We start from the raw sequence: 137,969 nt of genomic DNA on the forward strand, positions 1-137,969 counted from the left end.
AAACTGATGTTTACAACAATCGTAAACATCGCCACACACAGGCGTTGTCTGATCTCATTGTGTTTTATTTACAGATTGACTGTACATTATTTGGATTTCTCGTCCAGATAATATTTGTGCCTTTGGATTTCCCCATGAAGGTAGTTATACAAGAGGAGTGTTCAAATGTACTGGATTACATAAACAGACTAAAGACAGAGTTCTGGCCTCACTGGGACGATCAACAGTTGTAGAAACAAGTACTGCAAAAGCAATGGCCTTGGTCTGGTTAACCTCTAAATCAGTGTGTTTGAAATACAATGATCATTAGTCTAGTCGTGCTTCCACTAAAGGCATTCGACCACTGAAGTGACAATGGAACATTCCTATTCTACATATCCTGTTTAGAAGAATAACGGCATGTTCTCGACTTTCAAATAGTAAACCCTTGTGACAGATTCTTGTTTCAGTAATTTTCACTATAGATATCAAATAACTTCTTTCATTAGTTTGTACTTCTACATCACCAATTCGATATATCTATATATTTAATACCAGAAATATATTCTGTAAGGACTTGTAGGCTTGGCCTGTTTTCTAAAATAGTGTCCTTATGCATTACTATAATATACTATGATATACAACCTGTATAATCTGTGTCAAAAATGAAATGTTTACAATTGATTGAACGTTGTCAGAATACAATGTCGTTTAACTTCGGATTGGACGACTGACAATCTCCATTATCCTAACTTTAACTTTATTTATTCCTTCTCTTTACAAAAATACAATGTATGGAGAGAACATATTTACAACATTCAACAAATACGATGTATGGAGAGAGGATATTTACAACATTCAACAAATACAATGTATGGAGAGAACATATTTACAATATTCAACAAATACGATGTATGCAGAGAACATATTTACAATATTCAACAAATGCAATGCATGGAGAGAACATATTTACAACATTCAACAAATACAATGTATGGAGAGAACATATTTACAACATTCAACAAATACGATGTATGGAGAGAACATATTTACAACATTCAACAAAAACAATGTATGGAGAGAACATATTTACAACATTCAACAAATACAATGTATGGAGAGAACATATTTACAACATTCAACAAATACAATGTATAGAGAGAACATATTTAAACCATTCAACAAATACAATGTATGGAGAGAACATATTTACAACATTCAACAAATACGATGTATAGAGAGAGGATATTTACAACATTCAACAAATACAATGTATGAAGAGAGGATATTTACAACATTCAACAAATACAATGTATGAAGAGAACATATTTACAACATTCAACAAATACAATGTATGGAGAGAACATATTTACAACACTCAACAAATGCAATGTATGGAGAGAACATGTTTACAACACTCAACAAATACAATGTATGGCGAGATGATATTTACAACATTCAACAAATACAATGTATGGAGAGAGGATATTTACAACATTCAACAAATACAATGTATGGAGAGAGGATATTTACAACATTCAACAAATACAATGTATGGAGAGAACATATTTACAACATTCAACAAATACAATGTATGGAGAGAACATATTTACAACATTCAACAAAAACAATGTATGGCGAGAGGATATTTACAACATTCAACAAATACGATGTATGGAGAGAACATATTTACAACATTCAACAAATACAATGTATGGCGAGAGGATATTTACAACATTCAACAAATACGATGTATGGAGAGAACATATTTACAACATTCAACAAATACAATGTATGGAGAGAACATATTTACAACATTCAACAAATACGATGTATGGAGAGAACATATTTACAACATTCAACAAATACAATGTATGGAGAGAACATATTTACAACATTCAACAAATACAATGTATGGCGAGAGGATATTTACAACATTCAACAAATACGATGTATGGAGAGAACATATTTACAACATTCAACAAATACAATGTATGGCGAGAGGATATTTACAACATTCAACAAATACGATGCATGGAGAGAACATATTTACAACACGCAACAAATACAATATATATAGAAAGAGAGGGCAAATCATATAACTTTTTGTCTTAGTACTTTGATAAATTTACATAAATTCCTTAATGTTTTGATGTTTGAAGAGTTCTTAAGCTGTGAAAGTTTAACAATATTAGGTAGAGAATCAAAGCATTTTATGGACAATTTAATGAATAATGCAATTCATAACCAATGTCGTTGTTATCCCAGTGTTGACAAATTCTATTTTGATAACTTACATTATTCCATCAACCAGTTTCTACAATGAATGTATGGTAACTTGTTCTAAATTTACAGAACAACATTCTTTCTTTGTCATTTAGTTCATTCAAATATTTTTCAAAAATGTATTCTTTTTTGTATATTCTATAACTGACATCGAAGAGTTAAAATATCACCTTCCCAATTGTGTTAAAATTGATCGTACAATGTTTTCTTTACTTTTACCTATTGCGGGTTCAAACTGCCGAGAAACTGAGAATTCCATATAGACATTCAACCACATTCGTTCAAGTATTCTATATTAACTTAAGTATGAGACGCCTCTATTTTCATTAATAAATACATGATATAACGTATGATACAATACAACATTAAGTTTAATCCCTTTTAATTGAATCATATTACACCAATTATTAATCATCTTCGTTTTTATCTCATTTAGAAGTTCACCACGAACCATGTAGTAGGCCTAGTCGGGTGTACTTTTTTTCAAACCTAATAGTAATTTACAGAATTTTAAGTCAAAACGCTCCATCCTTTGATTGTTTGTAAAACTCCCTATTTCGCATCAAAACATTGGTAGACAAACCTGTCAGTAGAATGTATCAATGCATGACAATTATACGTCATTGTTCTTGTTATTAAACTGGGTAATAGAATGTAGTTTTCATTCCACATAGGAACTGACATGTCTTTCAATCAATCTAAGTAAAAAAGAAGCAAGAAAGACAAGATATGTTAATATCGCACAACATTAAACACGGTTATACATCCCTGTATGTCTTAACACCGCCCATCTTAACTCGCGGTCCAACTACTTTATTCCTCACCAAACTTGATTCAGACCATATAAATATCGGACTTTCGATCAAAAATCAATATACTACCGACAAGATCGCCCTCCATCGAATGACCTTTCTAGGATCTCTGTTAGATTTACCTTTTCTATACGTTTTTCTCATCATAATCTTATCATTTGAAAATAAGGGGAACCTACACATGAAATATTTGAAAGATCCGCCGATGAGAAATAAGGATAGCAGCTCCACAATACTTATGAAATTCAAGAAAGATCCAGGAATAACGTTCTGAGAAATAGCAAGAAGAAAGTTCTGTACAATATAGCCGCCTATCGGCCTTCCTTTTTTCTTATCATTTTCCAAATGGAATATGCACAACTAGGGACCAAGAGGAACCTACATATGGAATTTAGGACCATTAAGAACTGTCATAGGAACAGCGATAATAAACTTCAAATGCAAAAATTCAAAATGGCAGTCATTCGGCCATGTTGATTTCCTATCAATCTTCAAATCGCACATGTAAGATCCATCAAGAACTTTCAGAGAAAAGGCGATAACAAAAATTGTTTACAGACAGACGACGGCAAAAAATGTACTGATAAAGGACCATGAACGAAAAACGATTTGAAAAGCCCACCATCTGATGATATTGGGCTGAAAATAGCAGCACTCGTACATGTTTTTATTATTATTATTATTATTTATTGACAGGACGTTCGATTCCTGTGTTTAGACCAACAACTGGATTACAATCTGTGCATGTTGAAATGTAATAGGGTTTAAAGAAAACCGGTGTCAACTTCCCAACTGACCCCAATATAACCCTTCTAGCCTTTGGGAGTCAACTCATCTTCACTTAAATGGACTTTTCTTTCAATATATGGCCCAACAGGTCCCAGAAACTTAATTTACACAACAAATGTTTTGCTGTAGTGGTCTATCTGCAAACCTAAATAGCATTTTTAAAGAATACACGATGCCTTAGCAAATTGTTATTATGACATCAAGATAAATGACAAAAGTGCACAAGATTGTTAAGACCTAGAAATGCTTTTAAGAGTTCTCATATACATATTCATAAGTACTAATTATGTGATAACCAGAATGTTACTTTCATGACTATGCTAAAAAGGAATTGCTTATTAACATAATAATTCTACATTGTGCATAAGACATTGGCCTTCTTTATACAAAATATTTTCCAAGCAATATTGTCAACCAAATATGTCATAATTAAGTTATATTATAATTATTTTCCTATATTTCTCTGCCTCTCCCAAAAATGGTCTTAACCTTCAAGAAGGATTTAAAAAAAAATTCCCCAAATGGGCAAACGGTAACCACACCTTCCGTTTTTGCAACACTGATACCTCAGTCGGTTAGAGCGCCGGTAACGTAATCTAAGGTTGATTCGAGGTACGTGGTTCGACGTCCCCTTCTTCTGTTAGTGTTTCTCATGAAGTTGAGAAACAGACTGGCTTGTGCTGTCGTGGCTGTGTCCTTGGGTAAGACACTTTATCCTTATTGTTCTGGATGGCATGCGGTGAGCCTTCTGTTTATTGTTCAGTGAGGTATTCTCTAACTACTACAAGGAGAAAACATCTCAAAATAACCCTGGCTGTTCACGGAGTAATTGCCCAATAATGCTCCCGACCAAATTTCCTCTATTCAAATCATTTATCTCATTTTCCCCTATTTGGCCTGCTTCTCCAACTCCATATCTCTGTCACTGTTTATCCAAACGTAAGATCCCCATTGCCCAATAATGTTCCAGACCAAATTTCACCAAAACCCTAAATGTCATTAAAGACTAGTAGCGATTTAAAGGAAATGTTGACGGAAGGCGGACACTGCACCATTGCATAAGCGCAGGAACTCAAAGTAAAAAGGTCAAATCCAATTTCATTTGCTTCCTACATTGCATCACCATGTAAGCAAATTATTCATCGAAGTCAACACCAATAAGTAATGCTTTGTTACCTTTTATGCAGATTCCGGGAAATGATGGTTCGTTTACCATGACCCAAACATAGTGTTGGGCTATCTTACCTACATATGTGTTGTATTTGAGTGTGCATGAGGGTGTGTCATGTCGGTATGTGGGAATGCAAATTTATATAAGCTCGAGTAGATGTTTATGCAATCCATTACAATACTGTACATTACACGAAGTTATCATTCTACTCTCTGAATTTTTGTATAATACTGCCATTAACGCTTGCATCCTCAAATATATTTCTCTTTATATGTACATAACGTTATCATACTTTACTGTGTATATTATTTTATATCATTTACTTGATGTGTTACGGGGATATCCTGGTTTTTTTTGGTATCTCTAGATAGACAGAGGTCAGAGGTGATAAGCATACTTTACGAGAAACATATAAGCACAAAACATATACCATGAAAGTCATGATTTAAAACCTGTAATACATTGTAAATTAGGTAATTATGTTGATTGAGAATATATATATCGTGTATATATTTAGGTGATAAATCATACAAATGCCATATACATGTATATAGAAACTAAGGTGTGTATTTTAATAGACGATGGGTTAATAGCTTTTATAAATAATCAACAAACATGGTCACCACTGGGTCTATATCTACAAAATCGCAACACACATGAAACAATGTCAGAGATGCATTCGTTCTCCGTCCATGGTTGATCTCAGGTACGAGGGCTGATCGATATGTTGTGAGCCTCATATTGTATTATTTTTCAACAAAATCCCCTTCAGTATCTATACACTTTTGCCAGCGGTGTTTAAGGATCTCAATGCCAATTTTATAGAACACCTTGTCTTGGCTGTTCAGAAAGTCATCCACTACATGGAAGACATCGTCATCGGACTAGAAGAGGGTGCCTGAAATAGCTCTTTTCAGTTCTGGAAATGGATGAAAGTCTGATCGAGCGAGATCAGGTGAATAAGGCGGATGCTCAATCAATTGAGCATCCGTCAGAAGTGAAGCGTAGTATGTGCCATTGATTGTTTGTCCCTTTTGGAGATATTATATAAGCAGAATACCATTTGCATCCCAGAAAACAGAGGCCATAACCTTCCCAGCTGATGGAACAGTCTTTGCCTTTTTTGGCGAGGGAGAGCCAGGGTGCTTCCATTGTTTCGATTGTTGTTTGGCCTCTGGGGTAAAATGATGGACGCATGTGTCATCCATAGTGACACATCTCTGACGAAAGTTGGCAGGATCTTCCTCAAAAAGGTTAACATTAACACGCGATGATATGCGCCTGGTGTGCTTCTGATCAACTGTCAGAAGTCTTGGTGCCCTTCGGGCCGAAAGCTTTTTTATTGCAAGATCCTTGGTCAGAATGGAATGTACTCATCTCTGTGAAATACCAATTATACTGGCTATATATCTTTCTGTGACTCGTCTGTCAGTCATAACAATATCATGAACAATATTGACCATTTCTGGGGCTGCAACATTGACAGGCTATCCAGGACGGGGTCATCCTCATGGCTCTGTCGGCCACGCTTAAATTCCGCCACCCACCTTTAGACTGAAGCATATGAAGGGGTATCTTTCCCTAGTGTTGCTTGCATATTATCATGGATATCCTTAGGTAAAAAATAATGGATCACTGCTCTTTCACCTCTTGTCTTGTTTATTTTAGAGTGCTCCTCGTCGATATAAACTAACCAAATAAGACCAGTCCTTTAATACATGGCCCTATAGAGTCTCTTACGATCATGCAATGGGGGCAGCAGGTACAATTCTTACGCCCTACCTGTTGGGATCTTATCTATTCTCTTATTTCTGAACAACTTTCTTCTTCCTAATGTCTCCCTTGACAATGCCTCACTTTTGGCCTTTAGTTGAGCGTTCGCCCCTGTGAGGAAGGCGTTGGTTTCTGTCCCCTGGCCGAGACATACAATGTACCAGAGTCTTTAAAAATGGTAGTTGCTACTCCTGCTTAGCGCTCAGCATATAAGGAGTGGGACGACTGGTTCACCCGTTGTCAGTATAATGTGACCGGGTGGGGTGTGCTGCTGGGTGTCTTCGGTAGTATGCTTCAGTTAGGTAGCACTATAAATCGGCAAAAATTCCGGCCTATCACAAGGAGACTTAACACGAACATACCGCAGCCTCCCAAAACACACATAGGCACTCACCACACGCATGCATGTCGCACGCACGGTCAGAGAATAATGGGACTTAAAAAGAACATCCTTGAGTGCCTCCTTCAATATGAGGCTCACGACATATCAATCAGTCCTCGTATGTCTTTAGCCGACGCATGATGCTGAAGACGTAACAGACATATACATGTAGAATCTTTATACACCTGGAGACGTTCGGATAGTGTCAAACAATCTAGACGCCGATGAATAGACCTACATTAATTGCAGGTTAATGTAAAGTTTTGATGGGAAACCATCCACAGAAATTTCAACATTTTTTATATATTATTATTAAAACAATATTTGTTTGAAAATTATCTAATGAAAATTAAAAAAAAAATTATTTTGACAAAATGATGTGGAAGCCCGGGCATACTGGCGTACGCCTGGACGCTGGACGCCACAGTATGACATAGGCGCACCAAGACATAAATAACCATAAGAGATAAACACAATCACGATGGCAAAATAGGCCCTGGGGCCTTTCCCCACCCCAAGGGACTTAGTTTCTTTGATATATCTTTGAAACCTTTTAGGTCCCCCACCCTATAACCATGTAGAGCATTGTTGGGCATCAAGAGATAAACACAATTTTGATATAAAAATTGGTTCAGGGGTATTTCCCAATCGCAGGGGACTTAGTTTCTTGGTTATATATTTGAAATTGTTGAGAACCCCATCCCATAACCATACATAGCATTGTTGGGCATCAAGAGATAATACAACCACGTTGTAAACAAGATGCCCAGAAATTATCAAACCCTGATCAGTTGTATAAATAGAAGCCCAAACCCAGAAAAGGAGAACAATAAAAAGAAAGGAGAACAATAAAAAGAAAGGAGAACAATAAAAAGAAAGGAGAACAATAAAAAGATGTACAAACTGATAAAGTTTGTCATCGGATAATCATTTAATTTCTCTCACCTAATATTCAGAAGCTAGCCGAAAATTGACTGGAACACCTGGCTTACAAAAGGAGATACACAGGGTGAATTTTAAGAGATAGCTACCTATACCAACATGTTAAAAACAACACTCGTCTACGACCAAGATATGAGTCTAATACCCTGGACCTGATCCTGAACAATAAAGAGGATAAGTAAAGTGACATTAATGATGAAAGTCCAATCGGAAGCAGTGATCATATGTTATTATCTTTTGAGTATATACTTCAAAAAAAAAGAAAACAAAAGTAAGATCCGGATATAATTACCAAAACAAGAGGCCCATGGGGCCTGTATCGCTCACCTGATTGGATTTGACCAAATGTCAAAATAATGTTCATGTTCAATTTGTTAATACATAACACTCTCTATGGGACTGAAAGACTACAGATTATTTTTACAACATAATTGTGCTTAAAGAAACTAAGTCTCTTAGGGTGGGGAAAGACCCTTGGGCCTATTTTTACATAAGAATTGTGTTTATCCCTTAACGTCCAGCGATGCCATACATAGTTATGGGATGGAGGGTCAAAGTAACAATTTTTGCAAAATCTGTTCCCCTTTCATCAAGGATGTTTCTGACCAAATTGGGTTCAAATCCATTCATAACTTTATGACTAGTAGTGATTTAAGGAATTTCCTCTATTTCCCCTATTGGGCCCTGCCCCTTTGGCCCCTTGGTGTCAGAATAAAAATGTATACAAACTCTTTCCCCCTTCCCCAAACGATGTTCCTGGCCAAATTTGGTTGATTTCCATTTAGAACTTTATGACTAGTAGTGATATAAAGACAAATCTCTATTTACCCTATTTGGCCCCATCCTTTAGCCACAAAGGGGGTCAGAGTCAATATTTATACAAACTCTTTCCCCCTTCCCCCAAGGATATTCCAGACCAAATTTGGTTCAAATCCATTCATAACTTTATAATAAATAGCAATTTAAAGGATTAATCCCTATTTTCCCTATCGGGCCCCGCCCCTCAGGCCCCTGGGGGTTCAAAGTAAAAATGTATACAAACTCTGTTCCCCTTCTCCCAAGGATGTTCCTGGCCAAATTTAGTTAAAATCCATTTAAAACTTCATGACAAGTTGCGATTTAAAGACTAAACTCTATTTCCCCTATTGGGCCCCGCCCCTCAGGCCCCTGGGAGGCCAGACCCACCGTTTATACAAAATTGGTTCCCCTTCACCCAAGGATGCTTCAGACCAAACATGGATCAAATCCCTTTATTCCTACAGAAGAAGAAGATTTCAAATAATTTGCTATATTTCCCCTATTGGGCCCCGCCCCTGGGAGGCCAGACCCACCGTTTATACAAAATTGGTTCCCCTTCACCCAAGGATGCTTCAGACCAAACATGGATCAAATCCCTTTATTCCTGCAGAAGAAGAAGGATTTTAAAGAATTTGCTATATTCCCCTATTGGGCCCCACCCCCCAGGCCCCTGGGGGGCCAGACCCACCGTTTATACAAAATTGGTTCCCCTTCACCCAAGGATGCTTCAGACCAAACATGGATCAAATCCCTTTATTCCTGCAGAAGAAGAAGGATTTTAAAGAATATGCTATATTCCCCTATTGGGCCCCACCCCCCAGGCCCCTGGGGGGCCAGACCCACCGTTTATACAAAATTGGTTCCCCTTCACCCAAGGATGCTTCAGACCAAATATGAATCAAATCCCTTCATTTCTACAGAAGGATTTTAAAGAATTTGCTATATTTCCCCTATTGGGCCCCACCCCCCAGGCCCCTGGGGGGCCAGACCCACCGTTTATACAAAATTGGTTCCCCTTCACCCAAGGATGCTTCAGACCAAATATGAATCAAATCCCTTCATTTCTACAGAAGGATTTTAAAGAATTTGCTATATTTCCCCTATTGGGCCCCGCCCCTAAGGCCCCTGGGGGCCAGACCCACCGTTTATACAAAATTGGTTCCCCTTCACCCAAGGATGCTTCAGACCAGATATGAATCAAATCCCTTCATTTCTACAGAAGGATTTTAAAGAATTTGCTATATTTCCCCTATTGGGCCCCGCCCCTAAGGCCCCTGGGGGCCAGACCCACCGTTTATACAAAATTGGTTCCCCTTCACCCAAGGATGCTTCAGACCAGATATGAATCAAATCCCTTCATTTCTACAGAAGGATTTTAAAGAATTTGCTATATTTCCCCTATTGGGCCCCGCCCCTAAGGCCCCTGGGGGGCCAGACCCACCGTTTATACAAAATTGGTTCCCCTTCACCCAAGGATGCTTCAGACCAAATTTGGTCAAAATCCACTGAGTAGTTGAGGACTAGTAGCGATTTAATTGAAAAGTTGACGGACGGACGCCGCGCCATGCCATAAGCTCACCGGCCCTTAGGGCCAGGTGAGCTAAAAAAAACAATTAAGGCATGAAACAGGCCCTTCAGAAAGTGAACTGGGATAATTGTCAGAGCTTGATACTGAGGAGGCTTTTTTCGGAAATAATTAAATCAGCAGCCGCCAAATTCATACCGAGTAAAAGGAGCACTCCTAACAAGACTAGAAACTTAGCATTGAATAAAGATGTCACGAGGAAATCAAGAAGCAGAGCATGGACCCGATATATGGAAGGTAAAACGCTGGGAAAATATCAACAATATCCAAGATTCAGAAATCAAATTAAATGGGAACTGATGAAAGCAAGAGAAAAAGACATGGAAAATGATATAGCAAGCAGAGTTAAGCACTAACCAAAGCGGTTTGGAAATATATTGATAAAACAAGAGGCCCATGGGCCTTAACGGTCACCTGATTTTTGAAATATTTCAGTAAATTTGATTGACACTTTTTGGCCTGACCCATCAGTCTAAGGGATCAGTCAGGGCCAATATGTGCATACCATTAAGCAGTCATCCCATGCTGATAATATTAACAAATTTAGAATGAATTTCAAAACAAATAAAACAAATGATAGTCAAAAATGTGATTTCCCTACAACTATAGTAAAGTTTATCCCCTCCCATGGGGCAAACATGAGACCCCAGGGCTAGGAAATTCACAATTATGGTAAAGCACCTTAAGACCCTTCCATCTATGAAGAGTATTTGATTCTACCTTATTTGGGTTGTAAGAAGAAGATCTTTAAAATTTCAGTTAATTTGACCCCCCCCCCCCCCCATCAGCCCCTGGGGGTCAGTCAGGGCAAACATGTACATACCATCAAACTGTCATCCCAAGCTGATAATGTTAACAAAGTTAGAATGAATTCCAATAAAAACAAATAATAGCTATAGTCAAAAATTTCCCTATATAAACTATAGTAAGGTTTACCCCCTCCCCAGGGGCAAACATGAGACCCCAGGGTATATGAAATTCACAATTTTGGTAAAGCACCTTAAGACCCTTCCATCTATGAAGAGTATTTGATTCTACCATATCTGAGAGTAGAGAAGAAGATTTTTGAAATTTCAGTCAATTTGACCCTTTTTGGCCCCGCCCACCAGCCCCTGGGGGTCTACCAGGGCCAACATGTACATACCGTCAAACTGTCATCCCAAGCTGATAATTTGAACCAAGTTAGAATGAATTCCAATTGAAATCCAACAAATAATAGTAAAAAATGTGATTTCCCTATATAAACTATAGTAAAGTTTACTTCCTCCCCAGGGGCAAACGTGAGACCCCAGGGTCATGAAATTCACAATTTTCGTAAAGCACATTAAGAACCTTCCATCTATGAAGAGTATTTGATTCTACCATATCTGAGAGTAAAGAAGAAGATTTTTGAAATTTCAGTCAATTTGACCCTTTTTGGCCCCGCCCACCAGCCCCTGGGGGTCTACCAGGGCCAACATGTACATACCGTCAAACTGTCATCCGAAGCTGATAATTTGAACCAAGTTAGAATGAATTCCAATTGAAATCCAACAAATAATAGTAAAAAATGTGATTTCCCTATATAAACTATAGTAAAGTTTACTTCCTCCCCAGGGGCAAACGTGAGACCCCAGGGTCATGAAATTCACAATTTTCGTAAAGCACATTAAGAACCTTCCATCTATGAAGAGTATTTGATTCTACCATATCTGAGAGTAAAGAAGAAGATTTTTGAAATTTCAGTCAATTTGACCCTTTTTGGCCCCGCCCACCAGCCCCTGGGGGTCAACCAGGGCCAACATGTACATACCATCAAACTGTCATCCCAAGCTGATAATTTGAACCAAGTAAGAATGATTTCCAATTGAAATCCAACAAATAATAGTAAAAATGTGATTTCCCTATATAAACTATAGTAAAGTTTACCCCCTCCCCTGGGGCAAACGCGAGACCCCAGGGTCATGAAATTCACAATTTTCGTAAGGCACATTAAGAACCTTCCATCTATGAAGAGTATTTGATTCTACCATATCTGATAGTAGAGAAGAAGATTTTTGAAATTTCAGTCAATTTGACCCTTTTTGGACCCGCCCACCAGCCCCTGGGGGTCAACCAGGGCCAACATGTACATACCATCAAACTGTCATCCTATGCTGATAATTTGAACCAAATTAGAATGAATTCCAACACAAATCCAACAAATAATAGTCAAAAATGTGATTTCCCTATATAAACTATAGTAAATTTTACTTCCTCCCCAGGGGCAAAGATGAGACCCCAGGGTCATGAAATTCACAATTTTGGTAAAGCACCTTAAGACCCTTTCATCTATGAAGAGTGTTTGATTCCACCTTACCTGAGAGTAGAGAAGAAGATTTTTGAAGTTTTAGTCAATTTGACCCTTTTTGGCCCCGCCCCTCAGGCCCCTGGGGGATGGGGACCATATAATTCACAATTTTGGTTGACCTTTAGCCATAGAAGCTCCCTGCCAAATTTCATTGAATTTAGTTCAGTGGTTTTGGAGAAGAAGTTGAAAATGTAAATTGTTTACGGACGGACGACGGACAAAAGGCGATAAGAATAGGTCACTTGAGACTTTGTCTCAGGTGACCTAAAAAGGAAAGATCAAGATCAGATTTAAAGCCACATACACACGAAGAAACTTACATATATCAATGCTACATTTCGAGCTTTTTACAGTTTTCGGACTTGATACATACCGAACAGACTAACATGAATCAGAAACTGAAAGAAAATGTGTATTTATGAAAGTATACGGGGAATTCCCAAAAATAATAACTGTGGCTGCCGGACCAAGTTCAAAATGGCGGAACGCCGCAAGCGTGGACCAGAAATCAAAGTACTGGAAGTACTGAAGGCACAAACGAAAACAAATTATTTTAACTGCTTTTGTTTAGTGGGGACATGGTCAACTTTGTATGGAACATCACCAATACCTGATTAGGACTTGGACAAAATATTGGCAAGAAAAGAAATTCATATCTACTTTTGATTGCAAGTGCGTCTTGGCAGCTAATTGTCAGAATAGGTACTCAGGTAATCTTATTTGACATCTTCAATGGGTTAATGTATACGTAGTTGTAGATGTAATATGAAGGTCCTAGATTACCTGTAAAATTAATGAGGCCTTTCTTTTCAAACTTTTGAGGATCCCATGCCTATAAGCGCTTCACAAATTATCATTATCATTAGCCATTGAAAAGATATTTATACATTTGATGTAACGCCCCATCTAGCTACCAGCTTTTAGATCAGAGCTCAGGTTAAAAACACTTGTGTGATTGTTTTAGGATTTTATCGTGTGTGTGAGCCCTGGTTTGAATGATGTTATGTCAAGGTTTTGAATGATATTTTGTGGCAGATTGTTCTATCCCTTCAGTACCTTCTGTAAAATAGCGATAACAAACTTCAGTTGTCAAAATACAATATGGCTGCCTGTCGACCATGTTGTTTTCCGATTAGTCTCAAAATGCAATATCCATAACTAGGCACCGAGGGGAACCTACATATAAAATTTGAGAAAGATCCCTTCAGCACTTTCTGAGAAATAGCGATAACAAACTTCAATGGTCTAAATCCAAGATGGCTGCCTGTCGGCCATATTGTTTTCCGATTGGTCTCAAAATGCAATATACATAACTAATGTAAGCACCAAGAGGAACCTACATATGAAATTTGAGAAAGATCAATTCAGTGCTTTCTGAGAAATAGCAATAACAAACTTCAATTGTCAAAACCTAAGATGGCTGCCTGTCGGCCATATTGTTTTCCGATTGGTCTCAAAATGGACTAAGACCACAATTAGCTTCGCTATATGTTTCATTGTAACATTAAAATTCATAATAAATTCCCAACATCTCATATGCAACTTTCCATCTCACCTGGCCAAGACCAACATCTGAGAAGCAAAATAAAAAAAGTTTCAACCCAGCATGTTGGGCATTTTCTGGAGATAGCTGTCAAAATGTGTCACCAACGTGGATTATATACATCCGGGTCAGGGGTAGAGGTCAAATCAGGACTCATCACACAGGGTCCTGGAGCACATAATAAATGATCAATATTATTATTTTACATCACAAAACATAGATTGACATCTCTGCTATAAATCCACATTAAATTCATCAACAGAAATCAAGTTCAAAGAGGCATTTGATTGGTTTTCCTGAGATACATACATTTTTGAGGGGACTTCATTCGTGGGGCCTGAACCCGGAAGTACTTAATTGTGGTCTTAGTCCTATTATAGGACACTATTTTTGTCAAAAACTTAAAATAATTATTTTCATAAACTTTGAGCTATTTGAAATCATGCTGTGAAAACAGAATTACTCTATGACACATAAAACAGGAATTACAGAGATCTAAAAACACCCTATTGACACTGAAAATCAAGACACAATTCTACACACAGCTACTATGTATATTTCTGATATCATGTGATAGATAAAATGAAACAGTTTTTTCAATAATTGAGATATTTCAATTCTGTAAACTGGTTAAGAAACTTTGATATTCACTGCATATAACTATATATAGTTTGCTCCCAATTTCAAATTTTAACTTTAATTTTTAAAGAATTTAAAATTTTGCTTCAAAATATTTTAATTTTGTTATCAGACTGATATCATAACTGTTTCAAAGCATTAATCAGGTCTCATAAGGACATGAAATAATCTAAATGCAACAATAAAGACTTGCAGTGACCAACCACAGTGAGTTACCACCAATAGACACACTAGCCAGCACTTGTTTACAATTACTGTTATGCTGTCCACCCATAGGCAGAGAAGAGGGGTGGAGGGAAGTGAAGCATAAGCTGGTTCAACTGAGCTCAGAGAACTATACAGCAAAGTATAAACCTAAAATGAAAAAGAGAACTCTATCGCTACCAGTAGAACAGCACAAAGATCATGCGAGAGGTCCAAGTCTGCTCGGAAGTCTAACTACAGGAGAGGACAGCTAGATCCAGCAAATGCAGGGGAGACAATCAGCTTCAGGATCATCTATGTTGAGAAGCCAAAACAAACTGTTTAAGATACAGTGGGAAACCTGAAAATAAGACATTGAATTCAAAATTCAAAAACAAATGTGTAACAACAACAAAAAAGTTACATATACAAATATATATGACTACCTAAAGAGGGAGCCTCCCCGTGGCGGTGGTCGGGAATGTTGTGTCTCTGGATACAATAGCTAATACCCTCAAATCAATTAAAAAAATTAAAATAAATATGTTTTAAATTTTCAAATCTAACAATCAGTCCCTATAGAATACATGACCATGTCAAATATTTAAATAAAAAACAATACAAAAATAATTAAAAAATTCTAAAAAAATAACATAAAAAATCATTTTAAAATTTAATTTGAAGTTAAATTCATGTTAAATTTGAAAAATAGCTTTCCTAACTAATCACAAATATAACTGTCAACAAGCATGTCAAATTTTAAGAGAATCGGCCAAAAAATGTGGATTTGTCAAATAAAAACATGTATTTCAGGGCCTATCATATTAGGACTAAGACCACAATTAGCTTCGCTATATGTTTCATTGTAACATTAAAATTCACAATAAATTCCCAACATCCCTTATGCAACTTTCCATCTCACCTGGCCAAGACCAACATCTGAGAAGCAAAATATAAAAGTTTCAACCCAGCATGTTGGGCATTTTCTGGAGATAGCTGTCAAAATGTGTCACCAACGTGGATTATATACATCCGGGTCAGGGGTAGAGGTCAAATCAGGACTCATCACACAGGGTCCTGGAGCACATAATAAATGATCAATATTATTATTTTACATCACAAAACATAGATTGACATCTCTGCTATAAATCCACATTAAATTCATCAACAGAAATCAAGTTCAAAGAGGCATTTGATTGGTTTTCCTGAGATACATACATTTTTGAGGGGACTTCATTCGTGGGGCCTGAACCCGGAAGTACTTAATTGTGGTCTTAGTCCTATTATGCAATATGCATAACCACCCACCAAGGGGAACCTACATATCAAATTTGAGAAAGATCCCTTCAGCACTTTCTGAGAAATAGCGATAACAAACTTCAATTGTCCAAATCCAAGATGGCTGCCTGTCGGCCATGTTGTTTTCCGATTAGTCTCAAAATGCAATATGCATACCTAGGCACCGAGGGGAACCTACTTATGAAATTTGAAAAAGATCCCGTCAACACTTTCTGAGAAATAGTGATAACAAACTTCAATTGTCTAAATCCAAGATGGCTGCCTGTCGGCCATATTGTTTTCCGATTGGTCTCAAAATGCAATATACATAACTAATGTAAGCACCAAGAGGAACCTACATATGAAATTTGAGAAAGATCAATTCAGTGCTTTCTGAGAAATAGCAATAACAAACTTCAATTGTCAAAACCTAAGATGGCTGCCTGTCGGCCTTATTGTTTTCCGATTGGTCTCAAAATGCAATATGCATAACTAATGTTAGCACCAAGAGGAACCTACATATGAAATTTGAGAAAGATCAATTCAGTGCTTTCTGAGAAATAGCAATAACAAACTTCAATTGTCAAAACCTAAGATGGCTGCCTGTCGGCCATATTGTTTTCCGATAAGTCTCAAAATGCAATATGCATAACTAGAAACCAAGAGAAACCTGTATATGAAATTTTAGAAGATCCCTTCAGTACTTTGAGAAATAGCGATAACAAGAATTGTTTACGGATGGAGGGACGGACGGACCACGGACGCAGGGCGATTTGAATAGCCCACCATCTGATGATGGTGGGTTAAAAACACCTGGGTCTGATAAACAGACTCTGGAGGCGTAGAATGCGGATGTAGACAGGGCAGGGTATACCATTACAACGGCCACATTAAACTAAGCACTATATTCAAAACTTAGAATTACATGCTCATATCAGCTCGGACTTGAGACAGTTTCTTAATCGCTCATTAGAGTGAACATGATTTTCATATAGCACTCTACGTTATATGTTTACACTCCATACTGTGTAGCTACAAATAATCTATACAACAAAAACACATTCATTCACATGTACAGTTCAAATCAATTTGAAGTGGAATTTTGTTTTTCACCTATGTACATTGCATCAAATATTCTCCGCAATAGTATATGTACCATATACATAACTGTAACTGCACGATACATATACATGTGTATATGTATGGTATATATATCATGTTAATTAATGTTAGTGAGATGTGAATGTAGCTATATGTATTGATATCATCGATTTCAAAATCAGAGTTTTTTAGCCCACCATCATCAGATGGTGGGCTGTTCAAATCGCCCTGCGTCCGTGGTCCGTCGTCCGTCCGTCCGTCCCTCCGTCTCTCCGTCCGTCCGTAAACAATTCTTGTTATCGCTAATCCTCAGAAAGTACTGAAGAGATCTTTCTCAAACTTCATATGTAGGTTCCCCTTGGTGCCTAGTTATGAATATTGCATTTTGGGACCGATCAGAAAACAACATGGCCGACAGGCAGCCATCTTGGATTTTGACAATTGAAGTTTGTTATCGCTATTTCTGAGAAAGTACTGAAGGGATCTTTCTCAAATTTCATATGTAGGTTCCCCTTGGTGCCTAGGTATGCATATTGCATTTTGGGACCGATCGGAAAACAAGATGGCCGACAGGCAGCCATCTTGGATTTTGACCATTGAAGTTTGTTATCGCTATTTCTGAGAAAGTACTGAAGGGATCTTTCTCAAATTTCATATGTAGGTTCCTCTTGGTGCCTAGTTATGCATATTGCATTTTGGGACCGATCGAAAAACAACATGGCCGACAGGCAGCCATCTTGGATTTTGACCATTGAAGTTTGTTATCGCTATTTCTGAGAAAGTACAGAAGGGATCTTTCTCAAATTTCATATGTAGGTTCCCCTTGGTGCCTAGTTATGCATATTGCATGTTGGGACCGATCGGAAAACAAGATGGCCGACAGGCAGCCATCTTGGATTTTGACCATTGAAGTTTGTTATCGCTATTTCTGAGAAAGTACTGAAGGGATCTTTCTCAAATTTCATATGTAGGTTCCTCTTGGTGCCTAGTTATGCATATTGCATTTTGGGACTGATCGGAAAACAAGATGGCCGACAGGCAGCCATCTTGGATTTTGACCATTGAAGTTTGTTATCGCTATTTCTGAGAAAGTACAGAAGGGATCTTTCTCAAATTTCATATGTAGGTTCCCCTTGGTGCCTAGTTATGCATATTGCATTTTGGGACCGATCGGAAAACAACATGGCCGACAGGCAGCCATCTTGGATTTTGACCATTGAAGTTTGTTATCGCTATTTCTGAGAAAGTACTGAAGAGATCTTTCTCAAATTTCATATGTAGGTCCCTAATCCCCTTGGTGTCTTATTATGCATATTGCATTTTGGGACCAATCAGAAAACAAGATGGCCGATTTGACAATTGAAGTTTGTTATCGCTATTTCTGAAAAAGTACAGAAGGGAGCTTCTCAAATTTCATATGTAGGTTCCCCTTGGTGCCTAGTTATGCATATTGCATTTTGAGACCAATCAGAAAACAACATGGCCGACAGGCAGCCATCTTGGATTTTGACCATTGAAGTTTGTTATCGCTATTTCTCAGAAAGTACTGAAGGAATCTTTCTCAAATTCCATATATAGGTTCCCCTTGGTGCCTAAATCTTAAATTTCATATATAGGTTTCCCTTGTTTGAAAAGTACTAGAGGTTTCTTCTGAATTTACACAGACTAGTAAGACTTAGAAGAAGAAAAAAGTAGAGAAAAGATCAATCTGACATGGAACCTATGAAGAACATTCAATGGTGGGCGCCAAGATCCCTCTGGGATCTCTTGTTTTTTAATCTGCAGCATCTCTCAGATGAAAATGTAGTTCGAATGCCCAAACTGGATGAACTGTACATGTAGTAGCATTCTTCAAAGACCATTATGAATGCTTTTCATACAAATGTATTGCTTTCAATTGTTCATGTGTTTAAATTATTAGAACACTGAAGTAATTTTTATTTTCATAAAAATGGAAGTACTGCTTATCTTTAAAACTAAATTGGATATTGATAAGATAAATTTGCCAAAATGTTAAAAATCAAACCTTATTAAGTAGAATCTAAACAGTTGTAAATGGCTAAGCCCACTATTCTTAACAACAAAATCACTCATTTTGATTCTCTGTTAAATATAATCAGGTTACTTGAAGACTTTGTCAGAAAAGTTAACACATATATACATTATTAATAGTTGCTTTAATTAAATTAATCTGAATTTGAACATTAAACCGACTTAACAATTTAAATGAAAAAAATGTGTTTTCACCATTGACCATAATTGATAAGAAGAAAATAATTATTTAACTCAACCTATGATATAGTATGTAACAGCCATCAAGACAATACTATTATCTTTAGTCATGCCAAGTTATTTCACAATAGGATATATGCACAACACAAACAAGTTTTACACATTTTTGTTGTTTAGAAGAATAATGAACTTAGTAATTTTTGCTGTTCTTCTCAAATAATATGTACTAGTGTTGTAAAGAAAAAAAGATTAAATAATAATAATAAATCTAAGTTAGAATAAATTATTTGCATTGATTTATCAATACTTTACTGTGCATTAGTTTAAAGGTTAATTTAATTCAGAAGCTGAAATGATTTAAGACAGAAACAAGAGATCCCAGAGGGATCTTGGCGCCCACCATTGAATGATCTTCATAGGTTCCATGTCAGATTGATCTTTTCTCTACTTTTCCCTTCATTTTACTAATCTGTGCAAATTGAGACATCCCTCCAGTACTTTTCAAACAAGGGAATCCTAGCTATATAAGAAATTTGAGATTTAACGATAATGGCTGTTTGTTTGCCAGGTTGTTTTCAGGACAGACTGGTCCAAAAATGCAATACAAAGGACCAAGGGGAACCTACTTATGAAATTTGAGAAAGATCCATTCAGTACTTTCTCAGAAATAGCGATAACAAACTTCAATTGTCAAAATCCAAGTTGGCTGCCTGTCAGCCATGTTGTTTTCTGATTGGTCTCAAAACGCAATATGCATAACTAGGCACCAAGGGAAACCTACATATGAAATTTCAGAAAGATCCATTCAGTACTTTCTCAGAAATAGCGATAACAAACTTCAATTGTCAAAATCCAAGATGGCTGCCTGTCGGCCATGTTGCTTTTGGATTGGTCTCAAAACGCAATATGCATAACTAGGCACCAAGGGAAACCTATATATGAAATTTGAGAAAGATCTATTCAGTACTTTCTCACAAATAGTGATAACAAACTTCAATTGTCAAAATCCAAGATGGCTGCTTGTCGGCCATGTTGTTTTCCAATTGGTCTCAAATCGCAATATGCATAACTAGGCACCAAGGGGAACCTACATATGAAATTTGAGAAATATCCCTTCAGTACTTTCTCAGAAATAGTGATAACAAACTTCAATTGTCAAAATCCAAGATGGCTGCCTGTCGGCCATGTTGTTATCTGATTGGTCTCAAAACGCAATATGTATAACTAGGCACCAAGGGGAACCTTCATATGTAATTTGAGAAAGATCCCTTCAGTACTTTCTCAGAAATAGCGATAACAAACTTCAATTGTCAAAATCCAAGATGGCTGCCTGTTGGCCATGTTGTTATCTGATTGGTCTCAAAACGCAATATGCATAACTAGGCACCAAGGGGAACCTTCATATGCAATTTGAGAAAGATCCCTTCACTACTTTCTCAGAAATAGTGATAACAAACTTCAATTGTCAAAATCCAAGATGGCTGCCTGTCGGCCATGTTGTTATCCGATTGGTCTCAAAACGCAATATGCATAACTAGGCACCAAGTGGAACCTTCATATGAAATTTGAGAAAGATCCCTTCAGTACTTTCTCAGAAATAGCGATAACAAACTTCAATTGTCAAAATCCAAGATGGCTGCCTGTCACCCATTTTGTATTCCGATTGGTCTCAAAACGCAATATGCATAACCAGGCACCAAGGGGAACCTTCATATGAAATTTGAGAAAGATCCCTTCAGTACTTTCTCAGAAATAGTGATAACAAACTTCAATTGTCAAAATCCAAGATGGCTGCGTGTCAGCCATGTTGTTATCTGATTGGTCTCAAAACGCAATATGCATAACTAGGCACCAAGGGGAACCTTCATATTAAATTTGAGAAAGATCCCTTCAGCACTTTCTCAGAAATAGCGATAACAAACTTCAATTGTCAAAATCCAAGATGGCTGCCTGCCGGCCATGTTGTTATCCGATTGGTCTCAAAACGCAATATGCATAACTAGGCACCAAGTGGAACCTTCATATGAAATTTGAGAAAGATCCCTTCAGTACTTTCTCAGAAATAGCGATAACAAACTTCTATTGTCAAAATACAAGATGGCTGCCTGTCGGCCATTTTGTTTTCCGATTGGTCTCAAAACGCAATATGCATAACCAGGCACCAAGGGGAACCATCATATGAAATTTGAGAAAGATCCCTTCAGTACTTTCTCAGAAATAGCGATAACAAACTTCAATTGTCAAAATCCAAGATGGCTGCCTGTCGGCCATGTTGTTATCTGATTGGTCTCAAAACGCAATATGCATAACTAGGCACCAAGGGGAACCTTCATATGCAATTTGAGAAAGATCCCTTCACTACTTTCTCAGAAATAGTGATAACAAACTTCAATTGTCAAAATCCAAGATGGCTGCCTGTCGGCCATGTTGTTATCCGATTGGTCTCAAAACGCAATATGCATAACTAGGCACCAAGTGGAACCTTCATATGAAATTTGAGAAAGATCCCTTCAGTACTTTCTCAGAAATAGCGATAACAAACTTCAATTGTCAAAATCCAAGATGGCTGCCTGTCACCCATTTTGTATTCCGATTGGTCTCAAAACGCAATATGCATAACCAGGCACCAAGGGGAACCTTCATATGAAATTTGAGAAAGATCCCTTCAGTACTTTCTCAGAAATAGCGATAACAAACTTCAATTGTCAAAATCCAAGATGGCTGCGTGTCAGCCATGTTGTTATCTGATTGGTCTCAAAACGCAATATGCATAATAAGGCACCAAGGGGAACCTTCATATTAAATTTGAGAAAGATCCCTTCAGTACTTTCTCAGAAATAGCGATAACAAACTTCAATTGTCAAAATCCAAGATGGCTGCCTGCCGGCCATGTTGTTATCCGATTGGTCTCAAAACGCAATATGCATAACTAGGCACCAAGTGGAACCTTCATATGAAATTTGAGAAAGATCCCTTCAGTACTTTCTCAGAAATAGCGATAACAAACTTCTATTGTCAAAATACAAGATGGCTGCCTGTCGGCCATTTTGTTTTCCGATTGGTCTCAAAACGCAATATGCATAACCAGGCACCAAGGGGAACCATCATATGAAATTTGAGAAAGATCCCTTCAGTACTTTCTTAGAAATAGCGATAACAAACTTCAATTGTCAAAATCCAAGATGGCTGCCTGTCGGCCATGTTGTTATCCGATTGGTCTCAAGCGCTGAAATTTGAGAAAGATCCCTTCAGTACTTTCTCAGAAATAGTCGATAACAAACTTCAATTGTCAAAATCCAAGATGGCTGCCTGTCGGCCATGTTGTTATCCGATTGGTCTCAAAACGCAATATGCATAACTAGGCACCAAGTGGAACCTTCATATGAAATTTGAGAAAGATCCCTTCAGTACTTTCTCAGAAATAGCGATAACAAACTTCAATTGTCAAAATCCAAGATGGCCCAAGATGGTTACTCTTGGTCAAAGCGCAATATGCAATAACCTAGGCCATCAAGGGGAACCTTCATATGAAATTTGAGAAAGAGTCCCTTCAGTACTTTCCTCAGAAATAGCGATAACAAACTTCAATTGTCAAAATCCAAGATGGCTGCCTGTCGGCATGTTGTTATCCGATTGGTCTCAAAACGCAATATGCATAACTAGGCACCAAGGGGGAACTCATATGAAATTTGAGAAGATCCCTTCAGTACTTTCTCAGAAATAGCGACTAATTGTCAAAATCCAAGATGGCTGCCTGTCGGCCATGTTGTTATCCGATTGGTCTCAAAGCGCAATATGCATAACCAGGCATCAAGGGGAACCTTCATATGAAATTTGAGAAAGATCCCTTCAGTACTTTCTCAGAAATAGCGATAACAAACTTCAATTGTCAAAATCCAAGATGGCTGCCTGTCGGCCATGTTGTTATCCGATTGGTCTCAAAACGCAATATGCATAACTAGGCACCAAGGGGAACCTTCATATGAAATTTGAGAAAGATCCCTTCAGTACTTTCTCAGAAATAGCGATAACAAACTTCAATTGTCAAAATCCAAGATGGCTGCCTGTCGGCCATGTTGTTATCCAATTGGTCTCAAAACGCAATATGCATAACTAGGCACCAAGGGGAACCTTCATATGTAATTTGAGAAAGATCCCTTCACTACTTTCTCAGAAATAGTGATAACAAACTTCAATTGTCAAAATCCAAGATGGCTGCCTGTCGGCCATGTTGTTATCTGATTGGTCTCAAAACGCAATATGCATAACTAGGTACCAAGGGGAACCTTCATATTAAATTTGAGAAAGATCCCTTCAGTACTTTCTCAGAAATAGCGATAACAAACTTCAATTGTCAAAATCCAAGATGGCTGCCTGTCGGCCATGTTGTTATCCGATTGGTCTCAAAACGCAATATGCATAACTAGGCACCAAGGGGAACCTTCATATGAAATTTGAGAAAGATCCCTTCAGTACTTTCTCAGAAATAGCGATAACAAACTTCAATTGTCAAAATCCAAGATGGCTGCCTGTCGGCCATTTTGTTTTGCGATTGGTCTCAAAACGCAATATGCATAACTAGGCACCAAGGGGAACCTACATATGAAATTTGAGAAAGATCCCTTCAGTACTTTCCTGGAAATAGCGATAACAAGAATTGTTTACGGACGGAGGGACGGACGGACGGACGGACGGAGGGACGGACGGACGACGGACCACGGACGCAGGGCGATTTGAACAGCCCACCATCTGATGATGGTGGGCTAAAAACCGCAGATGTAGGAATATAACATTTCCACTGCCTTTAAATATCTCTGGTTAAATTTAGCAATCAGTACATTTCCATGAAAAATGGTGTTTTCTAAAGAGTTACTGCCCTTTAATCGTCCCTGAAGCGTTCAAAACTCCACCAAACATAATAAAGGTCTATGTAGATGTACATCGTAGACCCCTTTCTTTTTTTATAATATGCTTCGACTGTTATGTTATATTTCAAATGATAATGATAGATCATTTTCTATTTTTTTTAAACCATCACGAATATTAGAAAAAAAGAATCAGTCGCTATAATTAGAGATGAATTTTTCAGTGACGTCTACATCTGCATGCAGACAGCCACGTTAATGCGGTCCGCGTTCTGTAAACGAAAAACTTCATGTGCATTACGTAGGATATAATCAATAGATCCGAAGTCAATATTAATATTCACAAGTCCATTCGCCTTTTCGAAACCCTATTCAGTGAGAATTTATTTAACTTTTTATTTGCAAACATGCGTATGGTACTCGACTGCCGTTGTTGTGATATTGTCATGATGAATAACTTTTTTCTTTCGTTAAAAAAACATCTATATAATCTAACCATCTGCAGACTACATCAATCACATGCAAGTTAATATTTCAGTGAGAAAATGACAGTCAAAGTTGGGTTTGATCACCTACTCTTGCTTTTATTATTGTTTACATTACTGAAAGATGGCGGACAAAATCGGATGCTGGATGAGTGATTTTCAATGTACAAAATAACAACGATATTCCGACGAAACTTTATCAATATTATAACCCATTCAGTAACATGCCACCAAAGAAAAAAAACACATAGATGTCGATGATGAAAATTCAGCGTGATGTTAGTAGATTTTTCTTCCGGGTCACAGGTAAGCAGCAATATGGCGCCAGCAAAAAGTCGATTGTATCATTCCTCGTGAAATCTAATGCGTTCAACGCGGAAAAATATTCTTACGTATCATCGACAGAACATACTTAAATTAAATAATTTGAAAACTATCTATCTGTGAGGTTCTGTTGTTTTGTCATATATCTAACGAAACTGCAGTGTTGCATTTGACTCCGTAAGTCACGGGACTATTATTTTTTTGCGATAGAATATGATTGTGAAGTGGCAGTGGAAGTTGTGTCAGAGCGAACGAAAATGCCAAAAAAAAACAACACATTGTCCTGTCAGCTTCTGAAATACAACAAAACAAAAGGTGATTTTTTTTAATAGCTGAACTTCACTGTATGTCATTTTTTATCGTGAAGTTAAACAAATATTTACTGCATAACATTACGGAGTTACTGTAAAGCAACGTTTAGATTGGCCAACAGCAGTATCCGCCAGAAGGCATCGTAGATTTTGTCAGCTACCCTCAAAAGCGCTGACATAGACTCAAACTTACGTTTGTGTCTACGTTTGTGTCAACAAAACAAAAGGTGATTTTTTTATAGCTGAACTTTACAATATGTCATTTTTTATCATGAATATTTACGATATTTACGATATTTACAAATATTTACTGCATAGTATTACGGAGTTACTGTAAAGCAACGGTTAGATTGGCCAAGGCAGTATCCGCCAGAGGGCATCGTAGATTTTGTCAGCTACACCTCAAAAGCGCTGACATAGACTCAAACTAACGTTTGTGTCAAAAATGGGTCGGAGAATGCGTTAATTTCTGTAAAGTAGTGAAAACACTTTTTGATCATTACCAAGTGTTAGATTGGCACATAACAGAAATTATGTGTTCAACCATTTTCAAAACAGAGTTTGAGGTGAAATAAGGCCAACAAAACTACCGGAGTAGATACATACATTCAGATAAAGTAATGTTGAGGGACAGAATGATCATAAAACATCCTCAAACAAATACGCAAGTTGAGATAAACAACAACCAACCAAACTGTGGTTTTTTTTCTTTTCTTTATTTGGCATGCAATTTGTTGGAAGGTTTTTAAGTTGTTTATCAACTGAAATGTAAGCGTTTAGCCTTTCAGGGAAAAGTTTTTTTGTATCACAAATGGAGCAGCTATGAATTAATATGTATATTTTCATAATCAAGTTTGCAACTCACCAACCTTATAGTAAAAGCGATTTTTGAAATGCACAATCCTACATCTGTGTCTGCATAATTTTGATGGTAAGTTCATAGCTATATAATATGATGGTATGTGCACATATTGGCCATCACGGCCATGGCTTTGTTAAATAATCAATTTGTTTAAAGGAAGATTTCTCTACACACAATATGGTCGGTTTTCTCTTTAAATATATAAACAATGTCTTTGGAAAACGCAACTTTAAATTATGAATGTGTTGTCAACATATGCACAATGGTCTGTTATATCTTTTGTCAGCAATGTTCATGAAGATAAAGACATTTAAACTATGGTGATCTCAGTATGATGTTTGGTCAAATGATGTTAATTGTTGTCCACAAATCCTTAACAGCAGCAATCATGTTTGGGAGGATATTTGCTGTAAATAAAAAAAAAGTTATTTCACAAAGAATATCAATTTAACACTCGTTAATCATATGGCATTCAGTTATTCTGATCATCATTACCCAACAAGATATAATTTAGAAGTGATGGGGCATAGGTTTTAACTATCAGCTGTATTTCATATCCTAGAATATATACATTTGCAGTTATATTACATATCCGTTTTATATCATGTTTGTTTTGTCCATCTTATCTGTTCCACAATGTAAGCAACAAACAAGGCTAGATGGGTCTGTATTTATGTATCACTTAGGTTTTCTGCAGTTTAAGAAAACGATTTGTTGGAAGATTGAATTTTGAATTCCAATTTCAGTTTAGATCAGTAAGTAGCATGAAACAAAAATCAATAAATATTCTTTTCAGTTACTGCAATCGAAAATTTAAACCACAAAAAATAACCTGTCATATGGTAATTATATAGACCCATTAATTTATTCCACAATGGATTTTTGTATCCTTACTCTTTTAACCACAAGAAGCGACTGAAAGCCATTCTGTTAGTTCAAAGTGTACCAGTAAAGAGTATAACAGTTCATCACATGTATGTGAATATGATATCTGAATACAATGCATTTACACACCATTAAAATTTTTCTTTCTCCAAGGCATGACAGAAATAATACATGTTAATGCCACCTTCATCATGGATGAGCATTGCTGGCATGCATTCGTCATTGAAATCAGACCCTGTGAAGAAACGAGACAAAAAAGATTAAATAACAGCAACTATACCAGTCAGATCACACATCATAATGGGCAGTATCAAGTAAAAACATTACAAGTCGTACTCAATGTATAAATATACTTGGTCACAAGCAAAGCAGAGCCATTTCCTTCATTTTACAGAATAATTTGATGTCACTCACCAGATTTTCTAGGTCGAATCAAAACTTAATTGATCAATCAAGTGACAATGCAGTCCTTAAATATGTTCATATTATACTGAAGCAAATATGTTTGGTTAAATCAATGCAATATAATCAAAAACTGCTTTCATTGAAGTATCATACAATAAATAAAAGTGCTATATAATTAGCTTGACTATTTATATGTAGATAATAAGAATCCTCTGACAGTGATTTTGTTTGTTTTTAAACATACACAATCTGCCTTCCGATGACCCCTCAGAGAGGAGATCTATCCGAGTATAGATATTGTTTCTTATCCAATTGATTATTGCCACCAAGTTTCATTACAATCACACTACATTTATAAGTTGAATAACGCTGAAGATGCACTGTGGCCCTGCCCCTCACCCCTCAATGTGTCAGGTATTAACAACTAGTGAAGTATATAAAAGCCTCTCTGCTTTCTTATCATAGAAATTATGACAAAATTTCAAAATACGTTTAATGGTAGAATATTTTCCCTAACAGGGGTTAATCCGAGATTTGGGTAATACTACCCATTATGAAATTTAGGGGAAATGAAGGGCTGCAGTGTCTTGAATTATTCTTTAAACTTTAACATTTTACATCTATTCTTTGCTGCAATTCTTACAAATTTCATCTAAACTTTGGGGATCTCCCCTGTTTTGGAGAATTTTCCCCAGTTTTATCAGATTTTTTCTTGATTCGGAATTTGTTTTTAATTACAGGGGAAAACAACACACCATCAGTAGGGAATATTACCTAATTTCAGTAGTAAAATCGGTCTTAATAAATGTCTGCCTAATGATATTATATATGAGGATCACACTCTCGAACAATTTACCCTGAAATTGTAATGAGCCAACAAAAACTCTGATGTTTTGAATACCATATACCATATGCAACTGACAGGAGACCTTTAGCACCTTCCTACACAATTTATGTTTATCACAGAGAAGCTGCAGAAAGGCCCAAATTTGCACCTCTTCTCTGAACACTGATTCAACTTTGCATTAGAGACAAGATGCTGTTCACAAGGCAAGACAAACTGAGAATCACTCATGTATTGTCATATTCCAACTTACTTTGCTACATGCATCATGTCAAAAAGTGTTCATCAGTGAAAAGATACAAAATTTGATATTGACCTTTGACTTAGATTTATGTATTTTTGTGAACTGAACATCTTGAATAAATTACATTTAAATCAATCAATAAATGCTGAAGTTGTGAACACAATTTGTGGACAGATAGACAGTTTACTCATCTCTGATATAGTGCCCTAATTGTAATATCACAATGTTAAATGTAACAACCATTACATATATATAAACAAAACCCTGGGTGTGAGCTGGATATTTTATAATGGGGTCCTTTTCAGATTAATTAGGCTTATCAATATTAAACAGCTCTACTCACCAATGAAAAACTGGAGGGCACCAAAATTTGCTAAAGCCCAGTCTACCATCTTTTTACAATCTTCTTTGAATTCGCCAACTACTTCAGGTGACTCTTCCGTTATACGCTTAAGCATCCTGAAACGAAGTTATAATGTATCTATGCTCATTCACTCAATGGAAATAAACTTTATACCACTAAAGAACAGGTCGAAAATGAAATGTGTGCTGTAGCAAGCTAATACACTTGCAAGTTTGTCCAAACTCCTGTTAGAGTGAGGAAATTTATTTGAAATTCATGAAAACAGGTCTGTTGGCCAAAAAGATTTTTCCTTCAGAATGTATTTGTCTGTGGTACATATTGTTCAATAGAAATTGCACTGCTTCTTAAGAATCTTTGAAAAATATTATGATTACTAACAGAATTTCATACTGTAATACATAAATTTGTTTCTTTTCTATTAAGCAACATGAATGCCCCTGCAACACGTTTATAGCAGGCTTTCAAGAACTGGATTAATGTACAAACCTGCTATATGTGCATCAATAATTTATTTATATATTCCCACCACTATATTTATTGGAGTATGAAGTGAAACACCCATAAAATGCTATTTCCCAAGCAAAAGATTTCCAATCATTTGCAGACCTATAGTCAAGTACAGCTTGTAAGAGTTATCCCCCCTGTGAGCACTGAGATACAGAAGCAGTATAGCTAGTCAGGAGACCTTACACCAGGGAAATGACTGAGCAGCGTGATGAAATATTTATATACATGTACCTTTTATGTGATAAAAAGAAAAAAGACTTTTTGGAAAAAACATGCAATTTAGAAGAAGGAAAAAATGAAAATAGGAAAATACAAGGCATTATGTATTTAAAGTGAATTGTGGCATGTTTTCAACCTGATTTTGAAATATCCCATTTTTTTCCTTCTTCTTAATTGCATGTTTTCTCCAAAAAGTCTCTAAATAAGGAGAAAAATAGCATGAAAAGGCATAGTATTTTTTTTGGCAAAGCAAAAGGTGGCTCAAAGATCGCTCATTTTATTTTCAATGACAATTGGTTTAATATTTCCCAACTTTGTTGTATCCCTTTAAATTGTGTTTGATGTCAAGATCAAAACAAAGAGCTCTAGATCTGTTGACTACTTTGTTTAAGTGTTTCGAACATTATTTATATGTACTTTCCCTACCAAGAATTTTCAGAGGGATCTTGGTACCCATCTGTGTTTTACTGGTCAATTTGAAAATTTGCAAAATGGTTGAAATTTAGAAATCTGACTTTGAGGGCCCTGGTACTACGCATAATGGTATTGTTGGCCAAGGTGGCCACCTTGCATTTCCGACCAACCAAGATCCTTCATGTACTTCTCAAAGAAAAAAAGATAATAATAACTGTTTACAGATGAAGCAACTAATCGACTGCCTATGGATGAAGGGCAATTTGAACCATCCAATGATGGACTAAAAGTCAACTTTGAGAAAAATACATACGTTTTCATTTTTTCTTTCATGTAAATCTTGAAATCTTTTTTTGACATTTGTGTCTCTTGCAATTTGAAATCAAGTACAACATCAATTCCCTGTTTTCCCTCAGCTTCCTCAAGTGTTTCTTGTTCCTCTTCTTGTGACGCATTTGCTCCAATATCAAAATCTCCGACGCCATCTTCTTTTTTCATCTATAAAAGTAATTATTAGAATACCAGCCAGGTTTTGTAATGAAAATAATCAAGATTCCCAATGGGCCTGTACATGCGTTGCTCACCTTCTATTAATGCAACTTAGGAGTCGATACATGTCATGCATGTCTTGAGCTCTGCTAAGCTGAATACCTCTTTGTTTCAACACGAGAATCAGTGTATCCATTTTTACAAACCATGTAGTCCTTTTTAGCTTCAACCCTGCATATTCCAAGTCAATAGCATGAACCCATGCCATTTTTTTTCAATTCTTCACACATCTGACACTTGTGACCTTGCAGGGGTTGACACTAACTTAATCGCCTTGACAGACCACTGGGCTGCCAGGTTTTGAAATGAGGCAGCCCGGTCTGCCAAAGGTGAAGCCCCATTCTCAGGGATTTGGGGGCATGTCCCTCCAGCCCCTAATCCCAACAATGGGGAAAAATTGAATATTCTGTTTTGTGCATTCTAGTCCATTCTGAGCATATTTAAATATAAGATCTACATTCTAGTCCATTCTGAGCATAAAAATATAAGATCTAAGGGTTTTTATGAAAAAAAATTTGAAAATAAAATTATTGAAGTAAAAGAAGAAAACTTGGCTGAACATTACATATTTGACTGAAAATGTTGGCAGCCCAAAGGTCTGCTAGTCTGGACATTCTGGCAGCCCGACTTGATTCCAGGCAGCCCAGGGCTGCCGGCCGGCTACTATTAGTGTCGATCCCTGCCTTGAATGTTGGTCAAGGTCATGCATTTGAACAAACTTGGTAGCCCTTCATTATAACATGTTACAGGCCCAATATTAAGTCTCTGTTCCTCTTGGTTATTGAGAAAAGTCATTTAAAGAGTTTAGCATATTTGACCTCAAACTATGGACAATAGATGATTGCAATAGGTCGCTAAAGGCTTCCACTCAGTTGACCTAATAAATCTTATTTTTATTCTAAATCTTTAAAATAATAAGTATTTATTTACCAGATAAGATATACTTACACGACAAGTTACTGTCATCATGCCTCTGACTGGCTCGTCTATTTTTATAGGGTAGCTGTCAGACAGCACTTCATTACCTAGGAAAAAAGTTTTGAAAACAAAATTTAAGTAAATGAAGAAAACTTTAGCTGGACATTTTAAATTTGGCTTAAAATGTTGGCAGCCCACATGACTGCTGGTCTGGACATTCTGGAAGCTTAAGCCTGACCAGATTCAATGCAACCCATGGCCAGGTCTGCCTGGCTACTGTTAGTGTCGATCCCCGATTGCTGCCAAAAATATTAAAAGTAATGTAACAGAAACAATCGGAAGAATTAATTCCACTTTCACTTTTGGACCAAAACTAAAGTAACAAGTTAATGGAGCTGTAATTACGTACAGTAATTATAAAACGATTCATCAATAATTGTATCAAATGTTACTATCAGCTTTTTATTTCCAGAATTGTGATACATGTTGTGGGTCGAGTACCACAAAAAGTTCAAAAACTGGTCAATAAAATAATTTCATTATCTGATACTGATCATGACACAAACATGATTAAAGTGATGACAGCATTTTGAATATCATAAAAATAAAGACATTTTTTTCTTTTATTGCATACGGGCCCGGGCCTAGGGATATCCACAATTCTACCGGTGTGAGGTGTTCTTATCTGAGCTGGGGTTGGGACAACCTACACATGCTCTTTGCATGTTCTTGACAACTGTATGATGTCACAGCAATAAAACAATGAATGACACAGTGACAATTCAATCACTTCACGTCAACATTGCCTTGCAATGATGTAAGGTTCAATAATACAAGACAAATTAGAGTGTTTACAGGGCAAGAGAAAAATAATAATTTACCCCTTTCGGGGAGGAGGGGAAAAAGTGTATGTTGTTTGGTAGCCTTCTAAGCATCTTAGTCTGAGGGTTGAGCTGTCACATCCCAAAGGGGGTGAAAAATTCTTTTGATCTCTGGATCTGTCAGTAAAATAAATATGTGTTACCATGTCACATGTTTTTATCAAGAAGTGTTTTACCCAACTTATAATCGCGAGAGGCAGCTATTATCAATGCTTGCAGCATATATCATATCAAAGCATTGCAATTTTGTAGTGCTGGTATTAAATTCAGCATACAATTCTGACTAGGTCTTTCTAGCGAAACAGGAGTTTTGTTAATGAAAAAAGTATTCTTCAGATTGGTAAGGATATATAGCTATACAAGATCGAGGCCCAAAGGGCCTTAACGGTCACCTGAGATTTGAAATATTTCAGTTAATTTAATTGACCCTTTTTGGCCCCACCCATCAGTCCTTGGCGTCAGTCAGGGCCAATATGTGCATATCACTAAGCTGTCACCCCATGCTGATAATTTTAAGAAAGTTAGAATGAATTCCAATAGAAATAAAACAAATGATTGTCAAAAATATGAATTCCCTATATAAACTATAGTAAAGTTATTTAATTAACCCCCTCCCCAGGGGCAAACGTGAGACCCCAAGGGTCATAAAATTCACAATTTAAGTAAAACACCATGAAACCCTTCCTTCTATGAAAAGTATTTGATTCTATCTTATATAGGTATTGAGAAGAAGATTTTTGAAATTTCAGTCAATTTGACCCTTTTTAGCACCGCCCCTCAGCCCCTGGGGTTCAGTCAGGGCCAACATGTACATGTGCATTCCATCAAACTGTTATCCCATGCTGATAATGTTGACCAGGTTAGAACGAGTTTCAATACAAATCCAAGAAATAACGGTCAAAACTGTGATTTCCCTATATAAACTATACTAAAGTTTACCCCCTCCCCAGGGACAAAAGCGAGACCCAAGGGTCATTAAATTCACAGTTTTGGTAAAGCACCATAAGACCCTTCCATCTATGGAGAGTTTTTGATTCTACCAAATATGAGAGTAGAGAAAAAGATTTTTGAAATTTCAGTCAATTTGACCCTTTTTAGCCCCGCCCCTCAGCTCCTGGGGTTCAGTCAGGGCCAACATTTGGTAAGCACCATAAGACCCTTCCATCTATGGAGAGATTTTGATTCTACCAAATATGAGAGTAGAGAAGAAGATTTTTGAAATTTCAGTCAATTTGACCCTTTTTTAGCCCGCCCATCATCCCCTGGGCCATAAGGCGCCTGCATGGCCATTAAAAACTCGTGTACTTTCAAAGGTTAACGTTGCTGTCAATTCTAAAATGACGTTCATAATTGAAAAGTTACAGAGAGAAGTTACACTGAACTAAAGAATTAAAAGATTTTTTTTAAATGTAAGACAACTTGGCCGGTTGACTAACTTTTCCAATTGGCATCTAGATTTTATGACTTGGTAGCCAAATAGACCACCTGTTAAAAATATCCAAATTTGAGCCCTGATTATTTATTTTTCTCATATTAGTGTTTGGATTCGTTTACCCAGACCAGAGGTATTAGATAAATTATTGGTACTTTTTACCATGGGACCACATGCAAATAAATTTCATTTTCACATTTGTATACATGTTGCTTCATGGACTAATTAGTGATGGGATTCTGATATTTTCAGGATCGATTAACCGGGACATCTATGATAATTGGATGACATTATATATTGTCCAATCAATTATCAATTATATTCAGATGTTTCAAATCAGATATATCCTGAAAATATATGCCTTAAGTGTGTCTTAGTTATATAATCATTATCCAAATGATATTAAGTAAACATCATTGTTTTATTGTTTGTTAAATTCAGCAGCAAAACAATTGATCAAAACTTCAGTCTGCTGTTTTATCTGAGGTAGAAATAACAAAGAGGACTAGATATTAACCAAACAGCTAGATCATTGCTTTTATCATGGAATTAGATAATTTAAGTTTGCGTTTGATTGATATTTAACTCGTGGAGATCACATTTCTATGTAAAATAAATACCCTATGAATTATCTATTTCAACCAAGTGTAGTGCCAACGCATTGACATTCATCTATTCCTGATATCTTTAATCGCATACGTTTCCATACAAAATATACTAGTATAATGCGCATGGGTCAGTCAGATGCCTTAGTTCTACTACAAGCAGTCAAACAAGCATCTGCGGGACCCCGTTGACTAATGAAGTCAGGGATTTTCCTACAATAGAAACAACTCCCAAGGTCCGTTAAAAGGACACATTCCTCTAAAAAAATCTTACGAAAATTCCCAATTTGCCACTGAAAAACCTATTTTGAAGTCACTTTTGAAATTAAGTTAGTTTTATCTATAAAGACCTATACTAAGGTACTTTTGAAAAATAAAAAACGCTATAGATAACAAAATGAAATCAAAAATAATATAAGGGCAATATTCATCAAAGAAAACTGAACTTACTGAAGTTTGTAAGAATTTCACATTTTTTTTTTATTTCTCCCAGGCCAGTGTCACAATTTGTCGTGTATATATAGAAATTCCCAATTCAATGGAGCCTGGACCCAGTTGAAAAATTATAGGAAAATCCCTGGAAGTAAACATCACAGATTAATTCCAGAAAATGGGAAACCAATCCAGAAAATTCACTAATTGATTTTTGGATTTTAAGATCGACGATGTCACTAGAAATGTTTTAAATCAATCGATTTACGAAAAAGTTTAGAGTGATTGTTAGAAACAAAAATAACCCGAATTGGCATACAATTCAATAGACAAGTTCGCATATCATACGTAAGTTGGCGGTGGTGTTTGACCATCCACTCAAAGTTGATATACATGTCAAGTGGGGTTATTTAATATTACGTTTGAGGTTTTTTTTTCAACTGATCTTTATATTTGGAAGCAAAAAAAGTTATCTTGAATCTGCTGTTCAGATTTGATAAATAAAACTGGTACTACTGATGACATACTTCGCGATCTGTCAAATCCTTGGCCAAGATTAGATATAGACAGTTATAGATTGTTGATGTTCACGTAGGGTTTACGATCTCCGCAATATAAATTGTCCTCATCAGTATGATAGTGGCGTATACATTTATCATATAAACAAATATAAGTAATATTAGTATGTGTAATATATATAGGCCTACTTATCCGCCTACATATATGCGTCAATATTGCGGACAAAATTATAACTGAATCGAACCAGTACTGGTACTCAATATCTCAGCTTGGGGTATGAGTAATCAATATATATATAATTGTAAATCAAAATACCAAAATCTTTCATTATATATTACCTGTTGCTAAATCTTTGTAGACGAGCATTTTGATGGATTTTGATGGATTGTCGCTGAATTATTTCACAACAAACCGATATCACCAGAGCCAGACCGGAAAAGGAAGCACATATGTAAGGGCGAGTACAAAATCCGGAATGCACTCAGGCGTGAAGAGATTTTTCATAATATTTTGTATTTATTAGGTCATATCTCCGTTATTACTGAATGGATTTTTGTTCGGACACCAGCAGAAAAAGGGTTGATTTATCAGCTTTAAAATTATATAAGTTATATTTAACAGTATTAAAAATTAGAAGTAAAAGTGGTGGCCGGAATGAACCCATATGAAATAAAAATGTCAATATTTACAACCGTTTTCGTTATAATAAATACTCATATGGCAAATGATACTGAACAGATTTTTGTTCGGGAACCACCCAAAAACGGAGAATTTAGTACTCTTTCACATGGTATAAACTGTTTGAATACATGTTCGATATTACTGGCAAAAGTGGTGGCCGGAATGAATTGATGTGGTGTGAAAAATTGATAAAATATTCAAAGTTACATGTAAATCCATCTTTATTGGTCCATAACTCTTTTATTACTTAACCGATTTCTGTTCGGGACGCACTCTAGATAAGTTAATTTTATAGGCTTTAAGCTGATATAACTTTTATTAATATTCATTACAAATTCGGTGCAAACGTGGTGGCCGGAATGAACCTAGGTGAAATTCACGGACGCCATTTTACGTCCAAGCCGATACCACACTACGTCTTATACTAAAACAACAAATAGGCCTACACGGTACACCGGCCTTTACTTGCTCATCACTTGGATGGTTTTGTCCACGAGATTAAAGTGTATCCTGACTGAGTAACTATTCTTGGTTTACCAGAAATTTTTGAGGTTTTTAACCAATTGTTAGATTTAGACGATAGCTCGGTAACAATGTGCTTAGGGTATGACACAACTTTTAATCGAGGTGATTTTCATTTGACACCTTTTCCAACATATCCTTTTTGAAAACAAACCTAACATTCCATTAGCATTTTTGGTACATGAAAGGAAATTTCAAAAATGTCACGAGCGATTGTTTGATTATCTTTGTGAAAAAGTGCCAAAACTTCTGAAAAAGAATATTTCAATTATAACAGATAGCAACTTCGCTAGCCAAGAGTGTTCAATACGATACTCTCCTATAGGAGAGTATCGTATTGAACACTCTTGGCTAGCGAAGTTGAACAGATAGAGAAAAGGGTGTTTCTAATGCAATTAAAAATGTGTTACCAAATTGTACTAATCTGTACTGCTGGAATCATATTAAAAGAGACTTTAAATACTGGTTACAAATTAAAGAATCACGCAGATAGTTCTGAGATAGCTATTTATTTACAAGATTTAACTAGAATTCTTCAGTCAAACGAGGAAGACTTTGACGACACAATCAAACTTCGCACAAGTAAGTCATCAAATTACATGCTGCAAAGGGAACATTCAACAGTTCAATGGTTGTATAATCCGCTGTCAGGTATTACAAATAATGCGTCAGAAAGTTTCAACGCTGTCTTGAAAACTCACGTGAAAGGTAAGGAATTACCGGTCGATATTTTAACATTAAGTTTACAGTTGCTACAGTATAGATATTTTTTATAACATTCAAACTGGAATGGCAGGAATAGGACAATATAATGATACAATAATGGTAGATAGTACGCCACCTAAAACGCCAAAATCTACAAATAAAAACTCCTACAAATCAATCTCTTTAAAAGGAAACCTTAAGTCCTGTAAAAAAAGAGGAAACCACGTGTTCCAAAAAGAAATTAAGATTTCAGTTAGAAGATTCCGATACGTGTAATATTAGCGAAGATAAACGTACAACTTGTTAAACAACGTCAAGTCGCTGATAACACAGAGTCGCTACAAAACCCATGGGTAAATAACTTAAATGAAAGCCATAAACTTAAAATTTCCAATAGAGAATGGATTTGTTCTGATATTATATACGCATTACAATCAATAATGTCTAAACAATTTCCTGGTTTGAATGCAAATTCCAATAAGCAATAAAATGGAGGCAACTACATTAGGCCAGGGACATATATATACGTATTATTATACGTCCCTGATTAGGCATATATTTTTTTCTTCATTTTTTTTTATCAAATAAATAAATCAAGAGACCTACAATACACCTTTCTAGAATAATAATATATATATACATGTAATTAAGTTTGGCCTATGTGTCCGAGTAGCCTATGACAGTCGATCTCTTCCAGACTGTGCCAGACACTAAATGGTTATGCCGGGCTGGTGTTATTACTTCCGGTTATGGCGAATGACAGCAGTACAGGCATGCGACAGCAAAAACGTGTGTTTGTTACAGTGGGAACAACAGAGTTCGACAGATTAATTAGTGTGTTTACAACAGAAGACACATTTAAGGTGATTTAAATATTGTTTTGGGTCATGTTATTGCATAATCATTATCTATACAGTAATGACTTCCATTTAGTTTTCCCCGTGGATTTGGTACTAACAACAGTATATATGTGACAGTGCAACTCTCGGATGCAGTGAATTTACCCTTAAATGGTCGATAATACCCCAGTGTGCTCTATTTTTAATTTGGCACAACAACTTATAAAAATCCTGAGTTCCTCTCTTATGCTTCATGGATATTTCTAAATTTAAGAGTAGATGTATATATGTACATATATGGATAACCAGAGACCTATATACTATAGTATATAGGTCTCTGGGATAACTAATCAACGTATTTAAAGTATCATCATTGGACATATAGTTTCTGATAGTGTTAACAATACCTTGATATGTGAGAAAGTTATTTTTTTTAATTATAACTACATTTTCAAACCATTTTTTTTTTTATAGAAAACACTCTTGTTTCCTACTTGGAAATATGTATTATACCAAATAAGCATCTTCAGTATATTTTTGTTCTTTCCTATAGAAAATTCTTTGTCTGTTATTGCCCTCCATGCCTAGAAAACATCTTTCCAAAAAAAGGTTTTTACACTTGTCATGAATAATAGGGGATCAGTACTCGAACAATGTTAGAGCTAGGGTTTCAATTTCAACAAATTTTATTTCAAGAAAGTAAAAGGATCAAACAACAGGCATAGCCAATCCAAGTTCTCTCCTAGAGGTAACAACTATAGAATAAATGTACATGTACATATGTATGTATAGGGTTACACAGCAATAAACTTATGACTGGCGCCTGTCTGTTGTCGTAAGAACAAATAAATAAAGAAAGAAATAAAGAAAGACATAGCCAGAGACTTTTAGCAAGCTGAAGTATATGGGGTCAGGTATGTTAACTTCTTGGATTTTCTTTTCAAGTTACGGAAGACATTTAATTTTACCAGCAGGTATAACAATAGGTTTGAGTGCTTAATTTAGATTCAACATTCAAATGACCATGACCATGTCCACGGACTTAATTCATTGTCACTCGTAAGCTTGTGATATATATCTATATGAAATATGTGACTAAATATACAAAGTAGGATATACTTCAGGGGACCAACCACATGTTTTCATTGCCACAAATTGTAATCAGTTTGGCACCAGCTATATCTGGTCTAACAGAGTTATTTGTGGTATTTGAATACCATTAACTGACAGTGCATTAATGCAAAACCCTACATTATTATTCACCATAGCCTCAGTTAGAAATATTGTAAGCCATTTCCTAAAACATCACTACCAAGCAACTGTGTAGAAGTATGACATTAAATTTGTAAGTACTATTAGAGAATTTACACGGCTAACAGAACAGACATTTTTTTTTAATTTATAAAAATAAGGTATTAGATTGTATTTGCAAATGTTTTTGGAAGAAAGGATTTATGCAAGTAGGTAACAATACAGACTTTTTTAGACCACCATTATCAGATATTTGACTATTCAAATCATTTTTTGTCTGTGGTCTGTTAGTCCGTCTGTCCATAACATCCTTGTTATTGCTATTTTTTGTGAAGTACTGAAAGGGTATTTCTAAAACTTGATATGAAGGTTTCCCTCCAAAATGGGACATAATGGTAATTGCAACAGAATTTATTTCATGGTTTTTGGAATGTTAATTACATTATAACAGGGGAAAAGTCTACCTATACTTGTATTGACCTTTAGTCTTAGGTCTGCTTGGAAATCAAGAAAATAACAGAAAATCACGTTTTTTAACCATCTTTGTAATGATAAAAATTAACAGCTAGGTACAACAAAATACAGCACAGATTTGCCAAAGTGTATCAACTGGGTTATTGGATTGAAAATGATATTGCTTAAAATGATTTAATGACTTTTATTTTCTTTTTAAATGAATAATGTAATGATAACTATATTTTGTATGATTTCCTGATGACCTTGCCAGAAAAGTCATCATCAAATTAATGTTTTCATGAAATAAATTTGAAGTTTAAATTTTGTACAACTTTATTATTTTATTCAAAATTATGTTTCCCCCACCCCACCCACCAACCATACTTTATACTAATGCTAATGGCCATAATGGCCTAAATTGACTTGATTGTGATAATGAAAATAAAATGACAGGTATGTCCGTTTTGATTTTGACTGTTGAAGTTTGTTAACACACTTTCATGAGAAGCACTACAAAGATATTTCTCAAATTCACATGTAGGTTCCCTTTGGCTCTTGTTGTGCCAATTTAATGTTGAGTCTGACTAGAAAATATAATGGTTGACAGGTTGTTTTCTTTGATTTTCATATTTTAAGTTTGTTATAAATCTTCATTTCTTGAAAAGTACCAGAATCACAAAAGAGGGAAATGTAATGAAAAGACCTGTCTTGCATCATGTACAATTCAATGGTGGGCACCTGAAGATCTCTCTGGGATCAGCTGTAATATAAGTTATTATTTTGTATTTGTAGGTATTAGAGAAGAAAGGATTTACGAGTGTAACATTACAGACAGGAAGAGGAAGCAGTGAACCGTTATGTGGACAAGTGGGAAAAGTTACAGTGGAACACTACAGATACAAACCGAGCATACAGGATGACATCTCTTCTGCTGACTTGGTCATCAGTCATGCTGGTAACACTATACTGATATAAAGAATTTTGCAACTCATTTTAATATCAGAAAATCATTGCAAGTGGAGTTATGGTTATAGTTGAACTCCTGTTAATTTTGGATACTTTTAAATAAACAAAATAACTTTCACATGTTTAATTTGATAAGCAAACTCATGAAAATTAATTGCCACAGTTTAAAACAGGGATATATATTAAACAATGACTTTTAGCTAGCCCACCATCATCAGATAGCTGGCCAGCTATTCAAATCGCCTTTGGTCGTTCATGGTCCTTTTGTCCCTTACTTTCCATCCATAACCAAACTTATGATAAACAATATTGCTATTTCTTGAAAATTACTTGAAAGATCTTTCTCCATAATTTCCATGTTAGGTAGGTTCCCGTTGGTCCCTAGTTGTGTATGATAAGTATTTGTCTTGTGTGCGACAGAGTAGCAGTGAGACATAGGTGTTACTTTTGTACCTGCAGTGGTGGTGTAGTCTACTTTTTGTTTAACTCTAAGTTTCCCTCTTCGTACATAATTATATAAGCTATCATAATGGCACCTGGAATATACATGTATCATATATAACCATCCCAACACACATCTGAGATTCAGAATTTTAACAAAAAATTACTGTTAATAGGACTTAGTCAGTTATAATATATAGCCATAGTCAGTTATAATATATAGCCATAGTCAGTTATAATATATAGCCATAGTCAGTTATAATATATAGCCATAGTCAGTTATAATATATAGCCATAGTCAGTTATAATATATAGCCATCCGAATGTACATTTCAGATTCAGAATTTGAGCACAATTTACTGTTGGACATTGTTAATTAATTGGGCCATGTTAAAGTTTGCTAATTAGCTTGGGTTGAGTTATATTTCCCACAAAACATAACCAAACCTGGATTATAATTTCATTTATGCATGGGCATCCCTACACAATACACGCGTTTCAGATTTTGAATTTCACCTGCAGTTTACCATTAAATGGACTTTGTTGATTAATTGTACAAGTTAAAGTTTTATGATTTGTTAGTGGTTGCGCTTACCGTAACTTCTCACTTTTTTATTTGAAGAAATACACTGTAGCAATAAAATCTTCTTTTTTTTTTTTTAAATCCAGGTAATTACAAAAATAAATGCAATAAATAGCACATGTTGAGATAATCTGAATGTGCAGAAGTGGAGACAGCTGCGAGACATATGATTACCTGTAATTCTTGTTGATAATATATGATTGGTTACTGTGTCTATAGTTGTCTAATTTGATTGGCTTACTAACATACTTCACACACAGTGATTGGTTACTTGCTTTATGTGATGTCACCATTCATAGAGGTATAAGTTGGGAAATTAATTGCAAACAAAATGTGATTGGTAAAGCCAGAGAGATATGAATTTTCATGCAGGATTATTGGACATTGTTCTGCTGTTCCATGCCACATGGCAATGCTGTTTGGTTACGATCAGAAATTGATGAAATCAGGGAAACCTAAAATGTTAACAACGGCATCCACAGTACCACCTGACCAACAGGTTAACAGTTGTCCGGAAAAGCTAATTTCAAAGCTAATTCTTGTGACACTACACCTTTGTAATAATATTATTGGAAAGCAAAACCACATTGGCCATTTTGAATTTTAGCTGTTGCATCTTGTAAAGCTATTTGTAAGAAAATTCTTACTGCGTCTCTCTCAGATTTCATTTGTCTGTTCCATTTGGTCTGCAGTCATGCATATGAATTGAGACTGATCAGAAAACAAAATGGTTGCCATGATTTTGAATTTTGGCAATTGAAGTTTGTTTTTAGCTTACATGGTTTTAAAAGGCTGGCTAGCTTGTGCCATGTTGCAGCATCCATAGTCTGTTGTATGTCATCTGTTGTCCATCTGTGAATCGCTACTTATCATGAATAACTCGACAAATTTTGATCAATTTTGGGATGCAGAATCCTTGGGTGAAGGGGAAACAATTTTGTATAAACAGTGGGCCTGGCCCCAGTGGCCTGAGAGGTTGGGAAATACAGCAAGTTCTTTTAAAATTGCTATTCTTCTGAATGATAGAAGTTCATCTGAAGCATCCCTGGGAACCAATTTTGTATAAATTATGGGTCAGCCCACGTTCTCACATTTTGTATGACCGGGGGATCCATTCACCTGGTCTTTAGTAACAAAGTTTGTTATTGCTATTCTCTATAATTATTAGACGGATATTTATTTCTCATACTTCATATTGATTGTACCACCTTTCTCACAGGTTGTGCCCATTACATTTTGAATCTGGTCATGCACAGGAAAAAACCCAGCAAACAGGCAGCCGTCTTTTGTTTTGACAGTTGAAGTTTGTTATCACTATTTCTTGTTCACAGACATTTCTTCTTTGATCTCCCTAATATTTCAAACGTAGGTTCCTGTCATTAACAGCTGATTAAGGGAAAATGGAAAAAAGGAAAAAGTTGAGAAAAGATCAATCATACATAGAACCCATAGAACATCTAACATAGAAAATGTCATTTCAATGGTGGGCGCCACGACCCCTCTAGAATCTCTTATCATACATGTAGAACAATACATGTAGAACATAATATTGATAAATTATACCTGACTAATTACCCTTCATGCCAAAAATATAGACACAAATACTCAACCTTATATTTACAAGCATCACTGTTACTCCTGGAAATCTTGAGAAGCATTATCCCTGACTAAATGACTTAAACACTTGTCCTTAGTCTGATTTATAGTAAAATGTGCCTGAAAGTGTTTGAAAAAAATGTTTGAAAAAAATGTGAAAGTGCATGAAAAGTGCTAAATGGACAGGTATAAAACATGGATACCTAAGTGATAAGGAAGGGTATTCCATTAAGTAAAAGTAATCTATTAACCAGGTGTCATTTACACTAGCATAAAGGTGGTCATTGCCAAATATCGGGGAAAATATAAGATTTCACACATAAATTTATATATTTGGCCTCCAGATGTCCATTCCTTCTTTCATGGACAGTTTATGTCCAAAATGACCATTACTTTGCTTTGAATGCTAATGAGAGCTTAATAGATACATTGGGTGTTCCTTGTGACAATTGCAAGGACCTGCTGACCTAGACAGTGACATTTGACCTACTTTTAAGAAAGTAATTCCTAATTTTTTCACTCAGCAAGCTCTATTGTCTTCTGACAACTCTTGCTTTGTCTCTTTTTGTTGCAAACTCTGTTACCGTTTTCTTTCAAGTACATTTTTGTTTGTCCATTTTGTTTAGTGTTTACATCAAAACACCAGCTTTCATACTGCATTATGGGATTGGGGAGCCTTACAAAGGAGACTCATTTGCATGTTAACTCGTCCTCTCGGCTATTTAGATTGGTCAATTTGCTTCGGCTTGCCACATTTAATGGGCATATTTATTGTTACATATACAATTAAGGTCTGAGTACAAAGATTATGTTTTGTCAAAGTCATCCCTATATTTCCCTTGAGGTCACTAGTAAAAAAATACATTGGTCACTTGTTCTAGGAGCTGGTAGTTGTTTGGAGACCTTGGAAGCTGGGAAACCATTGCTGGTGGTAATCAATGAAGACTTGATGGGTAACCACCAACTAGAACTTGCCAAACAACTGCACCAAGATGGCCATATATACTATTGTGATTGTGGGTAAGTCATTGCTCAACTAATTACTATTGTGCAAAGCTGTTAATTCCTGAATCATGACCTGACCATAGGAGATTCTGTTAACCATAATTATCAACAATTTGGTATTTCTCACTTTTCAAATATGTTCAAACAAATTAAAATGGCACGAGGAATTTTTGTTGAAATAGTTTTAAACTACCAGGTACAAGTGTAGTAGGTAAGGTTATTAATATAGTGGTCATTTAGAAGCATGTCCCCATTTATTAGTATGATAAGAAATTGGTTGTTTAGAGATATTTTCCCATTCATTAAGTTGCCAGGTACTGACCGTAGGCCAGTGGTTTTTTCTCCGGGTACTCAGGCTTTCTATCATTCATTAGTATGATAAGAGATTGGCTATTTAGACTCATTTCCCCATATATTAGTATGATAAGAGATTGGTTATTTAGAGACGTTTTATCATTCATTAGTATGATAAGAGATTGGTTATTTAGAGACGTTTTATCATTCATTAGTATGATAAGAGATTGGTTATTTAGAGACGTTTTATCATTCATTAGTATGATAAGAGATTGGTTATTTAGAGACGTTTTATCATTCATTAGTATGATAAGAGATTGGTTATTTAGAGACGTTTTATCATTCATTAGTATGATAAGAGATTGGTTATTTAGAGACGTTTTATCATTCATTAGTATGATTAGAGATTTGATATCTAGAGATATTTCCCCATTTATTAGTATAAGAGATTTATTATTTAGATACATTTTCCCACTTATTAATATGACAAGAATTTTTTACTTAGGGACATGTTTTCTTTTCTTTCAGGTCCCTTTTACAGACTTTGCAAGAAATTGATATAGACAGTCTAAAGTCATTTAACAAAGGTGATCCTTCAAAAGTTTGGTGTTTTTCTGGACAATAAAATGGGATTTTCCTGACAAAGGAAGATCTTAAATGTCCTTCATTATTATAGATCTCTGTATCAGTGAATTGGTATAAGACAGATTGAAATGTATCTGTTATTTTATTGGTGCTGATATGTCAAGTTACTGAATCTTATTGGTAACAAAATGTGCACATGTGACGGATCAGTTTTTAATTTTTAAACCATACCATGGTCAGCAAACAAATAATACACGAGTTAAGAAAGAGTGGAGACCCAGGTGGCACAGTGGTTACACCGCCGCCTTTCACCAAAGTCAACCCACTCACTTCCATCCGTGACAACAAGACCAATAGGTAATATATGTTTTTATACAAATGTAACGTGTTTTGTAATTGTTGTAAAATCAATAAAGTTTAATATATTTAAATTAATAACACAGCTCATATTCAAAAATGAAAATGATTTTTTCATTTCAAAACTGAAGGTTTGATCACTGAATGAGTTTACTACTAATGCCCAGGGTATAGGGTTATAAATATCTCCTGTAGATTGTCTGTCCAGACTATTTAAGCATTGATGTCATTTTTTTTAGTTTCATCGGGGTATGAAACAAATTTTGTTTGCAAACTGTATGAATCCGCATAGCGGATTCTTACAGAAGTTTGCAAACAAAATTTGTTTCATACCCCGATGAAACTAAAAAAAACAATTGACATAAACCTTATGATTTATTTTTGAAAATGATTTTCTAATTTAAAACATCTTTTATGTACAATTTTACTGGTTTTAAATGGGATTCTTTTTCTCAAACGTCAATTGTCGTATTGTGACGTCACATTTTTTGCGCCATTCTCGGAATTTCTTTCATAGAAGAATGAAAAGTATTTTTCGACCAATCACATTTGAGTATTTACCATGTAAACAAAGAAAAATTAATTATAGAGTTACAATGTATATATACCTCCTGTAGATTGTCTGTCCAGACTATAGGGTTATATATACCTCCTGTAGATTGTTTGTCCAGGCTATATAATGATATATACCTCCTGTAGATTGTCTGTCCAGACTATAGGGTTATATATACCTCCTGTAGATTGTCTGTCCAGACTATAGGGTTATGTATACCTCCTGTAGATTGTCTGTCCAGACTATAGGGTTATATATACCTCCTGTAGATTGTCTGTCCAGACTATAGGGTTATATATACCTCCTGTAGATTGTCTGTCCAGGGTATAGGGTTGTATATACCTCCTGTACATTGTCTGTCCAGACTAGAGGGTTATATACCTCCTGTAGATTGTCTGTCCAGGCTATAGGGTTATATATACCTCCTGTAGATTGTCTGTCCAGGCTATAGGGTTATATATACCTCCTGTAGATTGTCTGTCCAGTCTATAGGGTTATATATACCTCCTGTAGATTGTCTGTCCAGTCTATAGGGTTATATATACCTCCTGTAGATTGTCTGTCCAGGGTATAGGGTAATATATACCTCCTGTAGATTGTCTGTCCAGGGTATAGGGTTATATATACCTCCTGTAGATTGTCTGTCCAGACTATAGGGTAATATATACCTCCTGTACATTGTCTGTCCAGACTATAGGGTTATATATACCTCCTGTAGATTGTCTGTCCAGGGTATAGGGTTATATATACCTCCTGTAGATTGTCTGTCCAGACTATAGGGTTATATATACCTCCTGTAGATTGTCTGTCCAGACTATAGGGTTATATATACCTCCTGTAGATTGTCTGTCCAGACTATAGGGTTATATATACCTCCTGTAGATTGTCTGTCCAGGCTATAGGGTTATATATACCTCCTGTAGATTGTCTGTCCAGACTATAGGGTTATATATACCTCCTGTAGATTGTCTGTCCAGACTATAGGGTTATATATACCTCCTGTAGATTGTCTGTCCAGGGTATAGGGTTATATATACCTCCTGTAGATTGTCTGTCCAGACTATAGGGTTATATATACCTCCTGTAGATTGTCTGTCCAGGCTATAGGGTTATATACCTCCTGTAGATTGTCTGTCCAGACTATAGGGTTATATATACCTTCTGTAGATTGTCTGTCCGGGCTATAGGGTTATATATACCTCCTGTAGATTGTCTGTCCAGACTATAGGGTTGTATATACCTCCTGTAGATTGTCTGTCCAGGGTATAGGGTTATATACCTCCTGTAGATTGTCTGTCCAGGCTATAGGGTTAAATAAACCTCCTGTAGATTGTCTGTCCAGACTATAGGGTTATATATACCTCCTGTAGATTGTCTGTCCAGTCTATAGGGCTATATATACCTCCTGTAGATTGTCTGTCCAGGCTATAGGGTTATATATACCTCCTGTAGATTGTCTGTCCAGACTATAGGGTTATATATACCTCCTGTAGATTGTTTGTCCAGACTATAGGGTTATATATACCTCCTGTAGATTGTCTGTCCAGGCTATAGGGTTATATATACCTCCTGTAGATTGTCTGTCCAGACTATAGGGTTATATATACCTCCTGTAGATTGTCTGTCCAGTCTATAGGGTAATATATACCTCCTGTAGATTGTCTGTCCAGGGTATAGGGTTATATATACCTCCTGTAGATTGTCTGTCCAGGGTATAGGGTTATATATACCTCCTGTAGATTGTCTGTCCAGACTATAGGGTTATATATACCTCCTGATGATTGTCTGTCCAGTCTATAGGGTAATATATACCTCCTGTAGATTGTCTGTCCAGGGTATAGGGTTATATATACCTCCTGTAGATTGTCTGTCCAGGGTATAGGGTTATATATACCTCCTGTAGATTGTCTGTCCAGGCTATAGGGTTGTATATACCTCATGTAGATTGTCTGTCCAGACTATAGGGTTATATATACCTCCTGTAGATTGTCTGTTCAGTGTATAGGGTTATATATACCTCATGTAGATTGCCTGTTCATGCTATAGGACTATACACCAAAGTTTCCTCTGTCAGGGCAAGAAGAATCTTGGGCTAAACACCTCCTTAAGAATGCCCAGGGTATAGGTTATATACTTGCCGTACATTGTCCAGGGTAAAGTGATATATGTCATATGGATCGCATAAAGGGGAGGCCGTCCTTAAATTACCATAGCTGTTGATAGGATATAAAAACAAAAACGAACACAACCAAATCTAAGGTGGCGATCATGAAATGATTGCATTTGTCAGGAGTTCGGGAGTGGGTAATTGTCCAGATAAAAGACCACACCCCGTCATTGACGGTCTTACAGTTGAATCCCCGTTTTAAATTATACTACCAAGTAATCCAACGAAAATTATGACCAAATATATGATGTAAGCCTTTATTTATAGATCACACAAGACATGCCTATTAAACAGCTATTTTACTGAATTAACAATCAAGTATCGCCACGCTAGAAGGTGTTTTCTGTTAAGTACGAGGCACACTTTGTTCATCATTGCTTCTCTGTCCACATACCAGTCGAATGATGATTGGTTTTAGTAATAACACCAGCCCGGCTATGATCATGCAGCCTCCCATGAATTGGAACGATGAGACGTACGTATGTGTCCTGTCCCGCAAGAAGCCTGAAACATAATCATGTGCTGCCAAATACTTCGTACATGTACATATGATCGTACTGCTAAATGAGAAAAATAGAATCTTTCATTACAAGGGGTTGTTCCATGGACAGGGATAGCTCAACCAACGTGTAAAAGTTTTGCTGGACAGCACTCGGCAAGCCTCGTGCTCTTACACTCGGGTTGAGATATCCCTGTCCACGGAACAGGCTCATGAAAGATTCTATTAATCCCATCCCTAACAACCACGGGGTCACCCTGTGAAGCATGTGAGAGTCATCTCCCAACTATATTCCTGGAAACATATACTTTTAAATTAGAAACATATGAAACTTCTCTACTACGTACTTGAAAAATGCTACTAAATCAGAAATAATCGATACCCCGTAGATGTGTTCATCTAGATGATAAATGTCCTTTATTAAGAGGTTTCCGAAAATTGACCTTTAAATATCTAAGTACAATGTTATTAATAAAACTGTTGTTTCGTCCTTCTAGGACATCTCCGTGAAAATCAGAAAGAGACCAGGAAAAAAATTGAGATGGGGACGTGTATTTACCCATTTGACTATTTTAAGAATTATACAAATCTTCCGTTATAATGACGGAGAAGTATGTCCTCATATCATGTATTAGGGCATGTAGTAACCTTACCTATGAAAGGAGCAGATGCAGCAAGCGCGAATCCTTGTGAAAATATTGCTATTCCCAAAGCGCTTCGAAAGTTCTCAAAACCAAGTAAATCTATTAATATGGTTGGCGTTAGAGCGAAAATTCCTCCCGCAAATAAGCCATGGATGATTGAATAAAATAGCATCGACCAGAAACCTTGAAAAAGATAAGCTAATTGCATCATAATCCCAGTTATGAGGACGGACAGAGTGATGACACCTGAACTGGTCATCCACCTTCTATCAACAACAATGCCGCAGATAAATCTCCCAACGATGTCACATCCACTCAACAAAGAAACCAGTAACGTGATCTGGCTGGTGCTAATGCCAACATCGCGCGCTAGAACCGCAATGTAGATATGTCCATAAGCCGACCCTATGCTTCCCAAGCAATAGACAAACAGAAACATTACCATGACTGGATTCTTCAGTAGTGAGAAATCGATGTGGATTACTGACAAGCACGAGTGTTTATCGCTATTCTCGTCATCTGTCCCATCATTCGCTCGGTGTCCCGTGAAATCAGCAGAAGCCTGCATTTGAGAAACATCTGTTAAAGAGGCTGTGAACAGGTCTGCATGACTAGCAAATGAGCTATATCGCGCATCCTTTCTTGCTGTTTTCAATGTTCCGTTTGATTCAGAAGCCAGAGAAACGACGTCTGTGTCGTCTGACTGTTCTTTGAAATGTTCTATGCGTTCAACATAATCATGAGATTCCACGGCGATGATATTCGATCCTGCAACTTTGTCATGATTACCTTCATTGGAATCTCTTTTATCATCACTATTAGGCCATTTCCCAAAAGGACTTTGTGAGTGCTCTAACGTTTTTTGCTGACAGTCAGCTTCATTTTCTGTTAAATTTGATTGAGTGATCGGAAAGTTTCTTAAATAGACCTTCTTGGACAACTGTGGTGACTCGTTTTTGATATGTTCGACTTGACCACTAGCGATGAGACCAACTGTTTCTGTATTTTTATTTGTAACACTAATGTCTGGTTTCTTTGGTCGACTGTAAGACGTTGCTGGACGCAACAACATGGCACCAATCAGTGTGTGTGAGATGATTGCTGATGTGAGTAGTAATGCACCTCGAAGACCATATGTCTCAATCAGGATCTCGAATGTCGGTGGAAGTACGAGACCGCCAACACTACCACCCGCTGTCACACAGGCATTAGCTAAGCTACGTCTCTTCTCAAAGTATTGCCCGATAACATAGGCGCTCGGTCCATGAATACATCCAAAAGCAATCCCTAAAAAGAGAAAAGTTTCTTTCAGTTACATCAAGCGATTTGTATTCAGCATTCATTCATAATCATTAAGATCACCATGTTAAATTTATATACGTTGGATTGCACAAACGTTAGACCAGTTTCATATATGATATATAAAGAATAAATTCAACACTAAGTGAATATATGGGTGGTCAATTATGTTTTCGTATTATTCGAGAAACCAAAGTAAACGCATTTTAAATATTTATCTGCACAGCAAAGGCAATTGCGTTAAAGCACAAATGTATAAATTATGATTATCAATGAAACGGCCATGATATAGCCATACAATAATGAATCCGGCTTCCAACGATACAAAGACAGTGATTCAGATCTTCAACAAACAAATCACCAGATTATGCGTAATATGAATGTAAAATGAATTCCATTTCATTTGTTAAATTGTGGAAAGACCAGTATACATGTCCTTCCCAAACTCCCAGATATTATATATATATATCAGGGTTAGTGGAGAATAGGATGACCACGCTCATTACTGCTAGATCAATAACTCAGGACACCTGGCATGTCTGTCTCTACGACATCAAATGCTTCCAGTCACCAGTGCTATCTTACCGTCAAAGATAATATGTAGTAATGTTATAATACCTTATAAACACATTGCAATACAAACCAAACAATATTCCGTGAGTGAAAAGGAGGAAGTTGACATTTTGGGCCAGACTTCCAAGTGCGTAGGCCGAAGTTGCGAATAATCCGCCAAAGATTGCGGATTGACGAGGACTCGTGTAGCGAAGGCCTATCGTCATGATAGGTAAAGCTGTAACAAACTGAGAGATATCAGCAGGATCACTTTGACATATCGGTATAAAGTAAGAAATTATCAGGATCATTTCGACAGAGGCATCAGCAGGATTGCTTTGCAATTTTTGGTATAAAGTTAGATCTGCGTGTTCACTCAGATATTTCTTCTTCACATGTGTTCATTGCTGTATTTGCGTTTCTACCACAATAGGTGGGTGTTATTCAACTCCCAAGGCATTAGATAATCATTACAACTGTTGAATAACATTCAGTTTATACCACACGCGGAATAAATTATAAATGCGTTTTAATTGGTCGACATGGTAACCTTTGACCGGGACTATTTTTTTATCGCGTGGTTCAATGCAATTTGATTGGCTAACACTTGAAGGCCGTTTCACGATGTTCTGGAAATGATAACGCACAAGTAGTTCGCAGTTGTTTTGTTATATTCTTGAAAATATAAAAAGTTTTTTTATCAATTTATTGCTTTAAAAGAATAAACCTACTTATCATTTTGTTATGATTTGTAATGAATTGTAATATTTCTATAATTTCCCAATTTGTCAGTTTTGCATATTAATTAGCGGCATTTTAAATAAGGTCATATCCTTACATCATACCTGATATTGTAAAAAGAACACACAAAACATGTCAATTCATCCTCAGAATAGCTTTTCTATTTTGGTAGAAACAGACCACACAAACCCGTGGTTGTTGTATGTGGTATTTTTTCACTCGAGTTAGTTATTTTTCAAAAGTTTCAAAAACTTGAGCTAAAAGCTGGTGTTTTTGTAACTTTTAAAGCTCGTATTTTTGTAACTTTTGAAAAATAACTACGTAACTCGAGTGAAAAGAATACCACATACAACAACCACTCGTTGTGTAATCTCTATATATTCCATTAGCAATGGCGTAGCAATATCGTATGCTTATATACCGCATGTCTTTGCGGTAATTAGTGATATTTCGGGTCGAATAAAGAAATTTTCAGGAGTGAAACTGTCGTATTAATGTAAAGATTATAACTTTTACTACTTTCCAGTAAGTTTAATTTTGACGACCTTAACTTTAATCAAACGAAGGAATGTTCCTTTAAGCATATACTTTGAGTTTCATAGACATTTTTTATTTACTTAACTCTGAAAATATTGTTGCTTTGTTCAATGAATATGCATTAACATTAGCACGACGCTTTGAGTGTATGTTGAAGCATATCCACATACGTTATTGCTACGCCACTGTTTGCTACGATGATAACATCATATAGTCTCTTTGCTCAAACCATTTTCAATGATAAACGATAACTTTCATAGCCACAGAACATATATATTTCCAGATTTTCTGTTACATTTGTACCTTCTTCTGGGTATTTTCCCTGGGGTCTTGACACAGCGGGAATGATTTATACATTAATGATGGAGTGTGTCAGCAGTAGTTGTGATTTGATAGTATTGCCGTTATGTATTTTGTTTTGAACTTCCACACAAAATGTGCTAGACTGGACATACGCTACATGTCTAGTGTCATACTTACAGAAGAAACTGTATGTCACCTGCATCAATCCTGCTATCATTGACGTCATCGACACGCTTGCGTCAAACATCTCCAGAAACTCGATAAAAAATATTCCAAAGGATTTGATCGTCCCGACAATCAAGGCAAAGTTGCAGGTACATCCTTAAAATAAAATAACTACTAATATCGACAGAAGTTATCGATCTACTATTTAAACCCGCAAAGAATCAAGTAAAGAATATTTGGTAAAACATAATTCAAAGTAGATGCATGATAGCAATTAACCCAGAAACTGATTTAAACAATGCTGAAAAAAACTCGTATACATTAAACCTAAATATATCTTTTATAACTGGATTAAACGACATGACTATTGTATTGATAATGTTATGTTGTGAATTTAAGATCAAGGTTCGTCCTATATGCTACTATATGCATGGCGGTGGGTTAAACAATATATCTATATTGATAGCATACTCTGTTCACATTTATTCTACTATAAGAGTGTATCTAGTGACCTATGTATCGGTTATATATATTTTTATATTTCAAACGATAGATATATTGATTTACCGAAAAGAACCACCCAAGCCCATCCGCTGTCCACCGGGTGGGTCCTGCTGGTCGAGTCTGTCATGGGACTCGTCATAAGTTACCTACTCATCATACGTACTGGTAACCTGTTAGTATGTAGGAAACAACGGGTCACTTTGATTCAAGTTCATAATGTAACATTGTTACAAATATTTAATAATACACAAGTATTGTAAGATATATTATCTTTTGGAATTGTGTAAAAGTATATATTGTAAAGGAAAATAAACATAGTATTTTTGTCATTTCACAAACCATAAATGATATTAAAAAAACCACAGGGGCTTGGCACGATTTTCCAAATAATAGTCCATATATATATGTATATAGTACTATACTATATACATACATATATATATATATATATATAGACTATCATTTGGAAAATCGTGCCAAGCCCCTGTGAAAAAAACTACAACATAAAGAGAGGTTGGACAACAAGTGGTTGTTGCATATGGTATTTCTCTCACTCGAGTCAGTTACATTTATTTTTCAAAAGTTACAAAAGCACGAGTGTTTAGAGTGTTATTGTAACATTGGAAAAATAAATAACAACAGTGAAAGAAATACTATATACAACAACCACGCGTTTGTGTGACCTTGTATTGCTGTTTCTGCTACAATAAAAAAAACTATGCTGAGGATAAAAGAACACTTTTTTGAGTCTACGTGTGTTTTCACAATATTGGATGTCCCCGACACAACACACTCGAACAATATACTAAATGTGGAAGGACCAAATACTTAAATACATTTATAATGATCATTTTATCGTCAAACTTCCCATCGTATTGAACAGATAAAACATAAAATATTTACTAATAGATTATCCTGCCAATATTAACAGGTATTACTAGAGTATTATGGTGTATTACGGACCTACCGAGCATTGCAGCTATCAAGGACAACACATGGAATCTCTAGCACTAGTTTACCTGTGTGTACTATAAAGTGTTATCTTCACCTGCAGAATACTACTGTCATACAGTGTATGTAAGGGTCAAGGTGATTGTACATCTAGGGTCTGGCAGACAAAGCACGTGATTTACGTGTTGTATATACATGTATGTGTAACAGAGACAGGTGTTGATTGGTGCATTCTATCTATGTTATCGGCTATATAATAACACATAGCACATGTTTCTGCTCGTCACAATAAAATTAGAAAAAAAAATTGTGGGGGGGGGGGGGGGGTGCTTGCTCTTTATCTGTTACTGTACAAAAAACTGCCTTGCTGTAAATTGTGATACATTGAATGAGGGGCAAAGAGGAAGGATATGCAAAAGGTAGTGATTAGAAGTATGAGTTGAGTTTTACTTAATATCGTAAAGGATATTGCAGAGTGTAATGGCCGACACCATCAGGTGAAAACATGTTATTCAGTAAACGTGCACAGAAACATTTTCACACAAAATTAGTTATTCTCTGACGTTAATGGAGGATAAAATAATGCGGGGATGTTGGCAAAAGTGAAATTTGTCGTTTTCAGTACAAGTTATTACATATTTCGCTGTTCACGAGGCTGCACTGCAGTATTCTCGTTCCATGAAAAATGAATTATTTTCTTACCTTCACGTGTGTTATCCTGTACCTATGTATTTTGTCAACCTATCGAGTTTTTTTTTTTGGAGAAAACTTGCGAGAAACATCGCAAAACCACATTCATTAAAACATGGCTTTACATAATGCATATGGAATCTAGTCCTATACATACATAAGTGTTATTAAAAGTATATGTTGTGATATATATTCATTAAATGGGACTATAACAGGCTAATTTGACATCATACTGTCGGTGATAGCATATTAGTGACAGTCACAAAAGTATACTTACCTGTATGGTGTTGTTGGATTCCGTACAGATATCCGTTAGGCGAAAGCTGCATGTCAGCAAATCACTCCGTACAAAAGTCGGTATGTGATACTAGTAGTGAATCTCATTAGTTTAACAGGCAAATGACAATTTCAGTAATATGATTGGAGAGTCCCCATCTGTTACCTGGTAAAATCCAATACTGATAGTAAACGGCCGATAAGGTAGCACATTTTCGTCCTTACTTTGTGCTAATGATACTATTAACATACATTTGGTGTTATCGGTCTAATGTAATTTTTGTAAATAAAACTGTTATTAACTAGAACTGTCGCCAGGATGGCTGACTAATACCCCCGCAATCTGCACGAGTCAATGGTGCAATAATTTTGAGAAAAAGAAAGTGGCATGCACATCTACACATGGTTCTCTATATTTGTGTGAAGTTTCATTGAAATCGGCCCTTCGGTTTAGGAGGAGTTGTCCGGACAAACTTAAAGTTATGGTTCTTAGCGGAAAACCTGTTTATAGTGACCAGTTGCCATAGCAACCATAATTTTGAGAAAAAGAAAGTGGCATGCACATCTTCACATATTCCTCTATATTTGTGCGAAGTTTCATTGAAATCAGCCCTTCGGCTTAGGCAGCAAACTTAAAGTTATGGTTCTTATCGGAAAACCTGTTAATAGTGACCAGTTGCCATAGCAACCAAAATTTTGAGAAAAAGAAAGTGGCATGCACATCTACACATGGTCCTCTATATTTGTATGAAGTTTCATTGGAATCGGCCATTTGGTTTAGGAGGCAATCTTAAAGTTAAGGTTCTTATCGCAAAACCTGTTCATAGTGACCAGTTGCCATAGCAACCCTAATTTTGAGAAAAAGAAAGTGGCATACACATCTACACATGGTCCTCTATATTTGTGCGAAGTTTCATTGAAATCGGCCCTTCGGTTTAGGAGGAGTTGTCCAGACAAACTTAAAGTTATGGTTCTTATCGGAAAACCTGTTTATAGTGACCAGTTGCCATAGCAACCATAAGGTGTTTTGAGAAAAATAAAGCGGCATGCACATCTACACATGATCATTAATATTTGTGTGAAGTTTCATTGGAATCGGCCCTTCGGTTGAGGAGTTGTCCGGACAAAATGTGTCTACAGACAGACGGACGGCCGGACGGCCGGACGGACAACCTGATTCCAGTATACCCCGGCCCCCTAACTTCGTTGCGGGGGTATAATTATATACAGTGTATAATCTTAGCGGTTAATTCATATCTAGTTTTACAATTTGATATATATTTTGTATCTTTTTACTGTATGAAAAATGTACTTTAGTTTCTTATCCGTGATGTCATTGAAATGGGATTTTTTTTACTTGTACTATTTCTGACAAATTGCTCATCCTCAAAGCTGAACAAAAATAAATGCTTCTCTATCATAAATTCTGTGTACTATCTTGTACTTTTCTATTCTATGTCGCTTGTATGCTAATGTTGGCATATTTAATCTCCTAATCTATCTAGACAGTCTAGGCCGCTGCACTCTTCTAATTTTATTATATATTATTTTTACCATATACTGCTCTAGTGTATTTCATCTGTCTCCTCACAAGACATTTGGAGATGCAGTCTAAAATTGGAGAAGTCTCCAATAAAGGCAAGCACAGAGTTGTCTTTCATGTGATCATCGAAGTGAATGGTTTGTCCCACCACGACTCCAGCGTCCTTTTTCTTAACCCATGTTTGTACCTATACTGTACGATTTGAACATTTCATTCTTCGATTCCCCAGATGGTGCAACACATATATTTACTTTTTTCTTGTGTGCACCTTAGTAATCCACTCATAGCTCCATTTCCCCATTACATCCCAATCTTTCTTAACGAGTGTTTTTTTTCTGGTTCGGAGATTATCTTAAAAGATTCATATGGATTTCAACATCGGACCGAGAAGGCCACCTAGCCGCACCCATGTCCGTCCCAGGGAGCTCTCCGGCCCTGTGGACGTACCGGATGGATATAACAAAACACATCTAATGGGGATACAGTCTCCTCACGTCGCCTGAACACAACAACTGCCTTAAAAGGAGACTAAAACCCGTATGCCAAACCAAACCATCTAAAAGATTTTTATGTTGTCGGCAAATAAATGTCTCGGCGTAAAAAAAAAGTTTTTACACGAATAGCAGACTGCACTTGCATGAAGTTTGGTTTGGGTTGGTTTGGTTTATTTTGTTTAACGTCCTATTAACAGCTAAGGTCATTTAAGGACGGCCTCCCATGCGTGCGACATGCATGCCTGCGGTATGTTCGTGTTAAGTCTCCTTGTGATAGGCCGGAACTTTTGCCGATTTATAGTGCTACCTCACTGAAGCATACTGCCGAAGACACCCAACAGCACACCCCACCCGGTCACATTATACTGACAACGGACGAACCAGTCATGAAGTTACGATCGGACAGGACATTTGAACAGCGGTATGGCTAGTATTATGTAACAACTTTATGTCTGGGTCTGCTTGATAAGATTCGAGTGAATGCTATTCTGCTGATAACCAAGGCGTATGACCTTCTTGTGTATTCGTCTCGCTCTATTGTCGCAGCAAGACAAAAACACATCGAGATACTTGATAAATACAACAGCATCCCAAACGTTTATTGCGAAATATGTGTTTGCTGGGTTTATGACTCCGTGAACGGCCAGTGTCATGTTGAGGCGGGGCCTCATTGTAGTAGTTGGTGACTACCTCGCTGAATATCATATATGAGAGTCCATCGCATGTCAACCAGAGCAATGAAGGTAAAGTATCTCGGCAAAGGACACAATCACGACAGCACAGACCGAGAACCACAAACCTTTGCTGAATAGTACAAAAGTAAAATTACCCATAAGTAGGGTCCATCACTGTGCTATATAAGATGATATAAACTATATACATGTAAATAAGACTAAAGTCAATTGATAAAAAATAATAACAGAACCCCAAAAAGATGTTGTAATATACTTGGTATTTTTCTTCGAAAATTGCACATACATTTCACTTTTCACGGTGTTCACACATCCATGTGTATCACATACATGACATGCATAATTTACAACCATAAACAACACATATATGTTACAGCTGTAACTACCCCCACGATCCTGTAACTACACTACAGCTGTAGATACCCGACACGACCTGTAACTACAGCTGTAGCTACCCGCCACGATCCTGTAACTACAGCTGTAGCTACCCGCCACGATCCTGTAACTACAGGTGTAGCTACCCGCCACGATCCTGTAACTACTCTACAGCTGTAGATTACCGACACGACCTGTAACTACAGCTGTAGATACCCGCCACGATCCTGTAACTACTCTACAGCTGTAGCTACCCAACACGATCCTGTAACTAATCTTCAGCTGTAGCTACCCGACACGATCCTGTAACTACACTACAGCTGTAGATACCCGCCACGATCCTGTAACTACTCTACAGCTGTAGCTACCCGACACGATCCTGTAACTACACTACAGCTGTAGCTACCCGACACGATCCTGTAACTACAGATGTAGCTACCTGACACGATCCTGTAACTACTCTACAGCTGTAGCTACCCGACACGATCATGTAACAACACTACAGCTACCCAACACGATCATGTAACTAATCTACAGTTGTAGCTACCCGACACGATCCTGTAATTACTCTAGTTGTAGCTACCCTACACGATCCTGTAACTAATCTACAGCTGTATCTACCCGACACCTGTAACTACTCTACAGCTGTATATACCCGACACGATCCTGTAACTACCCTACAGCTGTAGATACCCGACACAATCCTGTAACTACTCTACAGCTGTAGATACCCGACACGACCTGTAACTACAGCTGTAGCTACCCGACACGATCCTGTAACTACAGCTGTAGCTACCCGACACGATCCTGTAACTACTCTACAGTTGTAGCTACCCGACACGATCCTGTAACTACAGCTATATCTACCCGACACGACCTGTAACTACAGCTATATCTACCCGACACGATCCTGTAACTACATCTGTAGCTACCCGACACAATCCTGTAACTACACTACAGCTGTAGCTACCCGACACGATTCTGTAACTACAGCTGTAGCTACCCGACACGATCCTGTAACTACCCGACAAGATCCTGTTACTACAGCTGTAGCTACCCGACACGATCCTGTAACTACACTACAGCTGTAGCTACCCGACACGATCCTGTAACTACCCGACACGATCCTGTAACTACCCGACACGATCCTGTAACTTCTCCACCTTTCTGTGAATTATACCACAGGCGTCTGCTTCTGGTTAGTATCAGTAGAAAACTTATTAGCCCCTACTCCTACTCTGGTTGATGAAATAGGAGTAGGGGAAATATTTTTTTCTTTTTTTTATACATACCAGAAGTAGACGCCTGTGACTATCGAATACAACTTGTGTAAATAATCAGTGACACATATTACACATACATTTCTTTGTAACCCGGACACGTGTAAACCAATAATGTTGATAGGGCATTTCTTACTATACCAGCGCAAGTCTACATTTTATAAGTGTAATCCGTGTCAATATACATATCAAAATGCAGAAAGATCAACAGCTTTCAGTATACAAAAACAAAAATACTTATGCCTGTCAATTTTCATTACACAAACTAATCATCATCACCTAAAGCAGTGGAAATATGCTGCCATATGCCAAATTTTACACGAATGTTTATAAATGTAAACCTCATTAAGAGGATAATCGTGTATTGAAATATCAGTAATGAATTAATCCTTTAAGATTAATAATCATTGCATCTGTCATGAAGTCGTGTAATTATGCATTATATACATCCACTAAAGATTCACTTAGTGTATCTTGTGGGTTTTCTGGTGGTATTTTCTGGCAGTGTTGTATTACTATTTTACTGATTTTAAAATACTATTTGCCGGTTATACGTTTCGAGACCAGCTTTGGTGTTAAATCATTCTAACATCTAAATATGAACAGCTTATGATTTAATATGAAGGTTTCTGATGTTTGAATAGTTTTTAAAAATCTGATATGGGATTCCTAACATGCTTGACATGACTAGTAAATTGTATGGTGCCGAGTAATTTTCTTCATTTTTTAAAAATAAATACAACTATACTCCACTTCTATCTTTAAAACAGACAACTCGATGGTTAAAGAATTGTCCAGTGTCGTTCTTGACAAGCATGCATACGTTATATCTACATTCAAGACATCGGTTAAAATTTCATTTAGCTTGTTGTTAGTCCTCATACAGAAAATAACAAGTACATTATACACCTTCATCATGCCGAACAAGTCTTGTCTTGATAAAACATATGGGTTTCTTACTAACTAAAAGAAATATTCATTGGAATAATTCGTTATGTTTGACTACATAATGAAATTCTGACTTTCCCTTCATTACTGATTTATACACATGAATTACAAACACATATAGATATACATAAGGTAAGATCTAGATTATTGAGGGGGCATGATAAACACATCAAAATAATAATATATCTACAGTTATTGTGTATGGGGAAACATCCACCCATACCTTATTGCTGCCCTTGCAACAGTTTTGTTTAATGTTAACGTCGCCTCAATATACTTTGTCTCATTAAGCCTGATATATTTGGCGCAGTGTTTACTTCGCCTCAATAAGCCTAATGTATTTGGCTCAGTGTCAACTTCACCTCAATAAGCCTGATGTATTTGGCTCAGTGTTAACTTCACCTCAATAAGCCTGATGTATTTAACGCAGTGTTAACTTCGCCTCATTTAACCTGATGTATATTGCTCAGTGATAACTTCGCCTCCAAAAACCTGACTTGTTTGGCTTAGTGATATTTGGCTCAGTGTTAACTTCACCTCAATATACCTGGTGTTTTTGACTCAGAGCGAACTTTACCTCAATAGACCTGATGTATTTAGCTCAGTATTAACTTCGCCTCAATAGACCTGATGTATTTGGCTCAGTGTTAACTCCACCTAAATTAACTTATGTATTATGGCTCAGTGTTAATTCCACCTAAATTAACTTATGTATTATGGCTCAGAGCAAACTTCGCCTCAATAGACATGATATATTTAACTCGGTGTTAACTTCGCTTCAAAAAACCTGACTTATTTGGCTCAACCTTAACTTCGCCTCAATAGACCTGATGTATTTAGCTCGGCGTTAACTTCATCTCAATATACCTGTAGTATTTGACTCAGAGCGAACTTCACCTCAATAAACCTAATGTATTTAGCTCAGTGTTAACTTTGCCTCAATATTCTTTGTGTATTGTGTGCAGTGTTAACTTTACCTTAATATTACCTGATGCATTTTGCTATCAAATATCTTTTTTTTCAGTTTTGATGTTAAAGTTTGTAGCAAGTATTATTCTCTCTTTTTTTTCTTTTTAAAGAATAATGAAAAAATGTGTTCACTGAATGCAGAAATATCTCTGCCCTTTCTTGTTAGTCCTTTATATTAACATTTAATATCATTTTCATACAAACAAAAAGTTGTATTGAACGGAAATGATTAATATTCCGAACTAAGATCCTTAACTAAAATATATAAAATGTAACATTTGTTTGACTAGACAAATGAAATCCCTGCCTTACCAATCATCAGTAAAGCATGCAACAAGATATCAAACAAGAAGTGATATTGGTATTAATTATAGATATTGAGAAGTCATAACCAAATTCAAATCAACAATATACATGTGTGTATAAGTCTACAATTGAAATACTGAAAACCTCCTTGTATGTGTATTAAAGTGCTAAACTGCAGACTTTAATAATCATTATTGAAAATACACCAAGAATCTTCCAAGCAACTATTAACTGAAAATTGTGCTAGGATATTTCAAAGTTAAATAAATTGAGGCTTAATATCTTTAATTGATTTAATTGAAGTATAATTTACAAATGTTACATACAGTAACTGGTTTTTTTTACAACACAGAGACCAGATGATGGTAGATAAGGCAACTATTAATTATTTACAAGAGAAATTCTTTGACAAATACAAAACTACATTAATCTGACAACAAAAACATATACAGCAACACAAATCCATACCCTTTGATCAATGTAAATTATACATAGTTTATCCGCACTGTAATCCAGACCGTTCTAAAATCCTTAATAATAAAAACTAATTGTGTCAAAATGAAAATCCAGATCAACACAAACAATTATGGCTACTACATTTAAAATCAATCTCGTACGAGAATCTTTCAATATCACAACAATAGCAATACAGCCATTTATCAAAACTACTAGCTAGGTCTATTACTAGGACACGACAGATCTAGAATCATATAGATGCTGAAGCTGGGTAAACCTTTTAATTACGGGCCATTTCAGTAAAATATCTTCCCCAACTGGAGGACTCCAGGTTTGTGAAACAGCGACCACAAATAGAGGTGATTTAATTCAAACAGCAATATATAATAGGCTAGATTTTCTCCAGCATCCACCATACATATGTATATAGAATTTTACTGTCTCTCGATTCCTCCATTGGATATGTTTTACTGGAACAGCCCTTGATGTCTATAGACAGTTTGGCAGTCTATTGCATGACCTAATGTACTGATATTATTCAACTTCGATGAAATACATAAAAAAAAAAGAATTATAATAATTGATGTATTAAAATATCACCATTTTTTTTTTAAATCACAAAATAATGCAATGATAGTCTGACCACTTGAACACATTTATTTTTTCTATATCTAACATATCCTTACCTGAGGAGGAAACACAATGTTTAGATCAACCAAGAAAAAAAGTGTAATGAAAAACTCAGTCGCTCGTTCTATTATGTCACTAAGATGTTTCCTTGTAACAGCCGGATGTTCTCTTATAATACTCATGTGTTACATTTCTCCATTCACTCTAGTAGATATGTGACAGTATTCAATAACAAAATTGGTCCCACATTACCGAAGAGATTGGTGACAGGTTTTTAAAAAAAAAGTAGTATTAGATGATCATCTGTTTCCTTTTTCCAGGCCTTACATATATTTAACGCATTATTTGACAGGAAAAAATCCCTGACTATGAAAACAAGAGTATCACACAGAATAGTTATGGTCTACATGATTACTCCCACTACTGTTACAGTTTTCATCTTGTGAATTTTTTTAATTTAACTTTGTTAATTGATATTATTTCCCATTAATACGACTACAGTAGAATCCATTAAGAAGTCTGATAATTTCATAATGCTTGTTCAAACATGACTCCTTGGGAACACAGTTGTGTAATTTTTTTCAATATTTCAAGAAATCTTGTAAAAGTGATAGTCTCCTAACAGAAGTTGTCTATAGTGAACATTATAACTAGAGGCCCATGGGGCCTGTATCGCTCACCTGTGAACATTATAAAAATGGTTTACCAATACCAGGATAAAAATACATTGTGTCAACATATATCATGTTCATTAAAAAAAAGTATCCATATTAAAGATGTGGAGATTGAAAACCTTCAGATGTACTAATTATGAAATAATTCAATTATGACAATGTACATACAAATTTAAATATAAGAGATAAATCATTAGCAGCACAAACCATATTACAATTAGATAGGGCGTAGAAAATAGTAATTGTCTTCTTTTGATACATTTTAAGTATTTTGTTAACTAGATATCTAAAATTCTACAAAAAGACTTGCCCTAAAACCTCCTCACGAATATCAAATTGTGAAACATCAAGGTATCGATGAAGTTTCCTAGAAACTAATTGTAAGACCACACTTAAACACAGGTGTTGTGAATACCAGCCTCAAACTGCTCTCAAAGCTGAGGTTTTAATTGATGACGTCTAAAGAATAATTTTATCAAAACAGACGATAGTTGGCAGGATACTTGACAAGTAGCCAGTTGCTGAAGTGGCGGACACAGTGATCCCAGCCTAGGGAAGTGTACATCTGAAAAACATACATAACCTAGGTTAGTCATTCTAACATACAAATCTATTATCACATGTTACTTATTTTTTAAGATTAAAGTGAAAAGTTAATTTTATGGTGATTTATTTTTCCTGTGTCATTAAAATATTTACAATACAAGGTGCAGTCTAAAAATACATAAACCCTGTATGAGGCAAGATGTAACACTGAGTGAAGATACTACTACTTACATGATTACTTCACAGCCCTTTCTGCCTCTTGTTTTAAGTCAGGATCAATAAATTATCAAAACCTTATATGGGAGGAAACTGGTTGCCAGGTAAATAGTGTGTGTACTATCCACTATTTCCTTCGAACAACCTGGGGTACAATACAAACTTTAACCTGAATAAAATCTCAAATATCTCCAAATCAGCTTCTACAATATCATTGAGACAACCTGTGTGCTTCCTTCACTCATAGTTAATTTTATCAAAACATTAAAAGAATTACTTTAAATAATATAAGTTCAAGTTTTATAAGCAAATGTAATACAACATATAGTTTTTAAGTGAATGTTATTATCTGATTCTATGATATAAATTTCAGTTACACATACCTCAATACATTTTTTATCAGTTTCCTTCATATTTTTATCCTCTGTTTGTTTGAGCAGCATTTTCAAGGCACGACCATATTGCTTGTGATAAATTGCATGACGAACTGAGAACGTGGAGACCTGAAAAAATATATGATAATTTGTCAATAAGCATATGCAGACTTCTCAGATTTCAAAACATTTTATATTTTGCATAACAATGTACAAGTTTGAAAGAAAATAATAAATTCACATTTCTGCTAGATATTACAATTCAATATTGTGAATCCATTCTACAGTATATAATTTTTTTTTTACAATAAATAGATCACTTTTTTGAACTCACAATTTATTTGAAAAAATAATTCTAAAAATTACAACCACTGATAATTTCCTATATTTAATAATAACAATACAATAATTATTCATGGTACCAAATAAATTATTTATTAATCTTATTAAGTAAGATGCTATTCAATCTCAATCAGATACTTAACAGATACTTTCCTATGACCATTTAAACCTATTCAGAGAGAACATTGATCATTCTAACCTTTGCATCTGTGAGATCTGCCCACTTCTGTATCTCAGATAGAGTATCCTCCAGATCCTTCTCTGTAACAGTAGGCAGCTCGACAAACTGTTCACCCTCCTCCTCTGACTGAGTGTGCTCCACAGTTGTCTGCCCCTGCTCCAGCAGGATGTCAGCCTGGGCACAGCCCATCTTCACCATTGCTTCTATCAGTATCTCTTTCTCTTTATCCATCTCACTGTGGGGAATAACAGAACAGCTATCAAATTACTGATATGGAAGTGCTTTAAATAAAAATAATAATGGTAGACTTAATTTATTCTTGTTAACATAATGAGCATATAGCTCGTCTTGTATATGGTCAATATTTTGTTCTGGGAGATTTTGGCGTTATATCGAGTTTTGCGAAATAACGAATTTGATCCAATAATGAGATAGGCCAGACATGTTTTAAGAAGGCATTGTTGGATCAACGTGTACCTTTTATATTGTAGAAATGATGTTAAAAATTCGCAAAGTATATACAAAATATGTTTTTATTATCATACAATTTGACATTTTAAATATATGTAGAAATAGATTGATTGCATCAAACACATCAGTAAAATCAGTCAAAATTATTCACGGCTAGGAGTCCGACGTCGACAATAACAACGATCATGTCACTGTAAATATTATACATGTTCAAAAAGTCGTACATTGTTTTCTGTTTTGCAGAACACTGTGAAATATTATTTATTTTGTTTTGGATAGATACACATTTGTCTATGTCACTTGATACAGTACTCGTTTGGTATTCTAAAAATTTGATTACATTTTTTATAGCACGCTTTGCTTCCGTGAATGTTGGGGGCGGGGTCATTTGTGTTTCCTGTCGTTCGTCGTCCGAGTCACTGTCATTAGTTTCAGTTACCGATTTCACGATTTCATTTTCAGGAATGACCTCTGTTGGTTGTAAATGTTTGTCCATGTCCACAAATTGTCTTACTGTAAGACATAATTCTGGATCTAAGTCCAGGTCATCTTGCACAGTGTTTAATAAATTCCCAAGTTCTACATCCGGGACCTCAAGTGATTGACATTCACTTGCTTCATCGTTGCGCGTGACTAAACCGCTGTGATACCAACAATAATGATTGTCTGAGGGGTCACGTAATCCCAGGCATTTTTTACAAATCTGATGGCAGTGTTTAATAGTAAAACTGGTGCTTCCTTTCTGTCTATGCAGTCGACAAGGTGTATCAATTGTTGTTTCCGATAATGTTTTTTTAAAACTCTGGATTATACCGGAGTCCAGAGGCTGTAAATGGCTGGTAGTCGTTGGGGGTAAAAAGTGGATTTTCACATTAGAAAGTTTGGGAATAATGTGGCTTGGGGCATTATCCATTATCAACAGCACATTTCTACGTTGACGCTTCATAGATGTGTTGAAATTCACCAACCAATCGTGAAAGAGGGCCGATGTCATCCAGGCTTTTTTGTTGGATGTGTAGTTTACATACAAGTTCACATTAAAATTTTTAAAACACCTTGGGTTGTTCGATTTCCCGATCACCATCGGTTTTATTTTTTCACTTCCATCAGTTACAACATAGTGCCACAGTAATACGATCTTTTAATGCCTTTCGTACAATCAGATGTCTTTAGTGATCTGTCTGGAAGTAATCGGTAAAATAGACCCGCTTCGTCAATATTAAGCACATCCTTGGGTTTGTAATTTTTTATAACATCTGCAGCTTTTTTCCTGCCTTCATCAATGAGGGCAGTTGGGATACCGGCACTTTCTCCTGAAATAACCTGAGATGAAATTTTATGTCGTGTTTTGAACCGGTTAAGCCAGCCGTTAGAATAATGGAAAATTTGAATTCCAAGTTCCTCTCCAAATTTCTGTGCTTTTGTTTTTAAAATATCGTCCGATATTGGAATGTTTTGTGCTCGGGCGTTAGTAAACCACACATACAGTGCCGATTCCAAATCAACATGATGAGCAGAACGATGACACTTACGAGCTGGCGATCCTAAATCACTTTCAGAATTCAATATTTTGGCTTTATCGTTCAAAATATCACCGACAGTTCGTTGTTTCATGGTAATATCCCATATGGTGGAAAAATGATTGGAAATACTTTGTTGCGTAGCCGTTGGATGAGACTCGGCATATTTGATTATTTGAGATTATTTGTCAATATCTAACGCAGTACGTTTTCTCTTGAGAGAAGCCATGGTAAAAATGAGTTATGAAATGCATGGACAATAGACTGACCACTGATTACATTTAAAGGTAAATGAGTGTGCAGGGTGTGAACAACGTCTCACTCGATAACACATGATTTTAACTGCTGATCGGCTGTAAACACAATTCTATTTTTAGCCAAGTGAAATTACCTGGCGGACCTATCGGAGGTGCGGTAAGGGAAATTGAACATTTGTCTTGAAAACTGTGTGGCGGATGGTGATAAGCGCGTTTGGCGCTAAAACGGGTGTATTAACGTGGAGAGAAATCTGTTTTTTCTAAATGTGTGGCGATAAGTGAGTTTGGCGCTATAACGGGTGGCGTTATAAAGGAGTTATACTGTATATCTTAAGTATTCATGGTACCAAATAAATTATTTATTAATATTATTAAGTAAGATGCTAATCAATCTCAATCAGATACTGAACACTTTCCTATGATCATTTAAACCTATTCAGAGAGAACATTGATCATTCTAACCTTTGCATCTGTGAGATCTGCCCACTTCTGTATCTCAGATAGAGTATCCTCCAGATCCTTCTCTGTAACAGTAGGCAGCTCGACAAACTGTTCACCCTCCTCCTCTGACTGAGTGTGCTCCACAGTTGTCTGCCCCTGCTCCAGCAGGATGTCAGCCTGGGCACAGCCCATCTTCACCATTGCTTCTATCAGTATCTCTTTCTCTTTATCCATCTCACTGTGGGGAATAACAGAACAGCTATCAAATTACTGATATGGAAGTGCTTTAAATAAAAATAATAATGGTAGACTTAATTTATTCTTGTTAACATAATGAGCATATAGCTCGTCTTGTATATGGTCAATATTAAATGCATGATATATAAACAATTATTGTTCAGAATGTCTGTATAATTATCCTTTTTTGTAAAGATAGATGATCATTGTTTTGAATATAGAATTGGTTTTATTTACTTTCACTGTTATGTAATATTAAATATGTAACAAATCTTAATACATACTATCTGATATGTGAGAGAATAAGACTACACAGTAATGATATTCTGATAAATTTGTACACCTGTAGTTAACTTAATATTAAAATGTAACTGTTCCGTCACCATCAGTTAGGAATCAGTTGATAATTTATCAATAGTACACTACTCAGAAACAGGAAATCAGTAGTTTTCTTCACTATCCAAAGTCACCTCTAAATATATTTCAATCATATTAAATTGCATAATTTTCATGAATCAATTTTCTTTTCACATATAAGTATATATTTAAAATGCATAGAAAATTAATTAGCTACAAAATATACTGTCTGTTCTACTACACCAAGAGATTTTCTAATTGTTCAGTAAAGACAGAGCAATGAAAGAGTGAAGTTAATCTGTATCATACACACTGGAAACACATGCTGTGTTAATTATAATACAGATATAAACTGGTATTGAATCATTTCATTGTAAATATACAACACAATAATTTACCGGGTACATCTCACAAAATGAAATTAGATTTGGAAACATAGTTTCACAAAAAGGTCTGTACCCTGTATTATCCGACACTTACATTTTGATGGTATTGGCATCTGGCCGGGTGTCACTCTTCATACCATAATAGCTGGAGAGGGCCACTTGGTCAATTTTGGAGATAATAAACTTGGATAAGTCAATTATGGCTCCCAATTTCTTAGACCTTTCCTGTCAAAGGAAATAAATTGAAATAAATACATGTACAATCACACCTGCCTTAGTGACCTGCCTTAGTGACCCACTGTATCCAGTGACTTCTTGTCTTGATGATCTAGTTCTGTGTAACGTTTGTTGAGTATAAACATTAGTTTGCCTTTTTTGTGGTTGCTTTGGAACCACAAATACATTAATACAACAAATATTGTTGCATTGGCTAACCACGAAAGTTTGTACGCACAAAATAATATGAAAGTTCCAAACCACGAAAGAAAGCACACACAAAAAGTTTTTTGCATAACATCAAACTTGTGATTAGCAATTTTATACTATTGGCTGTATCCTTTATTGATATATCAATATAATATATCTTGACATTCTACCTTTTTATAAATGTATTCCTTAAACTGGTAATAGTAGACGAATACATTTTCTAGATAAATAAACATGTACATGTATGTATCATTATTTCAGGACAACATCCCCATAATAGTAAAGAATAAAGATACTTCAAAATACAATAAAAAATGTAGTTAATAAACAAGCTTCAAATGCCTATCAATTATTTCTTTCTTCATATATCCACCCTGTTTTTATCATATTAAATGTCTTATTACTATAATAGTTATTACATCAATCTAACAGGGATTTACACAACATTCTGTAAATGTACCTACCTTACTGCTGTCGAGGGCCTGAAGTCTGGCCATGTACAGGGGCAGGTGGTCAGGGTTATCATGTCTCACCTCCTCAAACAGGATGTGATCCAAATCCATTCTGTAATCAAATATATTGTTATTAAAATATGTATATTGTTAGACTACTGTTAGGTCAGTTGTTTGTAGCTCACTTTGTAAATTTTCATATGACTGATTATTTATGCTCCATTTCTAGGTAATACTGTAACAGCGGATCCTGCTTCTACTTCCAAAAGAAAATATTTTAAGTTTGATCCACTGTATATATGACAAAGTCTCTTTAACTTATCATATCAACAGCTGCTTATCCACATGTACTCTTAGTAATCCTCTAATGCTGTCAGAAGCACTTTAAAATGTCCTGGGGGGGGGGGGGGGGGGGCACTATACACTATAGGCCAAGTTAGTACATACGTAGGCTGTCATTGGTTGACTGTATATGTCATGTTGTGTCATTGGTTGGTTGTTTTTACATTAGACCTACGATGACCATGTCTGTTTAATTTATAAAGTGTTTTTGTAATAGCAAGACTTAGAAAATATACCTAACAGATAACAATGCAAAGGATGTAAGAACAGACGATACAACTGAAAATATTTTGATGTGAAATATTGAATTACCATTTACACTCAAGGGTAGTGAGTAATTGCTGTTTTGAAAAACATATATAATGTAATTTCTCAATAAGTGTGTTGATTCTTTGTCTTACTTTGGTATCCAGTTAATCTTCATGTCCCTAATAGCCTCAGCATACTCCTCTTCTTTTGTTTTCTCTTTAGCTTTATCTCCCTTCTCTTTTCCGCCATTCTTTACTTTCCTTGGAGATTCGGTCAGTGCATAGCGGAATGGCAGAGAACTCTGTGACAACAATAGATATCAAATATTAGTTATTTCGCAACATTCAGAACTTATCTAAAAGATACACTCATTGGAAATAGTGCATATCAATAAAATTTCAAATGGACATTATGTAATCCGACAGTCAAAATTAATGAAGCAATGATTTCCTTTTTACATTTAATATTATTTAAGAGTGTACTGATTTTAAAAAAAACCTACTAAAAACAAATTTTTCTATACAATCAATAATACTTTTAGAGCAGATTTTGTTTATTTATCATGATTATTTGGACTTTTTCTCATATTGTTGTTTTTCCTTATCCCTTGTTAGCTCTCTATTCATTAGGATTTATTAGGAAACATTATGGACGCAGGCTGAAAGCCTCTATATCCATATCCAGTAAATTACAAAGCAATAATAATTAAATCTATCGTACATTTGTGCTCTGTTTTTAAATATCATCTTCTGATTTAATGTTCATTCTTATACAGTGTATACTTGAATGTTCTGTATTATTGAAAAAAGAATATAAAATTATCCACTGTATACTAGAATGAACATTAGATAAATTATTGATAACCAAAAGGTGGTTATAGTGTGTGTTACTCACAGCTTTACTAAGTAGGTCATCTTTCAGCAATGTGATGGTTCCTGTCAAGAAACAACCTGCTTTGGCTGCCTTTGGAAGTCTTTAAAACAGAACAAAGAAACACCTAGATTATTTATATCATATCATATGATTAATTGTATTAATAATTTTTAACCAATTAGATGGTATGGTGCCTTTTTTGGATAACCATATCAACAGTTCATATTAATTATTTCAAAATTTAGATAATGTTTATAAAATAAACTACAATATGAAATGAAAAATTTGATCATACAGAGGTTTTATTCCAGAAATGACTACTGTGTTCAGTTGGAACATTGGCTGGTGATTTTGTTTATATGTTACAGCCCTAGATACTTACTTGTCTGTTGCTGTTGGGGTGACAAATAGAGGACAAATCTGGTTCTGTTGTAGTGTAAATGAGTTCAGCTTCTTGCCAGTAAAGGCTTTTTGCCATGTTCCATGGATATCCAATGATACAGAGCTGGGAAGTTTGTGATGCAGCAGTAGGACGGCATCCTTCATCTTCTCCAGTAAGTCTCGTTTCTCCTGGCGGATCAGCATCACCAACGTATAATCTCCCTTGTCGAGCTTCACATTATACTGTAAAAAATAAAACAGAATATATTGGAGATGATCCTTTCTCTCACTCATTTTATATTGTCAAAGTAAAATAAAGTTGAAAAATATTAATATGTAAACAAACTTATCAAAAATAGCAATTACAACTCTTTCAAAAATGGACAAGTAATAAATTAATGCCATTCTGACAGGAAACCACAATCATAACATACCAGGACTATAAGTCTTCCAAGTTTTAAAGAGATTGGTTGAAAACAGAGATCTATCCAGACAACTCCAATCATTGAAATAAGCAAATGGCAAAAACTGTTTTAAAAATTATCCTTTTTAAACAAAATGTCACTGCAAATAACATTTTCATATCATGATTATAAAGCTGACAAAGGAGATCAATGACAACATGAGAGGTAATCTCTGGACAGAAGTGGTTCATGGCAGACAGACCATGTCACAACATATTGATAATACTCCAATGAAATTTTTAGGGGCTTATCAAACTAAACTGCCATTCACAATATACACATAATATATGATCTATGTAGAACTAAGAGAGGTCTCCAGACAAGATGGGCAATACCTTATTGTAATAACCAGTTGAATTTTGATGGGTATTTATAAAGAAGGTGAATAAAAAAGATATATTATCCTTATCTTCAATTTTGAATACATGTACATTAAATACAATTATAATTCAAATTCAGTAGGAATGTCGATACTGAATTAATCACCAATAAGACAGTGAACATGCTTCAATCTTAGTATTAAAACCAAACAAACAGAAACTAGAAAATGTCTGTGTTACAGTAAAACATAAATGCTCTCACTGCCACTTGACACCCGAAACCTCAGCAGTTCCTGATTAGCTAGTTACATTGCATCATGACGGGACGGAACGGACATGGGTAGTAATATATTCCCTCCCCATTTCATGACAGGGGCCTAACAATCTGACAACATCTGCACTCCAAAAGTACCTGATGTGGATAGGCATCTCCAGATCCCATGCACTGTTTATTGGCGTCGAATATCATCCAAAACTGGCTCTCATAGTCCGACTCATACAGCAGTTCACTCAGCATTGAACACTCAGGCATCACTTCAATGTTCTTGTCCTGTGTGAGAAACATAGAATGTGAGTTTTCATCTATACAGGAAAAAAATATGATAAAAAAGAATTGTCTTTAATGTACACCTTGAATAATATTTAAATTATTAACTTACAATGTGGAAGTTGTATGTGAGCTCGATACCATATATCTGTCTGTCTCCTGGCAGGGTATCTCTGGGCCCAAACAGGCATTTCATCTTGTGTTCTGTAGGTCTGTTAACAAATACCATATTTATCTATCAATAAGTCAATCCATGCCTACCAATTTATCTATCAATATGTCAATCCATGCCTACCAACATATCTATCAATAAGTCAATCAAAGCCTATCAATTTATCTATCAATAAGTCGATCCATGCCTACCAATTTATCTATCAATAAGTCAATCCATGCCTACCAATTTATCTATCAATAAGTCAATCCAAGCCTACCAATTTATCTATCAATAAGTCGATCCATGCTTACCAATTTATCTATCAATAAGTCGATCCATGTCTACCAATTTATCTATCAATAAGTCGATCCATGCCTACCAATTTATCTATCAATAAGTCGATCCAGGCCTACCAATTTATCTATCAATAAGTCGATCCAGGCCTATCAATTTATCTATCAATAAGTCAATCCATGCCTACCAATTTATCTTTCTTTATAAGTCGATCCATGCCTACCAATTTATCTATCAATAAGTCAATCCATGCCTACTAATTTATCTATCAATATGTCAATCCATGCCTACCAACATATCTATCAATAAGTCAATCAAAGCCTATCAATTTATCTATCAATAAGTCGATCCATGCCTACCAATGTATCTATCAATAAGTCGATCCATGCCTACCAACATATCTATCAATAAGTCGATCCATGCCTATCAATTTATTTATCAATAAGTCAATCCAAGCCTACCAATTTATCTATCAATAAGTCGATCCATGCTTACCAATATATTTATCAATAAGTCGATCCATGCCTACCAACATATTTATCAATAAGTCGATCCATGCCTACCAATTTATCTATCAATAAGTCGATCCATGCCTATCAATTTATCTATCAATAAGTCGATCCAGGCCTACCAATTTATCTATCAATAAGTCAATCCAGGCCTATCAATTTATCTATCAATAAGTCAATCCAGGCCTACCAATTTATCTTTCTTTATAAGTCGATCCATGCCTACCAATTTATCTATCAATAAGTCGATCCATGCCTACTAATTTATCTATCTTTATAAGTCGATCCAGGCCTACCAATTTATCTATCAATAAGTCAATCCAGGCCTATCAATTTATCTATCAATAAGTCAATCCATGCCTACCAATTTATCTATCTTTATAAGTCGATCCATGCCTACCAATTTATCTATCAATAAGTCAATCCATGCCTACTAATTTATCTATCTTTATAAGTCGATCCATGCCTACCAATTTATCTATCAGTAAGTCAATCCATGCCTATCAATTTATCTATCAATAAGTCAATCCATGCCTACTAATTTATCTATCTTTATAAGTCGATCCAGGCCTACCAATTTATCTATCAGTAAGTCGATCCATGCCTACCAATTTATCTATCAATAAGTCGATCCATGCCTATCAATTTATCTATCAATAAGTCAATCCATGCCTACCAATTTATTTATCAATAAGTCGATCCAAGCCTACCAACATATATCAATAAGTCGATCCATGCTTACCAATTTATCTATCAATAAGTCAATCCATGCCTACCAATTTATCTATCAATAAGTCGATCCAAGCCTACCAATATATTTATCAATAAGTCGATCAACACCTACCAATTTATCTATCAATAAGTCAATCCATGCCTACCAATTTATCTCAATCCATGCCTACCAATTTATCTATCAATAAGTCGATCCATGTCTACCATTTTAACTATCAATATGTCAACCCAAGCCAACCAATTTATCTATCGATAATACGATCCATGCCTACCAATTTATCTATCAATAATACGATCCATGCCTCCCAATATTAAATAAAGATCAACAGGAGTGATGAGAAATGACATTTCATTGTCCTGCAATAGCACACTCACCTAATGTGAACTGGCCCTATAGGCTTAATGCAGGTATTAATTTAAAGTGAATTTTTATTCTATAGTAGGATTTCAACAGTGATTGTTAGATTTAATTCAACTCTGAAGTTCTTTTTATCTGGTGAAAAATACTTTGTACAACATTTTTCTGTGTGATTTGACCCGAGTACATTGTATACTATACCTGATGGGTTGTACCAGAGACTTGAGAGTGATGGAAGGAGATATGTCCTCATTTTTCAGCAAGGCACGAACATTGAACCTCGTAATACCTTCAGCACCTTGCTGAAAATAAAAACAATTAACAACTGTAGAGCCCCATAATTTTATTAACGAACTTATCTTAATATTGTGAAATTACGTTAGCTGTAACTTTTATCTCAGAGTTTAGGACATTTCATGACAGAAAAAATGTTGATAGTAACAATTACTTTATAAAGTGCTCTTATAGAATAATTAATATTCACCATATGATTTTAACTTTAATTTCACACTCAGATCACTTACCATAGTAGGTCTTGCGTTGTCCAAAGTGACTCCGTGGAATGTTATTTTGTAATTAAGAGTCACGTCCCCGAGGTTAGCCCACCATTTAGCTATACACATTTCTAATGTGCTGTTATCCTGTGGAGGAAATTAATTAAGTTATTGAGTATGTTTACAAATCAATTATCAAAATATTGTTCTTATAATATAGATGACAACTACACATCACAAACACCAAAGTTAATTGAAAACTGTGTTTGTGAGCTTTCAATAAGTAAAGTGTTTTCTTTAATTTGTCAGCAAAGTGTGCAATGACTGTGCCTTGTCAACTATTCGGCAATGGGAGAAAAGTGTAAAGTCAGCCTTCAAAATGTCAAGATGTATTTTCATCTTAATAATTCTCTAATACTGCCAGTAGTCTCAGAGACAGGAAATATTTAACTGCTCTGCCACTTACAACACATGAACATGTCAGGTGAAGATGAGTTATATATTTGATATTTATCTTATTGTACTGAACATTATTTCATTATTTCTGAAACTTATCAATTACACCGTATGAAAAACTTACATTGACTTTGTTAGGAATAAGATATCAAAGTTTACTTACAACAACTTGAAATGCTTGAGTTGTCTGCCCTTGACTGGATATTGTAACAAATTTCTCAAATTCAAATTTCTTGTATTGATACTGTTGAACAACTTGCATGCCATGCAATAGCATTCTGCAATTTTTGTCTTTGTCCAATGACTTCACATTCAAAACTAAAAAAGATTAAGTTCATATTAATGTGTTACATTCAAGTTAAAAATGATTTTAAAATCAGAATGACTGTTGGATAAATAAAGTTTACACAACGAGTGGTTGTTGGATATGGAATTTATTTCACTCAAGAAAGTTATTTTTTTAAAGTTACAAAAGACACAAGCTTTAGCGAGTGTCTTTTGTAACTTTTAGAAAATAACATACGAGTGTGAAATAAATTCCATATCCAAAAATCATGAGTTGTGTGACCTGTTTCTACCACAATAACATCGCCTTGAATCAAAGGGAAACCTTGCCAAGTCTTATTTCACATGCAAATACTGTGTACAGGTGACGACTGGGACTCGGTGATGTGACGTCAATCGATTATTGATGATGTTAATAACAATTGCAGCTCAGGTCGAAGTTCGAATTTTTGACCAATCAAAAGACCGGAAGTTTATATTCCACTAGTTAGTAGTTAGTGGAATATAACATATATATATCCAACAGTCGGCACATTTATACAATGGATTGAGAGTGGAATAACACAGGGTATTGTGATTTCCAAAAAATATGATTTAAAAATCCAAACAACAACATAAAATAAAACTCTATCACGTCCATCTTATAGGAATAGAAATTAAGTGTAGTTAAGTGTATTTTCTCAACTTTTACCATGAAAACCGCAGCAAAACTAATGGAAATGTTTATCAAAAACAGTGTGAAACTTATAGTACATTCTTAGGATATACTTCACCTGCAACAGTAGCCCCCTGTGGTACATGGATGAAATGTCTGTGAATGTGACCTGGTTTAAACTGTACGTCATTGAAGCACATCTCATACGTAGTCTCATCAGAAACCCTGTGGATACAATATAGAAGAATTAAACCCATGGAAGGATTATAGTCGGCTATCAAGGTAGTAAACATTCCTACAGGGATATTTGGAGTACCTCATGTTGTTGGAAGGGTGTATATACTGCTCCCAAGAATAGATCTTGACAATGTGATGGCAGGACAGACAGTTCTATATCAATATACTTAATATGTGAAAATTTTACAAGTGTACAGATATATATATACTAGCCTAGGTAACTATATATAACACCATGTAGTAATGCATATTCTGAATTTATACAGAAGGGTTATTTCTATATACTATACCTAAAAACCCATTCAAGTGTTCTTTTCTATCCTTACTTATGTATTATGACTGGTGTGTTAATTTAGTGTCTACATATTTCTTTGTGTATCTCTATTCAGGTATGACATATATATCTTCCACAACGATATGATATTGACTCTATTACAAAAATATCTCAGTCATTATTTTCCTCTTACATTTATTTTAAAGTTTGTGATATAAAATGGATTATCAATTAAATAGGTAAAAGATGAGATATAAGAACCTGACCAAGAATCAGGTTTCATTGTTTTATCTTACTTTGCTGGTTTGATAACAGTGATTGGTATCCTGAACACTGGGCCCTTCTCCACACAACTCACATCAAATGCACATATCTGAAAGCACAATTTATTGTACAACAAATTTAACACTAGATTAGATTAATTGGAATGTAAATAGTTTTTTAGTTTTTTTTACTACACTTTTATGGTAGAATTTTTTCATTTTAAGTTTATACATACACACCTGTTAACCAATATTTTCAATTACCATTTAATACATGAACATTTAGGTTTATGGAAACAAGAAATATTTTGAAAAATTTAAAGAAATAAAATTGCAGATTTACTAACTTCAGTGTAATGGGCATCTTCAGTGAGTCCACTGTGGTCAACCTTGACACTGATTGTTCGTGCCACATTCATCAACTCCAGATGTTTGGGATGCTGCACCCAGGCTGCATCACATGTCAGAGCCAGCTGTAGACTTAGTGCAATCTTCTCTTCTTGTTCTGTATGATTAGTGAAACACATTATCTCATGAATGTAGTATTACATGTACATAGGAAAACAACTGAAACAAGGAGCCGCAAAGCCTGGCATTATCCCCCGCGCCCCGCAGTTGGTATGAAAACCCAAATACATGTATAAATTAAGCTCAAAGTAAGAGTTATTAAGGAAACAGTAATTTGGTATTTTTGATTAAGTCTCCATGGTGACAGAAAAAATACCGAAAATGGAAGGTCCCCAATAGCAAAAGCACAACTAGGGCACTAGTCTGATATATACAGAAAGTTTCAAGGAGCTGCGTTGAACGGTTATGGAGTTATAGCACGGGGAAAAAGGAAACAGTAATTTGGTATTTTTGATTAAGTTTCCATGGTGACAGAAAAAATACCGAAAATGGAAGGTCCGCAATAGCAAAAGGCACAACTTGGGCACTAGCCTGATATATACAGAAAGTTTCAAGGAGCTGCGTTGAACGGTTATGGAGTTATAGCCCGGAAACAAAAGGAAACAGTAATTCGGTATTTTTGATTAAGTTTCCATGGTGACAGAAAAAATACCGAAAATGGAAGGTCTGCAATAGCAAAAGGCACAACTAGGGCACTAGTCTGATATATAGAGAAAGTTTCAAGGAGCTGCGTTGAACGGTTTTGGAGTTATAGCCCGGAAACAAAAGGAAATAGTAATTTGGTATTTTTGACTAAGTTTCCATGGTGAAAGAAAAAATACCGAAAATTGAAGGTCCGCAATAGCAAAAGGCACAACTAGGGCACTAGTCTGATATATACAGAAAGTTTCAAGGAGCTGCGTTGAACGGTTATGGAGTTATAGCCCGGAAAAGAATCTTGGACGGACACACAGACGGACAGAGCCCAATTTAATATCCCCCGCAAACGCGTTTCGCGGGGGATAATAAAGTATAAGCTAGAAATATGCTGGTGCAACATGAATGCCCATGTTCCCCATTTATTTTGGCACCCACAAATAGCCTCAAAAACTTGCTAAAAAACTTGAAACCTATATTGTGAAAGCAGACGGACAGACGGATAAACAGACAGACAGAATCAATTGATACAGTGACAAGTGTAATTTCAAACATTTCACTGTGAATATACGGTAGATCTATTTATACAAAGATTAAGTATTTCACAAAAATATTTTTCTGTAAACCTAAATAAGTCATTCAGTGACAGCTGCAAGTTTTCCACAAAAATATTTTACTGTTACATTATAAAACCTAAATCTGTCATTCAATGACGTTTGTTAATCTCCCATTCTATATACAAAAACCTGTACTGAATGTTGTAGCAGGTATATTACTCATTATATAATCTAAGACATTATATTCTACAAACTGAATTTTATTCCTGGAAATTTCCTGTACTAAAAAGAACTTCCTTTAAAACTACCTTTGATAATAATTTACCTGATTTGTCTTCAAAGAAGTTGGGTTCAACTGTGACATTGACAACGTATGGTTTTTTGAAGTGATGAGGTTCCCTGAGGTAGATTCCACGCTTGCCATCTGTACAGCTGATGCTAAAGTTGATCTTAGATTCTGCACTTTTAGGGTATGTACACAGATAGTCATAGGCTTTCTCAACCTTTAGAAGACAAAGGAGATCAATAGAAAGTTTTTCCTATGACAATTATTACAACCTATTATTTTAATAGTTATAAATGTCAGATTTGTTTTGGCTAAGTTGGATCTAAAATTTTCATAAAATGTAGTTTTGCAGAAACATAAACACATATACTAGAAATACCAGGTATGTTTAACTTAGTAAATCTAACAACACTAACACTATATTGTAATCAGAATTGTATTGTATTACATTCAAAATCTTATGTTTTTTCATTCAGTATCAAATAAAGCTTATATATGTAAGATTCTCCAGAAATATAACTAACACCTCTTATAATTAATCCCTACCCACATTCTACCATAATGTTTCTTTCCAAACCTATTTCCTATAATGTTCTCTTTTCATCTATACCTGGCCATGAAATCATAACTTAAGTCGTGATAGATTTGTCCAATTGCATATTAAGGTACATTTAGAATATAAATCATTTAAGAAATTATAATCTACAGGCTGAGTAGCAGGACTATAACAGTATAAACACTTGAGTCATTCAGGCTTTGTTTCAAGGATGTTACAAAATCATAGACTTTTAAATTAGTGAATAGTTTACAAATTCTAAAAAGATTAATTGGAAAGAAACTCAACCATGGTTAAAATTAGAATAAATTGATTTTGATTCCCTGGATTCAGACCAATTTTAACATAGCACATGAAATTCCAGACTAACTTGAAAATTTTTCTTTCTTAATAGTAATCTAGAGGACCATTTTACAATCCACTTACATGAACGAGGCCATAACCCAGAGCAAACACTTCAATATTGTCCACCTTCTGTGCGGTATTCTGCAAGGCTCGCTTGACACTAAATGGTGTGTAGTCTATATGGTTGGCCTTCAGTCCAGATAAAACCAGACCTTAAATGTAAACAAAGACCAATGTTTGGGTTTAATATCCCTGAATTAGTTAGGTCACTTGAGGAGGAAAAATAAATCTAGTAATTCATAAGCTAACCAACATTATGATAGTAATTATTTTCATTGAATGAAATTTAATAAACTCTGAGTGATAAAAGTTCTGAATTCAATAAACTCTGAGTGATAAAAGTTCTGAATTCAATAAACTCTGAGTGATAAAAGTTCTGAATTGCCAAAGTAAGGAAGAAGGTAGTTCACAGCAGAAAGCTAACAAACCTATACATCCACAGGCATTTGGCGAGCTCATACTAGTTCCATTCATGAGCTGTGATCCACGTAGTGTCCAGCTAGGCACAGATGCTATAGCACCACCGGGGGCACTGATACACACACCCAGATCTCCGTCATGTCTGTAAAGTACACAGCTATTAATAGATATCCTCCTACAGTTAGACCATGTAAACAGACTCTGACATTGGTCAGAGATAATCAGGGAGTTGACACAAAAATTTACAGGAGTACAGAGCAGAATTTTGCATAAGATGAAAAACATAAATATTGTTTTCAGTGTCTGCATTACTGGGAACAGAAAATTTTACTCAAATCAAGTAAATCTATCAAACTAAACATCCTATCATTGCATTAACTATAATAAGTATGCATAATCATTTTTCAAAAATTTTAATTATTTGTTTTTGTCTTAAAGATTGTAGATGTTAAAACATACGTGGGTCCCCTAGATGACCATGTATACTGCATGCTGGGGAGCTTTTCTCTCAGAGAATATTCAGCAGCCATCATAGTTGGAGAAACTTGTGCTCCAACCCCTGAAGCAAATTAATCATTAGAAAATTTACATATTATCAAATCTTTAGTTGACAGGTTTTATTTGACATGAGACAGGAAGAAGTAGTTGCAGCTGCAGCAATCTGTATTGTTTCATGACACAAAATTTTATGCATTATCATAATGTTCCTTTAGTTAATATAAAGAATTTTTTCATTGACAACACTTTTCCTGTATGGCATAGAAGTTCATTATATAAGAGATCATTACAATTACATTTCTTATACATTATTATCGGTTTTTTAGACTATTTCAGAGAGGACAAATATCATGTTGACTACTTGTCAATGATTTAAATTAGACTTGGACTGCTCCAGTTCTAATGATAACTTTTAGTTAGTTGATGCTAGATGATCAATATGCGACGTCTAACGGTTAGAGATGGACTGACAATTGTAATATTAAAAGGTTACCAATAAGAGCATCAGTTGTCCCCCCTGGGGTGCCTACTGTTGACAGAGCAGGTCCATTGTTGCCAGCACTGGACACAAATATTACGCCATGTTTGTTGACCGCTTCACTGAGAATATCCACCACTCGTCTGACAACAAATTAAACATCAATATTATCACTCTAACTATGTATCCCATGACATAAAAGATCATGCTTGATTGTTACAGTACTAGATCACAACTACAACATAAAAGGTAACAAGAGGCACATTTTATTGATCCAATCACGCATTAATTATTTTTCCAGTGGCCCAATATACTTTTTTCATATACATTGATGTCATGGTGTCATGTAAAGAAAATGGAACAAAATGACTGCCTCCATTTAATTTTGCCCTCCACATTTTGACTATAAAACTATTCAAAAGTTAAGTTTTCTGAGGTATGTGATCTTAAATTTGTCTGGAAGGTTTTTTTATCTTTGATTACCAAAGCTCAAAAAAAATAAAAATTTTATCCTTAAACAATTTTTCATAAAATCACATATGAAATGAAAACTCATTTTATATCATAGTATATATATTTATTATTTTATACCCTCCTAGATTTAAATGCTGACCCTTTAAATGTACCTATCATTCTACTATATACCCAGTTAATTGATTAGACCAGTCCACAACATGATAAACACTATTCTACTCTTACCCTGAATTTGCCCAGTGAGAAGCCTCTCCATAACTGTAGTTCACCAGGTCACACTTGTGCTCAATTACTTTGATCATCTGAAATTAATACAATTATCTTTCCAAATTATTATTTGATCATCTGAAATTAATACAATTATCTTTCCACATTTCCAAGTAAAACTATGTTTCCAAGTAGAAAAACAACTTTTACATAAAATCATGACAAGACTCTGATTGTGGATAAAGTTTATCTTTATAGCTGTAGCTAGTTACCTTAAACTAACATTAATAAAGACATTAATAGAAGAAAAAAAATTATCTTATTCAAATTTACATAATTATGTAATGAGTAACATCAACTGCAAAATATATTAATGTTATACTGAAATAGTCTGTCAGCATTTAATGAAAAACTAGAAAATGTCTTAAGGACATAAATGCCCCCGTTGCCTCTTGAGACCCCAAAACACAGTTGAGGATCGCATCGACAGTTCCTGAGATTAGCTAGTTACATTGCGACGGGATGGGAATGCGACACGGTGAGACGAAATGGACATGGGTAACACTGTATGTCCCCCTCCCATTTTAAGGCAGGGGCATAATTAGAAACTTACAGCTCTAACTAAGGCTGTCCCTGTTTCCATGGAACCAAGACGTGTGTCTCCAATCTTGATAGAGATGACCTGGGCTCCTGGAGCTACTCCATTCCGTTCTGGTTGGTCAGGGAAATAGCCCGCTGCTATACATGCCACATGGGTCGCATGAGATCCTTACAAAAGACAAATAGTATTGTAAAGTCTCTCCTGCTTCTCAATGTAAGTTAATTTGATTATAGCAGAGTTATTAACATTATACAGCATGCAATGTTATCACTCACTCCTGCTTGGCATGACAATATCACTCACTCCGCTTGGCATGACAATATAACAGATTATCAACATTATACAGCAATGTTATCACTCACTACTGCTTGGCATGACAATATAACAGATTATTAACACAAATAATATCATGTTGTTAAAAAGCATCTGTTTCATAATGTAAATCAATACGATTAAAATTATATTATCAACACAAAGTATGTGATAAAGTACTAGTTAGAAATATTGTGTATTTCAAAATGACCTCAACATTTGATCCTCCTACAAAATATTGAACTTGTCAATGACTCCCACTCAAAACTCTGATACCAGAAATACATAACTGTTGGCCTCAGATTTATTAGCTTTTAACAATTCACTTTCACTTATGATATTACTAGAATATACTAATTTCAAGTCAGAAAACATGTTTTGCTCATTAATTCACTTTAGAACTTCAGAGTTTGGAGCATATAAAAAGCAAGAATGACATTAATAGCAATTATGTTAAAAAATATGTCCGAGACATCTGAAAGTGTTCAAACATAAACTTGAAATTTCAGGAAGAGAGCTTAAAGAAAAACTGATGAAAATGTAAAAAGAACAAAGTGGTATCAATTAGGCAAACAAAGTGGACATACCTGCATTTGTTACCATTTCTAAAACATCACCATCATTATGAATGTTGACAGTATAATTCAGCATATCTGAAAACAGAAGAATACACAATTTCGTTCAGTAAGTAAAGGTCTGCATTCATAATTTGTGATAACAAAAGATATAAACTGGTATTTATACACAACACACCAAAACAGTATGAAAGTCAAAAATTTATTGAATGGAACCAATAACTTGTTCAGGCTCATATTAAATATTACCTAAAGGTTTTGGCATTCTTAGGGGCTGCTCATTCTTACAACTAAATAACATCAACTAACAATATTACATAATAAATTTTTACTCGCTACTAAAAAGATACACCTAAACAATTAAGATACTAATTATACTATAGGGGCATGCAACCCCCAAGCTAGAGCGATCATAGCTTAGCTAGCTATGACTAATAGAGAGGAGAGAAACCTAGCTTGAGCGACCTCAAGCCACAGAGTAAGCAGTTGGTAGCTAAAAAGCAGGCAGTTCTGCTAAGACTGTTTCAGATGGGGCGACCCCCGAGCTTGGGCGATCCCAAGCATATCATCTACATAAGAAATAAATACACAAAATATGATATAATGAATTGGGGGCAAGAAATTCCCCGAATTTAAAAGTGCTAATATCACGGCGTGATAAATTCATTACTGTGAGTGATATCCTCTAACTATTCCTTACTAAGAAGAGCAGCCCAAAATAAAAATGAAAATGTGACAGCTTGCATTGTAACAAAATAAAGCTTATAATTAACCAACACAGATGTACAAAAAGGTGCTGCGAGCCGGCTGCCCCAACCTGAATCAGGGAGGTAGGTTTATCCAATGCTCAGACCAGCTTGCCAGGTGTTGTCTCACCATGAGGCCTTATAAAATTACTTACCCCTAAACAAATGAGCCCGAAACAAGTAAAAAAGACATGTAATAAATATAAATATTATAAGTAAACACATATAATAAAAACAACATATACACATGAAAAGTACAGGCAATCAAAACAACAGTATATAAATATTAAAAGGTAATTATAATATAATATAAACAATTATACACAAACCACAGTAAAGAAAACTGCAAATTATCAAAGGTGGAGGTGGGGCGGATGGTGGATGATGAATAAAACACTGCTGCTACAAATAATCACGCTGCTTGAAAATGAATGCAGGTGGCGCTATCCCCTGACGTATTTCCATTGGTCAAGAACATCACGTGATCAAAGGCGCGAGGTTAGAAATAGATATTTACTAACATGAAGACTGTGACGGGGTTTTTAAATGTTGTGTAAAAACAACTATTTAGTAAACAAAATATCATTTTATACACAACACACCAAAACAGTATGAAAGTCAAAAATTTATTGAATGGAACCAATAACTTGTTCAGGCTCATATTAAATATTACCTAAAGGTTTTGGCATTCTTATGGCTGCTCATTCTTACAACTAAATAACATCAACTAACAATATTACATAATAAATTTTTACTCGCTACTAAAAAGATACACCTAAACAATTAAGATACTAATTATACTATAGGGGCATGCAACCCCCAAGCTAGAGCGATCATAGCTTAGCTAGCTATGACTAATAGAGAGGAGAGAAACCTAGCTTGAGCGACCTCAAGCCACAGAGTAAGCAGTTGGTAGCTAAAAAGCAGGCAGTTCTGCTAAGACTGTTTCAGATGGGGCGACCCCCGAGCTTGGGCGATCCCAAGCATATCATCTACATAAGAAATAAATACACAAAATATGATATAATGAATTGGGGGCAAGAAATTCCCCGAATTTAAAAGGCCAAATCGAAGAGGTTACAATAAAGTAACCGAATGAGAGCCCCCAAGAAAGAAATTATGTGCAAGAAGGATATGACAATGTAATATTTTAAGAGTGTAGATAAAGTGAATCGATGATGAACTAGAAAATTATTGATTATAATCAGTACAACTAAGCACAAATTTGCCTATAGAAATTAATGCACCGTATATTACATATATACACACATAATTATCATATGCTCTAAAATGAGACATTAAGAAGTTAAATGTGGTCAGTGGCACAGTAACTGGTATAAAGCTTGCAGATAAACCAAGTAATGACAAGAGTTCAAATGATTGAAAGGTTATATCACGTATGGAATAAAGCTGAAAAAGAGAGGAAAAACATACCTAATACTATAAAGTGAGATAGTATTTAAAGGAGCACTAGATTCTGCGTCTGTGAATGAGACAGATGCAAGAACTACATCCTTCTGATGGAGGTCTAATTAAGGAAACAGTGCCAATGATAAAGTGTTAAGGATGATAATTAGGTACTGGGAACGCACCCTGAAGATGTAAGAGGATAACAAGCTCCGTATGTCAACTATATCTACTAATAATAGACAAAGAAAGGGTTGCAGATGTCCTAAGAAAGTCAACAAACTGGTTGCCAAGACTAAGGAACTTACATACACAGAACAGGTAGTTATAATGAACCTGCCAACACTCAAACTGATTACGATGCATAAAAGGAGATACGATTAAAGTTATAAGTACTTAATGCAATAAGGATACTGAATGTAGTACAGGGCTTATACAGCTAACTTAAATAAACAAGATGTGAGTATTCCGAGAAACACCCAGAGAAGAGACTTGACTCTGTCGGACTCCAGAGAAGCAGCTTGACTCCAGGTATTTCACAGTGAAGAAAGAAATTGAGTACTCAAAACTAAAGAAGGGGCTTGACTCTACTGAACAGCAGAAATACAATAAGGATACTGAATGGTGTACAGGGCTTAAACAGCTAACTTAATTTAACAAGACTTGAGTATTTGGAGAAACACCCAGAGAAGAAACTTGGCTCTGATGAACTCCAGAGAAGCAACTTGACTCCAGGTATTTCACGGTGAAGAAAGAAAATGGAGTACTCAAAACTTATAGAAGGAGCTTGACTCTACTGAACCGCAGAGAAGCAACTTGACTCTAAAATGCCTGACTTAGAGAAGAAGCTTGACTCTACTTGACAGCAGAGAAGCAACTTGACTCTAAAATGCTTGACTTAGAGAAGAAGCTTGACTCTACTTGACAGCAGAGAAGCAACTTGACTCTAAAAAGCCTGACTTAGAGAAGAAGCTTGACTCTACTTGACAGCAGAGAAGCAACTTGACTCTAAATCATTCATACTGAAAGGTCCTACTAGAGAAGAAGCTTGACCCTACTGAGCCATAGAGAAGCGACTTGACTCTAGTACCCCTGTAGTGACAAACTTGACTCCTATGTGCTACTGAGAATCCCCTTGGCTCAGAGTCGCAGTGACTCATGAGAAGAGACTTGACTCGCAGACACAGCTGAGAAGACCCTTGACTCTTGAGTTGTGATTACTCATGAGAAGAGTTTTGACTCATGATTGGAGAAGCGATGACATGACTGCATAAACTAACGAATCAAAACACAGCGAAGTAGTAGCTGGTGGCATGACAAACTTGACTCCTAAGTGCTACTGAGAAGACCCTTGGCTCCGAGTCTCAGTGACTCGTGAGAAGAGACTTGACTCGCAGACACAGCTGAGAAGAGTTTTGACTCTGAGTGTGATTACTCATGAGAAGAGTTTTGACTCATGATTGGAGAAGCTAAGACCTGACTACGTAAGCTAACGAATCAAAACACAGCGAAGTAGTAGGTAGCTAGTGCGGGACACTCTTGACTAAGTGCTACTGAGAAGACTACATACTTTGAGTCGCAGTGACTCATGAGAAGAGACTTGACTCGCAGACACAGCTGAGAAGACCCTTGACTCTTGAGTTCTGATTACTCATGAGAAGAGTTTTGACTCATGATTGGAGAAGCGATGACATGACTGCATAAACTAACGAATCAAAACACAGCGAAGTAGTAGCTGGTGGCATGACAAACTTGACTCCTAAGTGCTACTGAGAAGACCCTTGGCTCTGAGTCTCAGTGACTCGTGAGAAGAAACTTGACTCGCAGACACAGCTGAGAAGACCCTTGACTTCGAGTTATGACAACTCAAGAGAAGAGTGACTTGATTGTGGTTGAAGACATGACCTGATTACCCACAAAATAAACAAATAAAACATGGCATAGGTTGGTGGCTATTGTAAGGAAAAACTTCACTTCTTATGGCTGCTGAGAAGATCCTAGACTTTAAGTTGTGATTACTCATGAGATGAGTGACTGACTCGTAATAGAAGAGGCTTGGTCTGACTGATAACTAATTAAACCTAGTACATGATAATAACAATCTAGTAACAGACTAAATAAAGTGAGGAAGAAACATCATCTCTATATATATCTATGACAAAGCTCTCCTTAACAGTTGCATAATATATTCCGCACAATGTATAAACAAGAATCTGTGACAAGTACAAGGAAAACAATAATGCTAGATACAGATAAAAGGTGTGACAGCTATGCCGTAAACCAATTATTTAGAAATATCTGTGACAAGTACATAGAAAACAGTAACGCTAGATACAGATAGAAGGTGTGAACGCGAAGATATAAATGTTTACTAGAGTAACAAGTATCGAGAATGCTCCTCTGATATCCACGCTGTAACCAAAGTCTGGTCAGGTACAACAAGTCAAAATAGACAGATTGATGAGTAATCTCACCGCTGAAAAGTCCAAGACAACTGAGTTGGAAGCATAGTAAGCTGATGCTACGATTTCCACTTTATCTGCATGTCGCTATCATCGGGAGATGGAAACGCATAATGTAGTTCGGTGAGTTTCCGAGTCGTCTGTATGTAGTTATCAAAGTTGTTCGTTGATTATCCGAGGAGTCTGCATGTCGTAATCGTCGGGAGATTGAAATTCCGACTAGTTAAGTTGTTCGGTTAGTTCCGAGTACACTGCATGTCGTAATATCGCGAGATGGAAATCTAGACTAATAATGTTGTACGTGTAGTTCCTTAATTATTTTTCCTTAAATCAGATAATTACCCCTACAAAATTAACCGTAAACGCCAAGAAGACGATGCAATGCCCTACAGTGTTCGACAAGACATGGGCGCTGCCATCTTGAATCCCGCACGGAATCCTGGGATCGCGCACCAAGCTGCTGGTAGTGACGCGTTCCTGACCTGCTTGGCCGCCATGTTAGATGACCCGAGAAGGTTTACAAACTGATGTCTTTCGATTTCCACTAGCACGAATAAGTCACACACAAAGTTAGATCCCGATAGCAAAGAAAACACATTGTGGTTGCAAAAAGACTGTTAGGATCCAAATAGGAAATACACAGCTCGATGACGAATGACATTCGTCAATGTAAACTAAAGGAAATGTCCTCGACACACGTCGATAAAAATGTAAACAAACACAACACACGTGTAAATACCGTTATTGGTGTGTACTTCACTGTCGTAGGAGACGACAACTCCAGGCAAAACACTCGTAAGTTCAAAAGTCAATAGGAGTTGTTGCGACGAAAGTAAACAATAGGAGAAAATAATGATGAATAAAACACTGCTGCTACAAATAATCACGCTGCTTGAAAATGAATGCAGGTGGCGCTATCCCCTGACGTATTTCCATTGGTCAAGAACATCACGTGATCAAAGGCGCGAGGTTAGAAACAGATATTTACTAACATGAAGACTGTGATGGGGTTTTTAAATGTTGTGTACAAACAACTATTTAGTAAACAAAATATCATGGAATATTTACATAGAGAGCTATTTGAAAGCATCAATATTACTGAGACTTACCTTAAAATAAATACAGTTGTATGTATGCAAGTAATCATATCAAGACATAAATTATGGAAGGTACACAAGTTCAATAGACATACCCTTTATTATATACCATGTACAGAAATAAGACCTGTATGTCTGATAAGAACTGGTGCCTGAATTAATGATAATGGAATTATGTAATTATCATTACCTTGGCGACTGATTGTCCCATACTGTCTCTCTTCAGCAAAGTTGGCTAAAAGTTTACAATCACCAAGATCACCCTTCTCTGTTGTATCAACACAGGCTCTGTAAGTAAAACAGTAATATTTGTCACTAGGCTCTGTAAGTAAAACATTAATATTTGTCACTATGTACAGTAAGACTAGCCCAATACATAAGGAATGTAGATCTTAATGACATATTAAGCAATTGGCTACGAACTAAAGACAATCTGATTAGCAGATTTTATTGATACAAGCATATTCTTAATCATTTCAGGTTTGCATGTACATGTATACTCGTCCTGTATTATATGAATGTTTAAATAATTACTTCAGTTGCAATGAAGCAAATTAAACATTGACCCCACAACGTGTCTCTGATAATTAATAACTAGAAACTGATACCACTAATTGACAGGAGCCATATAGCAAAATGGTGAAATGGAAGGAACATGATAATAATGGCACATATTTGGGGAAAATACCAAGAGGGCTTAGAAAACCCTAAAAAACTTAAGTAGATTGTTGCACATGACCCTGTCCCTCCCAGAAAAGATTAAACATTAAACAGACAACACTTACTCATGCATGTCAACCTCTGAAACCTCCAATGAGGGAGATCTCCCTCATTCCACATCCAAAATGAGGGAGAAAGTGCGTGAAAAAAATCGCGACATTTTTGTTGCATTTAGGTGATGTTCCTCATGAGCTTGTGCAGGTGTAAATTACCTTGGGCTACATTTGATATTAAAGTTTGACTACAATGCATATGGTTAATTGTAAGGAATAATAATAATAAAAAAAAAATTTTTTTAAAAAGATTAATTCTTTTAAAAAATGTTTTTAGAAATTTCATAGCGAGGAACTGTATTTAGTGAATTAATAATGATGTAGTCACTTGAAATTTGCAACCAGTATACAAATGTAACTACTTATCTCCTGATTTTTTTTTTTTTTGTTCTGAAATATATCTAAATGTATTTATCAAATTATCTCCCTTCCTTTCTCAAATAATAATTACACAGTGATTTATTAATTTTTGTTTTACTACTAGTTCCATTGTGACATGAAACAAACTTCTTAAAAAGTGTTTTTGTTTTTTTTTCTGACCCAAATTGAAATCCGGATTTTTGTGGCAGTTTACGACTTTATATTAGTATTGTCCAATTAAAGATGGCGGCAGTACAAACGCTGGTACTGACAGCTACGATTAAGAAAGGCATTATTGGCTTTCATGTGAGTAAATCTTGTTGACAGATATTACCAGTGTTTTTTCTTAAAGAGATGTATCCTAGTTGTAATCACAAAATTAACTGACCGTGTCAAATGAAGCCACATGGGTTATAATGTATGCCAGTCGGCAGGCACGCATGCATGGACTTGGTGACCGGTGACCAACTCCCCTCTCACCAAGCCCCAGGCCAGGGCAGCTACACAGGTGGTGGGGGTGTTTTGTTTACATAATCAGTTTAGGGTCGAAGTGTCTGAGATTTCCGGGGTTTTATGATTCTGTTCAAATCCGGGAGAAATTTAACCCCGATTCGGGAACTGTACCAAATCGGGATTTAGGGGAAATTTTAATGATTTTCCGGGCACTTCCCGCGTAATCCGGGATGGTTGACACCTATGCTTACTAATTATTATCTGAACCATGTAAAACGATATTACATTAATTATTAAAACACTAATTATCATTATCTAAACCACTACCTCCAGGTATTGCCATCGTGAAATACAACACAGTCAAACACTGGTCCACAGTCATGGTATTTTTTGTCTAAGCTTGTCAAGAGGTCCACTCTGGCCTGCAGGTCTTCCTTCACAAGTTTTTCTTCCTAATCACAAATCATACAATCATACAATGGAGTACATACTAATTTTATTAGCTAGTGTATCCAGATATACACAATAGTATGTAAAAATTAAACAACAATAATTGATCAGAAGTATTACACTAAAACTTCGCTATAACAAATTCCATTCCAAATGACTTGTTACAAATGAAATTCATTATAGAGTTACATGTATTTCAAATTCATTTACTTCTTAATTTACATTTTACATCTTTTTAAAGCAATCCGTGATTTTGACATGTTTCTTTACCAATACTTCCTCAAAGTATGATTTGAATGCCAACAGGCTACTGAACAGTTCGAGTGGGGCGTTCTTGGTTGAACAAATATATCTACGCAGAGTTTCAACACCTTGATATGCTGTTTCAGTTTTAACAGATTCATACTTAATAATGTGTTGATTGATTCCCCTTTTTGGCCCAAGGTTTCACTTTGAAATAAACAAGGCTAAAATTGACACTTTCGGAAACATGGGCCAGGAAAACTTGTATTAGATGCAAGTATTTACTTGATGGGACCACAAAATGACTTTGTATCAAAAGAAAATCTGCTATATAGCGAATTTGTAATATGTTTCTAATGGAGTTATAAGCAAAGAGAAAAGCCAAAACCAGGGATTTGAATTTACTTCATAACAAGGAGAAATTTGTATCAAACAGGTTCTTCTGAAGAAAGTTTTACTGTATCTTATATCTCCTGGGATATATCTGGTAGTTTACCTGGGGATACAATTTATCCTTTGTAAAAATGTGATAAACCTGGCAAATAAGTCTACCTGACTAGGACTTGAGTTTTTAGCATCAAATTCTTCAAGTTTGCGAGAAGCCTCTGCCAGAGCAGCCCGATGAGGAGGATCCCATGACTGTTCCCTACGCTCCTTCACCACTCGGTCTTGCAGGCGTTTCGGGTACAGATCAAAGAGATTCTTGGCTCCGATGTGATACTTTCCTGAAGGGTTTGTCCAGGAAGATGGGATCTAAAATAGATAACATAGATGTCATCAATCAAAACATTAAATTTGTAGTAAAATGTACATGTGACTCTATCATAATAATGAATATTTTGTCAGTTACAAATATCTTACATATATTTTTTTTACTTTGGGATACTGTAATTAAAAGCCTATTACGAGGTAAATGATTCAAGAAGCAATTGACCAATGATATATCAGTTTACATAAAATGAGTACCCAGACTGGCTTCGTAATACCTTTAACTTTCGTCCTGTGACACCAGTTATTTCCCCATCTTCTGGCTCTACCACTTTGGAAGTGTCTACGTCGCCAGAACCAGTGGCATCAATTACATCTACAATCTTTGGACTGCCATTTGTCGTAACCTGAAATGTATGGGTAAATTTTAAGCAGTGAAAACTCAGGGGTTATATATATGTATAAGGCGAGAATGGCCTAGATCATCAATTGAGAACTAAATAAAGCAAGTGTTTCTGCTTTTTGAAAGAATTGATGTCTCAATTAGCGCTATATAAATATCATAGAAGTCAGAAAGATGTTATATATGTCAGTTTTGTATGTACCAAAAGCTTAAGGGACAGTTACACAAAAAGTTTTTGTAACAAAATCCCATATTTTCATATATATACAATACATCATATAATGGAGCACCCTATAGCTGCAGTAGTTGCATACTAGAAATGTGGCTGTCAAATCGTCCAACATCTAGAAATGACTATTAAAGGAAATCTAATTCTAAAACTCATAAAGGTTAAGAAATACAAATTAATCTATAGATCTTGTTCGAGACAAATTTTAAAAAGAGTGAGACTTCAAAGACAGAGACACCAAAGTTATCTACAGAAATAACCATGGAAAGGTAATGACTTGTAAGTAATTACTGGTAATTATATATATATAATAATATAACAATTCTGTGCTCCCAATTAAAACTTTTAAAAAAAAGTTTGTTTGTCTTGAATATTGAAGATAATGGACTTAAAATTGGGAGACGAGTATCACAAACTGAAGTTCATAAATTAAATCAATATCATTACAGTTCAAACAGTGTTAACACCTTAAAATAAGCCATTCTGCTCCTAATGCCTTGTAGTGGTGCATTTGAATAAAAATACAATACCTGTTGAACATAATTATCAATAAGCGATAAATCAATTATTTTGATTGCATTTGTTGTTTTGATTTTGTTGTTGGATAAAAGATGATAAATTCAGAAAGAGGTATAGATGATACATACAGTTCGGTCAAAAAACAATCCTTCTTTACATGATTAATATCTGAAAGGACTATAAAGATCCAGTAGGATATCATATCCTCCTGTTCTAATTACTGAATCTTTTTTTAAATCTGCTATCTACTGTCACTGCCCTAAAATCGCTCTCCGTCTCTATATAGATAATCAGTTTGGCTTTCTTGGAATCAATCAATCTCTTTCTGTTTCATAACATTATCTTCAACAAAGTTGTTCCGTACCATCTAGAAATAGAATTAGAAGTTCGTCTATGTTTGCTAAATGTGTTGTTTTCATTTTAAATTTGCATTTGACCTTCACATTTCTAATTACAATCTGGAATTCCTTTTATGCTTTTTATAGTGTAGGCTGCCATATATTTATCAAAGGAAAGTTCAACATAACTTTTCCAGAGGTGTATAAAAAGCACGTTTTAATGATTATGGGTGTAAAGATGATGCGATTTTGATCACAACGTATGCGACTGTTTTAGGGCGAATTGACCCTCACAAAACTCGTCCCCGTTACAACACCGAGTAATAAACACGATTACACAATACCATTCATCAGTATAAATATTGAATTAAATTTCGATGGTTTCTGAGATTATAGAAGCGATTTACGCCAATAATTGGACAGTTTACAACCAAATAAACTGAGAAAGGGAACTAATAGAATCAGCTGATTCATGACAAGTGTGTGCTTGTGAAAATATTTGGACAATAGTTAAAAATCTTAGTACTTGTAATCCCGGAGCACCAGGATCGACTCCTGTATCGAGAATCGCAATTAGAACACCCTTTCCATCGTAATCTGGGTATTTCGTTAAGAAAGCTGCAGCCCCAGTCTCTTTCTTGGGAAGGATTCCTTCAATGGGAAAATCAGCTTCGACAGTAGACGCCATGTTTCGCAGACGATTGTCTCTAATATCACCAAAACGCTTACTTCGACGGTTCCAACATCAAGCGTTATTGTGACGGAGATTACAACAATATTAAGAAACCTTGCACCGTAGATTTAGACTCTCTACACAAGGCGACAGTCAGCTGTCCTAAAACGGGTCTCTTTTCAAAAACATATATAAATAAATCGATAAATCAGTAAATAACAAGAAAAGATGAATAAATCAAAACTTACGTTACATGCATTTATCGAAATCATGTAGATGATCTAGTCTTATATTGCATAGAAATATAATTTTTCATGACACTAACGTTACAAAACATATTTAAAAAGTGTTTAGTGTTGTTTCTTTGTTTAACTTGTTTGGGGAAAAATGGGCATGCGAGGTCTATGTTATTTTTGTTTTCGCACGGAAGAAAAAACAGTTCATCGGGTTGATAAATAAAATCATACTCAAATCAAATCAAATCATTTTTGTTCATTTATAGATCTAGTCAGCACATATTAAAACAAGAGCTATTGGAGAACAGAATAGCTCGTCTTGCAAATGTTTGTCAATAAATAATTAAATATATTAATTGGTATAGTTTCGCAAATTTCATTAATAATAATTTTATATTGTTTACTTTATCAGATTGTGTATAATTGTGTATTCATGCAATTTTCAAACCATACCAATTTATATATATATGTGTAATTTATTTATTGGCAAACATTGGAGGGACAAGCTATGCTGTTGTAGATTGAATAAATATATTAATAATTGCTTTTGGACCTATCGGTATTTCTGCATTTTTTGATAAAATATTAATCTAATGAGAGTTGTCTCCCTTGAAAAATGTGGACCGGTATAAATTGTCTAATGTGAGCATTTTCGCATTGGTTTTTTTTCGTTTCACTCCAAAAAGGGTTAGTGTAACTCCAGAGGGACTCTTTTACCAAATATCAGCACCCTAGTACAATTATAAAGTGATGTGTTAATAGCTTTCAACACTTCCACCAAAAACTTTTTCCAAAAAAAACTTTTAGTTTTACTCTGGGAAGGGATAGTTTAACCCCCACAGGGACCATATTACCATAAATTACTATGCCTTTTAGCAATTGCACCAAAACCTTAACATTTGAAAAACCAACGCCGACACCGACACCGACGCCGGAGTGACAAGATAAGCTCTCCCTCTTCTCAGAAGATACGAGCTAACAAATCAACAATAACTCTATTGAGCTGATAAAACCGACTCATACAGTAAAATACATACACAGTTACATAATAAACAAAATATAAACACATAAAAGTATGGCATATTAGGTTCAAAGTTCATGATTTGCCCTCTATACTCAGAGACCTATAGCTACTTTGATTCTGATAATTATTTTTAGATAAAACATTCATTTAAATAAAAAAAAAAATATAATAATTCACACTATTAAAACCTTTAGCTTACCTTACCAAAGTAAATTTATTTTAAAACATCCATATATTTATTAACTACAGCCGGAAAACTTGTTAGGGCAATCACCTGCACTCTGGTTTGTATTCTAGCTGTGATGCTACTTTTTACATTATATTTCTGTAATTGACATATTTGTTCTCAATTCTTATAGGCTATTTTCTTATAAGGATTGAGACTCTAACAATTTTCATAAAAAGGTGAAAAGAAAAGATAGGCCTGCGCCATGTACACTATAGGGACCTACCTAATTTGAATCCTAATCAGCGGAATACTTTCAGTGTGAACAGAACACGAGTCTGTACGTTTACGGTGAATACTTGCCACGCCCTGTACCACCCATTAATCGATAGATATAGAGGATATCTAACAGTGTCTTCAGTAATAGCAAATATATAGTGTGGCTAATATTTTGATATTTTTTCACGAGTGCGTAGCACGAATGAAAAATCTCAAAATAGCCTATAAGGACGAAATAACTGCATGATGTAATCAGTCTAATTCATTTTTGCTCTAATGTAACCATCTCTCAATTTGATAAAATCTCAGTATTCCAATTTAAGTAATTCTTGTAGTCCCCACCAATCTGCAACTTGGAGGACTTTACACGGTCTTTTGGACATGTTCTAGTTCTACGATAAATTCAGCCTCATTTGAATCAACACTTGGTCAAGAGGTCAAGAGGTCAAGAGAAAGGTTTTATAGTACCAACGGATATGTCAACAGTACTAGTGTGAAATCAATAAAAATGCAATTGTACTACGCACATTTCAGTTTTTGAGAGAACAAGATTTGCCCTTTGAAAATGAATAAAAGCGAGCACGCCCATTTAGCACATTGGTAGGTCTATTAAAAGAGTGATAAATCGTCACACCTTACGTACATACCTGAGCGCAATACTGCAACACAAGCTATAAAGAACTTTAATTATTCCCTATCTTAATCATGCGGAAAAATCACTAAATAATAGGATATTTTTCTAAGAATATCATTATGTAAATTAAGTCACAACGACAGTTGGTCAGGTGACATTACTGATAGCGAAATAAATGAGATGTAAATAATAAAATGTGTATAAATCAATATATTACACGTCTTATATGAGGAGTAAGGTACGTCCATATTACGCTGATTATGTCTTCTATAATGCCACAGACACCGAGGAAGATATCGAAATCGTCATGTTAATTAATACATGTACGTGTTATTATCAATATTATTGTGATATAGGAGATACAGTCTGATGTTTAATGTTTTAATATTTGAATATGTAATTTATTGGAATATCTATCAGGAAAACAAGATAATACAAACAAACCTTTAGGGACTGCCATGTTTACGTCCAAAACAAGTAGGCTATTGATAATAATGTTGTTCATTCTGTTATGTGAGAAATGCAGGAAGTATTTAGGTTCTCTACAGGATATCAATTACAACATAAGGACCAATGGAAACAATGAGTGTTCGTACTACATATATCTTTTAACATCAGAACAAAACAATGTATCATAATAATTTATTATATTTTGATAAAACAGAAAAATCAATCGTGAGATATTCGAGCACAATCAAAACTGTTCTCGTTTAGAAATAACAGACATAAAAAGAAGTAAAACATATCAAACACCAGTATTTTGACATGAATGTTTTGATAGTACACGTATTTCGTTTCCTGTATTTTTTCGGTCATAGGAGCAATAGGAATAGCTGTTATGTACGGAATTCTGACATCACCCTGCTTACTGCCTACGGGTTTCTGAATTTGAACTACATTCAACTTTCTTTCCCGCATAGTATCGATGGTATTGGAAATGATTCTGATGTGGAAAACGTACCGTCGCATGGGCGGTTATATGCCTAGAGCCAAAATATCGCCTTACTTACCCATTTCAAAAGCAGCTAACCAGGATACTAGGTAAGTCAGCAGCTGGATTCCATTGAAAAGATAACGTCAACAACACCGTAAATGACATCACAGACGTTTACTTTTGCGGAATCTTTCTCGCGACAATTAGAACCATTTTATTGAAAAGTGTCACATTCTGGGTACCGTCACAATTTGGGTACCCTGACCTTACTGCTTACTACCTACTACGTGCTGCCAGCATATAGCTCCAGTTCTTACTGCTTGCTATACATTAACAGCTTACTGCAGACCGCCTACTGCGTTCATGACAACTTACCTTACCAAATTTGATAATGTTGTGCGATATATGAATTTGCGAAATAATCGTCCGCAGTCCGCAGTCCGCAGTAGGCAATGTAAAGTAAGCAGTAGGGTGTAATCAATCGGTAGTAAGCTGTAAGCAGCAGGCACTACGAACTAAGTAGTTGACAATAAGCAATAGAGAGTAGACAGAACATTGTACACAATGCAAAGTAAACCATTGACAATAAGCAATAGAGTGTAGACCAGACATAGTGCCAAGTACGAAATAAGCAGTTGACATTAAGCAATAAGCAGTAAACCGTACATAGTATACACTATCAAGTAAGCAATTGACCATAAGCAAAATGCAATTGACCGTACATGTATTACGAAGTAAGCAGTTGACAATAAGTAGCATGCAGAAAACATTAGGCAGCGTATAGCAAGCAGTCAGCAGTGGATCTATTGCTGTCATAACGCAATGTAGCTTGGTAGCATGCAGTAGGACATATGAAATGCATGTACTTTAAATAGAGCAAGCAGTAGCCCATACAAATCTGGACCTGCAAGGTAAATTAATGCGATGAATACCCTTATTTGCAATCATCATCGCTAAATGACACCAACAAATGCAAGCATTGACTAGCCAAGCCTAAATAACAGTTGCATGTATTATCGGATAAGCGAAGATACATAAAAACAGCAACTAACTTTACATGATTTTGGTTCTTTCATTTCGCTTAACTCCAAATCTAGATTGGTGGTTTTGTAGTTTCAAAATATTTTATTAACAATACCCATATAAAATACAGTATTGTCAAAAGAATGAGACAACAGGCTAAGCCTATATAAGTCTTCTTATGAAGATATTCTGGTTGGACGTGGCAGAAAGATGCTTTGTTCCATATTTAGATACTAAATTAATGACATATTGCTAAAAAGGCAATATTGGTTACTGAATAGTATTAGTTATATCAAAAATAGAAATCTAGATTGGTTGGTGAATTAGCTCCACAATTCAATAATTTTGATGTCATATAATGACATTCTGAGCCTTGTCACTATCAAAATGAATTAAACGTGGCATAAAGATCCGGCAGACCTCGATTGTCCACCAGCAATATCGACGACCTGCAATCTCAGAGGGTTAAACGAAAGGGCCAAACCTAAAAAATAAGCACTTTTGATTACGAAATGGGGGTAAAATAAAGTAAAAGAAGAATTAATCATCATACAGTTGTTCCGTCCTTCTTTGACTTCTCAGTGATGCTAGGGACATCATACAATTGTTTTATCCTTGTAGGTCTCGTCAGTGGTGCTAGGAACATCTTATAGATGTTTCGTTCGTCTAGGGGTCGTCGGTGATGTTAGGGGCACCATACAGTTATTGCATCCTTCTATGACTCGTCAGTGACGCTAGGGACACCATATAGTTATTGCATCCATTTTAGGACTCGCCAGTGACGCTAGGGACATCTTACAGCTGTTCCGTTGTGTTAGAGGTCGTCAATGACGCCTGTGTCAGTAAAAATGTAATTTTGTTTCCTATTGGTCATTGTCACGATTAATAAGAATTATTCTACTGTGGAAACTGTTATGAAAAAAATAATTAGATATTATATTTGAGAAACAGAGCTTAAAGAATTGTTTTCGGACGGCAAACAGACTAATAAAAGCTAAAACGCCGATCTGAATTGTTCCAATGATGATGATGATGATGATGATGATTTGATGATGATGATGATGATGATGATGATGATGAATGATCTTTTTTTTAAATGATGCGAATGATATTGCCATAGATTTCTCAAAGATAATATCAGTTTGGATGGAATAGTCCTATATCCTATATTCTGTATGAGACATTTTGTTTTGTAACACACATGTCATGAAGCCGCAAAAGATCTACCCGGATATGCTGCCATTAACACTGGATTGTCAGCATCGCCGATATGAAATGGCGGTCATCAATTCAGACACACCGCTAATAACTGTATGGTCAACAATACAAAAATCGCTTTAAAGCAAGACGGATAAATGTATGGGAAACTGATTGCAACCAAGGAGACACCAATGATAAGAATCAATCTGAACTAAAGAGATGCTGTATCCTTGATACTGTGGGGGTTACGTTCACTGCCTCTCACTGCACACCTGAGCTGTCATAAACGTAACTCCTGGATTACTGATGACGTTGTTGTTGTGGATGCAGGAATATTAATTTCAAAAAATGGTTAGTACATGAAGGAAAATGGAGATATCCAGACTTCTCGAACAGCTTGCGGTGCGCTGATTAAATATATGTAGCGTTCCACTCGGGTATACACGAGACGCTATTAATAAAAGTTCGAGATGGAAGCTGACTACGGCAGGGACAACTATGACACCAGACTAAAGTTCACATAATTTTATTTACACATCTATGAAGTTCAACATATCATACATTAGGTTCACATAAATCCCATTCAGACGTACACATGTACACTTCGCATCGAATATACACTGTTTCACATAATATCCACGGGTGATAACTTCCAGTAGTATTATGTATTCCATAGTGAGACTAACACACTTAGTACATCCCATAAAAGTGTAAGTTAAATCCAAGTATCAATATCTTATCACAAGTTGCGTGGAGTATTTCCCAAAGTAAAACTTTATCTCCTTGTTTTCGTCACTTTCACCCCTTATATACCACTTTCATACTGCATTTTCATTGGCTAGCATCTGCTCCTCCGACCTATATTTGGCTCCTCTGTCGCTCCTCACTCACGCTGATTGGTTAAGACCTGCTCCTCTCGCTCCTCCGACCTACTTACAGCTCGCTCCTCACTCTCTCTGATTGGTTAAACACTAGTTATAAATAGGACCTGTTACTAAATTTACACGGGCCTTATGCAACCTGTCAATCAGGTTGGGCCCTAATACACAGCTCCACGATGCTACAGAACGTAAACAACTCCTTATAAGGAAAACTAGCTCCCTGCTGCCCCGTATATACACACACATATATAGACCCTATACACACCCTATGTAATACATATACATAGCCCACTACTATATTACCCTAAACAATAATACAATTAAACTACATTTCTAATTTAATAAACATAAGCGTGAAATATATTTCCACGCTACACTACCCCCAACTTTCTAAGTTTTGTCTCCGACAAAAGTTAAAGAGATAACAATCAAATCCTGTCTATTTCAGAAAAATGTTCAATATACATGTATAAGCATTGAAAACGGTTTACATTATCAACTCACTCGCACAATAATATTTCAATCACAAATGATTCAAATAAAATACAGCGTCAATCATAATGTTATGAACACAAAACACGATGTAAATCCAGTGAGAAAATATCACAACTAGTAGAAAAATGTTCCACATGATGATAACGTAATGTTTGCTTTTATGGTTAAAGTCAATCGTTAACACAGTGTTTATCATATCCGGACCAAATATCGGAGAATGTACCGTTATCCAAATAAAGTTCATTATTCATGTACCAGAGTCGTTTAAATGGTCACACAATAAAATCCATTGAATGTCACGTTATTCAAAAGTCACAGAATGTCTTTTCAGCATCTAAAAGTCTCATTAATAAATCCATTCAGACATCGAATTTTGTGTATTGGCGCGTCCCCATATTGGCAAAATGTTGTGGTATTTCATCCAATGTCTCCCGTACCAATCCCGGAAAGTCGACGAACTCAGGGTCCACACCTTCCGAGTAACCAATGGATGTATCCCGTCGGACTTCCTGGACTCCATCTGTAAATGTGGTTGTGGTCCGAGTCATGGATATCATGATGGTTTGTGTACTGACATTGCACACAAACACATTACTGGTTCCGGTCATAGGTTCATGTTCCACCTCGTCCTCGCTGACGTCACTGTATGCTGGGGCTCGCTCTGCCGTCTGCTTTACCTCCACCTCTTCTTCGCTGACGTCACTGTACCCTAGATCTGCATGTAGTTGATCAGCCGGCCAACTACGGTCTGGACATTCCGGCATACCATCACCAGAAAAACATTGTTCTGTTGGCATGGTACAGGTAGGCACGCTAAATGAGTTCCACAGTTCATCAATATCCCAATCATTCCTTTAGTCAGAGCAGGGTTGGCGTGTGGGACCACAACAGTGATTTCTCTGGTGCCTCTTCAGGTTGCTGCCTCTGGAAAATGTTTTCCCACAGTCTTCACATACTTTCAAAGATTTGGTGTTCTCTTCATGATTCCTTTTCTCCGGTTTCCTGTTACTATTCCGGTCACCGGAGTCCACACTAAATGTACTATCCACAGTCACATCCGGTTTGAAAAGTATCTTTATGCTTTCAATACTATCCACTTCCGGTTGATCGATTATGTCCGCTTCAGGTTTGTCTATTATTACTTCCGGAATGTCCTGTAATTTCGACATATTCGTATCGATAGCCTCGGATTGTTCAATATCCAACGGCATTTGGCATTGTTTACACGTTGCGGCTTTATCATTAATTAATCTAGACATGGCGTCGGCGTTGCAGTGACGTTTCCCAGGCCTATGTTGTATCTTAAAATCAAATGGACTCAGTCGCTGTATCCACCTGCAAATCTGTCCATCTGGCTCCTTGAATTTGTACAGCCAAGTCAACGATCCATGATCCGTCCGTAACAAGAATTCACGTCCAATCAGATAGTGCCGGAAGTATTTCACAAAGAAAACTACGGCCAACATCTCTTTCCGGGTCACACAATAATTACGCTCAGCTTTACTGAGAGACCTACTGGCGTACGCAATAACCACTTCCTGGCCTTCCTGGACTTGTGACAACACTGCTCCTATAGCGTAATTGCTGGCATCCGTGTCAAGTATGAATTTACCCCCGTTTACGTCTGGATAGCTCAAAATAGGAGTTGATGTTAACCGTTCCTTCAGCTCATTAAAAGCTGTAGAGTGTTCTTCCGTCCACATCCATGATTTACCTTTCTTGGTAAGGTCGTGTAGACACTTCGCTATTAATGCGAAGTTTTTAACAAACTTCCTGTAATAGGACGCTAATCCTAGGAAAGTTCTTAACTCTGAAATGGTCTCTGGCGCTTTCATCTTCGATATTGCCTCTATTTTTGAAGGGTCAGTTCGGACGCCATCCTGTGACACCACATGCCCCAGGAACGTCACTTCTCTGCAGAAAAAGTGACACTTTTTGGCCTTCAACTTTAAATTGGCACCGTCAAGCCTTTCCAAGACTGCCGTCAAGTTGTCCAAATGTTGTCCGAAATCCTTTCCGTACACAATAATATCATCCAGATAAAGCACTGCAATGTTCCACTGTAATCCACTCAGCGCTTTCTCTATTATTCTGGAGAAAGTGGCCGGGGCGTTGGTCAAACCAAACGCCATCACTTTATATTGGTACAATCCACCTCGTGGCGTAGCGAAGGCGGTCAGCTTTTTGTCGTCCTCGCACATAGGCACCTGATGATAAGCCATATTGAGATCCAGAGATGAAAACCATTTAGCTCCACTCAACGCGTCCAGATTGTCGTCAATACGACTAATGGGGTAGGCATCCTTAATAGTTTTCTCATTAAGTCGCCGGTAATCCACACACACTCTCCAGGAATTGTCCCGCTTTTGGACCAAACCAAGTTGTGAACTCCATGGACTCTCCGATCGCTCTATCAATCCTTGTTGTTCTAACTTGGCTATTTCTTCATCCAAGATTTTACGTTTGTATATAGGCACTCTCCGTGGTGCCTCCTTAAATGGTACGGGATCCTTTAATTTTATAGTATGCTCGCCCAACGTAGTTCTTCCCATCTTTCCCTTAGGATCCGCAAATGTGGTCTGGTGTTTTATCAAGAACTGCCTGAACTGCGCACGTTCCTCAGAATTCAGGTTAGTACATCCACGTTCGTACATTTCCATCAAATATTCCGGTAACATGTCATCGTGCTCGGCAATGTTATCAACGTCTGAAACCGTCCTGCCGATATCTTTCACCGGTACAAAAACAGCCATGTTGGTCTCTTTCTTCACTGTGACTGGCTCGTCACCAGGGTTAAATAATCTCGTATATAGCGATTTGTGTGAAGTATCAACAAGAACATTCGCTAAGGCTAATCCGTGAGAATGAATAAACACTTTCTCAGGTACGAGAACTCCAACATGTGAGTTAGTTGTTCTGGTCAGTCTTGATCTCACCACCATTTCGTGTTTAGCAGGTATAGTTACAGTGTCCATACTGACCACTCTGCTGCTTTTAAATCCGTTTTCGTTGACAGATTCATCTTTAGGTTTTCTGTCCGTGATGATAAACATCCAGTTGTCATAGTCCCATTGACATTTAAATTGAGTTATGAAGTCCTGGCCCAATAAATTTGTTTTAATATTGGCCACAAAAACTCTAAAGTTTACACTAATATCTCCAAAAGTCAAACACATAATAGTAGTCCCTAACACCGACAACTCGTTTCCATCGGCTGTCTCGAACTTGGAACGAGCAGGCTCCAATATAGGACGATCCTTTCCATAAATGCTATAGTAGGTATCTTCGGTGATAAAAGTCCGTCTCGCTCCGGTGTCGACTTTCCAGATTAAAGGCGTACCTTCCACCATACCACGCACTTTCATAGCAGCATCGCACTTCACTCTCACTTCGAGTAAGTTATTAATCTCTCCCTGTCTGCAGTTTCCCGCGGAAGAAATAGCACTACAAAACTCTGTTTCTGTATCCCTGTTTTCGGCGTCACTTAGTACAATTTCTTTTTGTCTCAAGGTTCCGCTGGGTACAGTTGAATTTTGTTTCACTCCTGTATTAGGCCTCTGTTCCTGCTCGGCGGGCGCATGGCCTACTGCTCCAGCCGGGACTCGTTTAACGACAGTTCATTTGTTTGATTGGAGGTCGAATTTCTCTTAACATCCGGGCACTTATTTCTCAGATGTTCTTCACTACCACACTCAAAGCACTTCAGTGGTTTCGGCGGTTTGGTGGTACGTTTCCCGGTACTTCCGTTTCCGGGTTGCTTGGCTGACGACATAATTTGCACATTGTACACTGAGCGCTTCTGGTCCTTAGCGTTCCGTTTTTCTCCCAACAGAATACATTCCTCCTGCATGGCAAATGTCACCGCCTCCTGTAATGTCTTGGGGCGCATGCGTTTAACCGCTAAACGGAAATTATCGGAAGAATGACAGTTATTAAGGAAAGTTTTTAAACTGCTCTCCTCCACATATTCTCTGTTGTTGGGGTATGCTCGTCTGTACAAGTCTTCCATAGTCTGTGCGAAATCTCTGTACGATTCGTCTGTTTTCCGTTTCCTTAATTTAGCCTCCGCTACATAACTTTCTTTCATGGATCTGTGTCCAAACCGGTCGTCCATTTTATTCTTTAATGTATCCCAGTCCTGCTTAACGGTATTATTCAGACCGTAAGCATACACCTCGGCTTGACCACGCAGTACAGTGAAAAATATACGCAAAGTCCGGGCAGGTGTCCAGCCATTCAGGTCAGCTACATTTTCGAAATACCGGATATATTCACTCCATATATCTTTACCGGTACCACTGAATGTCCGCTTCAACGGAACTTGCTGACCCCTTAAACTGATATCGTTCCGGGTGGACTGCTCTCCATATTCACGACTGGGCGTCTCCAATACATCTAATCCCTGAGACATATTTTGCACCATGTCTATCATCATGGGATTCCGTAACAACTTCACTATGAGCGAAAATGTGATTAACAGGAGTATCACAAGAGTTCCCAAAACTATAAACTCCTTAGTGAAACAGACGATGACGTGGTTGGGGTATCTGTGGTACAGAATACCAACACAACTTCCCAAACACACCAACACAAGAATCCATTTCAAAATAAATCCTTTGTATTGATTCCCCGTTATGCGTGAATTAGTGGTTCTCGCCTGTGAAGTAGTCTCACATCCATAACTACTCCCCGGAGTCCTTTGCCCCACATGCGGAATATCGTTCACATCCGGTGTATCCACATCTGGACTTCTTAAAGTCCGAGCCGGGCTACTTGACCCATCGCTATTCCCGACTTCACTCTCATCGAAATCAAAACTTAAATTTCGACGCACACGCGGTGAAGTAAGCCCACGCTGAGATGGTCTCCTTGGTGTGTCCGGAATATCCATTGTCGAAAATTATCACAGATGTAAAATCCAAATAGTCTTATAATGTGAAAGTCCAGCTACCGTAGTCATAAAACATTCCATCCCCATCGCTGCCACCAATTGTAGCGTTCCACTCGGGTATACACGAGACGCTATTAATAAAAGTTCGAGATGGAAGCTGACTACGGCAGGGACAACTATGACACCAGACTAAAGTTCACATAATTTTATTTACACATCTATGAAGTTCAACATATCATACATTAGGTTCACATAAATCCCATTCAGACGTACACATGTACACTTCGCATCGAATATACACTGTTTCACATAATATCCACGGGTGATAACTTCCAGTAGTATTATGTATTCCATAGTGAGACTAACACACTTAGTACATCCCATAAAAGTGTAAGTTAAATCCAAGTATCAATATCTTATCACAAGTTGCGTGGAGTATTTCCCAAAGTAAAACTTTATCTCCTTGTTTTCGTCACTTTCACCCCTTATATACCACTTTCATACTGCATTTTCATTGGCTAACATCTGCTCCTCCGACCTATATTTGGCTCCTCTGTCGCTCCTCACTCACGCTGATTGGTTAAGACCTGCTCCTCTCGCTCCTCCGACCTACTTACAGCTCGCTCCTCACTCTCTCTGATTGGTTAAACACTAGTTATAAATAGGACCTGTTACTAAATTTACACGGGCCTTATGCAACCTGTCAATCAGGTTGGGCCCTAATACACAGCTCCACGATGCTACAGAACGTAAACAACTCCTTATAAGGAAAACTAGCTCCCTGCTGCCCCGTATATACACACACATATATAGACCCTATACACACCCTATGTAATACATATACATAGCCCACTACTATATTACCCTAAACAATAATACAATTAAACTACATTTCTAATTTAATAAACATAAGCGTGAAATATATTTCCACGCTACATATACAACACGAACGATACAGATCTGTACACCGTTTACCTGTCAGTATTGTAACAGAGAACGACACGTAGATTACACAGTTTCATGTTTCGATATTAGGATGAGAGAATATCAAAGTCGATATATTCATGACATGCAGCATTACCAGACACGCATGCGTAATGATGGAAAGACATCAAGACAGCAGTTATATAATAAGCGGGTAGATAATATTCCACAGAAACATGGATGTCCCCGTCGTTCCAATACCTGACCCCCACCTCGCTGACTACGTCGTTATCGCCATCTTCCTCTGTGTCTGTTTGGGAATCGGCGTTTACTATGGTTACCAGACCAGCAAAAACCCTTCTGTGGAAAACTATTTCTTCGGGAACCGACGTCTGTCGATAGCACCGGTGGCTCTGTCCCTTTTTGTAACGTTTATATCCGCGATTTCGGTGATGGGTATACCAGCCGAGGTATATGCTTTTGGGATCCGGATTATCTACGGTGGAGTCTCCAATCTGTTATCCATGATTATAGCCAATTTCACTATTGTCCCTGTTCTATATCCACTGAAACTGACCAGTACATACCAGGTAAAGTTTTTCGTTAAAACATATTAATATAAGCTTGCCTGCCAAATAAGTTAAAGGAATATTTGAAAGGTTATAATTGTACAATTCCATTACTTTTAATTTCACTTTTTTTTTATTTGTTATGGATAAGTGGTTAGACATCGCATAACGCCTATTCAGATAACAAAATCCTTTGATACTTTAGACAATACAAACTTTTAAGACTATATTAAGTGTAACATGTACAAAATGTATTGTCTTATTACTGATTTTAACCGCACTCTACTAATAAGGGTAATGATGATTTATGTACACGTATATAAATACTGAATACCAAACTTTATAGATACACGGCGTCACAGAGGAAACTGCTGTTATTGGTATCAAAGTGTGGTCCTCGAAGTTTTCAATGTATTACAAATAGCTAAACCGGCAATTAAAGTTCATGTAATTTTCTCAAAATACAAATGCACATACTACTTAACATTGAACTTGCCTTGTATATAAACTTGCCTTGTATATAAACTTGCCTTGTACATAAACTTGCCTTGTATATAAACTTGCGCTGTATATAAACTTGCGCTGTATATAAACTTGCCTTGTATATAAACTTGCCTTGTATATAAACTTGCGCTGTATATAAACTTGCCTTGTATATAAACTTGCCTTGTACATAAACTTGCCTTGTACATAAACTTGCCTTGTATATAAACTTGCCTTGTATATAAACTTGCCTTGTATATAAACTTGCCTTGTATATAAACTTGCCTTGTATATAAACTTGCGCTGTATATAAACTTGCCTTGTACATAAACTTGCCTTGTACATAAACTTGCCTTGTACATAAACTTGCCTTGTATATAAACTTGCCTTGTATATAAACTTGCCTTGTATATAAACTTGCGCTGTATATAAACTTGCCTTGTATATAAACTTGCCTTGTATATAAACTTGCCTTGTATATAAACTTGCGCTGTATATAAACTTGCCTTGTATATAAACTTGCCTTGTATATAAACTTGCCTTGTATATAAACTTGCCTTGTATATAAACTTGCCTTGTATATAAACTTGCGCTGTATATAAACTTGCCTTGTATATAAACTTGCCTTGTATATAAACTTGCCTTGTATATAAACTTGCGCTGTATATAAACTTGCCTTGTATATAAACTTGCCTTGTATATAAACTTGCGCTGTATATAAACTTGCCTTGTATATAAACTTGCCTTGTACATAAACTTGCCTTGTATATAAACTTGCCTTGTATATAAACTTGCCTTGTATATAAACTTGCGCTGTATATAAGCTTGCGCTGTATATAAACTTGCGCTGTATATAAACTTGCGCTGTATATAAACTTGCGCTGTATATAAACTTGCCTTGTATATAAACTTGCCTTGTATATAAACTTGCCTTGTACATAAACTTGCCTTGTATATAAACTTGCCTTGTATATAAACTTGCGCTGTATATAAACTTGCGCTGTATATAAACTTGCGCTGTATATAAACTTGCGCTGTATATAAACTTGCGCTGTATATAAACTTGCGCTGTATATAAACTTGCGCTGTATATAAACTTGCGCTGTATATAAACTTGCGCTGTATATAAACTTGCCTTGTATATAAACTTGCGCTGTATATAAACTTGCCTTGTATATAAACTTGCGCTGTATATAAACTTGCGCTGTATGTAAACTTGCCTTGTATATAAACTTGCGCTGTATATAAACTTGCCTTGTATATAAACTTGCCTTGTATATAAACTTGCGTTTTATATAAACTTGCCTTGTATATAAACTTGCGCTGTATATAAACTTGCCTTGTATATAAACTTGCCTTGTATATAAACTTGCCTTGTATATAAACTTGCCTTGTATATAAACTTGCGCTGTATATAAACTTGCGCTGTATATAAACTTGCGCTGTATATAAACTTGCGCTGTATATAAACTTGCGCTGTATATAAACTTGCGCTGTATATAAACTTGCGCTGTATATAAACTTGCCTTGTATATAAACTTGCGCTGTATATAAACTTGCCTTGTATATAAACTTGCGCTGTATATAAACTTGCGCTGTATATAAACTTGCCTTGTATATAAACTTGCGCTGTATATAAACTTGCCTTGTATATAAACTTGCCTTGTATATAAACTTGCGTTTTATATAAACTTGCGCTGTATATAAACTTGCGCTGTATATAAACTTTCGTTGCATATAAACTTTCGTTGCATATAAACTTTCGTTGCATATAAACTATCGTTGCATATAAACTTTCGCTGTATATAAATTTTCGTTGTACATAAACTTTCTTTGTATATAAACTTTCGTTGTATATAACTTTTCGTTGTTTTCATGGTTGCTATGGAACCCAGAATATAAATACAACAAATATTGTATCTATTATCGTTGCATCGGCTATTGGCTAACCACGAACGTATATATATACAACATTTTAAGGAACTGCAAGACGATTTATATACTTTATACTGAGCTAGTTAATGAAATCCATTTTGATCAAGACAATTGGATTGTCTAATTGGTGCCATCATGATCTCAACAGACACAGCTAACAGGTAAATGAAACAGTAATTATAACTACAAATTGTTAAAACAAAAGTAAAATATTAATTTATATGGAGACCATATCAAAAGCTCAAGGGGAATAAGAACAAGTGTTCCGTTGTGCAAGTGTCGCCTACTTCATAGACGACAACCGCCATAAAATGATAACGATGTAAGTGACAACTATACATATCAACAAGCATCGGACACGTGTCGACCATATCTTCTTCACCAACCTGCATCTCTCGAAACCTTATGTTGTTGGATATTTCCGTTAGTGGCCAACAAAGAAATCGAGTTTATGCTGATTACGCTGTAGGGTAATTCATGCTCGTAAGTGTGCCGGACGTAGCGTTCATTACCCCGTCTAACAGAATATATAAAAAGATCTACGTTACGCATAAAGTTAATGGCAAATCTGCGTTTAAATCTACATTGTATATACCGAGGTACTGTTAACGTTTTTCATAGCTTTATGTACTTTGAGGTAGAACTACGACTTCGTTTACATTTCGTGTAAGGAAAAACAACATAAGCCGATGACATCAAGAACATTTCCCTTAGTCTTCATTATCGCGCATTTCTCGTAAATCTTCATTTTCCCGTCGATATTAAAAACTATTATGGAAACGTAATATTGGTTGAAGCACGTAAATATCAACTGTATACACTTAAAGGAGGAAAGATTTTATCTTTGATTTGGGTAATAATCTTGCCTCCAACCTCTGAATGAAAGCATTGTCAACCAGAAATGCAATCATTCTCGATATTCCTTCCTCAGTATATTTCACCTAAGTCTAAGTCGGCCGTTGTCTTTGTATAACCGAAATTGTACTTTTGCTCTTGGACACGAACATCCAGAAAACAAGAATAGGAAAACGTTACTATACGGCGGTGTACAGCGTGAATAGACGGAGATAGTGGGAGAGTATATCAGCAGCCTATTTTCAAGATTGGTCAAAAGATTCTCGGAACTCAAAAGATCCTTGGAAATCAACAGTTCTCCTAATACGACGGTAATACTGATAAGCTCTAATATAGACATAAATGTAATTAGACGGTACTTAATGAATATTTCCGTCAATTCCAGATCTCATCCTTTTTTTACTTTCTCTTCAAATATAGTACCTGCAACTGAGGTTTAACTCCAAAGGCGTTCGCACCATGGGGATGGTGATCGGGATGCTTCAAACCGTATGTGTTCAAATACCAATTTTGTATAATACTCAAATAAATTTGAATGTACGAGTAAAGAATAAGACACTTAACGAAAACAATTTAAATAGTGTACATTTCAATTCATTGATACCAGGCCATGCTTTCTTGACAAAGTAGAGACTGACATTTGTACGTACCTAACATACACATTGATAATTGAACTTATTCAAGCAAAATTTGCAGCCAATATTTTGCTCAAATTTTACCATTTGCATTATCAACGAAAAAATGAAAATCCTCTAGAAATAATAGATCTTCATCTATAGACTCTGAAAAAACGAAAATCAAGTAAACTAGAAATATTACCACATTGTTGTGGGTTTTGTTTTACTTCACACATTTTCCATTTACAGGTGTTCCTAATGGGTATAACTCTATACGCCCCAGCGCTTGCGCTGCAAACCGGTAGGTGATACATTTCTTGGTACATGTTATAACCTTAGTTCTAAGAACACACCAGAAAGTTAAGATAATGCATAGTCTTTTAATAAAAGCCATGATACCAGGAATATTGACAATTTTATACACCTGGGACATGAAATTCAGCTGATATGTAATGATATTTAAATTAATTTGATATGTACAATGCACTATGCAATTTTCATTGCTTATTATGTTATGATGTTGCCAAATGATTCACAAAATTTGTCATGATAGGGTCGATAGCATAACGTATATGACATGTATATCGGCTATGGAATATGGTTGCCGGATGAAGCCATTTTCCATACATAAAGTACTCTCTCTTTTTCTGTAAAAAACTGTTACCGGTTCTGGTGTAGTTGCCGGATAGATAACCTCTGTCGGGGTTGACAGTTTTCTTCCTTCTGTTGTAGTTGTCGGAACACCTCTTTGGCTTTCCATAGCTGTCATCGGTTTAGTTTGCACCATCTACACTGCAATTGTATGTTTTTATATATCTACAAGTGATATTAACAGTTGAATCTATAGTAATCGTTCGCACAACCTCAAACCTGAAAGTAGGGCGTTCGGTATGTTTTGGAGCTTCTCTGTGTCATTGCTCGGGGAAACATGAAATTTCCGGTTGTGCTATGCTGGAGTTCCGTTAATGGAAATGACACATTGACGTTTACAATTTATATCGTTTCATGCCTGCCTACTGATGCTGATAAATGTATTTACAATAACAATAATATATTCGAGATTGACGTTTTAGTTTAGGTTTTTGTAACCGTATGGTGATATAATTGCCATAATATGATATCGTAAACTCTCCAGAAGCAAGCATCTAGAAATGTTTTAAATTTAATTTCAGGGAGGTATTAAGAGCGTTGTCTGGACGGACGTTTTTCAGTGTCTTATCATGTTCATTGGTGTGGTAGCTGTAATCATAAAGGTATACTAAAACACAAAGGTCTTGTTAACCTTCATCAAATTATCATAAAAGGTACAGTTAGTCCTGTTAACCTTCCCCAATGTATTATAAAGGTACAGTTAGTCTTGTTTACCTTCCCCAATGTATTATAAAGGTACATTTAGTCCTGTTAGCCCTCCCCAATGTATTATAAAGGTACATTTAGTCCTGTTAACCTTCCCCAATGTATCATAAAGGTAAAGTTAGTCTTGTTGACCCTCCCCGATGTATTATAAAGGTACATTTAGTCTTGTTTACCTTCCCCAATGTATTATAAAGGTACAGTTAGTCCTGTTAACCTTCCCAAAAGTATTATAAAGGTACATTTAGTCCTGTTAACCTTCCCCAATGTATTATAAAGGTACATTTAGTCTTGTTAACCTTCCCCAATGTATTATAAAGGTACATTTTGTCTTGTTTACCTTCCCCAATGTATTATATAGATATAGTTAGTCTTGTTGACCTTCCCCAATGTATTATACAGATCTAGTTAGTCCTGTTAACCTTCCCCAACGTATTATAAAGATATAGTTAGTCTTGTTAACTTTCCCCGATGTATTATAAAGATAGTTAGTCTTGTTAACCTTCCCCAGTGTATTATAAAGATAGTTAGTCTTGTTAACCTTCCCTAATGTATTATAAAGATATCGTTAGTCTTGTTAACCTCCTCCAATGTATTATAAAGGTAAAGTTATGATTAGTTATAGTTGTGTTCTCTCATTTTGATCGCAATGGAGACAAAGTCGAGAGTGAATTGAAAGATAAGGCTATGGTGACTTGCATTTTATTTTCAATATTTCACAAGACAAGATTTGTCGCTGACGATATCCTAATTTCGTGTTCAAAGAAAATGTTTTTTACCCATATCGATCTTCATTCCGCACTTGTAGGTGTACAATGTTCTAACTATTTATCGAATTTAATCAACCTAATAGCTATCAATCTCATCTATATAATTTCCTTTCGCCTCACAATAATGTAAATAAAGGCAATGGATGAGTTCAACGTTTTGGTGTACTCAAGTTGTTTTGACCACCTTCACCTTCATCAGATAGGGAAGATGAGTTAACAAGCTCCGTCAACCTCTCGCGTCGCTTGGTAACTGATTGCGCTCACCTCTCGCCTGATTTGCTCGGCGGAAATGAGTACAGGTGTGTTTTAGCTCAGTAAGAGTGTTAACGTTCTCAGACTATCACACAGGACTAAAACACTGGGGGGGAAAGTGGGGTTATAATCGATTTATCCAGATATTCTTATATAAAGATTAAATAATGCAGAGGCATATTAACCTATTTTCTACCACAATACTCCTGCGTTATTCAACTCTCAGACCATCAGTTAATCATTACAGCTGTTGATTAACAATCTGTTTATACCACACGTGGTATAAACTCTGTACGCATTTTGATTGGCTAACACGGTGAACTTTGACCCAAGCTGCAATTGTTATTGACGTCATCAATAATCTAATGACGTCACATCACCGGGTCCCGGACGTCACCGGTACACTTTATTTGCATACGCGAAATTATACTTGGCCACGTTTCCCTTTGATTCAAGCCGATATTATTGTGGTAGAAACAGGTCACACGACTCGAAATTGTTGGATATGGAATTTATTTCAAACGAGTAAGTTATTTTTTAAAAGTTGCAAAAAACACTCGCTAAAGCTCGTGTCTTTTGTAACTTTTAAAAAATAACTTACTCGTGTGAAATAAATTCCATATCCAACAACCACTCGTTGTGTAACCTCTATATAACCTCTGCTCTGTATACTAAAATGTAGTACCTATAAAGTATATAATTGACCAGAGTTCACAATTATGTTATGATAATATTTGTTGAAGCTATTTGCAAGAGGTCGATGCATACCCAGGCATTTTGACCACAACTTCAAAGTCTACACTGTTACAATAATTTAGAATATATTTTGATAATAAAATTACAAGATGGAAAGTTTTATGCAATTGCGATTTATATTTTCATCGTTAGATAATGTTGACATTTCGTATCAAATTAGCAAATGCAGATACTTTTTCTTATTCTGAATGCATTTCATCTCAAAATTTCAAAAAAAAGTTGTTTTTAAAGTAAACTTTTCTTTATACAACATGAAGACCACGTATTAGTTTAATATTTGCCATCCACAGGGTAGCATTGTCGTTGGAACAAGACACTCAGTCATCAGGGTTGCCACAGAGGGACACAGACTGGAGTGGTTTAAGTAAAAACCATTATTGAATGATACAAAGTAACAGTTTATACGTAAAGGGTGTAGCATCCTACGTGTTGTGTTGAAATGCATAAACAACTATTAAGTTATTTAAAATTCCTTAATTTGAGACGTCAACTCAAAAGTAAACGTTTTGTAATAAAAATCGACTGTAGTACTTTGTATGGAGTGTTATCTAGTCTATCAATCAATAACATCACTGTTGATAATGTTGAGTTCAGAAAATGCCGAATATAGAATTCCATTTTGTTTAGGTGGTCATCTGCCATGAACATATACTTAAATAACTTAAATACACTATATCTGTTTTCATATGACCATAACTACTTTCACTGGTTTACTTTCGGATGACCACCTTTAATAATGGCAATGCATGATAGAATATAAAGTTTTAAAAAACTCAGTAATTGGTTTTAGCTTTGACCCGGATCCAAGGGTCCGTCATACAAATTGGGGATTCCTGTTTGGCGCATTGTTTGCATTTTTACCAAACTGGTGTAATCAAGCCGGCGTGCAGAGGTTTTCATCTCTCCGAAGTCTCGAGTCCGCGTACAGGTGAGTGATTTAGTATGGCAACGTGGCACGTGTGAAATTGTCAACGAAACATGAAACCATACATGGTGTGAATATGAAAACAATAATTTCTCCAATAGATTTGTCGCAAATCTACATTCAGATGATGTATTCAGTATTCTGATATCATAATAGTGTTGAACTCTGTTTCAAACTGTGCTTATGAACAATTGTATCTTTATTGCTTTACTGTTCCATACAAATTGATACAAAGCAAAAAAACAAATAATAAGAAAAAAACAGTTCAGTAACAGAAGGATATATCAATATTTACTGCAAGTCATGTAATGTACGTGTAAACCAATTTTACAATAACCATACACTAACGCCCAGCAACAAACATCTAAGTAAATCCAGCATATCTATCTATAAAACAGCTGATATTTTACAGGACTTTCTGGTTGCTGATTCCCGTAGCTGTAGCGTACCATATAATCCTGGGGTATTTTGGAATCCTTATATACTCGTACTACAACATGTTGGGATGTGATCCTGTCCAAGCCGGATTAATATCCAATTTCAATCAGGTAACCGCATGTAATCTTGAATGTGAGAATGCACAAACAACGACGTAAACGTCAACTGATATCAATAACATGACAATACAATAAGGCTGGACTGTAGATATTTGACACTCATTTTGTACGTGTTCACTTAGCTGAGGAAAATTGGAGGGCTTAAATATGTTTAACTTATTTGGATGCTGATTGTTGGCAATTCTACACGAGATAGTATATTTATTCAGAATATGTAAAATTTAGAACCGGTTATCAGGTAAAAGGTAAATAAGATTATTGAGATACAAGAGCGTATACGTAGCTTTTGTAGATAATGACTTGTTTTACGTAAACATATGATGTGATTTGGATTATTTTGACAATGTGTGCAGTATCAACGAGCTGATATGTTTTAAATTTGTAGATAGTGCCCTATTTCGTGCTAGATGTATTACGATCACTCCCAGGACTTTCTGGTATCTTCATCAGCTGTTTGTTTAGTGGATCTCTTAGGTAAATAATAATAATTTTACGTTATAAAACAGATGTTCTTCTATTTTATATTCAAATTTCCATTTTTACATCCCCAGGATTTCACTGGCTTTGAATAGTTAGAAATTTGATCTTTTTCAAACAATCGTGTGTCGATTAGAAATAATTTACAGATGAGAGCTAGCTACAGATAATGTCACCATTTGGCCAATCTGCCGCCATTATCACTACAAAATTACCTCTTTCCCCCATTATAAGCACAAATTTATTCTTTCCCCATTATAATTACAAATCTCCTTTTGTCCCTATTATTTAACTACAAATTACCTACTGTTCCAATAATGACTACAGATTTACTTCAGTCCCTATCATAACTACAAATTTGTCTATGTCCCAATTATAAGTACTTTACTTATGTCCCTATCATCAATATTACAAATTCCTGATGTCCCTATTATAACTACAAATTTGCTGATGTCCCTATCATAACTTTAAATCTCCTTCTGCCCCATTATTTCTACAAATTTGCTGATGTCCCTATCATAGCTACAAAGCTTATGTCCCTATCATTGCTACAAATTTGCTTATGTTCCTATCATACCTTAAATTACCTTCTGTCCCTATCATAACTTAAATTATCCCTCTATCCCCGTTATAACTACAAATTATCTTCTGTTCCCGTTATTACTACAAATATACTTCTTTTCCATTATAACTACAAATCTCCTTTTGTCACCACGCACTCCCTTTCACAGGTGAACTAAGTTCCATTTTACGAGCATGAACACGTTTGTGGTTCACCAGCCCTACAACGTGGGGCTTGTCTAAATGTTACTGTTCCCTCCCGCATACAGAACACACGCAACTTTTCTATCCAAACCCGAATCTCTTTGTATATATTACTAAATGTTCATTGTTTCGGAACTATGGTAAATTTATAAATATTTTGCCTGTCTACCACATATATGTCAGTATTTTAAAACATTTATCATTAAGTAGTCACACGAAACCAAACCATTATGCATGTTACAAAAACACTGTATTTTTCTCAGTTCCTTTTCATCTGGAATCAACGCTTTATCAGCGAACACCGTGGAGGATATCTTTGGTGGACTCATTCAGAAATCCAAGCTAGTTTCACAAACATTCGCAGCAAAGTTATTCGGTGAGTTCTTTATATTTTTAATACCGATTATTCTGGTGACATGTCTCTTAAATCAAGGAATAAATTCTGCAAAAGAAAGACTGCTGTTTAAATATGTTCCAATATCAAAAGTAATAAGATTTATCACATGATGTCATATAACTATGCCCGTTTCGCAACTGATATGCCACGTGGTAAACTTCGTAAGAGTGGTTTGTTGTTTTAATTTACACATCGTAGTTTGTAACCGCTTTCAAAGCCTCCGATTGGTTGCTCTAACCGCCAACAATTCTGCTTGACTATCGTCTGACCTTTGACAACGGACTACATTTACCATCACATTTTTTTTGTTATTCATCTCTTTTTTATGTTTTATTTATTTATTATTAATAATATTAGTTGTCGTTTGTCAACTACATGTATAGTTCGATGATGATAAGATGCGAACAGAGCATGAGCATGACGCAAACAAATATTGCCCACCATCAAAATCATATTTACAAGATATTACAATTGATATTAGTCATTAATCTAAGATAGATGCCAAACGTTTCTTAATAACGCACTTTACTTTGTCGCATAGTGATTCGGTTAACAGAATTGAGTAGCAACGTTGGGAGAAGTTGAACTCGGTACATCTGTAGGTTATGGGATAAACATATGTTCCACAACTAATGACGGTTGTTTGACATGCTTATCTTACTCTCGTGAGTTATTTTTAAAAAAAGACAAAAGCTCGAGCGTCCTTTCTAAATTTGAGAATGAATTAACTCCAGTTAGATAAAGATGATATAACAACCGTCAACTGTTGGGGGCCCCCTATCTCACTTAAGAAAGTAAATAATAGTGTCACTAATGTTATTTTTGTATACCTGTTTGCTATTTTTCTGTGCGCATTGTTTAGCATTATCCTTAGATTTTATTATTATTTTCATCGGCCCTCTTTAATGCATTGTCTCTTTCTAGTCTTCGTTTACGGAATAGCAGTCATTGGACTGGCGTACAGCATCATCTCTATGTCAGGTTCCATAACCCAGGTAGCTATTGATACTATTTGGGACATTTACAAAACAATAGATGATACATTGATTAGAATAGTGGTTATATCCAAATCGACATTCTACACATAAAAACAATTCTGTATATTCATTACGTAGTTTCCAGTCAAATTAAATCTTTTATTTTATGCATTATTTACAACTTTATTGACCCAAATAGGAAAAAGCAACACAGATGTTCTTGTTATAAAAAATATATATGAGGTTACATTAGCGTTGCTCTAGTTGAATAATAAAGGTATCACGTTTAAGTTCTTTATCAGCTGTCTATACTTAAGCAGCAGCCCAGTAGAAGAATACCAATTCATTCATTTTCTCCCTGTCCATTTCCAGGGGATTCCAATGCAAATCTACTTTTTTTATTATTTCATTTTGCATTCCTTTCAACAATATATATATCGTTTATGATAATAATTATGTATGTCGTGCACGATTAATGTCTTTTGTGATACTAATTATGTATGCCGTGTACGATTAATGTCTTAATTCCCTTACCTAGAAGGCTGGAATCGTAGTTGGAGCGTGCGGGGGACCACTGACCGGGATCTACTTTCTCGGTGGAATGATTCCAAAGGCAAACTGGATAGTAAGGAACACTTACTGACCACTATAAATGTATTGTTTGTTAGCCCTGGTACAACAGATCCAATGTTATACTGTTTCTAGCTTTAATCTATATAACACCTAAAACAAAAGGACACTTAACTAGCAATTTATTTATTTTATATCGACTGCACACTGTGGTACTAAAATCAATCTACTTCTTATCTGATACCAATCGATAAAACAGATATCCGCTTCACTCAGTAAACAATCCACATTATCCACCATATCAAGCACTTCCTGAACAGTCAAACTTTGAGATAAATCTCCTTTTGTCCCAATTTATAAGTGGAAATCAATCTATGCATGCATTTATAAAAATGCTATCGTAGTTTAGCTTTAACTAGTCCCAAATCGCTTTGTCGTCTTTAAGTATACCATGTCCCCCTACTGATTAATGAAAAGATGATAAAGGACAGGTACAAAACTATTGAAATGTACAATATAATTTATAGGTTGACCTTTTACTATGACTCATTTCTGACGAATTGGACTAAATGAAACCTGTTCATCGTTTACTGAAGAAAATCATCGTGCTCTTTATATATAGGGTAATAGTTTATGTTTTATGTTGAGAGGGGAAACTGCAACTGATTAACTCCTTTTTGATAATATCTTGTGGAATTTTTTAATACGAATCAACCGTGACATATGATTGTATGGATCAGTAACGTTCTGCCGTTCATCACAAATCACGCTGGTTAAGGGATACAAAGGTTGAAATATTATTTGTTTACGTATATGAGAACAAATGCCAGAAATTCACTTCCTGTCTAAACCTTTGTTGCTATTTGAAAATTCGAAAAATGAAAATAACTTTTGATTTAGATTTGAGTCAGTTGAACGCTATAAATATAAACTGCATGCCGAAACAAAATAGAGGGTAATTTAGCAAACACTTATTTTATGTTGATTCTAATTCAGGGCGCAATTGTCGGCTCTGTGACGGCTGTCATCTTCAACATTTGGATAGCCTTTGGAGCCGAGATGTATGGGAAGCCGCCTGTAAAATTAGCCCCAAATCCTACGATTGGGTGTTTCCCCAGCAACTTCACAGAAACTATGATGGAACAGCCGATGTACTCCTACAATATAACTTTGTACAATGTAACTGGACACTCCAGGACGTCACAAGACAGCCCGCTCACGTACGAATACGTACTCTACTGAGGTCATTCTTATCATTGGGTCTGGCAATTATATACCACAAACTATTTCTCACATTGTAGGGAAAGGTGTAAGGGTCTCGTCTTTTTACGAAAAGCAGGAAATACACTTGCATGCTGTTCATGACATTTCAGATGGTCAGATAGTTTTGTAAAACTTATATTAATTAAACGAAATATAATTTGTTACAAACAATGAACCCCGCTCTAGAAACCATCAATGTATGGTTATATATTTTTTGTTGAAATCTTCTTATAGTGTTCTGTACTACATGTTGAAATTCTAATGCAAAAAGTGCGTGAATATGTTCAAATCCTCAGTTTATTGTCTTTTATTTCTTTGTGCCATATAAGGTTAGGTGCTTTCGATGCTCAATAATTGTTCAGCTAGCGTTACCCTGGTTCTAGGTTTGATGTTATGACATAACCTAAATTTGACCTAAATCTAAATTGTATGTATCGTCGATGCGATACATACAATTTAGATTTAGACGCTTGACCGTTTGTAATACCTGGTCGTATTTTTATGTTTTTGCGATGATTTTGTTTTGTTTTATCGTGTTATCAACTAGTAGTTGGAAAACCTACATCAATAACAGGTCCTCTGTTTTACAGATCAGATGGAGGTTTTTTCCTCTACAACGTGTCCTACGTATGGTACGGATTCATCGGGTTTTTCCTAACCCTGATCATTGGTACTGTCGTCAGCTTGTGTACAGGTATGGTAGATGTATTTCTTCCTGCAAACTATACCACATACCGCCAACATTGTTTTATTGCAAGAATTCACTTTTTAGAGAGAGATATATACTATCTATGAAATTAGCAATACATGTAACGTTTCTTGTTACAGGGGGTGATCGTGGAGAGCCTGTGGACGCTCGTCTGATCTTTCCTGTCTGTAGGAGGCTGTGTGGTATCCAGCCATGTTCACATGACGGTGCTCAGATACTATTGTAAACATTAAATCACCAAAGTCTTAGCGTCAGTTAACGTGAATGAGACATTTATCGAGATGTAATTTGTACTCACAAACCGTGCTTCAATGCAAGCAATTATTCGATATATTAAGATACTATCGCTACCCTTTATCCGAAAATGAAGGTCATGATGCACTAGATTTAGAACACTTATTGATACCATCACGTCACGGCAACAGTACCATGACGTCACGTCGACAATTAAATCACGTCACGTCAACATTTCCTTTCATTGATGTAACGTCAATATTATATACATAAGATGGTAAACAGGGTAAGAGAAAAATAATCATTCACCCCCATGGAAGTGAGACAGGGGAATCTCAACCCTCGGGATAAGATTATAAAGCTGCCAAACACTCGACAAGCCTCGTGTTTGGCAACTTAAGAATCCTCCCCTCGGGTTGAGATCCCCCTGTCTCACATCAAGGGAATGAAAGATTCTATTATTCACACGAAAGAGGAAATGTAATATCACACGAAAAATAAATTAAATTTACCAAAAGATGTTTTAGGTTAACGACGGTTACTATATTTCTATCATCCTCGTTCCAATGTCATTTTAATAGTTAATTGCAGCTTGTTCATATCATAACAAAATTCAGTCAATAATGATTTTGTTTTTAGAATCTACTTCCAATCAGACTGGTGAGTCTCAAGCGGTCATACAATGTTCAACGACTGAGCACCAGGGAACGCCACTCAATATTCAACCAACAGACAGAGACTGCAATGAACCCCTGTTGTAAAATATTTCTGTTGTGAAAAACGCAAATTTTCATATTCATATGCTTTGGTGTAGTTTATATTGTGAATACAAGTAATGAGATATCCGTATTTAGTTCATGCACATATTTTACTTTGTTTTAGTTACGATTTATTAAATACATATCCATGATTACCCTAGTATTTTTTTTTTTATTTTTCTCTTACACCATCTGAAATATGGTAATAAATCACATATATACTGGACAAAATAAGTTAAGGAACATGAAATATTATCATAATATGTTTTAAGATGTAAAGAATATGTTCCCCTTAAGTACACCCGTAGTTTCGCCTATGTATGCCCACGTTGGTTTCAGTGTTGTATGCACGTGCATCATGAGGGTATGCTATTCTGGTCTGGTGAACAGTGTTGGTGTCTAAAACGGACTGAACAACCACTACAGGTGAATGTGTTAAGTTATATATTCGTTGATCTTCTGTTGGTTGTTCGGTCACCATGACCCCTGTTCTTATTATACGTGGATTGGACAGAGATGTTTGTCGCCGAGGAAACGGAAACTGCATACAATTTTGAAACACCTGGAAATATATCAAATAAAATTATTTGTTTAGATTTAAGTTAAGATCATAGATTGCCTTCCACGTATGCTGTTTTATTGAGATGTTTAACTGTTTTATAAATCTATAAGTCAATAACGCATGCATTTACCTCCTGTATCTTAAAATACATTTAACATACTGTAGTAGGTGATCAAAACATATCTGTTTGATAGAATTAGTCAACACCCGCAGCTTCTGGGCCACCTGCATTTATAGCTACTATAGGGATCACGCTGAAACATAATTGTAAAATGCAAAACACTGCGAGCATCCAGTCACCGGTAGTCATTAGAAATAGTATGAGGTGACTATGGTGGAATTTTTACTACATCAACCGATTATTTCCTCCGCACAATGGACCTGAAGTCAACAGAAAGAGTTGAAAATGATACCGTATGTTGATTGTTGAGCCAACTTACAACAGTTTAAATGATAACTTTTTAACCTAATGATGTACTTCTCTGTGGTTTTAATCAGGTTCAAAACTTGTTTTCTAAGGATTTAAAAAAAAATATGGTCAGTCTTAGCAAATATTAGTATAGACGTCTATTGTTTATAGAACTTGTTTCAATTGTAGCAAGCTCATTTCTGCTATACAACTTTGTAGTGTTCAATATAATGAAAACGATTTAAAACAATGTCGGAAATTATATATTTGAGACATTTTTTGGTGTAACTTAAGCACTTTAAATGTCTGACCCCGAAATTGTCTAAAATTGCCTTATAATAAGGTAAAAAAGGGAAGCAAACAGACCTCCCAATTTAAGGATGGTTTGAAAGTTTTACTGTTTTCATTTGATATGCTCGATTTCTTAAACAGTTCAAGTTCAGGACTTTATATTAAGCGTTAATTCTTTAACAGTTAGTGAAAATGAGTTTTTTGCCATTAAAAGTTTCGGGGTAGAGGTAACATTAATTGTTAAATGAACAGGTTAGAAAATTAAACCTCCATAATATAAACAAAAATACCATTTTTGTCAGTTCTGCAAGCGTCCATACATATCTGACAACACATATAGAAGGCATTGTATAAATTTGTCTTGTAAAAGGTTAAAATAGCAAAATTCACTTAAAATCACATGTCAAATGACAAATTAGTATCTTTGACCTGTCAAAGCAAAACATCAAAAACACGGGCACACGGGAAAAAGAGTTGCATATAGAGGTGTACATCCTTAACAACTATAGAATCATGTCAGTCGGCTTTCCCATTTCCATTTCCTTTTGTTGACATATTGTGTATAATTTATATTTGTGCCCTCGTGCCCATGCTTCTTTTACCTGATTTTCAAGATGCTGTCGCCACAGTTCCAGTTAGGCTTAAATATAGACATTTTTAGTTGTCGACCGATGACTACAACGGAAATTGAGATAATGGAAGCAGGTCCTTGAAATTCGAATGTTGCAGTCCGATTTTATATTATTTAACAACATATCAACACATTACGAACTACATCCCCTTTGTAAGAGATGAATGCACGTGATGAGTGTGTTTTTGGAGGTTGACGTTTGTTCGTGTTTGTCATTTTTATAGTGTCACTTTACTGAAACTGCAAAAGACTCTTAGTAGGACACCACATCAGGTCACATTTCACTGTAACGGAAATGGACTAGGCTTAATGCTGGTGGTCAGTGAGTATATCTAAAGACTGGTGGTCCCAGGTTCAAGTCCTGGTCTTCGTGCACTTTTCTTCTCCTGCTACTACTAAAAACGGAAGAACCACTCGTCTCACTCCCAAAATACTTAGCGCTAAGCAGTAGTAGTAACAACCAATTTAATATACTGGTTTGTCTCGGCTAGAGGACAGCCTTACTGACAGGAATGAAATATCATCTGAAGACTACAAGTTAATCACTGTTTTTCAATTACTGACTATACTCGAAAAAAAAGGAAACTCATAATTGATTTATGCAATCAATAACTTATGATCGTTTGGAATGTACAAAATTGATATCAATATAAAGGAACAAGTCTACTCTTAATAATAGTATAAACAAAAAGTTTTCTAGTATGCCTCCCAAGCCCATCCAAATGATAAAGAATAAAATAGAAATAATTAAGAAATGTTGGAGCTACGTAAAGCTTATTATGTTAGGGCTCTTTGGAGACTATGCTAGAGGCTGGGTAACGTTTGCTGTTAGAAAATCACGTCAAGTCGAACAACTACCTCCCTGTAAAATGAGGTTATGATGTCTAAGAAATGGAAGGGTATGTGGTTTGAGGATCCAGCCTCTATATCTGACGGCATTGATGTTTTTATGAAGAGCCACTAAGGGGAATTTCAGTCTATATTAATAGTATAGGAGATTATTTAATCTTTCCTGTTGTATCTAAGATTTGAATAATGAAATATTCTTAAATGAAATGAAAATGATAAGCATAATGATTTCATTTCCCTGTTGTTAATTTCCGATTTCTTGATAGTAACATCCCTGCTACTCCTTTCTCCTACCGACCGTTGAAAATATCCCGTTACCAATATCATGATTCCAGTTAAAGTTGCGGACTACATGTCAAAAAGCATACGATACAAGATTTCATGAAATGCAGTTTGACGACGACATGTGCAAGGTTTATGGTCAGCATCATGACATCAGTGGTCAATATTATATGTCCTTGCTCAATATGAAGTCAAAAATGGTCAATGCTGATCTGAGTCCTCATTTGGACTGCTAGGTTTCGCCGATGAAACAGTGACCGCTTTCCCCTTTGAATCACCTGGTTCTGTCCCCTTTGTTTTGAATGTATGTCTATGTAAATCTATATTTATCGTTTTCTAGCTAAAGTTACGGCTTTGTTTACCTATCAGTTTTCTCTGCTCCAGATTTCAACAAACATAGATCGAAACTTTATGTGAGTATTTGTGATTCTGAATTTTGTAAGTGCACTGCTGAAGTATGCATGTCACAATACACTTGTAAATGTGATTAAATGTAATTTGAATGTTAGAAGTACATAAAATGCTATATAGTTAAGTTTCCAGGCGCTAATCTTTCCAGTCAGACCTAGTTCGCGTGCCTTACTTTTCGTACAACCATGCTTTGTAAAAATATAAATATTCGCCAAGCAATTATTTTCCCATTATATCTAATTACCAGGAATATAGCGAAATTAAATTTTCCGCGAATATTTAAAATCATACAGTAGCTTGACGGAACAACCAGTCATGTAATTGTTTATAAGACTAATATTTCCTTACGTGTTGCTTACACTTACCACCACCCATCTCCCACCCCACCCCCTTGAAAGGAAGCCCGGGGGCCGGGAATAAAGCACATTGTATCCCACTGCATAAAACAATCGGGATCTAAGAGCTTGTTTTTCCTCCTCGCTGCTCTATCTTTCTGTGTGTCCTTTATAGGTGTCTTCTTACCACCCGTCCTTATATGACTTTGGCAGTGAGGATATTAAACCCCCAAAACCTAATTGTCAGCAACCTCTTAGTTAGACTTGGAAGCCTATCTGATCCTTTAAGTTCAGAATACAATGCAAATGACGCCTGTCTGTATATCAACAACTGGATAGTTGGTTTTCTGAAATGTAGGGTATATACGTATTTACATAAATACATGAGTATGTATGAGCGATGAATTAAGTCAATATTTTTATTATTTGGTAACAGGATGACCATCTACTTACATATACATCTTAATAACGATACAAAATGATATACACACTTTAATATAGGCAAACGCCCGATGTTCTATTCAACTGTTCAAACAATAAAAGATGTTGAAATAAAATAATGATACACATCTTCAGCTGTTGTCATCGAGTTAATACTTAGTACAGTGCCCGACCTACCGGAGGCAAAGATGGATGTCACCTTCGTTCCTATACCTGGTCTACACATCGCTGACTACGTCATTATAGCCATCTTCCTTTGTATCTGTATGGGCATAGGCGTTTACTATGGTTACCAGACCAACAAAAACCCTTCTCTGGAAAACTACTTCTTCGGTAACCGACGTCTTATGATAGCTCCGGTGACTCTGTCACTCTTTGTAACGTTTATATCTGCGATCGCGATAATGGGTATACCGGCTGACATATATAAGTACGGTATTCCAATTATCTTCGGTGGAGCAGCATATAGTTTGTCCATAATTATAGCCAGTCTTACTATAGTCCCTCTTCTGTATCCACTCAAACTGACCAGCACATACGAGGTAAGAATTTTTATCTTATTTCTATAGCCATATAATTATATTTGCTTGTCATTAAACAATATGCGGTATAAACGTATATCTGAATTCTGATATAAATGATATCAGTCAAAAACTAAGATATATTCTGTATCTCCCAAATTCTTTTTTGAGCTAAAGTACATGTACATAGGTTACTTCGATATTGAACGTGTAACAAAAAACGCTAGACAATAGGCCAAGGAAGAAGATGTTTACATTTTAAGTAAGGCTTGGTTACGATCTTTGGCCGCTTTCGATTTAGATCTATAAAAAAGAAACTAACTCTAGTGATATTTGATATGTCTTATATTTATTTTTGAACCATGATATATATACTGTATATATATATTTATTTCGATCTCCCCATCAAACAGTACCTGCAACTAAGGTTTGATTCTAAAGGCGTTCGCACAATGGGGACGGTGATTGGTATGCTTCACACGGTAATTTGTTTTATTATTTTAGTAAGGCATTTTTAAGAGAGTAAGACACTATAATATAAAAATCACACACAGGCACATACCCCACACAAGTAAGCACACCCCAACTCCTACATACAAACACGAATATTTTATCGGAATAAGATATATACAAACTATAAAAAGTGACATCAAAATAAGAAAATAAAACTTTTTTGATTTATGTTAAAATGAAGCATCCACTTCCCAAATACATAAGAACTAACCAATCGCGCTGATTCTCTATTTACAGGTCTTCTATATGGGTATTGCACTATTTGCCCCAGCATTGGCGCTTCAAACTGGTAGGTAACTTCACTATCGTCATTCCGTAATAAAAGTTCATCTGAATAAAACAAAACCTATTGCTGGAATATGACAGAAAGAACGGAAAATCTCAATATTCCAACTTTGAAAAATAATAAATCTCACTGGGATATTATATTAATACATTTGAACATTTATTACATAAGAGATAGCACAGGATGTGGTTGTTTTATAAGGTATTTTTTCATTCCTGCTTGTTATTTTTCAAAAGTTGCAAAAACTCGAGCTTGAGTGAGTGCTTTTGTAACAACCACGAGTTTGTGTGACCTCTTTCTACCACAAAAAAAGGGATATTTTGAGGATGAATTGACCTGTTTTTGTGTCAAGGTGTTTTCTTTTCACAAATCAGTTTGGTAATAAGCATATGACCTACAGTGAAATGCGCTAATTAGTAGGCAAAACTGACAATATAGAAAGGGTGTGAAATATTTCCATTTATTACAAATCATATAAAAGAATAAGCAAGTTTATTATCTTCACAGCACCAAATAAAAAGAAATCTACAATTTCGTTCAAAATATATGACAAAAACAACTACTTCTTATACGTTATCCTATCCGGGACCTTGTGAAGCGGCCTTCTAGTGTTAGCCAATCAAAATGCATTGACCAACGTGATTAAAAAAGTCAAAGGGCTCCTTGTCAACCAATCAAAACGTATTTAGATTTAATTCCACGTGTGGTATAAACTAAATGTTATTCAACTGATTATTTCATGCCTCCTTAGGAGATTGAAAAACGTCCACCTACAATAATACCTAAAGACGTACATTAGATTGTATAAATCCATTTAGGTTATATCATTTTTCTATTGATTTATTATTATTATTATTATTGTTATTTTTTTGTTAAAAAAGAAACTAATTTGCATGGATGAAAGGAAACAATAGTTGCTGCTGAAATGCATTATTTAGATTTCCGAAATGTAAGATGGCTTTTATATTAACCGTCTAAAATTAAATATGGCCATGACGACTTTCTGTTGTAGTGGCTGGGATACCTCTGTGGCTTTCGATCGTTGTTATCGGACTTGTTTGTACCATATACACTGCAATCGTATGTATATGTTAATGATATATCAACTAACTTTTACTTTACATGTTATTTATCATTTCCGTGCTGATTCAATCACCAATATCTATTTCACTCAACAGCAGACATAACAGTAACAAACGATTTTGTTTTACTATAGTAAACTTAAAATGGGTAACCTTATATGGTTGTAAACTTTTATTTTACAACAATAGCAAATCGAAACCCATAGTAATCGTAGACACATCTCGTTAATACTTTGAACACTCAATAACCGTTTTACTTAATATTTGTTAGGTAATCCGTGAAGAATGTCTTACATATGGAATTGTCTTGTGTTTCAGGGAGGAATTAGGAGCGTTGTGTGGACGGACGTATTTCAATGTCTGATCGTGTTCACAGGGATATTAGCTGTAATTATAAAGGTAATGTCAGTTCAACCGCAAGAGTAATACATATATACTGTAACTGTAATACATATATACTGTAACTGTAATACATATATACTGTAACTGTAATACATATATACTGCAACTGTAATACATATATACTGTAACTGTAATACATATATACTGTAACTGTAATACATATATACTTATTTACTGTATATACTGTACCTGTTCAATGAGTAATATACACATTTCATACATTGACATTAACTAGCCAAGTTGTATATTTATTTTTTGCAATCTGCAGAATATCATCTTTTCTAAAACATATCAGTTCGATTTCCTTGTTTCATTTTATCCCCATCTAGTGTGTAGATGATGTTTAATTATGTATGAGTTTAAGTAGAACATATACAGACAAAAGCAGTGAGACTACCTTATGATGGAATTCCTCATTTACCATCCACAGGGCAGAACTTTACTAGGAACACGTCAATCTATCACAGAGATCGCGACAGAGGGACACAGACTTGATTTCTTTGAGTATAAAGCAATCCAATCATTACTTCAAAATAGTCATTTTTACGACTTAATAATTTTCTGTAAATGTAATATCAAAATAACGTAATAAACGTATAATTTCAATAATATTCGAAAAAGAGAAGACTTTTTCCTGTTATATCATTTTGCAATTATCAGCATTGCATAAACCAAATTTCTTCTTAGTTTCAAAAGTATTACATATTTTCTACATACTATCTTTAGCATGATTAAGCATAGATGAAGCAAAACAGAAAAATGGAAATACTCTAAACGCTGTTCTATGTGTTGCCCGAATACAGCCACCAATCTGCCTGTTCATATCCGTCTGTTATGAAAAGAAAAATGTCAGATATTACAACATACTAGAATTAAAAAAAAAAATATTCATAACAAAGCACTATTTATCGGTTCAACTGCAAAGCTGTCAATCTACGGGTTTATAATTAGTCTCCTGTGTGGAGTACTTGGGTGACGATACACTTTTTTCCTGGCGAGGCCACATGAACAAAATAGAGTTTTCTTTCTTTTTCTTTCCATTAAATGTGAGCAGTAAGCTGTGTGTAAGATTTGATCTAGTATATAGTCATACCTTTTAGTGCAATGTCTATGTGCGTTATTGAACTGATAAATTTGAATAGATTACGTTACCGTAGCCGTCCACTCATAACCTTAGCCACCTACTCGTAACCGTATAGCCGTCCACTCATAACGTTAGTAAACTACTCGTAACCGTAGTCATTCACTAGTAATAGTTTATCCGAGGCTTTCGTCACAGCAAGACGTCGATTATTTTTTTTATTCAAAGCTTCACATTAGCTGCATCAGGGGTTTGAACACGGGTACATGTAACTTCCTTTCTGTATGTTGTTTTCGGGGACAACTCTTACCGGAAAATTTTCTCTTGTCACAGCAGAAGGCTATGAATAGATAGATTGGTGGCTTGGACAAGGTACCTTATTTCACAGGGAAAAAACACAAGCATACCATATCAATTGGAATTTCAGTTTACAACTTGACAATAGTTGAATTTCTAAATCAATGATAGCAATCCCTAATCAAAGGTCATATTCTGAATATGTGTTTTTTTATTTGTACAGCTTTGACCCAAGCCCAATGGTTCGCCATACTACCTGGGGTTTAACGATAGGAATGACGTTTGTTATGCTTCCAAACTGGTGTAATCAAGCAAGTGTCCAGAGATTTTCATCTCTCCGAAGTCTTAATTCAGCTTACAAGTGAGTGATTTACTATATTGACTTTACGTAGTATGATTGATAGGATAAAAGAAAAAAACAAATCTATACCCTTATTGAACTACATCATAAATCAATCGTCAAGATCGGAGTGACGTTTGGTTTATCTACCTATTTCAACAGCCCAATTCAACAAGCGTGAACTTATTGTTTGCTAGAGTTATTCGAGTTTATAGTCTACCGAAATCTCGTAGAGCAACAGAATCCTCCTTTAGCAAACTCATTCCCTTCAATATTGTTTTACTGATGATACACACAAAGCTTTGTAAATGATTATGCCACATTACATTCATTGGCTGGTAATTACATGTATGTAACGATTGTGGATATCGACACTATGCTGTGTATCAGTTAATGACAGTTCCATCTATGTATATTAACAACAATCCAAACCCGGCACATACAATAATTGTATACATGCATCTTATTCACCGTGTTTGTTTGTTTTAGGGCGTTTTGTTTGTTGATACCCGTTATAGTGGTTTTCCATGTAATCATTGGATATTTAGGAATCCTTATTTACTCGTACTACAACACGTTGAGATGTGATCCTGTCACAGGCGGATTCATATCCAACTTCAATCAGGTAACCTCCCTAAATCTCGTGGTCTAAAACAATGTTATCTCGAAGCTTTGTTTTTCCTCTCTTTTTTTGTGAATGCACCATACATCTACTAACAATGTCTAATAGCAACAGTTGTATGTATATGAAATCCAACGCAAAAATAGCATTTTTCAAGGCTTCGAGAAGGAGATAGCCAAAACATAGCATTGAATAGGATTAATAGCAATAATTAGCACAAGTGTTCATTTCTATCATAAATGTTTATGGAATATACATGAGTTTGAAAGCTATTTCACCAAGTGATTTTTCCATTAATGAAAAATGTTAATTGGGCCAGCTATGTAAACAATGACCTGTATTATGTTCTGTGAGATTATAGTATGACTCGTGTAGCTTCGTTTATATATAATTGTATATTGTATATTTACTTGAAGATAGTACCCTATTTCGTGCTGGATGTGTTGCGATCTCTCCCTGGACTTTCTGGTGTCTTCATCAGCTGTTTGTTTAGTGGAGCACTCAGGTAGATATTATTTGACGTCAAAGTTTACTTCTGTGCTAAAATTGTTTTTAGTTTCCGCATTTCGACATATAAAATGTTGTGGTCTCCTCCTAGACCAAGTGGGTTTTCGCCATTGTGTCTCACATGTTTTCATTGTTATTTCAGGATTTATACAGTTGTTTACTGTATGTAGTATACCGGTATGTGAATCTAATAGATTTAAATCAAAATAAAGAATGTAGCGATTTGAATAGTTATTTGCCCCTCACAACTTTTAGATGATAAATTTTGGTTGAAATATCATTTAAAAATATGAAGGTTTATAGTTATAGAACAGACCACATTATTTTGTGATATATATGATAATGGACATTGTTTACTATCTCTAGACTATGCAAGCGAATGCTCAATTCTTACATGAACTAACAATTGAATACAACACGAGAACGAAGCTGTTATCTTTACAGCTTGAAATAAATGAAAGGAATACTAAGTATACATTTATTGACAAGAAATCTCTTCTCACCATACGACTGACTTGCGGGCTATCTTATCACCATTCCCATTGCAGTCATGTAAATGTCATACTTTATCATATTTATTTTGGTGTCTGGTTCATGCACGTCCCAATATTAGTTAATCAGGGATTAGAAACATCATTTGACCACATTTAGTGCATATCGCGTAACATATGATGTTTTTGTCGAGGGTATTGGTCAAATATGTTTTAGTAAAATCTAAACACAGGTATCATTGTAATGTTAAAATGCTTTCTACTCATTAGTACTCTTTCCTCTGGCATCAACGCTTTATCAGCCAACACCGTTGAGGATATCCTTGGCGACTATGTAAAAAAGTCGAAACTTATATCACAAACGTTGGTAGCAAAACTATTTGGTAAGTTGTGTATGGATGTAATCACCAATTATCGTGTTGATATCAAATTATATTTCAAATTTAACTTTGGTCAAATGAAAATATTCCGTAATGAATTCCATCTGGTCATTGCTGACTATTTATAGGCTGATCATTTCTCCTTTAAATATCAAAATTGAAGCAGTTGTAAGCATGTACTGAAATCAATGAAAATCACTGTCAACGGCAAAACCACTTGTCGATTTCTTATTTTCCTAATAAATGATGTAATCGATCAAAGGATGACTACAGAGTCCTTGATATAACCAATGTTTAAATTAGTAATGACTTACCTAATCAGTGTATCCAATTTAAATATGTTTGTCCAGCTCTGATTACCTGAAGTAACTAGTATACATCCTGTTAGGTAATATCATGAATGGCATACCTATGCGTTCCCCTTCATTCAGTATTGGTGGTTTTGTTTCGAAGATGCAAGGAAAACATATGCCGTGATTCTGAAAATTTTATTAATTGTTATATTGCAGACTCTGTTATTCTTAACAAATACCTGGAAGTAATATGTCCATAGGTATTCATACCTTATGAAGTAAGAAATCAAGTTGAATCTTTTCTTTCTACTTATATGTTCCTACTGCAGTCATTACTTACGGACTGCTGGTTATTGGACTGGCGTACGGCATCAACTCAATGTCGGGTTCCATAATTCAGGTAACTTGCTACAACCAACTAAACTTTTTTTTTTTTTTTTTTTTCTATCCAAAAAGCAATGCAAATGATTTGTATTTCGTGTATAATTTATAGTAGATGGAAATACATGATAAATGTTCAAACAACTTAATTGACGTATAAGCTAAACAAGAAAGTGTCATATACAATAAGGTTTCTGCAATTTGTATCCAAAAATTCAACTACTTGCTCAGTCAAAAATATAAGTTATATGATATATAAGGCGAGATGGCTCATTTTGGCTTGCTCCATTTCTTTCTCCGTCAGCCTTGCTTTTGTCAGAGGTTTCCGTCATAATTCAGGGTGTTCAGAATTCAGAGTTCTCAACATATAAGGAAATGTCAAATTGTTTGTTATGACGGAATATTTTAAATTATATGTGCTTTACGGTTAGCTTCACATACAATTGATTCCAAGTCTTTAAACAATTCCTGAAAAGCCTGCATTTTGTTTTAATTTAGATGGCGGGGGTCGTGTTTGGAGCGTGCGGCGGACCGTTATTGGGACTTTACTTCCTAGGGAGAATGATACCTAAAGCAAATTCGACGGTAAGTGACTGCCGTTCATCTTAGCTGTATGTGTAATATACGATATATGGAGGATATTCTGATTTTGCATTCTATAGCAAAATATACAGAGGCAACTCAATATCTCCCAGAATTCATTGTGGTCCCCTGTCAATGCCTCACAAATTTAAGCCAAATCGTGACGTTATATTATATTCTATTATGCATTATGACGTAATATAACATGACAGAGAGCTATATGCAAATCTGAATTTTCCCCATTGTCGTTTGAAAGCAGTGTTCTTATTAGACAAACAGAGAAAATGATATTTTCACTTTTGAAAAATATCTCAAAAAGTTTTATGTTTTACTAGTGAAAAATATCACTTTTCTGGAATGAATAATTTTCGATATTTCACTGGTAAAAATGTAATGAATGATTATATTTCCTGTCTGCTTATACAACTGATTCTGAGCTTGGCCTCAAAACATTTTGCGCATGCCTGCATATTAAATAAAAAACGAAATCGATGCGCCATGTATCGGTCGTTATATTGATAGCAGTATAGTTACAGTAATAATCATCGTTATTCGAGCGGATGGTGGTTATATTGATAGCAGTATAGTTACAATAATAATCATCGTTATTCGAGCGGATGGTGGTTATATTGATAGCAGTATAGTTATAATAATAATCATCGTTATTCGAGCGGATGGCGGTTATATTGATAGCAGTATAGTTACAATAATAATCATCGTTATTCGAGCGGATGGTGGTTATATTGATAGCAGTATAGTTACAATAATAATCATCGTTATTCGAGCGGATGGTGGTTATATTGATAGTAGTATAGTTACAATAATAATCATCGTTATTCGAGCGGATGACGGTTATATTTATAGCAGTATAGTTACAATAATAATCATCGTTATTCGAGCGGATGGTGGTTATATTGATAGCAGTATAGTTACAATAATAATCATCGTTATTCGAGCGGATGGCGGTTATATTGGTCACAAATCAACTTTTGTTCAACAAATTACGTTGTATTCCGGTAAAGAATCTAGCGTGTCTGTAACGTCCTTGATATACTCCTTTCCTATTACATCCATGCCAATCTCAAATAACTTTATCTTACCACCAGTTACCTTAATGCATACCGTTATATATATAAGATTTTAACAATTTCGAATTACATAGTAAACAAGCTGTATATGTGTGTTGTGTTTCAGGGAGCCATCGTCGGCACCATGACGGCTCTCATCTTTAACATGTGGATAGCTGTAGGGACCCAAATATACGGAAAACGACCTGTAACGTTACCGCCAAACCCAACGAATGGATGTCCCAGTAACTTCACGGAAACTATGGAGGACCAGTCGATATATAACACAACTTTATACAATGTAACAACTGGATACTCCAGTATGGCACCAGACATCCCGCTCACGTAAGGATAAGTGGTCTGAGTACTGTGGTATTCAAAATTTATAAGCTCAATAAAATGGAAATATGTATAGTAGGATTAGCGTATAATTTAAGCATGGTCATGTTTTCATGTAGTTGGGTAAATAATTATGTCTGTCGTTCATTTTTGCTGGTACAGCAATCTTGGTGATGATCATTAAGATACATGTATTAGCTGTGCTTTAGTCCTGATTGATGTAATGGAATAGTTTCAAAGTACATGTATGATATATGTCATCTTTAGATATATATGCGCTCTTAGATTCCGATGTCGGACTTCTAACCTGGGACACTTACATTTTATCCGAGGCCAATGATATTATATTATGTTGTTGCATTATATATTAGATTGATGTATTGTCTGACATTCCATTGTTACTTATGTTACTGTCAATGAAAAAAAACAGTAATTGTGAAGAGCATTTAATAACAAATGATTTCCTGGTAAACAAAGAAGTATGGTCAATTCTGATGCAAAACTGAGTGAGTGTTTAAATTTACAGATCAGAAGGAGGTTTTTCCCTATACAATGTGTCCTACATATGGTACGGATTCATCGGGTTCTTCCTAACCTTGTCCATCGGTACCGTCGTCAGTCTGTGTACAGGTATGTTTATTTAGACGATATGATGCTGTAAATTCGTTTCTTGTTGATGACCAGTCTTGTAAGCACTAATTGTGCCTAGATCTGATTGTAAGCTGAATGTATCAAGAAAGATTTTGAAGCGTGTATGATTGAACACTTAAGAGTGACCGTCTTTGTCCTTTTGTTGCTTATATACTATTTTCTGATGAATTGTGAAACTTTCGAAATAAAATTGAATTGAATTGGACTATTATACTGATAATATCGTTTTCT

At 35.7% G+C, this 137,969-nt stretch overlaps 7 protein-coding genes across 13 annotated transcripts in view; 4 read left to right on the forward strand and 3 right to left on the reverse strand.

Moving 5' to 3' along the window:
- The window catches only part of LOC117342459 (failed axon connections-like), a 12,369-nt gene extending 11,644 nt beyond the window's left edge, over positions 1-725 (forward strand). For both annotated transcript variants that reach the window (XM_033904619.1, XM_033904620.1), the window contains one exon: positions 75-725. In XM_033904619.1, the coding sequence (XP_033760510.1) occupies positions 75-233 (159 nt within the window). In that variant the 3' untranslated portion in view covers positions 234-725. The remainder of the gene's footprint in view (positions 1-74) is intronic.
- Positions 726-26,502: 25,777 nt separating this feature from the next.
- On the reverse strand, positions 26,503-36,343 carry LOC117342461 (translationally-controlled tumor protein homolog). The gene is made up of 6 exons (XM_033904621.1): positions 36,226-36,343; positions 32,049-32,125; positions 30,865-31,049; positions 29,391-29,506; positions 27,684-27,789; positions 26,503-27,076 (listed from the first exon to the last, which is right to left on the reverse strand). The coding sequence occupies exons 1-5, from the start codon at positions 36,251-36,253 to the stop codon at positions 27,686-27,688; spliced, it is 510 nt and encodes a 169-aa protein (XP_033760512.1). The 5' UTR covers positions 36,254-36,343; the 3' UTR covers positions 26,503-27,076; positions 27,684-27,685.
- Positions 36,344-38,543: 2,200 nt separating this feature from the next.
- On the forward strand, positions 38,544-45,944 carry LOC117342693 (UDP-N-acetylglucosamine transferase subunit ALG13 homolog). The gene is made up of 4 exons (XM_033904901.1): positions 38,544-38,658; positions 41,134-41,296; positions 44,809-44,947; positions 45,755-45,944. Exons 1-4 carry the CDS (start codon positions 38,545-38,547, stop codon positions 45,849-45,851), a joined length of 513 nt encoding a protein of 170 aa, XP_033760792.1. The 5' UTR covers position 38,544; the 3' UTR covers positions 45,852-45,944.
- A 3,199-nt stretch (positions 45,945-49,143) lies between these two features.
- LOC117342694 (monocarboxylate transporter 14-like) lies at positions 49,144-54,300 on the reverse strand. Its single transcript, XM_033904902.1, has 5 exons — positions 54,196-54,300; positions 53,641-53,784; positions 51,974-52,120; positions 50,041-51,318; positions 49,144-49,392 (listed from the first exon to the last, which is right to left on the reverse strand). The coding sequence occupies exons 1-5, from the start codon at positions 54,269-54,271 to the stop codon at positions 49,235-49,237; spliced, it is 1,803 nt and encodes a 600-aa protein (XP_033760793.1). The 5' UTR covers positions 54,272-54,300; the 3' UTR covers positions 49,144-49,234.
- A 4,719-nt stretch (positions 54,301-59,019) lies between these two features.
- On the reverse strand, positions 59,020-95,799 carry LOC117342816 (tripeptidyl-peptidase 2-like). Of its 5 annotated transcripts, none has more exons than XR_004535903.1 (30): positions 95,637-95,799; positions 93,900-94,028; positions 93,466-93,666; positions 92,548-92,672; positions 90,825-90,922; positions 84,935-85,000; positions 84,048-84,202; positions 83,453-83,529; positions 82,769-82,896; positions 82,237-82,336; positions 81,786-81,919; positions 81,379-81,509; positions 80,436-80,613; positions 78,857-79,014; positions 78,543-78,619; positions 77,854-77,960; positions 76,959-77,113; positions 76,370-76,486; positions 76,047-76,147; positions 73,911-74,010; positions 73,664-73,801; positions 72,469-72,710; positions 72,108-72,186; positions 71,366-71,514; positions 70,635-70,734; positions 69,839-69,969; positions 68,786-69,002; positions 65,562-65,681; positions 59,895-64,981; positions 59,020-59,570 (listed from the first exon to the last, which is right to left on the reverse strand). XR_004535903.1 is itself a non-coding variant. In XM_033905075.1 (29 exons), the coding sequence occupies exons 1-29, from the start codon at positions 95,796-95,798 to the stop codon at positions 64,892-64,894; spliced, it is 3,765 nt and encodes a 1,254-aa protein (XP_033760966.1). In that variant the 5' UTR covers position 95,799; the 3' UTR covers positions 59,020-64,891. The 5 variants fall into 5 exon arrangements, 1 of the variants encoding a protein (XP_033760966.1); XR_004535902.1 differs by having other exon boundaries at positions 59,020-59,711; XR_004535901.1 differs by having other exon boundaries at positions 59,782-64,981.
- Positions 95,800-112,956: 17,157 nt separating this feature from the next.
- Positions 112,957-123,836, forward strand: LOC117341717 (sodium-dependent multivitamin transporter-like). 2 transcript variants are annotated; one of them, XM_033903581.1, is made up of 14 exons: positions 112,957-113,230; positions 113,662-113,729; positions 114,102-114,182; positions 116,351-116,424; positions 116,851-116,988; positions 117,398-117,533; positions 117,928-118,016; positions 119,048-119,160; positions 120,106-120,176; positions 120,697-120,783; positions 121,725-121,948; positions 122,582-122,685; positions 122,820-122,922; positions 123,574-123,836. In XM_033903581.1, the coding sequence occupies exons 1-14, from the start codon at positions 113,188-113,190 to the stop codon at positions 123,596-123,598; spliced, it is 1,356 nt and encodes a 451-aa protein (XP_033759472.1). In that variant the 5' UTR covers positions 112,957-113,187; the 3' UTR covers positions 123,599-123,836. The 2 variants fall into 2 exon arrangements, with proteins under 2 accessions (XP_033759472.1, XP_033759471.1); XM_033903580.1 differs by having other exon boundaries at positions 122,820-122,906.
- A 4,212-nt stretch (positions 123,837-128,048) lies between these two features.
- On the forward strand, positions 128,049-135,708 carry LOC117341734 (sodium-dependent multivitamin transporter-like). The gene is made up of 11 exons (XM_033903598.1): positions 128,049-128,445; positions 129,175-129,226; positions 130,236-130,303; positions 130,624-130,704; positions 131,138-131,211; positions 132,309-132,446; positions 132,915-133,050; positions 133,464-133,552; positions 134,316-134,428; positions 135,048-135,118; positions 135,598-135,708. The coding sequence occupies exons 1-11, from the start codon at positions 128,092-128,094 to the stop codon at positions 135,706-135,708; spliced, it is 1,287 nt and encodes a 428-aa protein (XP_033759489.1). The 5' UTR covers positions 128,049-128,091.
- The last annotated feature ends 2,261 nt before the right edge of the window (positions 135,709-137,969 follow it).

This window comes from Pecten maximus, chromosome 14 (assembly GCF_902652985.1).
Source record: "Pecten maximus chromosome 14, xPecMax1.1, whole genome shotgun sequence".
Taxonomy (NCBI): domain Eukaryota; kingdom Metazoa; phylum Mollusca; class Bivalvia; order Pectinida; family Pectinidae; genus Pecten; species Pecten maximus.

Excerpts from the sequence above, each read along its gene's own strand:
- LOC117342461 (XM_033904621.1), bottom strand. The coding sequence starts at position 36,253 with ATGCTCGTCTACAAAGATTTAGCAACAG. Across the intron at positions 32,126-36,225 it reads CTACAAAGATTTAGCAACAG|GTAATGAAGTGCTGTCTGAC; the intron begins GTAATATATAAT and ends CTTTTTTCCTAG. Across the intron at positions 27,790-29,390 it reads TGCCCTCCAGTTTTTCATTG|GGTCTGATTTCAATGACGAA; the intron begins GTGAGTAGAGCT and ends GTTTCTTCACAG.
- LOC117341734 (XM_033903598.1), top strand. The coding sequence starts at position 128,092 with ATGGATGTCACCTTCGTTCCTATACCTGGTCTACACATCGCTGACTAC. Across the intron at positions 128,446-129,174 it reads AACTGACCAGCACATACGAG|GTCTTCTATATGGGTATTGC; the intron begins GTAAGAATTTTT and ends CTCTATTTACAG. Across the intron at positions 133,051-133,463 it reads TCATATCCAACTTCAATCAG|ATAGTACCCTATTTCGTGCT; the intron begins GTAACCTCCCTA and ends ATTTACTTGAAG.
- LOC117342693 (XM_033904901.1), top strand. The coding sequence starts at position 38,545 with ATGGCGAATGACAGCAGTACAGGCATGCGACAGCAAAAACGTGTGTTT. Across the intron at positions 38,659-41,133 it reads CAACAGAAGACACATTTAAG|GTATTAGAGAAGAAAGGATT; the intron begins GTGATTTAAATA and ends TTGTATTTGTAG. Across the intron at positions 41,297-44,808 it reads CTTGGTCATCAGTCATGCTG|GAGCTGGTAGTTGTTTGGAG; the intron begins GTAACACTATAC and ends CACTTGTTCTAG.
- LOC117342816 (XM_033905075.1), bottom strand. The coding sequence starts at position 95,798 with ATGGCGTCTACTGTCGAAGCTGATTTTCCCATTGAAGGAATCCTTCCC. Across the intron at positions 76,487-76,958 it reads CTCAAGCATTTCAAGTTGTT|GATAACAGCACATTAGAAAT; the intron begins GTAAGTAAACTT and ends TTTCCTCCACAG. Across the intron at positions 69,003-69,838 it reads GATGCCAATACCATCAAAAT|TGAGATGGATAAAGAGAAAG; the intron begins GTAAGTGTCGGA and ends TATTCCCCACAG.
- LOC117341717 (XM_033903580.1), top strand. The coding sequence starts at position 113,188 with ATGGGTATAACTCTATACGCCCCAGCGCTTGCGCTGCAAACCG. Across the intron at positions 114,183-116,350 it reads TGGTAGCTGTAATCATAAAG|GGTAGCATTGTCGTTGGAAC; the intron begins GTATACTAAAAC and ends TGCCATCCACAG. Across the intron at positions 122,907-123,573 it reads CCAGCCATGTTCACATGACG|AATCTACTTCCAATCAGACT; the intron begins GTGCTCAGATAC and ends TTTTGTTTTTAG.
- LOC117342694 (XM_033904902.1), bottom strand. The coding sequence starts at position 54,271 with ATGACGAGTCCCATGACAGACTCGACCAGCAGGACCCACCCGGTGGAC. Across the intron at positions 53,785-54,195 it reads GGCTTGGGTGGTTCTTTTCG|GATGTACCTGCAACTTTGCC; the intron begins GTAAATCAATAT and ends TTTTATTTTAAG. Across the intron at positions 52,121-53,640 it reads GGTGACATACAGTTTCTTCT|CTTTACCTATCATGACGATA; the intron begins GTAAGTATGACA and ends AGTTTGTTACAG.